The sequence below is a fragment of the Pecten maximus genome, chromosome 1, assembly GCF_902652985.1.
Source record: "Pecten maximus chromosome 1, xPecMax1.1, whole genome shotgun sequence".
NCBI lineage: Eukaryota > Metazoa > Mollusca > Bivalvia > Pectinida > Pectinidae > Pecten > Pecten maximus.
Genome location: NC_047015.1, coordinates 58,464,528 through 58,608,706, shown reverse-complemented (window position 1 = coordinate 58,608,706; position 144,179 = coordinate 58,464,528). Strand labels below are relative to the sequence as shown.

General features: G+C 37.3%; 1 protein-coding gene across 1 annotated transcript; it reads left to right on the top strand.

Moving 5' to 3' along the window:
- The first annotated feature begins 68,811 nt into the window (after window positions 1-68,811).
- LOC117339339 (QRFP-like peptide receptor) lies at window positions 68,812-136,268 on the top strand. The gene is made up of 3 exons (XM_033900881.1): window positions 68,812-69,703; window positions 123,123-123,338; window positions 134,254-136,268. Exons 1-3 carry the CDS (start codon window positions 68,906-68,908, stop codon window positions 134,482-134,484), a joined length of 1,245 nt encoding a protein of 414 aa, XP_033756772.1. The 5' UTR covers window positions 68,812-68,905; the 3' UTR covers window positions 134,485-136,268.
- The last annotated feature ends 7,911 nt before the right edge of the window (window positions 136,269-144,179 follow it).

Here is a 144,179-nt window from a genome sequence, read left to right as displayed (position 1 = left end):
TTGTTACATGTGATTAATGTGTGTTGTAACACGTATGTAATGGATGTTTTTACACGTGTGTAACGTGTGTTGTTACACGTGTGTAATGTGTGTTGTTACAAATGTTAATGTGTGTTGTTACACGTATTAATGTGTGCTGTTACACATGTGTAATGTGTTGGTCACACATGTAGTATGTTTTACACGTGTGTGATAATTGTGTAATTACACTTGTCTAATAAATTTGTCACGTTTTTTTGTTACATATGTAATTAACATGTAGCACGTATTCTACACTGATAACACGACATGAGATTAAACACTCGTTGCCGCTGTATTATTTTCATACTTGTCATAATTTTTAGATTGACTTTTTTGTAGCTTGTAATGGAGGTGGTGTGGGGGTTTTATATCCGCGTTATAAAAATAGTTTTACGAGAAAGCGTCAGGGAATACAAACAAAACAGACAGACAGAGCCGACATCACAGGTGTTATAAAAGGGCAGAAACACTTCCTAGATGTCAATTTACAGAAGACATGCATATGAATGGCGTGCCGAGACTCGGATACTCGTAACCTTCAAGTGTTAGATCGGTTGGCTGTCGAAGTATCGCCAGTATTTTGGTGGCCGACACAAATCATTCAAATTTCTCGCTTCTCTTATTCCAACAGACGTTTGTTATTGAGAAAGATAGAAAATAGTAATCACAGCGGTTAAAACAGACAATTATCATCAATAGGTTCAGTGTGGGTATAGGGCTCATCAGACCAAGGGCCGCCGCCAGCCGTCCGTAAATTCGAGCTGATTGTGGCCATCCCCGGGACCCCGGAGCCACTCACTGCCACAGTACACGTATAATTGGCGTGTCTGCGTTACTGTTATTACTGTTCGGCATCGTTAGTGATCTATAAGATGTTACGGCTTCTTGGATTGCTTACGTGTTGGTTGTGATCTCTAAATCCCTAATTGAATCAAAAGTTGATGTATCATTTACGAAGCCAGCGTTAGATCTTGAGGCAAATCCAAAAGAAAGTATCCCAGCGTATAATAAAGCTACTTAAATTTATAACATGATCGACTTCCGTAACCTCGAGCGATTAATAGTGATCATGTGATCCAGACGGGAGTAGCCATCTCAAAACGAGGCTATTCCCAACTACAGTATACCACAGGCGTTTGTATCCGGTTAGTACTTATAGAAAATATATATATATTAGCCCCTACTCCTTCTACACTTTGAAAGTCTGAAGTTGGGGTGAACTTCGAATCGCTTTTAATTTAAATAAAATTCGACTAAAATGATAAACGCACACAAACTTCAGTAACGTACCATGCAATTGGTAAAGAATCCTTCATTATCAACTTTTTGTTTAGTGACAAGGATTTAATGATGAGAACATTGACCAAAAGCAGCCGTGATAGCCGACTAATCATCAACTGCGAACCGGAAATAGGCTATATATCTTAGAGAGGTTTTGCAACGTGCAATCTGATTGGTCGACAGCTCTGTTGATAAAACTAACTATAATTGTTCTCCAGTAAGACTGTCCGCTTTAAAACAGCTCTAAGACAGAAAGCATAATTTTAAACTCGATACATCATCTCATCTTAATGTTTTACACCTTGTTGACGGAGAAGGTATGGTCGGTGTATTTTATATAGTATGGCCTGTGTATTTTATATAGTATTGTCTGTGTATTTTATATAGTATGGTCGGTGTACTTTGTATAGTATGGTCGGTGTACTTTGTAAAGTATGGTCTGTGTACTGTATATAGTATGGTTTGTGTACTTTATATAGTAAGGTCGGTGTACTTTGTACGGTATGGTCGGTGTATTTTATATAGTATGGTCGGTGTACTTTGTACGGTATGGTCGGTGTACTTTGTATAGTATGGTCGGGGTACTTTGTACGGTATGGTCTGTGTACTTTATATAGTATGGTCGGTGTACTTTGTATTGTATGGTCTGTGTACTTTATATAGTATGGTCTGTGTACTTTATATAGTATGGTCGGTGTACTTTGTACGGTATGGTCGGTGTACTTTATATAGTATGGTCTGTGTACTTTATATAGTATGGTCGGTATACTTTATATAGTATGGTCGGTGTACTTTGTATTGTATGGTCGGTGTACTTTATATAGTATGGTCTGTGTACTTTATATAGTATGGTCGGTGTACTTTATATAGTATGATCTGTGTACTTTATATAGTATGGTCTGTGTACTTTATATAGTATGGTCTGTGTACTTTATATAGTATGGTCTGTGTACTTTGTATAGTATGGTCTGTGTACTTTATATAGTATGGTCTGTGTACTTTATATAGTATGGTCTGTGTACTTTATATAGTATGGTCTGTGTACTTTATATAGTATGGTCTGTGTACTTTATATAGTATGGTCTGTGTACTTTGTATAGTATGGTCTGTGTACTTTATATAGTATGGTCGGTGTACTTTGTATATTATGGTCGGTGTACTTTATATAGTATGGTCTGTGTACTTTAGATAGTATGGTCGGTGTACTTTATATAGTATGGTCGGTGTACTTTATATAGTATGGTCGGTGTACTTTGTATTGTATGGTCGGTGTACTTTATATAGTATGGTCTGTGTACTTCATATAGTATGGTCTGTGTACTTTATATAGTATGGTCGGTGTACTTTGTACGGTATGGTCGGTGTACTTTATATAGTATGGTCGGTGTACTTTGTATAGTATGGTCTGTGTACTTTGTATTGTATGGTCTGTGTACTTTGTATTGTATGGTCTGTGTACTTTGTATTGTATGGTCTGTGTACTTTATATAGTATGGTCTGTGTACTTTATATAGTATGGTCGGTGTACTTTGTATATTATGGTCGGTGTACTTTATATAGTATGGTCTGTGTACTTTAGATAGTATGGTCGGTGTACTTTGTACGGTATGGTCTGTGTACTTTGTATAGTATGGTCTGTGTGCTTTATATAGTATGGTCGGTGTACTTTGTATTGTATGGTCTGTGTACTTTATATAGTATGGTCTGTGTACTTTGTATAGTATGGTCTGTGTACTTGATATAGTATGGTCTGTGTACTTTATATAGTATGGTCTGTGTACTTTGTATTGTATGGTCTGTGTACTTTGTATTGTATGGTCTGTGTACTTTATGTAGTATGGTCTGTGTACTTTGTATTGTATAGTCGGTGTACTTTGTACGGTATGGTCTGTGTACTTTATATAGTATGGTCTGTGTACTTTATATAGTATTGTCTGTGTACTTTATATAGTATGGTCGGTGTACTTTGTATTGTATAGTCGGTGTACTTTGTACGGTATGGTCTGTGTACTTTATATAGTATGGTCTGAGTACTTTATATAGTATGGTCGGTGTACTTCATATAGTATGGTTGGTGTACTTTGTATAGTATGGTTGGTGTACTTTATATAGTATGGTCGGTGTACTTTATATAGTATGGTCGGTGTACTTTATATAGTATGGTCGGTGTACTTTGTATAGTATGGTCGGTGTACTTTGTAAAGTATGGTCGGTGTACTTTATATATTATGGTCTGTGTACTTTATATAGTATGGTCTGTGTACTTTATATAGTATGGTCTGTGTTCTTTGTATTGTATGGTCTGTGTACTTTATATAGTATGGTCGGTGTACTTTAGATAGTATGGTCGGTGTACTTTATATAGTATGGTCGGTGTACTTTGTATTGTATGGTCTGTGTACTTTATATAGTATGGTCTGTGTACTTTATATAGTATGGTCTGTGTACTTATATAGTATGGTCGGTGTACTTTGTATAGTATGGTCTGTGTACTTTGTATTGTATGGTCTGTGTACTTTGTATTGTATGGTCTGTGTACTTTGTATTGTATGGTCTGTGTACTTTATATAGTATGGTCGGTGTACTTTATATAGTATGGTCTGTGTACTTTATATAGTATGGTCGGTGTACTTTGTATAGTATGGTCGGTGTACTTTATATAGTATGGTCTGTGTACTGTATATAGTATGGTTTGTGTACTTTATATAGTAAGGTCGGTGTACTTTGTACGGTATGGTCGGTGTATTTTATATAGTATGGTCGGTGTACTTTGTACGGTATGGTCGGTGTACTTTGTATAGTATGGTCGGGGTACTTTGTACGGTATGGTCTGTGTACTTTATATAGTATGGTCGGTGTACTTTGTATTGTATGGTCTGTGTACTTTATATAGTATGGTCTGTGTACTTTATATAGTATGGTCGGTGTACTTTGTACGGTATGGTCGGTGTACTTTATATAGTATGGTCTGTGTACTTTATATAGTATGGTCGGTATACTTTATATAGTATGGTCGGTGTACTTTGTATTGTATGGTCGGTGTACTTTATATAGTATGGTCTGTGTACTTTATATAGTATGGTCGGTGTACTTTATATAGTATGGTCTGTGTACTTTATATAGTATGGTCTGTGTACTTTATATAGTATGGTCTGTGTACTTTATATAGTATGGTCTGTGTACTTTATATAGTATGGTCTGTGTACTTTGTATAGTATGGTCTGTGTACTTTATATAGTATGGTCTGTGTACTTTATATAGTATGGTCTGTGTACTTTATATAGTATGGTCTGTGTACTTTATATAGTATGGTCTGTGTACTTTATATAGTATGGTCTGTGTACTTTATATAGTATGGTCTGTGTACTTTGTATAGTATGGTCTGTGTACTTTATATAGTATGGTCGGTGTACTTTGTATATTATGGTCGGTGTACTTGATATAGTATGGTCTGTGTACTTTAGATAGTATGGTCGGTGTACTTTATATAGTATGGTCGGTGTACTTTATATAGTATGGTCGGTGTACTTTGTATTGTATGGTCGGTGTACTTTATATAGTATGGTCTGTGTACTTCATATAGTATGGTCTGTGTACTTTATATAGTATGGTCGGTGTACTTTGTACGGTATGGTCGGTGTACTTTATATAGTATGGTCGGTGTACTTTGTATAGTATGGTCTGTGTACTTTGTATTGTATGGTCTGTGTACTTTGTATTGTATGGTCTGTGTACTTTGTATTGTATGGTCTGTGTACTTTATATAGTATGGTCGGTGTACTTTATATAGTATGGTCGGTGTACTTTATATAGTATGGTCTGTGTACTTTATATAGTATGGTCTGTGTACTTTATATAGTATGGTCGGTGTACTTTGTATATTATGGTCGGTGTACTTTATATAGTATGGTCTGTGTACTTTAGATAGTATGGTCGGTGTACTTTGTACGGTATGGTCTGTGTACTTTGTATAGTATGGTCTGTGTGCTTTATATAGTATGGTCGGTGTACTTTGTATTGTATGGTCTGTGTACTTTATATAGTATGGTCTGTGTACTTTGTATAGTATGGTCTGTGTACTTGATATAGTATGGTCTGTGTACTTTATATAGTATGGTCTGTGTACTTTGTATTGTATGGTCTGTGTACTTTGTATTGTATGGTCTGTGTACTTTATGTAGTATGGTCTGTGTACTTTGTATTGTATAGTCGGTGTACTTTGTACGGTATGGTCTGTGTACTTTATATAGTATGGTCTGTGTACTTTATATAGTATTGTCTGTGTACTTTATATAGTATGGTCGGTGTACTTTGTATTGTATAGTCGGTGTACTTTGTACGGTATGGTCTGTGTACTTTATATAGTATGGTCTGAGTACTTTATATAGTATGGTCGGTGTACTTCATATAGTATGGTTGGTGTACTTTGTATAGTATGGTTGGTGTACTTTATATAGTATGGTCGGTGTACTTTATATAGTATGGTCGGTGTACTTTATATAGTATGGTCGGTGTACTTTGTATAGTATGGTCGGTGTACTTTGTAAAGTATGGTCGGTGTACTTTATATATTATGGTCTGTGTACTTTATATAGTATGGTCTGTGTACTTTATATAGTATGGTCTGTGTTCTTTGTATTGTATGGTCTGTGTACTTTATATAGTATGGTCGGTGTACTTTATATAGTATGGTCGGTGTACTTTGTATTGTATGGTCTGTGTACTTTATATAGTATGGTCTGTGTACTTTATATAGTATGGTCTGTGTACTTTATATAGTATGGTCGGTGTACTTTGTATAGTATGGTCTGTGTACTTTGTATTGTATGGTCTGTGTACTTTGTATTGTATGGTCTGTGTACTTTGTATTGTATGGTCTGTGTACTTTATATAGTATGGTCGGTGTACTTTATATAGTATGGTCTGTGTACTTTAGATAGTATGGTCGGTGTACTTTGTATAGTATGGTCGGTGTACTTTATATAGTATGGTCTGTGTACTGTATATAGTATGGTTTGTGTACTTTATATAGTAAGGTCGGTGTACTTTGTACGGTATGGTCGGTGTATTTTATATAGTATGGTCGGTGTACTTTGTACGGTATGGTCGGTGTACTTTGTATAGTATGGTCGGGGTACTTTGTACGGTATGGTCTGTGTACTTTATATAGTATGGTCGGTGTACTTTGTATTGTATGGTCTGTGTACTTTATATAGTATGGTCTGTGTACTTTATATAGTATGGTCGGTGTACTTTGTACGGTATGGTCGGTGTACTTTATATAGTATGGTCTGTGTACTTTATATAGTATGGTCGGTATACTTTATATAGTATGGTCGGTGTACTTTGTATTGTATGGTCGGTGTACTTTATATAGTATGGTCTGTGTACTTTATATAGTATGGTCGGTGTACTTTATATAGTATGATCTGTGTACTTTATATAGTATGGTCTGTGTACTTTATATAGTATGGTCTGTGTACTTTATATAGTATGGTCTGTGTACTTTATATAGTATGGTCTGTGTACTTTGTATAGTATGGTCTGTGTACTTTATATAGTATGGTCTGTGTACTTTATATAGTATGGTCTGTGTACTTTATATAGTATGGTCTGTGTACTTTATATAGTATGGTCTGTGTACTTTATATAGTATGGTCTGTGTACTTTATATAGTATGGTCTGTGTACTTTGTATAGTATGGTCTGTGTACTTTATATAGTATGGTCGGTGTACTTTGTATATTATGGTCGGTGTACTTTATATAGTATGGTCTGTGTACTTTAGATAGTATGGTCGGTGTACTTTATATAGTATGGTCGGTGTACTTTATATAGTATGGTCGGTGTACTTTGTATTGTATGGTCGGTGTACTTTATATAGTATGGTCTGTGTACTTTATATAGTATGGTCGGTGTACTTTGTACGGTATGGTCGGTGTACTTTATATAGTATGGTCGGTGTACTTTGTATAGTATGGTCTGTGTACTTTGTATTGTATGGTCTGTGTACTTTGTATTGTATGGTCTGTGTACTTTGTATTGTATGGTCTGTGTACTTTATATAGTATGGTCGGTGTACTTTATATAGTATGGTCGGTGTACTTGATATAGTATGGTCTGTGTACTTTATATAGTATGGCCTGTGTACTTTATATAGTATGGTCGGTGTACTTTGTATATTATGGTCGGTGTACTTTATATAGCATGGTCTGTGTACTTTAGATAGTATGGTCGGTGTACTTTGTACGGTATGGTCTGTGTACTTTGTATAGTATGGTCTGTGTGCTTTATATAGTATGGTCGGTGTACTTTGTATTGTATGGTCTGTGTACTTTATATAGTATGGTCTGTGTACTTTGTATAGTATGGTCTGTGTACTTGATATAGTATGGTCTGTGTACTTGATATAGTATGGTCTGTGTACTTTGTATTGTATGGTCTGTGTACTTTGTATTGTATGGTCTGTGTACTTTATGTAGTATGGTCTGTGTACTTTGTATTGTATAGTCGGTGTACTTTGTACGGTATGGTCTGTGTACTTTATATAGTATGGTCTGTGTACTTTATATAGTATTGTCTGTGTACTTTATATAGTATGGTCGGTGTACTTTGTATTGTATAGTCGGTGTACTTTGTACGGTATGGTCTGTGTACTTTATATAGTATGGTCTGAGTACTTTATATAGTATGGTCGGTGTACTTCATATAGTATGGTTGGTGTACTTTGTATAGTATGGTTGGTGTACTTTATATAGTATGGTCGGTGTACTTTATATAGTATGGTCGGTGTACTTTATATAGTATGGTCGGTGTACTTTGTATAGTATGGTCGGTGTACTTTGTAAAGTATGGTCGGTGTACTTTATATATTATGGTCTGTGTACTTTATATAGTATGGTCTGTGTACTTTATATAGTATGGTCTGTGTTCTTTGTATTGTATGGTCTGTGTACTTTATATAGTATGGTCGGTGTACTTTAGATAGTATGGTCGGTGTACTTTATATAGTATGGTCGGTGTACTTTGTATTGTATGGTCTGTGTACTTTATATAGTATGGTCTGTGTACTTTATATAGTATGGTCTGTGTACTTTATATAGTATGGTCGGTGTACTTTGTATAGTATGGTCTGTGTACTTTGTATTGTATGGTCTGTGTACTTTGTATTGTATGGTCTGTGTACTTTGTATTGTATGGTCTGTGTACTTTATATAGTATGGTCGGTGTACTTTATATAGTATGGTCTGTGTACTTTAGATAGTATGGTCGGTGTACTTTGTATAGTATGGTCGGTGTACTTTATATAGTATGGTCTGTGTACTTTATATAGTATGGTCTGTGTACTTTATATAGTATGGTCTGTGTACTTTATATAGTATGGTCTGTGTACTTGATATAGTATGGTCTGTGTACTTTGTATAGTATGGTCTGTGTACTTTGTATTGTATGGTCTGTGTACTTTATATAGTATGGTCGGTGTACTTTGTATTGTATGGTCTGTGTATTTATATAGTATGGTCTGTGTACTTTGTATTGTATGGTCGGTGTACTTTGTAAAGTATGGTCTGTGTATAGTATGGTCTGTGTACTTTATATAGTATGGTCGGTGTACTTTGTATAGTATGGTCGGTGTACTTTGTATAGTATGGTCTGTGTACTTTGTATAGTATGGTCTGTGTACTTTGTATAGTATGGTCGGTGTACTTTGTATAGTATGGTCGGTGTACTTTATATAGTATGGTCTGTGTACTTTATATAGTATGGTCTGTGTACTTTATATAGTATGGTCGGTGTACTTTGTATAGTATGGTCTGTGTACTTTGTATTGTATGGTCGGTGTACTTTGTATTGTATACTAGTTTATAATGCGAGGTTTCGCCATAATACCTAATGTTGTCGTTTATAAAGGCAATATGTATTTCAGAGATAAGTCGCTAATATCGATCCTCTTTTTATTGTTTTAATACGTATTTTATTATATCGAACCTGCTTTCATTGATAATATTCATGGTAACTGAAACATTCCTTATAGCTGTTTAGATAAGCTTCACGTTATGTTATTATTTTGTTCAAAATGTGTTTCAATACCTACCAATTATAATTATATTTCCAAATGTGTTAATGAAAAACCAATACGGTGACACATGTTAACGCCATTTTCAATTTAAGAACATTTTTCTAAATCTATTTGCAACATATACATGTCTAGCCACTTACGTTACTGAACGCGTTATTGTTTGAAAAACACTTCATCGGAATAGAAATCTGTTTACACACTTGTCGAGTCGCCCGATACACGAATACATTATAAAAAAACTCATGTGTACCTCTTTATATAGTTGATAGTAACTTAAAAGGAAGGATGATAGAACTAACAGGTTGGAGAAGGAGTTTGTATAGTTTGACGTCCTGCCACATCTTAACAAAGATAAACGCGGCGAGTTATTTCTATCTACTGATATCGCAAGGATTCCCCCGGTCAAGCGTCCAGTCCTATGGCCATTTTTATGTTAGGAGAGCGTGAATGAGCATCGTGGATTGTTATTTAATACATGTGTGTAACTAGAATTTTAGTATACGTTTGAGTATGTGTCTTTAAATAAGATAAAATTGAAGACTAGTGTATAGTACAGTATCACTAAAGATCCATGTCGTGGACACATGCATGGCATCTGTACCGGTCCAATATGCTAATTAAATGTATATGAAATCTGTATCAACATTATAAATATTTCTGTTTACTATCAAAATACAGATATCTGAATCATAAACAGGTATATGTATTTAAATTGGCATGTACGTGAAATAGAGGTATTTCTATTTAAATATAGTTATCTGAATTTAAGAGGCAAAACCAAATGACAGAAGTCTGTATTTTAAATAGAGCAATCCCTAGTTATGAAAATAGAAATATATGTGACGAAAGATCAACATGGACGAAAGATCACCATGGACGGAAGATCACCATGGACGAAAGATCACCATGGACGAAATATCAACATGGACGAAAGATCAACATGGACGAAAGATCAACATGGACAAAATATCAACATGGACGAACGATCAACTGGTAAAAACTAAGGTGAGGCTGCCTGAAGTTAGACAAAATGGAGAAAAACGATTTCACATAGAGAAGATTTCGTGGCCTCGTACCGATCCGGAGGCTGTCTATATTATTATTTAGCTTGTTATTCCGATCACCGACTACTGGCTGTCATATTTGTCTGATCAATCAAATGATATACAGCGGAAGTCAACATTACATACATTAGGGCTGGAATGAGACTTGTAATGTTTCCAGCTGTTTTGGGGGGTTTCCGCGCGGATGGCATTCATTATGTACACAATCATTGGAATATATACAAATCTAACACACATTGTACCGTATATTCTAACGCAGTTTCAAGTATAACTAAATTTATACCTTCAAAGACTTTCAAAAACTATTAATGGTCGATATTTGAAACAAAATATTATTTACCAGACATAAACAATTATCACCTTCTTTGATAGGGTAACTGGATATATCCCCGAGATCACACCAGGCGTTTTATGGCTCGATTAGCGGGCGTGCTACCTTCATCACTCCGACACAGGTTTGGTTTATCGAGTTATTAAAAGATTATCACTTTCCGCTCGCAATAAAGTGATATAACGGACTCTACCTCTAATACCATTTGCACTATATTCTGTTGGTGATAGTTTTCCGAAGGAGCTTAATTCCGCTTTGATCTTTAAAAATCCAATCTACTTAACTTGCAGCATGAGCGTCATTGGGAATTATTTCAAACGTTAAAAAGAAGGAAACAAATAACCCCAAACTTTCCTAGTTCTGTTTGCTCTATTTATTTACTTTTAACATGATCAATATATACATGACCCGAAATTAAAATAAGCCGAGGATAGTTGCCATGTTTCAAACAACATCAGATTTGTTACGTTGTAAAGGAAGAGTTTTTCATTCCAATAGTTTACAATTGATACCCAGCGATGAATGAATTGACTCTCGAAATCACATTAGACATAAAAACCGAGACAAAGATGAGCAGTCACCATGGTATATTTCTATACAAAAACTACATTCAAAGTTAAAACCCAGACAAAGATGAACAGTCACTGTGGTTTACTCCTATACAAAAATTACATTAAACGGTAAAACCGAGACAAAGATGAACAGTCACAACGGTATATTTCTATACAAAAACTAAACTAAACGGTAAAACCCAGACAAAGATGAACAGTCACAACGGTATATTTCTATACAAAAACTAAACTAAACGGTAAAACCCAGACAAAGATGAACAGTCACAACGGTATATTTCTATACAAAATCTAAACTAAACGGTAAAACCCAGACAAAGATGAACAGTCAATGTGGTTTACTCCTATACAAAAATTACATTAAACGGTAAAACCGAGACAAAGATGAACAGTCACAACGGTATATTTCTATACAAAAACTACATTCAAAGTTAAAACCCCGACAAAGATGAGAAATGGTACTTTTTGTTATTGGTGTTAATTAGAAATATTTTGATCCTATTGGTGTGTGCCCCCTCTCCTCCTGTTTTAAAATGCATCATAGCCTCTGGAAATTGTCAAAAATGGATCACAGAAGGATTTCGCATCAACACCGTGGATACAACCAATAGTATCAGGAGTGAAGAAGGTCCTTCCTTGACATCCCTCTGATTAACAAAAATAATACGGTCAAAGTATAGAAAAAAGCTACACAGACGCCAATACCTAACTTCCAGCCCCACCATTCCCTACTCCGGAAGTTGTGCGTTGGACGATTGTCACAGAACAGCAGGACATATTATAAGAACCGATTCTCATGTAAGTTCCACTGTGAAGACATGTGTACATACTGATTGGTCACTCAAAAGAGTCAGTTCCACTGTGAAGATATGAGTACATACTGATTGGTCACTCAAAAGAGTCAGTTCCACTGTGAAGATATGTGTACATACTGATTGGTCACTCAAAAGAGTCAGTTCCACTGTGAAGACATGTGTACATACTGATTGGTCACTCAAAAGAGTCAGTTCCACTGTGAAGACATGTGTACATACTGATTGGTCAATCAAAAGTACATACTGATTGGTCACTCAATAGAGTCAGTTCCACTGTGAAGACATGTGTACATACTGATTGGTCACTCAAAAGAGTAAGTTCCAATGTGAAGACATGTGCACATACTGATTGGTCACTCAAAAGAGTCAAACACTGACAGAAAACAAAGGAAAGAACAAGAAGACAACCATGAGGAACTGAGTAAGATAAAAGATATATGTAGAGGTTATCAGAAAATATACGGCGATCATCACAAGAACCATGAGACCCCAGAAGACTCTCCGAAACATCAATTTACATCCTTAAGACAAAGCGTCTAAAGAGAAGTTCTGTGTATACACAGGCTAGAAGAACGGCGACATATCGTATCTCGTGTCACCTTGATAAGAGGTTTTCCTCAACCTTCTAAACGTCTTATACGTCTTAATAAAGGGCTGAAGTTAGCAGCGGATTTGTTATTCGTTATTGGGGATTCAGTTTGTTATGTTTAAATAATATTTTTTTTTTTTTTGACATTTTGACGTTTGGATTCAAATAACGAATCCGCTGCATCAATGGATTGGGGATTCAGTTACATATTAGTATTTATATATATATAAAAAAATATGATTGGGAATTCAGTTACAAATAAGTATTTTTATATATATATATATAAATTATGATTGGGGATTCAGTTACATATTAGTATTTATATATATATATAAATTATGATTGGGGATTCAGTTACATATTAGTATTTATATATATATATAAATTATGATTGGGGATTCAGTTACATATTAGTATTTATATATATATAAAAAAATATGATTGGGGATTCAGTTACATATTAGTATTTATATATATATAAATAATTATGATTGGGGATTCAGTTACATATTAGTATTTATATATATATATAAATTATGATTGGGGATTCAGTTACATATTAGCATTTATATATATATATAAATTATGATTGGGGATTCAGTTACATATTAGTATTTATATATATATATAAATTATGATTGGGGATTCAGTTACATATTAGTATTTATATATATATATATAAATTATGATTGGGGATTCGAATAACGAATCCGCTGCCAATAACGGATTGGGGATTCGAATAACGAATCCGCTGCCAATAACGGATTAGGGATTCCAATAACGAATCCGCTGCCAGGATTGGGGATTCGAATAACGAATCCGCTGCCAATAACGAATCCGACATCTAACAGTGTCTCAAGTAATACCAAATATATTTCACGAATCTGGTTAATATTTTGATATTTTTGAAAAATATTAGCAACACGAGTGAAATATATTTGGTATTACTGAAAATACTGTTAGATATTCTGTTTATTACATTTCATAGCAAAATCTACCGAGGCAGCTCAATCTCTCCCAGACTTTATTGCGGTCCCTTGTCAACGGATCACAGATGTACGCCAAATCGTGACGTTATGTATTCTATCTTACATTATAACGTCATATAACTTCAAATCTTTATTTTCCGCATTGTCGTTTGTAAGCAGTGTTCTGATTGGTCAAATCAGAAAAAGTTATATTTTTCGATATTTCTTTGATAGAATGAATAATTCTCGATATGTCACTGGTAAACATGTAATAAATAGCGTTACCCGTGTCCGTCCCGTCCCGTCTCGTCCCGTTCCGCTTCAATATTTAACTAGCATATCTATATAACTACAAATGTGACTGGTATCGAAATTTGTTTACATAACAAACATGATGCCTACTTGCGCAACTCAACCTTTTCACCGGATCAAACATCCAAGATGGCCGCCACAGCCCCTGATTGGCTGAAAACATATCCTGTAATAACGCTTGTTTTTATTGATTTAATGGAACTTGATGTGAGAGATGATACCATGACAGCACTCATAATTAACGATTCAAGATTGCCGCCAAATAGAGGATTCTGATTGGTCGATATTTAAATATCGTTCGATTTTCATGAAATTTGGTATTTTATTCAGTATGGCTATACAAAGACCAGGGCAGTTTTTGTTATTGTGGAAAAAAACGGAAGCCATTTTCTGGCCCCTTATTGATCAAGATTTAGATATTGTCCAAGTTTCGGAAACTAATTTCATATGAAGGCGGGGCCATTTTTGTCTTACAGACATTTCTAGTTCTTATAAAATATTATTTGAGATTCGAATAACGAATCCGCTGCCAGCAGCAGCGGATTGGGGATTCAGTTACATACATGTTCAATCCATATTTTTCCTTTTAATATATGATTGGAGATTCGAATAACAGTAGATTAGCGCTACAATATTATGCAATTGGTAGCATAAATATAATAACCAAGAGTATTTTACTGATATAATTTTCGATCCCGTATACATTTTTGCATTCCTATCAAACCTTCAGCTATATCGAAATGATACTCGATCTCGTTAGAGGTTACAATGGTAGGAATCCTTCTGGTCTTTATATATTTGTACCATAGAATGCTGGCGAAGAAACATTAGAACTTGTAAAGAGACGATAAACCTCCCACAAGAAAGAAACTCTTGTCAGCAGATTCGAACTAGAATCCCATTATTGTTGATTGAATTATTAAGTAATTATATCATTGAAATACCCGAAAATTACCTTTTTCGTAATTTGTGATAAAATACGTCAATTAAACAACAAGAACTGAATCCACAATACGCTATTGGCAGCAAATTCGTTATTCGAATCACAAAATCAAATGGTAAAATCTAATCTCCAATCATATTTTATCAGAAAAATGCCAATGAAACATAAGTAATTGAATCCCCAACTCGTCCCTGGCAGTTATCCGAATCCAAAAATCGAAATTTCAATAAAAAAAAAGAAGAAAATCTATTACACATATGTAACTGAATCCCCAATCCACTGCTGCAGCAGATTTGTTATTTGAATCCAAACGTCAAAATGTCAATAAAAAGAAATATCATTTAAACATAAAAAAACTGAATCCAAAATCCGCTGCTGGCCTTATTCGAATCCCCAGTAACGAATAACGAATCCGCTGCTGACTATTAAAGATAATATTCTAACTAAGTTATCTTCAGTATAACGGGTGATCGGTTTCATGAGGTGAGAGATTGAATAGGTCGTGAAATGAACGTAGTGAAATGAGTGTTAAATTTGTCCCGAAACCAGCTAAAAGTATCGCCTCGTGAATTCGACCTGCGGGGAAGATTCCTGTTCTGTTAGAAGGGCGTACTAACTATACCTACTGTCCCCAGGTAGAGCGTACGAATTGTATCTATTGCCCTAATGTATGACTCGTAAGAGATGCCTATGTTCTTTCAAAACAACTTTAACGCTTCCGAATGTCTCCCTTGACACTGTCTCACTTTTGGCCTTTAAATGAGCGTTCACTACTGTGAGGAAGGCTTTGGGTTCTGTCTTCAGGCCAAGACATACCGCAGCGTATAAAAATGGTAGTTTCTACCCCGGCTTAGCGCTCATAATTTTTGTGAGTGCATTGGGCGTCTTGTTCGCCCGCTGTCAGCTGTCACTTTTCGTGTGTGATGACGAATTTTGACACTGACTAGGGAGTTTCCCTTAAGGCTAGATTCTGTTGAGGAGAACAAACAGCAGAGGTAAACTTTTAATGTTTATTTTTCGGTGGTCAAGCTTCAAGTGACTTGACCCACGCTTATCTCGATATCCGTCGCTCCCAGGGGGCGAAACGCGCATGCTTAGTGTGCCTAACACCTTAAAATACAAGTCTACAAATATGGTTGATGAGCCCCGGGGTTGTCAACACCCTAACCCCTATTATGTCTCACTGTGGCCTAATTGACTGCCTAATGGATGTTTTGTTACCAAACATCTGCTACAGATTTGTTTGTAACCAAATTTGTACGTTACCGAATTAACGTTAAAAATAGGTATACTTCAATTGAGGTCATTGTTAGGGAATTAAGAATCTTATCTTTTTATTTACCTATCTGGAATGCTATTCAAGTGTCTACATGTATATATTTATATTATTACAAAATCGGATTTAAGTAAACTTTATCAAAAATAAGAACATTTCTGTGAAATATAGAAAATGAAAAACACTGATATTTATAAAATAAATTCTCAAGTATGTTGTTTTACATAATTGTACCATTTTCAATGTCAGTGCCATTTCTGGTATAACAACTCTCCCTTAGCCACAAAAGTTTTGGTCCCTCAAAGCTAAACAAAAATATGTGTTTTAGTTAAATATAGCACAGGAGGTTGGTACTAGTTATAAAAATGAATAAACATTTATACACGGGAACAAAGTAAAAATATAAAAGTAAAAAAACAACATGACAAAGTATAATTAGGGTAAAGATCATTTGAATATTTAAAAGTGCTGGCAGGTGTGTTTGAGCGATCAGAGCCTCCAACTACATCTGGTGTAAGAGGTTGACAAATGCCTTGATGAGAAATTAAAATAGGAACACAAAATGGCTGCTGCAGTAATTTTTGACTGCGAAATATTGCCAAAGATGAATTTTCAAACTGTTTTGAACTGAAATGCTTTGTTTTTTTAATTGATTGGTAATTTTGAAACCTGGCCAGTCTACTCTAAGTTTACATGATGGTAAAGGATCCAGGCTGATCTCAGAGATATCATGGGGGTGTTTTATATCCCAATAGGATGGACACAAAGGCAGGTGCATAATAGGAATTAATTGACAGTCTGAACTGTTGGTAATTTCTAAATTCAAAATTGTACCTTCTCTCTTTCTTTTGCAAATAAGAACGAAAATAGCCAGGACAAGGACTAGTATAATAACATTTAGGAACACTGATGCATAAATCCATGTTAATTGTTGAAACATTTCTACAGCTAGGAAGTGCTGTAGTTGGATTTGCATAATCAAATGTTGGTGGTGTCATTGATTTAACTTGACTAACTTGTTGTAATACTAATAGTGAAGTAGATAAGTTCCTAAGTTTAAAAAGTATAAATACAACTGCGATTAATGACAATGGCGCAATGCTAATTGCAACTTATATAAGAATAATGCGTTTATCTATCCATGACTGATCAATATATATTTGTCCATCTAATAAAGGCTCTGCTAAAGTTTCAAAAATCAGCTGGTCTTTCTTAGTGGCATCTGCCATCTTTCTCGGACTTAAATGAGATTTTTCCTCTGCAGCTAGAAATTTCGAAAATGAATGGTTGTATAATTTAAAGTTTGGTATATTGATAGGAGTAGGTAAACTAAATGTGCTGTCAGCTGAAATAGCAGTTATCTGTGATGCATTGAAAAATTCTTGCAGTAAAGCTAGATTGACTGGATATACTGGGGTTATCTGCTCTTTTGTGTTGTTGATACACTGGACGAATCTAGGAGCATAATACCAAACTTGAGAAGACAAGGTACACATACAAGGGATTGTATGGATACAAAAGGAGCACCCTGGTATGATGTACTGGTTAGTTGGACAGTTCACAGAAACCTTGGGTGTATTGTACACAAGAACAGAAGATCGTGACATTTCCAGTACAGTTGGTTTTAGTAAAGATTTGCGAAATCGGAAGTTGCAGTGTTTGTGAACCTGAGTTTTGTCATCTTCAAACAAAGCCCAAATACATGAGGACACTGTATCAGGTGTTAATGGTATATTAAAGTCACACAGGTATGATTCACTACGGTCACAAGTCATAAGCTGACGACTAGTCAGAGAAATGTAAAACTGCTTATGATATTGTGATGACTTTTCAACCTGGGTGTCACCACGGTGGGCCCTACAGAAAACACCACACAACACAGAGGTACAAAATAATACAAGGTTTATTCTTACACTTTACACATTGTTTATAGGTACAATAATATTGGTGTCGGTGAAGTCAACCGCAGATTCTCTACTCTCACCAGGGAATTTTCACCCTGGGTAGAAGTTACCAAGTTCTGGGGTGGACTTCACCCTAGACTGTTGGTAAACTCACCCCTAGCTGAGCCTGCGACATGTTGTCTGCTCCTCTCGCTGTAGTGTCACTAACTGAGGTCTGCTATCGCTCTGCCTGTCCACACTGGGTGCCTGACCCCTGATGCACATGCTTGACCCCGGTTAGGCAGTCAAGCATGACACAGGTGAACCAGTCACCAGAGTGACAATGCAGTGCTGTAGCAGACGACAGATTATATCACATATAAACAACATAAATTAACAGGTACAGGGAGACAGTGAATGCAATACAAAGTTAGAGAGGTTGCACAAGATGCAATAGGAAATCTTACAGTAAGATAAAGAGTAGAATCATTTCTAGTATAGAAGAATTTAGCTTTCTTATATATCTCAGCAGGACTTGACATAATCAGATGAAATCCAGAATACTTCTTTGATAATATATCCTGCATTTCCCTCATTGTTTCATCAATTACTTGTTTTGGTAACAGAAATGGTGTGAATTTACCTTCAAGCAAAGACTGGATGGAAGATTGAAAGGTAAGAAAGGTGATTTCAAGTTGGTTAGCTCTCTGAACTTGCTCAGCTAGCATTCCAGAAATGTTTGTAAGTGTGATTTCTAAGTGTTCAAATGAAAACCTAAATGTGTGTAATAGGTTGTTGATTGTGTGGAAATTTTGCTCAATATCTGACTTAAGATTAGAAATGCTTTCATCTACTACGTTCATGTAAGATGATAGATGTGAACCATGTTGTTCAACTGCTTTAGTTACCTGCTGTGTTCTCCTAATTAGTTCATTGGCATGTCTGGCTAATACATTGACATCATCATGGTAGCTGTACCAAACAGACCTCTAGACAATTGTCCTATAAATGGTAGATTTGACCTTTGAAACCTATTATCTCTAAACATCTTAGACTGTGGAATCAAGTTGAGTATGCTTGATTCTATTTCCTGAACCTGAATTAAGGTTCTGTGTTTTAGTGCATTTACTTGTAAAACAACACTATTCAAAACATGACATGATACATGGCTATGTTTACATCTTGGCATCTGTACCGACATAACTGGTTTTGGAATGTCCACGGCAAGTATATGAAGCCAGTATTCTCTTGAGAGATGCATGGGACTTTCCTTTTTGAATATTACTTCGTAGTTCAACCTAGACAATGTCTTGTCTTTAGTGTCTGGAATCTGGGGTTGGTCAAGTACAACGGTCACCATCAGCGCGAGAACCATATATCCTTGTATGAGACTAGTGATAAGATTTGTCCAAATGTTCCCTAAAACGAATAAGAAAAAATGTGTGGTCAGTCAGGTTTTAGTGTTGATCAGATACTTTAATTAGCACTATAGAACTACAGAAAAAAAACTGTAAGGGTAACTGAACCACTAGAATTTCAGAACTAAGAATTTTAACAATTTTAAATTAGAAATCTAAATATTTTATGAAATATTGTCAGCTGACTGGACATTTCTTTCCACAGTATCAATACAATAATGTTCGCCTTAAAATGACATTTGTTCACTGAAAAGTGCACCCAGGTAACTTTTCTTTTTTTTTTTTTTTTCTTAACTTTTGTTAACCTTACTTGCGTTTTAAGTAAGTTACCGGACGTTTCCTCCTTTTTCCTTGTGGGGTATATTTGCAATTAAACTCTTCAAGGAGATCTTGACTAATGTATGTCTCTAGTTGCCAAGTGTGTTTGCTATATCCTTCCCATTGAACAAGATAACGAGGTATCCCATCTATAAGTTTGCTTTCTTAGAATTTTCTTTATGGGATTTGCTTGTCTATCATTTGTAGATATGTCACTGAAGATATCATAATTAAAATGACCTTGAGAGGGTAAAGTTTGCCTCCTTTGCTTATCAGCAACATTTTTGTTTTGTCTATTTTGTTTGATATGTTAAGAGTTCTGAGGCTGATGCGGGTTGATTCCTATCCTTGAGGCATGTGTATATTGCGGATTCTGTGAAGAATCTTTGTTTTGTTGATTTGCCCTACCATGTTTGTATGGATGACTTTGAGGATAAATTGGTTTTAAAATGTGATTGGTTTTGAGGACGAGTTGGGTGACCTTGTGGTTGATTTTGTTGATGAGTTTGGTGACCTCGTGATTGATTTCGTTGTTTTGGATGGGGTTGGCTGTGTTGTATATTTGGATGTATTGGTGGATTTGGTTGTAACTGTTGGTTTGGTGGATCTGGCTGAAGCCTGCGAAAGTCAGGATTGTTATATGGTTTCAGTTGGGTAGCATTGTATGTTGCCCGCAATTGCTTGTGATCTGAGCATTTTCGAAGTTTGCGAAAGTCAGGATTGTTACAGTTGTGTGATCGCACAACGTTCCAAAAACATCGTGCGCACACAGTGCAGACATCGTGCGCACACATGTGCGATGTGCGATACAAACCGCACAACTGTGCCATGTAAACCGCACTGCTAACGATAGGGTAATAAATATTACGGAATAACTAGTTATACGAAAAAATTAAAATTAATATATAAGATTGTCGCTTTTATATATACGTGCTGCATAACAATTGTTTTCATTCATGGAACATGTATGACCTGTTAATTTTTGCCATTTAAGTACCGTCATTTTGTCTCGCAAGTATTCGTGATGTTTTCGACGGCCTGGTGATACATCTACATGTACATGTACCAGAATGGTAGACGGACATGTATATAATCTCGCTGAATACACATTTCTTCGACATCGTGGAACGTTGTGCGATCACATAACTGTATATGGTTTCAGTTGGCTAGCATTGTATGTTGCCCGCAATTGTTTGTGATCTGAGTATTTTCGAAGTTTGCATGTGTTGTTTGGTAGTACTTCACATATGTAAAACGGTCCGGTTTGCTTGTCATGCAATTTGGAACAAAGACCCTCTGGTGTGTGATGTACTTTTAAAAGCACCTTAGCACGAAGCTTAAACTCTGGTTCCTTTGCTTTAACATCATGTCTCTGTTTACTCTTTGCTTGTGAAGTTTTGCTGTTTTCTGTAGCTATGCTATGTGCTACCTTCAGACGACTGATCAAATCCTCAATGTGCTGTTTCGCATCACGGGACATATTGTCTTTAGGCATGAGTGCAACATCGAAAGGCATGCGCATTTCCTTACCAAACAACATATAGAAAGGAGAATATTCTGTGGACTGAGTAGATGGTGACATCCTGAATGCCATCATAATACCTGGCAACAATGATACCCAATTTTGCTGCTCTTTGTCACAGTAAGCCCTAAGTGCTTGTGCAAGTGTACTGTTAACACGTTCACATGTTGCACTTGTTTGTGGATGATAGGAGCTTGTGTGATGGTGAGTGATTGAAAATAATTCACAAAGAGCATTGACTAATTTGGACATAAAATTTTGACCGACAACATAATCTTTGGAGAAATTATCTACAACTGAGAGGATATATTTATAACCTTCCTTAGTTTCTGTTAGGGGACCTAAAATATCAATGTGCCAACAGTCTAATGTGTCACCTGGTAATGGTAGAGGAGTCAATGTTGGTGGTCGTGCTTGTCTATCGACCTTTATCCTCTGACAACTGTCACATGCAGTGATATAATCCTCTACGTCTTGATGCATCCACGACCAGTAGAATCTTTGTTTCAGTGCCTCATATACACGTTTGGTACCCAGGTGAGCTCCACCTGCACGATTGTCATGATATGACAACAACGCGTCATGTCTAAGTGTTTTTGGTAGGACCAGTTGTTGTATGTATTTATCATTGTCTGGTAAACGATGTGCTCGTCTTTGGTGCCAGTGATACAATACATTGTTAAGGATGCTGTATTGTTGTGCATTTATTGATATTTGTCTAGCCTTTTTATTGTCCTCTGTAAGTGTCTGTTGTTTGCTCTCTAAGTAAACATATATATCATGTAACGCTGGGCAATTTTTCTGTTGCTGACCTATATCTGTCGTATTATATATCGTTGTATCTATGTCTGTATCACCTCGTTCAATGGCCTGAATGGATATATCGACATTATTCTCGTAAAACTGCTCCACTTGAGTGATTTCTTTATCTACAGACTTGTGATTGACATTAGTAACTATGATGCTTTCACTAATTTCGTCATTCTCTGCTTCATTGGGAATGTCGTCATCAAATAATTTGAAAGGCAGTTTTCTTGAAACTCTAAGCCTTGATCTATTTCACAAAGAAATATAGTAGGAGGTTCAACTCCTTCATCATGGTTGTCTTCCGTGACTGTCTTGAGAGGGTAAGGGCGTCCACTAAGGGCGTTCGCAAAGTGTTTTTATTGCCTTTGATATGTTTTACCACAAAGTCGAACTGCTGGATGTCTGTTACCCAGCGCTGGAGCCGAGCTCCCAGCTGTTTCTTTTCTTTTAACCATTCCAGAGCTTTGTGGTCAGTATAAACCGTAAAACGTTTGTGAGACAAATAAGTATTGTAGGCTTCCATACCTTTAAGGATAGCATAACACTCCTTGTCATATGTTGCCTATCTGCGCGGCGAACCCATTCACCGTACGCTATAACATGCTCCCTGTTTTCCTCGTCTAAGAATGTAGCCAATAGACTCATCACTTGCATCACAAGTGAGAATGAAATCTTTGTTTATGTCAGGGTAAGAGAGATATGGAGCTGACGAAAGATGCTCCCTCAAGGAGTCAAATTCCTCCTGACACTTATCTGACCAAATAAATGGTTTGTCTTTTTGAAGCAGGTCTCTAAGTGGGGAAGATATCTCTGAGTAAGATGTTATAAATCTACGATAGTAGTTACACTTACCCAGAAAACTACGAATATCATGCCGTGTTTTAGGAACGGTAGGAAAGGTACTAACTGCTGAAGTTTTCTCAGGATCTACAGATACTCCATCTAGGTACTTTACCTTTTTGACAGCGAAAAAAACACTTGGAAGGTTTTAGAGTGAGTTTAGCATCTCTCAATTTGTGAAATACCTGTGATAGATGAGACTGAAATGATGTTCTGAAGACAAGGACTGGACTAGCATTGTCAACTGTCTCGATGCGATGATAGTATTTATCAGTAGTGCCTAACTCTTGTAGATTGTTAGCAAATACTTCCCTATTCTTATGTTAAAATGATGTGAGGAGTTGTTTTTGAGTGTCTGTAGTTATGTCCTGATAACCTGGTTTATTGTTTGTGACCTTTTGTTGTTGTTTTGTTGTTGTTTGAATAGCACTGATACTTGGTGTTCCATCTGTGAGGATATCTAGTGATGAGTGTTCGATGTCTGTAGCTACTGCTAGGAGTCTGTTATTAGGGATGTGTACATGTTTGTGGGGTTAAGTACCCTAAGTGTAGCTGTACCCTTATCAACTCTTACTAAGCACCTAGCTGTAGCTATATCTTTGATGTGGTTGATTCCACACGGTTCTAAAAACACTATGTCATCATGCTTCCTCCTAGATATGTTCACAGGTATATCCATTTGGTGATTTGCCTTGATGACAACTGCACCCTTAGAGCGTGCGAATCCTTGGTTTACCTGTAGCATACCTACCGTGACTGTGTCATCATGAAGGTGTAAGTGGTTAATAGACAGGTTAATGGAAGCATGCTTATCTTTCATGAAATCATAGCCAAGAATTAAAGAGTAAGAAAAGTTTTCAACAACATGAACAGTATAATCTATGACAGCACCTTGAATGAGATTGGAATCTTAACAGTACCTAGCACCTTAAGTGTACTTTGAGGGACTCCTTTAACAAAATGAGGTTTTCTTGTGTTTAGCACTTTCCTTGTCAGCCCTATTTTATTCAAAAAATCTTCAGACATACAGGCGATATCAGCACCAGTGTCAATCAAGGCATGCGTTTTTTTTTTACACATTTTACTGTAACCCTAGTCCTATTTTTGTCCATAGGTGATGCCAAATTCACCTCTGAAACTTGTATCGCTTTTGTTTTGCCTTTGTGCCCATTCAAGGCATGGGGTCCTTGAACAGGCCCACACCTTCAACTTATATAGTTCTGATTCCTTTTGGGAGTCATACATGTACATACTTTAGCAAAGTGATTAAATTTTTCACAGTTATAACATTTTTTATTTGCTGCCTTACATACTGATCTTGAAATGCAGTACTCACCACAACCGGAACACTGTCGCCGAGGCTGCTGCTGCTGTTGCTGGTGGTTTTGGTATTGATTCCCATATATTTGCTGTCGCCGTGTCTGGTACTGGCGTTGCTGGTGATTTGGTCGATGCTGACGAGGTTGCTGTTGTTGAGTCCTTCTGTTGCCACTGTCCATCACAGAGACTGGTATGGCGAAACCCCCTCCCCTCCATTGAACTGCTCGATGAATGCTGACTTTAGTTTCGATACGTCTTTGGTCATTTTCCAGGGTCAGAAACCAGTCTGACACTTGTCTGCCACACACATAGGAAATGATTGGATTATTTCCCAGTTTGGCATTCCTACCAATGAGCAGAATGTCATACATTTCATCCACCAGAGGGATGGCGACATTCCTTTTTGATATTTTCCTGTGAGGAGCTTGTGGTGGATGCGGTGGTGGTTGTGATGGTGATTGGTGTGCTGACCTGCTGGCCTGAATTGTTACATCAACTTCTGACTCCTCACCTCCATGTCATTGTATTGTAATATCAAGATCTACTGCAGGTTGGTTTTCCTCATCTGCCGGATCACTCTTCAGTGTCATTCAGTGAGAACAAACCGCAGAGGTTAACTTTTGATGTTTATTTCTCGGTGGTCAAGCTTCAAGTGACCTGACCCACGATAACCTCGCTTTCCGTCGCTCCCAGGGGGCGAAACGCGCATGCTTAGCGTGCCTAACACCTTAAAATACAAGTTTACAAATATGGTTGGTGAGCCCCGGGGTTGTCAACACCCTAGCCCCTATTGCGTCTCACTGTGGCATAATTGACTACCTAATGGATGTTTTGTTACCAAACATCTGCTACAGATTTGTTTGTAACCAAATGTGTACGTAACCGAATTAACGTCTAAAAAAGGTATACTTCAATTGAGGTCATTGTTAGGGAATTAAGAATCTTATCTTTTTTTTACCTATCTGGTATGCTATTCAAGTGTCTACATGTATATATGTATATTATTACAAAATCGGATTTAAGTAAACTTTATCAGAAATAAGAATATTTCTGTGAAATATAGAAAATGAAAAACACTGATGTTTATAAGATAAATTCTCAATTATGTTGGCATAACAAATGTATAGATACAATAGGCTAAAACACTTCCCTGTCAACATGTATATACACAACAGGCTAAAACACTTCCCTGCCAACATGTATAGATACAACAGGCTAAAACACTTCCCTGACAACATATATAGATACAACAGGCTAAAACACTTCCCTGTCAACATGTATAGATACAACAGGCTAAAACACTTCCTTGTCAACATGTATAGATACAACAGGCTAAAACACTTCCCTGTCAACATGTATAGATACAACATGCTAAAACACTTCCCTGTCAACATGTATAGATACAACAGGCTAAAACACTTCCCTGTCAACATGTATAGATACAACAGGCTAAAACACTTCCCTGTCAACATGTATAGATACAACAGGCTAAAACACTTCCCTGACAACATGTATAGATACAACAGGCTAAAACATTTCACAGCCAACATATATAGATACAACAGGCTAAAACACTTCCCTAACAACATATATAGATACAACAGGCTAAAACACTTCCCTTACAACATGCATAGATACAACAGGCTAAAACACTTCCCTGTCAACATGTTTTTTGGTTTGTTTTTGTGTTTAACGTCCTATTAACAGCCAGGGTCATTTAAGGACGTGCCAGGTTTTGGAGGTGGAGGAAAGCCGGAGTACTACCCGGAGAAAAACCACCGGCCTACGGTCAGTACCTGGCAACTGCCCCACGTAGGTTTCGAACTCGCAACCCAGTGGTGGAGGGCTAGTGATAAAGTGTCGGTACACCTTAACCACTCGGCCACCGCGGCCCCCTGTCAACATGTATAGATACAACAGGCTAAAACACTTCCCTGTCAACATGTATAGATACAACAGACTAAAACACTTCCCTGTCAACATGTATAGATACAACAGGCTAAAACACTTCCCTGACATCATGTATAGATACAACAGGCTAAAACACTCCCCTGTCAACTGTATAGATACAACAGGCTAAAACACTTCCCTGTCAACATGTATAGATACAACAGGCTAAAACACTTCCCTGTCAACATGTATAGATACAACAGGCTAAAACACTCCCCTGTCAACTGTATAGATACAACAGGCTAAAACACTGTCAACATGTATAGATACAACAGGCTAAAACACTTCCCTTACAACATGTATATATACAACAGGCTAAAACACTTCCCTGTCAACATGTATAGATACAACAGGCTAAAACACTTCCCTGTCAACATGTATAGATACAACAGACTAAAACACTTCCCTGTCAACATGTATATATACAACATGCTAAAACACTTCCCTGTCAACATGTATATATACAACAGGCTAAAACACTTCCCTAACAACATATATAGATACAACATGCTAAAACACTTCCCTGTCAACATGTATATATACAACAGGCTAAAACACTTCCCTAACAACATGTATAGATACAACAGGCTAAAACACTTCCCTGTCAACATGTATAGATACAACAGGCTAAAGCACTTCCCTGTCAACATGTATATATACAACAGGCTAAAACACTTCCCTGTCAACATGTATATATACAACAGGCTAAAACACTTCCCTGTCAACATGTATAGATACAACAGGCTAAAACACTTCCCTGTCAACATGTATAGATACAACAGGCTAAAACACTTCCCTGTCAACATGTATAGATACAACAGGCTAAAACACTTCCCTTACAACATGTATAGATACAACAGGCTAAAACACTTCCCTGTCAACATGTATAGATACAACAGGCTAAAACACTTCCCTGTCAACATGTATAGATACAACAGGCTAAAACACTTCCCTGCCAACATGTATAGATACAACAGGCTAAAACACTTCCCTTTCAACATGTATAGAAATATACATTGAAAATGTATACTAATCAATAATACAAGTCAAAACAAATCCAGAGATTGTAATTATCATATTCTCTATTTAACAATAGAAAGGAACTTTCAATATTTCAGGTTTTGTTGTAATGTAACTGCATAAACATGCCAACCTATTTATCTCTTTCCGGTTGATGGAAGCCGGTCACGGTACAGTGAATTACATATACCGGAAGTAAAATGGAGTAGGCGCGTGGGGGCAAACATTGCGCGCGGAGGGCAGGTGTGGCGCGTGCCGTGCCTTTCAGGACACTACAGGGCCTATCAACAGTTATCGGTATCGCAAAGATAGAGTATGTAAGTATGCCGACAAGGCAGGCAATTCTACGTTAATTGTATATCCTAAATTTATATTCCTATAAATTACCATAGCAACATACAAAATGTAGTCATTGCATACGGGTAACAGTAAATACTTGCTATTTACCGAATTTATGAATAAATATTACCGACTACATTATACAGTTGACCAATTTTGTAAATCATACTTATTAATGAAGGTCTTAAGGACTACTACCGGGCAACAGTATCGTCATTCTTACTTCATGATATCATTCTAATGTCTGATGTCATCACAATATCAATTAATAATCGCATTAAAGAAGACGTACATAGATTTAACTATTATTCTATTTATTATCATTTTTATTTTTATTTTTTTATACGTAAATATTTGCCTGAATACGTCTTTAAAACCAGATTAATGATGACAGAATTGGTGTGATCCCGCTCGGCGGTAATGAAAGGGAACCTAGCTAAACCGGGGAGACGTCGAGGGACGTTAATTTGTTTCCGTCAGAATCTCTAACGACCTGATAATTAAATATGGGGAATGGTATAGGTGGTCACATCGTGCCTCTACACACATCATAGCATCTCTTAACAGAGGTCTGCTCCGCTGGAATCCGGCAGCCGCATTATAACGGACAGCACGCAGCACTAGTCAAATTAGGTCAATTAGATCCACGGCGGTGTCAAGACTCCTCTTTGATTTTAGTTGACTTTGATTTAAACGAAAGTGCAATAACATTAGGCAGACAACAAGATTTCTATTTACAAATAAGTTTCGTTTTTGTTTACGTACATGTCACGCACCAACTCCAATATCTGATGGTTTACTGATGTTAGAGTGTTTTCTCGTTTGGCACGTACCAGTTTGAATTGTTTATAAATAATAGTCAGTCAAAATTATTAGGCAGCTTCATGGTTCCGAGGACATTAGAAAATATCACAGTATGGTAACATACGTCATTAAGTATCAATGTCACAGTATGGTAACATACGTCATTAAGTCTCAGTGTCACAGTATGGTAACATACATCAGTAAGTCTCAATGTCACCGTATGGTAACATACCAATCTAATTAAAATTAAACTTGTATTTCCCACTCCTCTACGATACTCTACGATACACTGTAATACAAGATCTAACGATATTCCCACGTCAATATACTATATCTGTGTCAATACCCGCTCTGCTTGATAACCATTGTTAATACGAGACGGAAGTTGTGGACCCTCTTTGTGGACCCTTTCCGTTGAAGGTGTCTGTGGACAGTTTCCATGGACCTTCTCTATGGATCCTTTCCGTTGACCGTTTCCATGGACCTTCTCTATGGACCCTTTCCGTTGAAGGTGTCTGTGGACCTTCTCTATGGACACTTTCCGTTGAAGGTGTCTGTACCGTTTCCGTGGACCTTCTCTAAGGACCCTTTCCTTTGATGTTTCCGTGGACAGCTTCCGTTGACCCTTTTCATTGACCGTTTCCGTTGACCCTTTCCCTACATTTAGGTAGCCTAATGAACCAGTCTAAAACTCAATTAATTCGTGTACCTGTTGATCTGCACGTGTTTGTACATGTACGTGCCCAGTGACATGTGGTATAATTACCATTTCCCTAATTAGCTCTCCTCGCATGAGCAATAATTGAGTTAAGGGAGACCGTTGCCAGGATGTGGTAGATACAAGTAAGCAACCTCGACTGTTTGGGAAAAAACGGATACTAAACCTATTTGCAGGTAAATCAATGCACACTGTAATATAAAACCTATAGGACATCATATATATATATCCTCACACTGTAGTGTTTAACATATAGGACATCATATATATATCCTAACACTGTAGTGTTTAACCTATAGGACATCATATATATATCCTCACACTGTAGTGTTTAACATATAGGACATCATATATATATCCTAACACTGTAGTGTTTAACCTATAGGACATCATATATATATCCTAACACTAGTGTTTAACCTATAGGACATCCTATATATATCCTCACACTGTAGTGTTTAACGTATAGGACATCATATATATATCCTAACACTGTAGTGTTTAACCAATAGGACATCATATATATATCCTCACACTGTAGTGTTTAACCTATAGGACATCATATATATATCCAAACACTAGTGTTTAACCTATATGACATCTTATATATATCCTAACACTGTAGTGTTTAACCTATAGGACATCATATATATATCCTAACACTGTAGTGTTTAACCAATAGGACATCATATATATACATATCCTCACACTGTAGTGTTTAACCTATAGGACATCCTATATATATCCTCACAGTGTAGTGTTTAACCTATAGGACATCCTATATATATATATCCTCACACTGTAGTGTTTAACCTATAGGACATCATATTAACGTATAGGACATCATATATATATCCTAACACTGTAGTGTTTAACCAATAGGACATCATATATATATCCTCACACTGTAGTGTTTAACATATAGGACATCCTATATATATATATCCTCATACTGTAGTGTTTAACCTATAGGACATCATATTAACGTATAGGACATCATATATATATCCTAACACTAGTGTTTAACCTATAGGACATCCTATATATATCCTAACACTGTAGTGTTTAACCAATAGGACATCATATATATATCCTCACACTGTAGTGTTTAACATATAGGACATCATATATATATCCTAACACTGTAGTGTTTAACCTATAGGACATCATATATATATATATCCTTACACTGTAGTGTTTAACGTAAAGGACATCATATATATATCCTAACACTAGTGTTTAACCTATAGGACATCATATATATATATCCTTACACTGTAGTGTTTAACGTATAGGACATCATATATATATCCTAACACTAGTGTTTCACCTATAGGACATCATATATATATCCTAACACTGTAGTGTTTAACCAATAGGACATCATATATATATCCTCACACTGTAGTGTTTAACCTATAGGACATCATATATATATCCAAACACTAGTGTTTAACCTATATGACATCCTATATATATCTAACACTGTAGTGTTTAACCTATAGGACATCATATATATATCCTAACACTGTAGTGTTTAACCTATAGGACATCATATATATATCCTAACACTAGTGTTTAACCTATAGGACATCATATATATATCCTCACACTGTAGTGTTTAACCTATAGGACATCCTATATATATCCTAACACTAGTGTTTAACCTATAGGACATCATATATATATCCTCACACTGTAGTGTTTAACCTATAGGACATCATATATATATCCTAACACTGTAGTGTTTAACCTATAGGACATCCTATATATATCCTCACACTGTAGTGTTTAACTTATAGGACATCCTATATATATTTATCCTCACACTGTAGTGTTTAACCTATAGGACATCCTATATATATCCTCACACTGTAGTGTTTAACCTATAGGACATCATATATATATCCTCACACTGTAGTGTTTAACCTATAGGACATCATATATATATCCTCACACTGTAGTGTTTAACCTATAGGACATCATATATATATCCTCACGCTGTAGTGTTTAACCTATAGGACATCATATATATATCCTAACACTAGTGTTTAACCTATAGGACATCCTATATATATCCTAACACTGTAGTGTTTAACCTATAGGACATCATATATATATCCTAACACTAGTGATTAACCTATAGGACATCATATATATATATCCTAACACTAGTGTTTAACCTATAGAACATCATATATATATCCTCACACTGTAGTGTTTAACCTATAGGACATCATATATATATATCCTAACACTGTAGTGTTTAACCTATAGGACATCATATATATATCCTAACACTGTAGTGTTTAACCTATAGGACATCATATATATATCCTCACACTGTAGTGTTTAACCTATAGGACATCATATATATATCCTAACACTAGTGTTTAACCTATAGGACATCCTATATGCATATCCTCACACTGTAGTGTTTAACCTATAGGACATCATATATATATCTTAACACTGTAGTGTTTAACCTATAGGACATCATATATATATCCTCACACTGTAGTGTTTAACCTATAGGACATCATATATATATCCTCACACTGTAGTGTTTAACCTATAGGACATCATATATATATCCTAACACTGTAGTGTTTAACCTATAGGACATCCTATATATATCCTAACACTAGTGTTTCACCTATAGGACATCATATATATATCCTAACACTGTAGTGTTTAACCTATAGGACATCATATATATATCCTCACACTGTAGTGTTTAACCTATAGGACATAATATATATATCCTAACACTGTAGTGTTTAACATATAGAACATCATATATATATATCCTCACACTGTAGTGTTTAACCTATAGGACATCATATATATATATCCTAACACTAGTGTTTAACCTATAGGACATCACATATATATCCTCACGCTGTAGTGTTTAACCTATAGGACATCATATATATATCCTCACACTGTAGTGTTTAACCTATAGGACATCATATATATATCCTCACGCTGTAGTGTTTAACCTATAGGACATCATATATATATCCTCACACTGTAGTGTTTAACCTATAGGACATCATATATATATCCTCACACTGTAGTGTTTAACCTATAGGACATCATATATATATCCTAACACTGTAGTGTTTAACCTATAGGACATCATATATATATCCTAACACTGTAGTGGTTAACCTGTAGGACATCATATATATATCCTCACACTGTAGTGTTTAACCTATAGGACATCATATATGTATCCTCACACTGTAGTGTTGAACCTATAGGACATCCTATATATCCTAACACTGTAGTGTTTAACCTATAGGACATCATATATATATCCTCACACTGTAGTGTTTAACCTATAGGACATCATATATATATCCTAACACTGTAGTGGTTAACCTATAGGACATCATATATATATCCTCACACTGTGGTGTTTAACCTATAGGACATCATATATATATCCTAACACTGTAGTGTTTAACCTATAGGACATCCTATATATATCCTAACACTGTAGTGTTTAACCTATAGGACATCCTATATATATCCTAACACTGTGGTGTTTAACCTATAGGACATCCTATATATATCCTCACACTGTAGTGTTTAACCTATATGACAGCCTATATATATCCTCACACTGTGGTGTTTAACCTATAGGACATCCTATATATATATATATATATATCCTAACACTGTAGTGTTTAACCTATAGGACATCCTATATATATATATATATCCTAACACTGTAGTGTTTAACCTATAGGACATCATATATATATCCTAACACTGTAGTGTTTAACCTATAGGACATCCTATATATATCCTAACACTGTGGTGTTTAACCTATAGGACATCATATATATATCATAACACTGTAGTGTTTAACCTATAGGACATCATATATATATATCCTAACACTGTAGTGTTTAACCTATAGGACATCATATATATATATATATCCTCACACTGTGGTGTTTAACCTATAGGACATCATATATATATCCTAACACTGTAGTGTTTAACCTATAGGACATCCTATATATATATATCCTAACACTGTAGTGTTTAACCTATAGGACATCATATATATATCCTCACACTGTAGTGTTTAACCTATAGGACATCATATATATATCCTCACACTGTAGTGTTTAACCTATAGGACATCATATATATATCCTAACACTGTAGTGTTTAACCTATAGGACATCATATATATATCCTAACACTGTAGTGGTTAACCTGTAGGACATCATATATATATCCTCACACTGTAGTGTTTAACCTATAGGACATCATATATGTATCCTCACACTGTAGTGTTGAACCTATAGGACATCCTATATATATCCTAACACTGTAGTGTTTAACCTATAGGACATCATATATATATCCTCACACTGTAGTGTTTAACCTATAGGACATCATATATATATCCTAACACTGTAGTGGTTAACCTATAGGACATCATATATATATCCTCACACTGTGGTGTTTAACCTATAGGACATCATATATATATCCTAACACTGTAGTGTTTAACCTATAGGACATCCTATATATATCCTAACACTGTAGTGTTTAACCTATAGGACATCCTATATATATCCTAACACTGTGGTGTTTAACCTATAGGACATCCTATATATATCCTCACACTGTAGTGTTTAACCTATATGACAGCCTATATATATCCTCACACTGTGGTGTTTAACCTATAGGACATCCTATATATATATATATATATATCCTAACACTGTAGTGTTTAACCTATAGGACATCCTATATATATATATATCCTAACACTGTAGTGTTTAACCTATAGGACATCATATATATATCCTAACACTGTAGTGTTTAACCTATAGGACATCCTATATATATCCTAACACTGTGGTGTTTAACCTATAGGACATCATATATATATCATAACACTGTAGTGTTTAACCTATAGGACATCATATATATATATCCTAACACTGTAGTGTTTAACCTATAGGACATCATATATATATATATCCTCACACTGTGGTGTTTAACCTATAGGACATCATATATATATCCTAACACTGTAGTGTTTAACCTATAGGACATCATATATATATATCCTAACACTGTAGTGTTTAACCTATAGGACATCATATATATATCCTCACACTGTAGTGTTTAACCTATAGGACATCATATATATATCCTAACACTAGTGTTTCACCTATAGGACATCATATATATATCATAACACTGTAGTGTTTAACCTATAGGACATCATATATATATCCTCACACTGTGGTGTTTAACCTATTTAACATCATATATATATCCTCACACTGTAGTGTTTAACCTATAGGACATCCTATATATATCATAACACTGTAGTGTTTAACCTATAGGACATCCTATATATATCCTCACACTGTAGTGTTTAACGTATAGGACATCATATATATATCCTAACACTGTAGTGTTTAACCAATAGGACATCATATATATATCCTCACACTGTAGTGTTTAACCTATAGGACATCATATATATCTCCAAACACTAGTGTTTAACCTATATGACATCTTATATATATCCTAACACTGTAGTGTTTAACCTATAGGACATCATATATATATCCTAACACTGTAGTGTTTAACCAATAGGACATCATATATATACATATCCTCACACTGTTGTGTTTAACCTATAGGACATCCTATATATATCCTCACAGTGTAGTGTTTAACCTATAGGACATCCTATATATATATATCCTCACACTGTAGTGTTTAACCTATAGGACATCATATTAACGTATAGGACATCATATATATATCCTAACACTGTAGTGTTTAACCAATAGGACATCATATATATATCCTCACACTGTAGTGTTTAACATATAGGACATCCTATATATATATATCCTCATACTGTAGTGTTTAACCTATAGGACATCATATTAACGTATATGACATCATATATATATCCTAACACTAGTGTTTAACCTATAGGACATCCTATATATATCCTAACACTGTAGTGTTTAACCAATAGGACATCATATATATATCCTCACACTGTAGTGTTTAACCTATAGGACATCATATATATATCCTAACACTGTAGTGTTTAACCTATAGGACATCATATATATATATCCTTACACTGTAGTGTTTAACGTAAAGGACATCATATATATATCCTAACACTAGTGTTTAACCTATAGGACATCATATATATATATCCTTACACTGTAGTGTTTAACGTATAGGACATCATATATATATCCTAACACTAGTGTTTCACCTATAGGACATCATATATATATCCTAACACTGTAGTGTTTAACCAATAGGACATCATATATATATCCTCACACTGTAGTGTTTAACCTATAGGACATCATATATATATCCAAACACTAGTGTTTAACCTATATGACATCCTATATATATCTAACACTGTAGTGTTTAACCTATAGGACATCATATATATATCCTAACACTGTAGTGTTTAACCTATAGGACATCATATATATATCCTAACACTAGTGTTTAACCTATAGGACATCATATATATATCCTCACACTGTAGTGTTTAACCTATAGGACATCCTATATATATCCTAACACTAGTGTTTAACCTATAGGACATCATATATATATCCTCACACTGTAGTGTTTAACCTATAGGACATCATATATATATCCTAACACTGTAGTGTTTAACCTATAGGACATCGTATATATATCCTCACACTGTAGTGTTTAACTTATAGGACATCCTATATATATTTATCCTCACACTGTAGTGTTTAACCTATAGGACATCCTATATATATCCTCACACTGTAGTGTTTAACCTATAGGACATCATATATATATCCTCACACTGTAGTGTTTAACCTATAGGACATCATATATATATCCTCACACTGTAGTGTTTAACCTATAGGACATCATATATATATCCTCACGCTGTAGTGTTTAACCTATAGGACATCATATATATATCCTAACACTAGTGTTTAACCTATAGGACATCCTATATATATCCTAACACTGTAGTGTTTAACCTATAGGACATCATATATATATCCTAACACTAGTGATTAACCTATAGGACATCATATATATATCCTAACACTAGTATTTAACCTATAGGACATCCTATATGCATATCCTCACACTGTAGTGTTTAACCTATAGGACATCATATATATATCTTAACACTGTAGTGTTTAACCTATAGGACATCATATATATATCCTCACACTGTAGTGTTTAACCTATAGGACATCATATATATATCCTCACACTGTAGTGTTTAACCTATAGGACATCATATATATATCCTAACACTGTAGTGTTTAACCTATAGGACATCCTATATATATCCTAACACTAGTGTTTCACCTATAGGACATCATATATATATCCTAACACTGTAGTGTTTAACCTATAGGACATCATATATATATCCTCACACTGTAGTGTTTAACCTATAGGACATAATATATATATCCTAACACTGTAGTGTTTAACATATAGAACATCATATATATATATCCTCACACTGTAGTGTTTAACCTATAGGACATCATATATATATATCCTAACACTAGTGTTTAACCTATAGGACATCATATATATATCCTCACGCTGTAGTGTTTAACCTATAGGACATCATATATATATCCTCACACTGTAGTGTTTAACCTATAGGACATCATATATATATCCTCACGCTGTAGTGTTTAACCTATAGGACATCATATATATATCCTCACACTGTAGTGTTTAACCTATAGGACATCATATATATATCCTCACACTGTAGTGTTTAACCTATAGGACATCATATATATATCCTAACACTGTAGTGTTTAACCTATAGGACATCATATATATCCTAACACTGTAGTGGTTAACCTGTAGGACATCATATATATATCCTCACACTGTAGTGTTTAACCTATAGGACATCATATATGTATCCTCACACTGTAGTGTTGAACCTATAGGACATCCTATATATATCCTAACACTGTAGTGTTTAACCTATAGGACATCATATATATATCCTCACACTGTAGTGTTTAACCTATAGGACATCATATATATATCCTAACACTGTAGTGTTTAACCTATAGGACATCATATATATATCCTCACACTGTGGTGTTTAACCTATAGGACATCATATATATATCCTAACACTGTAGTGTTTAACCTATAGGACATCCTATATATATCCTAACACTGTAGTGTTTAACCTATAGGACATCCTATATATATCCTAACACTGTGGTGTTTAACCTATAGGACATCCTATATATATCCTCACACTGTAGTGTTTAACCTATATGACAGCCTATATATATCCTCACACTGTGGTGTTTAACCTATAGGACATCCTATATATATATATATATCCTAACACTGTAGTGTTTAACCTATAGGACATCATATATATATCCTAACACTGTAGTGTTTAACCTATAGGACATCCTATATATATATATATATCCTAACACTGTAGTGTTTAACCTATAGGACATCATATATATATCCTAACACTGTAGTGTTTAACCTATAGGACATCCTATATATATATATATATCCTAACACTGTAGTGTTTAACCTATAGGACATCATATATATATCCTAACACTGTAGTGTTTAACCTATAGGACATCCTATATATATCCTAACACTGTGGTGTTTAACCTATAGGACATCATATATATATCATAACACTGTAGTGTTTAACCTATAGGACATCATATATATATATCCTAACACTGTAGTGTTTAACCTATAGGACATCATATATATATATATATCCTCACACTGTGGTGTTTAACCTATAGGACATCATATATATATCCTAACACTGTAGTGTTTAACCTATAGGACATCATATATATATATATCCTAACACTGTAGTGTTTAACCTATAGGACATCATATATATATCCTCACACTGTAGTGTTTAACCTATAGGACATCATATATATATCCTAACACTAGTGTTTCACCTATAGGACATCATATATATATCATAACACTGTAGTGTTTAACCTATAGGACATCATATATATATCCTCACACTGTGGTGTTTAACCTATTTAACATCATATATATATCCTCACACTGTAGTGTTTAACCTATAGGACATCCTATATATATCATAACACTGTAGTGTTTAACCTATAGGACATCATATATATATCCTCACACTGTGGTATTTAACCTATAGGACATCCTATATATATCATAACACTGTAGTGTTTAACCTATAGGACATCATATATATATCCTAACACTGTAGTGTTAAACCTATAGGACATCCTATATATATCCTAACACTGTAGTGTTTAACCTATAGGACATCATATATATATCCTCACACTGTAGTGTTTAACCTATAGGACATCCTATATATATATCCTCACACTGTAGTGTTTAACCTATAGGATATCATATATATATATCCTCACACTGTGGTATTTAACCTATAGGACATCATATATATATCCTAACACTAGTGTTTAACCTATAGGACATCATATATATATCCTCACACTGTAGTGTTTAACCTATAGGACATCATATATATATCCTCACACTGTAGTGTTTAACCTATAGGACATCATATATATATCCTAACACTGTAGTGTTTAACCTATAGGACATCATATATATATCCTAACACTAGTGTTTAACCTATAGGACATCATATATATATCCTAACACTGTAGTGTTTCACCTATAGGACAAAATATATCCTTACACTGTAGTGTTTAACGTATAGGACATCATATCTATATCCTCACACTGTAGTGTTTAACCTATAGGACATCATATATATATCCTAACACTGTAGTGTTTAACCTATAGGAAATCATATATATATCCTAACACTGTAGTGTTTAACCTATAGGACATCATATATATATCCTAACACTGTAGTGTTTAATCTATAGGACATCATATATATATCCTCACACTGTAGTGTTTAACCTATAGGACATCATATATATATCCTCACACTAGTGTTTAACCTATAGGACATCATATATATATCCTCACACTGTAGTGTTTAACCTATAGGACATCATTTATATATCCTCACACTGTAGTGTTTAACCTTTAGGACATCATATATATATCCTAACACTAGTGTTTCAGCTATAGGACATCATATATATATCCTAACACTGTAGTCTTTAACCTATAGGACATCATATATATATCCTCACACTGTAGTGTTTAACCTATAGGACATCATATATATATCCTAACACTAGTGTTTCACCTATAGGACATCATATATATATCCTCACACTAGTGTTTCACCTATAGGACATCCTATATATACCTCACACTGTAGTGTTTAACCTATAGGACATCCTATATATATCATCACACTGTAGTGTTTAACCTATAGGACATCATATATATATCCTAACACTAGTGTTTCACCTATAGGACATCCTATATATATCCTAACACTGTAGTGTTTAACCTATAGGACATCATATATATATCCTAACACTGTAGTGTTTAACCTATAGGACATCATATATATATCCTCACACTGTAGTGTTTAACCTATAGGACATCCTATATATATCCTCACTCTTTAGTGTTTAACCTATAGGACATCATATATATATATATCCTAACACTGTAGTGTTTAACCTATAGGACATCATATATATATCCTAACACTGTAGTGTTTAACCTATAGGACATCATATATATATATATCCTAACACTGTAGGGTTTAACCTATAGGACATCATATATATATCCTCACACTGTAGTGTTTAACCTATAGGACATCATATATATATCCTCACACTGTAGTGTTTAACCTATAGGACATCCTATATATATCCTCACACTTTAGTGTTTAACCTATAGGACATCATATATATATATATCCTAACACTGTAGTGTTTAACCTATAGGACATCATATATATATCCTAACACTGTAGTGTTTAACCTATAGGACATCATATATATATCCTAACACTGTAGTGTTTAACCTATAGGACATCCTATATATATCCTCACACTTTAGTGTTTAACCTATAGGACATTATATATATATCCTCACACTGTAGTGTTTAACCTATAGGACACCATATATATATCCTAACACTTTGGTGTTTAACCTATAGGACATCCTATATATATCCTCACACTGTAATGTTTAACCTATAGGACATCCTAAATATATCCTAACACTGTAGTGTTTAACTATAGGACATGCTATATATATCCTCACACTGTAGTGTTTAACCTATAGGACATCATATATATATCCTCACACTGTAGTGTTTAACCTATAGGACATCCTATATATATCCTCACACTGTGGTATTTAACCTATAGGACATCCTATATATATCCTCACACTGTAGTGTTTAACGTATAGGACATCCTATATATATCCTAACACTGTAGTGTTTAACCTATAGGACATCCTATATATATCCTCACACTGTGGTATTTAACCTATAGGACATCCTATATATATCCTCACACTGTAGTGTTTAACCTATAGGACATCCTATATATATCCTCACACTGTAGTGTTTAACGTATAGGACATCATATATATATCCTCACACTGTATTGTTAAACCCTTAGGACATCATATATATATCCTCACACTGTAGTGTTTAACCTATAGGACATCATATATATATCCTAACACTAGTATTTCACCTATAGGACATCCTATATATATATCCTCACACTGTAGTGTTTAACCTATAGGACATCCTATATGTATCCTAACACTGTAGTGTTTAACTTATAGGACATCATATATATATCCTAACACTGTAGTGTTTAACCTATAGGACATCATATATATATATATCCTAACACTGTAGGGTTAAACCTATAGGACATCATATATATATCCTAACACTGTAGTGTTTAACCTATAGGACATCCTATATATATCCTCACACTTTAGTGTTTAACCTATAGGACATTATATATATATCCTCACACTGTAGTGTTTAACCTATAGGACACCATATATATATCCTAACACTTTGGTGTTTAACCTATAGGACATCCTATATATATCCTCACACTGTAATGTTTAACCTATAGGACATCCTAAATATATCCTAACACTGTAGTGTTTAACTATAGGACATGCTATATATATCCTCACACTGTAGTGTTTAACCTATAGGACATCATATATATATCCTCACACTGTAGTGTTTAACCTATAGGACATCCTATATATATCCTCACACTGTGGTATTTAACCTATAGGACATCCTATATATATCCTCACACTGTAGTGTTTAACGTATAGGACATCCTATATATATCCTAACACTGTAGTGTTTAACCTATAGGACATCCTATATATATCCTCACACTGTGGTATTTAACCTATAGGACATCCTATATATATCCTCACACTGTAGTGTTTAACCTATAGGACATCCTATATATATCCTCACACTGTAGTGTTTAACGTATAGGACATCATATATATATCCTCACACTGTATTGTTTAACCCTTAGGACATCATATATATATCCTCACACTGTAGTGTTTAACCTATAGGACATCATATATATATCCTAACACTAGTATTTCACCTATAGGACATCCTATATATATCCTCACACTGTAGTGTTTAACCTATAGGACATCCTATATGTATCCTAACACTGTAGTGTTTAACTTATAGGACATCATATATATATCCTCACACTGTAGTGTTTAACCTATAGGACATCCTATATATATATCCTCACACTGTAGTGTTTAACCTATAGGACATCCTATATATATATCCTCACACTGTAGTGTTATAACCTATAGGACATCCTATATATATCCTCACACTGTAGTGTTTAACCTATAGGACATTATATATATATATATTAGGGTCTAGTAAGTAATAACGACGGTATAAACCAATATAGGTACTGGATCCTAACAAACAAATGTTGGATGCGTATTACTAGAAATAGATATATGGCAAGTAGTACTAACGACAGTACAGACAAGTAAATTGTCAATTTTCGAGGCAATCTGCCCCTTTATCAAGACACAGGTAAATTACATACGATCACATATAGACATAGAACATGGAACAGTTACACAAATATAGTAGGTATAAACAACAAAAAATATCGTAATGTTGTAAAAACGATCCCCCTCGGCCGATACTTAATTCGCCGAGGGCCTATTGTGATTAATTAGGAAACATCTTAGGTGGTGTACAGATGCTAAAAGTTAATGAATGAATGAATAAATAAATAAATAGATAATATAACTTAAAGGTTTAACAAAATAACATCGTGGGTTAATACGATGTGACGGCAGCGCGTGTTATGTCGTGAATGTTTTTGTTATTGTTTTTTTCCGCGATATGTACATTTCGTCCCGCAAATCTCGGCCCAAACAGCGGGTAGCAGTGACAATATCGGGTGGCCAATCCCATATTAAAATTAGTTCGTTTTAACGAAATTGAACAAATATTAAAATCATATAGATGTAATTATGTAGAAAGGTATAATTTTGGCATTAGAAACCAAACAGAAAGGTGGTCGAAAGATCCTATTAGCGTAACGAAAACCGGGTGGCAGGTATCAGGACGACTCGTCACAAACCGACAACATGTACTCACACAACTTATTCAGCCAATCAGCTGCTGTTTCATGTGAACCAAGTCCTTAAGGAAAGTGTGTTTGTGGGGCCTGTAGGGGTTGGTCTGGTTAATAAACATATGGAGTGGGTATTTCCTATAAGTGAGAATGGAGATTAGTGGGAAAAGGTTTGAAGAACAAACATATACATCCCTACTAAAAATAGGATGGCGTAGGACTACAGGTGGAAAAAAGGCGGGAATTCCCCAGATGGTAAGGTCCTTTGATAACCCATATGCTCCTATATGCTATGAACCTGTGCACAATATCTGTTGTGTGTGGCCAATTTGACCTATTTCCAGTTCCGCGCCACCTAGCGGATAACCTCGGTGTGTAAAATTGTCATGGCCGCCTAAGGTGTCATCAGCACCTTACGTAGAAAATCGTATTTTGATCCGCCAACTCGCTGTTTCCGACATATTTACATCCCGACAACTGTAAATACCAACGCATAACGTAAGTATTAACATTTAAGATTATATTTCCATTCAAGTTATCTTCATTTTCTTACGTAATTGCATAAAAACATGGTGTTACATGCCCATAGGCAAAAATCACCTGATATTTCCATATACAATGTACGTTATTTTATGCTTGAAGCGTCGATCACGTGACATAGGGCTGCTTCAAAAGTAATAAACACGAATTATAAAAATAAAATTAACTGATTTGGCAATTATAAACTGTTTAAAACATGTATAAAAGTATGTCAATAATTGTTACTGGTTGAATACTCTGGTTAAGACACCAGAGTTGATCAGAAATACTTTAATTTGTAATAGGGTCAGTTAATATCTACCAACAACCTGTTATCAAACCAACATTGTGGAATATGTGTGTGTTTTTAAAAGTATAATAGTTAAACCCTATAACCGATAATATGATGGACAGATAGGGCTTTAAACCTTTTTTTCAATCAAAATGAACCATTAACAAAATATTGTGCACAACCGGAATGTTTAGCCATCATTGGATGGAAAAGACTATTAATGATATAATACATCTCCAGATGGTGTTGGGAAGAGAATATAATTGATCAAGTTCTTGGACTGTAAGTACATTTCAGATCAAATGTTCACTTTTCTAAGATGCCTCACCATTACTGTGTTCCTCACTGCACCAGTGATACTAGCGAGCTGTAAGGAGTTATCATTCCATAATATTAGCGCAAAATTTCTGAAATACTGTGCTAAGGCTATTGTTCCAGTTGTCTGTAAACTGCTTAATGTGTGTATTGATACAAGTTGTTTCCCCCAAAACTGGAAATATGCAAAAGTATGCCCTCTTTTTAAAAAGGGTAAAAAAGAATTGTTGTCTAATTACATACCAATCTCGATATTGCCTGTTTTATCCAAGTGTTTTGAAAAATACATACATGTTCATTTTTATAAGTTTTTGACTATAAACAATTTGATTACAGATAACCAGTCTGGTTTCAGACCTAAACATTCATGTCAGTCTGCACTTACCAACATTACAAATTCTTGGTTTGATGGAATAGATAAGGGAAAGCTAACTGGTGTTCTATTTTCGGATTTCTATAAGGCTTTTGATCTTGTTAATCATCAAATTTTACTTTCAAAACTTGAATTGTATGGGTGTTCATCCAGAACAGTGCATTTTTAAAAAAAAAAGTTATTTGAGCGGGAGATTTCATGTTCTAAATTTTAAGAATACTCTAAGTGATTCTCTCCCACTTTCAGAAGGGGTCCATCACGGGTCAATATTGGGGCCTTTGTTGTTTATTTTGTATGTAAACGATCTCCCCCTAATTACTAATCAGAGTGATATGTATATGTATGCAGATGACATTGCAGCTCAGACCCATGTGAAATCTATTGATGATGTAAATAAAAACCTCAATGAGGATGCCAAGTCAGTTTCATCATGGTATGATGTTAACAAAATGTGTATTAATACTGACAAAACCAAAGCTATGCTTGTTTCTATCTCACAGAGGAAATGTAAATTAAAAGGTGTCATCAACAATGTAAATATAGAAAATGTAAAACATGCAAAGTTGTTAGGAGTATCAGTTGATGATTGTATGTCTTGGGATTACCAGTTCTCAAATGTATGTAGAAAAATCTCATGTCAAATTTTTCAAATGAAAATGATAAGACCATTTTTAAGCCAGACTTCCTGTATTACGTTTTTAACTGTTTTATCAATCCTCATATTGACTACTGTGCTACTGTCTGGGGCAACAGTTCAAAAAAGAATAAAGTTAAGTTGGATTACTAGCACACACCGAGATATTGGTGAGCATTTCAACATTTCATAGGGGACACGGGTATGTTCAAAACATTTCACACAGGAGTCATATGACTTGAATAGTTTTGGGAAAGTGAGACGTCGACTTAAAAAGGATGCTATACTAACACTGTTTTCATGGACTGTCGAGAAGACACCTAGGCGTAAATTATTCAAACCTGACAGACCATCTGTTACACTGACACTTCCAGAGAATAGAAGTGTGGATATGGATTCCAACACTAGTAGTTACCCTTCCAGTTCAACTCTGAACTATGTATGTGACCACTCATATGCTTCTCACCCTGAGGAAACTAATGTTGATGAGGCATACTGGACAATTCCAGAGAAGGACTTGCCAATGTTTCTAGCAGTAGTGAGGATAGGTTAATGAACGTTGAGTGTGGACCATCCGGTCTTCTGCGATAAAACTTTTTCAGTTAAGAAATAATGAGAAGTTCTCTATTTTGAGATTTTGGAAATCAGACAGACAGTGATATTAAATACTACACTGGATTCACCTCTTATCAGTCACTTAACTGTTTTTTGCAGTTCTTATCTCCATAGTGCAATTTTCTGTACTATGTTGGAACTGAGAATACCTCAGGTGGAACGCCGTGTGGACTGCTCAACAAACGTGGACCATCTCGATCTCTTTCTCCAATGGAGGAGTTGTATATTACGCTAATCAGACTGAGAAAGGGACTTCAGGAGAAGCTGATATCAAACTTATACAATTTGTCACCTTGTCACAAATTGTATAAGTTTGATATCAGTCCAAGCTCATCAACACCTGTGTCATTTTTCTGGCGGATCAGCTACGATTTGGCCAAGTAAAGAACAAGTTAAGAAAACATGCCACCATTTTTCAAGGACTATTCGACAACAAGAGCGATTGTAGACTGCACAGAGATCTTCATCGAGCATCCCTCAGCAGCAGATTGTCAGAGAGAAACATTCTCCTCCTATAAGCACCATAACACAGCCAAAGGGCTACTTGCAATATCCTCAGATGGACAGATTACATTCATTTCACCACTGTATGCTGGGAGATGCTCCGATAAAAAAAAACATTCGCCATTGTGTTTTTTTGGATCTCGTAGAATATGGTTATGGAGTGATGGTGGACAGAGGATTTGATATTGAGGAGGACTTACAAAAGCGTGGTGCCTCATTGATCATGCCATCATTTTTGAGCGGACAGGACCAATTCACTACAGACCAATTGAAAGGAACATTGCAGCAGTCAGAGTGCATGTCGAACGAGCTGTGCGTCGAGTGAAGGAGTTTGAAATTTTGAGAAGTGTGCTTATCACTATGTGTCCTATGCTAGAAAAGATATGGATTATTTGTGGTCACCTTGCCAATTTCACAGGAACTCTTTTCAAAACACCTTATTGACGTTTGTTATTGAATTTTGTGTTTGGATATCCTCATTGAAGCCTACCCGCCTTGCTGGTAGCTGTTTTTAGAAAACATGTGACTTTATGATCAGATCTTATTAAGCTCTCCATTCATTTCCTTTGAGTTTTGTTATGGTGAAATACATTTATATTTACTTAAGTAGTACTTGGAATTCTACATCTAAACAAAAATATATAAAAGTTAAACAAATTAATAGCGAGAAAATGTATACTATATAAAAGTTTAGATTTGAGTAGTTTATGAAAGTAATTTTGTGTAACGTAATGTCCTACTTGTGTAACGTAATGTCCTACATACTGACCAATTGAATTACAATTGTTGCTTATATGTGTGAATGGTAGATCTATATGATTCCTTGCATTGGTATCATTTCAGATGACCGATAGCAATAGCCGGTATAATTCATTCAATGATGAACTGTGCTACTTGGTAGCCGTAGGCTGTTGACGTGTGTTGTCAATTTCCAGAAAGTCATTATATGTGTTTTCTCAACTTCTGAATACATTTTCAATCATCTCCATTCTTCGAGGTTGTGTTGTTTTTAAAGAAGTCCCAGAAGTTTAAAGGCTAAAGTTGAAAGAAGTTTAAAGGCCACTAAAATATGTATTGTGCAAACATGTATGGACAAAATTGGTGATTCTGACTATTTTCCAAAATGTTAAGTCAAAAGATTCTGACCAGGTTATTTCATTCATAGAAAATATGAAAAAAACACCTATGGGAAGTTATATTAATGTAAGCTGGGTTTAAATTTACAAAATAACAATAATATGCCTTTTTAGCTCTCTGGAAGTGAGTCTGAAGGGAATTAATCCCTATTATCAAGTTATATACAAGAACATATTCTAAATAAACTGACTTAAAAAGTAAGATTATTGAAGAGTTCGAAATTGAAGAAGACTTTATAAGCTTAATTTCAGCCTCTTACCCAACATCAGGACTTAAGCTTTTGTAAAGAAGTAATGAATACGAAATAGAAGTAATTAATATTAAGAAAGAAATCTCAAAAACATGGTTAAAGTTATCTATGTTGCATTGGAAGTCCTGGGGTCAGGTAAATATATTAATGGAATAGCTGATATGTCACAATATAATGCGACTATGAGAAAACAAATAACAATTGCTATGTACGTATTAAGTTACCAGTAATTTTTATTTTTCAGGCAATTAATTAAAGTCAAATTGAAATCAATTGTATTTAATGAAAACAACTATTTAACCCTCACTTCAAGCACATCAGTGATTTTCAATGCTTTAAATTCATGTTATTCTGTGTCATGTTGACACTTCAGAGAAATTTATCCATTAATTTCTGGAAACAGTTCAATTTTCAAAGTTTTAACTGATGCATCATCAAGGAGTAATGTTAATTGAAATAGTCCTACACATCACTTAAACATGAACACTCTGTAGGTCCTCAACGAAATTTGGTAAAAATTTTGTAAAAAATGTTTTGCAAACTTGCACGACCTGCTTTTGGAAAAAATCCCCGTCGCGCTTGATTTATGCAATTGTCATATCATTTGGTGGAACAAAAACCACAAAGTCACAAATATCAATTCCAGTCAAATTCAACTGGCACTGAACTTGAAAGTAATAGTCATGCGTCTTTCTCAAGAGTACTTCACCACCTTCTGAACATAAGTAAAAGTTTTTGTCCCTAAGTTGGTTTTTAATTTTGGTTTCCTTTGAAATAATGAAAAGGGGCATTTGATCTCAACCAGTCGGAGCTGTCCATCAACTTTTACTAGTCTGTCTGGTGTTGCAGCTAGGAAGGGAAGCTTTGGATTGACAACAAGACCAACTGGACAGTTTTGACAAGGTTTCTTCTCAACATACTTTGCGAATGCTATTGCCTCGTAGTTCAATCCATGTCGAACACTTCTTGTGGTGAAGAACTTTTTCTTTTGCTTGGAAGTTTTAACAGGATCTGTTGCTTCCTTCATGCGACAAAATGAACCAAAATTTGAAGCAGTTATTCTATACTCTCTCTGTTCAAACCAAAATTTAGATTTGCTTTGAAGTCTTGTGTTCTTTTCTATATAGCGCATGCAGTCAATGTCGCTGTCAACCACTGCAGCAAAATGATGCTTCATTTCTGGTGTTGCTGTGGACATACAGGAATCCTGATCAATTCCAAAAGAAGTATCCATGATAGCACTATACATCTCATCATATAGATCAGAGTCAGATAACTGTTTGGTCATGATAAGTGCATAATTATTGGCCCTTATAGTTTCCAACACTGACAGTTTCAAACCCGATACATCATAAATGTTTACTAGCTTTCTCACTTTTTCCTCTGTCACACTTTTCCCAAAACCTGGTACAGGATTGTATTCCATGATGCTACAGCACAAATCACGTTTCACTTGTTTGTCAGGGTCATGCTTCACAAAGGTAATGTCACTAAACAGCAGTTGTTCATCTGTAACTGGCTTACGAACATGCCACATTTGGAGCTTATCAGTACACGTCTTGACATCTGGAATACTAGTAACACCCTTATGATGAAGGTCAATGATGCTATACAATGTTGCAACTAGGCGTTTGCACTGGCCATCGATGCCTGCAGGGCATGAACATGTCGCCCATTTAACTTTTTGTCCTCCTTCTTTGAGTCTCAGCTGCTTGGCACACACTTCTTATAAATATCTGGTTCTTTGTTGTGTTGCTGCTGAGACTGTTCACTGTTCCCTCTCGATACAGTTCCCATCCTTCCACTTTATGACGCTTTGTGTTGATTTGGTCTGTGATGACTCTTTCATCAATATCTTCTATGCGGAAATCATCACTCCATCCAGTTTTTGGAGCCACCCTTCCTTGAAATCCCAAGAGACCCGAAAACCAAAATATGAAATATTTTCAACATTGCAACACAATATGATATAAATATTGTTATATTATCAAAATGCTAGCTGTGATTTACGTCTCAATTGTAGATGAACAGTAGATTTTTAATCCAGAAGTTCCCAGTTTGGTCCCTAGCTAGCAATGGTAGTTATTCAGATGCATATTAATCCTGCCCTCCATTACAAAACTTATATGGCCCTTAAAATTTATTCTTTAGTCAGACTTTATTTTTAAAACATTATTACACTGAATGACACATTTACAATACTTACGGGTCAATTAAAATACCGACAAAGAATATGACCAATGCCTGTACCAAATACCAACGTTTTCACAGAATTGTTCTGACAAGCACATTTCTTGTATATTGCATATTATTTTAGATACTTCTGATAGCCAATTAAAAATGAAGATTTTGGAAGAGTAAGCATGATTTACCTTAACGTGATATTGTTGGGTGTAATGCCATAATATCTACACATCCAGGACAAAACCAAGAACTCATGTCGTCAACTTCATCGCCATCAATGTTCACACAATTCGGATGATACCATTCTTCACAGAAATCACACTAAATCATGACTTTCTCCAGGGGCCTACATATGCAGTATAGCCGTCTATCTTTCTTTCTACTCTCCTCAGTGTGGGTGGTTTCATCTGGATCTGTAAGCTTTTTTTTTCTTGGACATCTTGTCACTGTTAAAACATAAACAACCATATTAAATCATTGCAACTGGACCAAAACCGTATTATATTAGCTTAGTCCTCATAGGATTTGTCCTTTCTTAATACACTCACATGATAAATTATAACACAGTAAGTTAGAAAATATTAACTATATTACTATACTAATCCATTCCGAAACTTTGTAGATATGAACCAGATGATTAAAACTAATACCCGAAAACTACATAAGATATATGGACTTTATATTAAAGATCAGAAGTACAGCATTACACAAAGTGAAAACCTTTGTCCCTTAATCCATACAGGGGGAGAGTAAGCATGCCACATGTAACCTGTACTACCATATTTATGTTCCAATGACCCATAATATCAAAATTGCTGATAAATATCTATCAAGGACCAGGTTACAAAGAATATACCATATGCTAATTTTTAACCTTGCCTACTGTTATGTTTAAGGTAAACAAATAAGGAAAAATGATATTTTCAATTCCATTTATGTTTATTACTCGTGTATAAATATATTAACGAATATGTACATATTGAACAAAAATGAAGCGAGAAATAATTACTGATTGATTCACACAGATTGCCAGGAATCCATTTATGAGAACATTTCCTAAAATTTACAAATATCAACTAAAACTTGTACTAGCAGCCCTATATGTCACGTGATCGACGCTGGGGTCTTACCTGGGGACCATACTTCCACCTGTACATGTGTTTACAACTGTATTATTCTAACGCGGGGGGTCTTGGTTGGTTTATTTTGTTTAACGTCCTACATTTGTATTACATGTAACAGCTAAGGTCATTTGAGGACGGCCTCCCGTGCGTGCGACATGCATACGTCTGGTGAGTGCGTAAGTGTGGTTTGGGAGGCTGCGGTATGTTCGTGTTAAGTCTCCTTGTGATAGACCGGAACTTTTGCCGATTTATAGTGCTACCTCACTGAAGCATAATGTCGTTCCACTCCAAATATGCTGTGCGCTAAGCAGGAGTAGCAACTACCATTTTTAAAGACTGGTATGTCTCGGCCAGGGGACAGAACCCAACGCCTTCCTCACAGGGGCGAACGCTCAACTAAAGGCCAAAAATGAGGCATTGTCAAGGGAGACATTAGGAAGAAGAAAGCTGTTAAGAAAGAAAAGAAAAGATAAGATCCCAAATTTAGTCGTCTCTTACGATCATGCAATGGGGGCAGCAGGTACAATTCTTACGCCCTACCTGCAGGGAAGCGGGGGGTCTTGCCTAACGGCCATGTTTGTTTACATGTGGATGCTCACCTGTATTATTTGGCTATATTTCCGAGAATAAATCGGCCCCAAGAAATATTATTTTGTAACACAAACCCCCCAAAAAATAATGTGTGTAACAAATAGATCGCTTCACCGAATATTTAACAGCGATCTTTTACGTGTTGGGTCGATTTTCCAGCATGAAATAACACGTATATACCTGTTATTCGAAATAACAGGTGAATTTTGCCTATGGGCATGTAACACCATGTTTTTATGCAATTGCGTAAGAAAATGAAGATAACTTGAATGGAAATATAATCTTAAATGTTAATACTTACGTTATGCGTTGGTATTTACAGTTGTCGGGATGTAAATATGTCGGAAGCATCAAAATTCGATTTTCTAAGTAAGGTGCTGATGACACCTTAGGCGGTCATGACAGTTTTAGGTGGCGAGGAACTGGAAATAGGTCAATTGCTAAGTTCTGAGATGCAAATATGAATTCTCTGTTCGCTTGCAGGGGAAGCTTTTCAAACTTGATGGATGGTATGTTAGAAACATTGAAAGTGAATAAACGATTAGATTTTGTGTTTGGTTAATGTTTTTACTCGCTGATAAGCAATCAGTTCGTCGGTAAAGTTCAGTAAATCATCAATGATGTTCATAACGAGGACCGCTACTGTATGGTCCGCCATACCTGTTTATTAGAGTTTCGACCCGGCGTGTTCGATTCGAAATTAGGGTGAATAAGCAATTGTGTTATACAGCCAATTTGATTGGCTAATCGAAAGGTCACCTGAACGTGACCCTGTCATACCATATATGTATCCCCCATCAAAAAAGTATCCGGATACCTTTTCTGGCCACCAAAAATGTATCCCCCTATAGTATTTGTATCCTCTTTGACTTGATGTTTTATCTATAAGTTTACAGGGAAAATATTACAGGTGTCAAGGTATTAATTAGTTTCCTGGTCTGGCATTCTTGCATAACAGTAAGGTGGTGTCACACCTGACTGAGGACCCAGGTAGAAGCTAATTGACCCATTGATGTGAAGTTTTTCTTTTCTACCACAAGGCATATTATGATTCTAAATCTTCACAAAATAGATTCTCAGGAAAAAAGGTAATAAATACAAATTAAAACTTGTTTTAATGCTATTTATGCAGGCAGAACTCTGTATAGGATTCCTGTTTTTATTTAGAAACTTTACAGTAATTATTGAAAGAGGCAGTAAAGGGAGAAGTGAGATGGTCAAGCTAATCACTTTGCGCATTAATATTTTGCTAAATTTAGAACGCTATAAAAGCGCATGACGTAGCTGCCTTCACTCAGAGGCTGAAGATCCAAGATGGCAGAACAAGGTGCGTAATACGGTCAAGGTCAATTTTGATCTGTTTAAGTTATCTGCCTATTTTGATCTTCTATTTCTAGACCATATTTTTACCAAAGGTTTTGTTGACATACTGGATTGTCAGTGACAATGTCTTCGGTCCTGGTATTAGGTCATAGTTTCATCAAAAGATTGGATGATAGCCTAGTGGGTTCATGGACGAATCTCGGTTTTGGCCCAGACCGTTTAGCAATTTGTTGTGTCGGTAAAAGTGGAGGAAAAATCAATCAGATGTATGCTCGCTGGATTTCGGATATTATAAGGAATGTGCAGCCCTCTGTAGTTTTACTTCAAATTGGAGGAAACGACTTAGACTGTGTCGATTATGAGAGGGTGAAGGACACTTTGGTTACCGACCTACTTTCTATAGCTCAGTGGTTAATGGCGGGATTTGGTGTCAAGCGAGTCGGTTTTATGCAGTTGTTCTATCGTAAGACAACAAGATGTTCACCTGTTGATATCTATAACGACAATGTGGATTTTATCAATATGTCTTTAAAACATAGCTGTGTGGGTTCAAAAGTTTTCTACTGGCGACATAAGGGTCTCAAGGACGGTGTTTTGGATGTCTTGTGTAGGGATGGAGTCCATTTATCGCCTGGGGGCATGCGCAAATACATCTATTCTGTCCGAGGTGCCGCCCTACAGGGTTTACGATTGGTTGCCGATAACATGTGACTTATTTTCCTTCCCGATAAGGTAAGGTCATGCATATTCATTATCAGTATTGTTTACAAACACTTGAGCTATTATGGGATGTATGTGATGTCATACTTGAGTTTTACTGCGCAAGTGTAGTGTACTTCCGCCCAGCTGTTGCTTATCTAGGTCAATAGTAAGTGTTGTAGTGGAATCGTACGTTACTTTTGCCGCATATTGTCGCAGACGGTGTTTCTGTATATATATCTGAGATTAGATACCCTTTATATTTGTTACAAACGGATACTGTTGGCAGGCGAGAGGTCAAACTGTGTTTACATAGGAGTTTACCGCATAGGTAGTTTCACTTTGATTACGTGTAACGTAAGTTAGGCTCTGCATTGTTTACATGTGCATTCACATGTGTAGTGTGTTGTATACGCGTTTGTCACATGTTGGTTGAGGAGTCTTATTTTACATGTGGTTTCACGTGATAAGTTGCGCAGTTTTTACCACGTGAGTTCATGTGGGCTGTGCAGTCTTTTGTCTACATGTGCATTTCACATGTGTAGTATATTTTACATGGGGTTTCATATCATGTGTTGTGCAGTTTTTACCACGTGAGTTCATGTGGGCTGTGCTGTCTGTGTTTTACATGTGCATTTCACATGTGTAGTGTTTACATGTGCATTTCACATGTTTAATGTTTACATGTTCGTTTCACATGTGTTTTACAGCTTTTTACCTTGTCGGCTCATGTGGGCTGTGCAAATTATGTTAACATATGTCTGCATATTTTGTAGTTTATCGTGTCAGCATATTTTGTAGTTATTAAATAAGCATTTCACTGTATTGTACAACACAGTTTTTATCGCACACGTTTATGTGTGTGCTTCTCATACATTCATGTGTTCAGTGTAAACAGATAATTTGTATCAAATACACTTTATTAACCTACAGTTCAAATAATTTTCGTTCAACATGGTGAATGAATTCCCTAGCTATTTGACAGCTATTTCTTTCATCAGATGTAAGGAATTTTCTAACTGTTGAACAGTTTTAAAACTTCACACTTTCAACATTGTTTTGAGTTAAATTTGTTTCGATAATTATCAACACCCATGAATCATTTGAACTCTAAATGTTGACTTTGTGTTTGTTTAACTTTACAACACATATTACCTCACAGACTGATAGGTTCGTTCTAGGTTGGAATCATTAGATCTTTGGTTTGAGACATATTGATATCCAGATACCGTTTCAAAAAATTTATTTTCCAGAGCATGGGCCGGGTCCTTCAAGGAGGACACGTAGGCGTGCAGCACTGCAAAACACATTGGTGGGTAGGAGACGTCCTACAGGTACGAGAATACAAGATCATGAGGGTCAACCGCCAGCTCCTCGTATTGAAGTGACAACACCAGTTGTGGGGTTGGCAAGCCCCGCATCTTTGCCAACGACACAGGAGATTGTCAAGGAGTTGTTCAATAAAATGAAGGATGAGGGTTACATAATGCCTATGCCTGTAAATGGGGCAGGTGCCACGGCACCAACAGTCCTTCCACCAGGTCCACCAGGTCCACCAGCTAACTACAGTACACAAGTACTCCCTGCAGTGGCACAAAGAATCACTATTCCAGCTGCAGCATCTGGATCTCCGACAGTTCAAGCCTCTGATATCACAAACATTGTTCCACAGGCTAACAGTGGACTTTCTATGCCATCAGTGCACACAATCCAACAACCGGAACATTTATCAAATATGAACATTACTGCACCATTAGCAAATGTTGTGTCAAATTTGACGGGTGAGACAAACCTTATGCATCCTACTGTTCACAGCATCTCCCGACCTCTCGGTATGCATGTTGATACCAAAATTAAAATGAAAATTCTAGCCGATGAGTTCATTGATTTTGGGCTACTTATTCAAAAGTCAGCAGACACAGAAAATTTTAAAATTCAGTTACATGGCACGGAATTGGCCATTGTTCCAAAACAAAAATCATTTTCTATCAGAAACATTGAGCAGTGGTTGTCTGCCTTTCATGTCTTTGTAGCCATTTACGTACAAAATCATCCACAGGCTATTTCATCTCTTATGAAATATGCTGACATTGTTCAAACGCTACACAGGAGGTCGGGAATTGCTGCAGCACTGAACTATGATTGTAATTTTCGACAATGGCATCAGTTTTATCCCCATGCTTCATGGGGTGACATGCACTCTGAATTTTATTTAGAGGCGACAGCCATTGGTCTCAGAAATGCAGCCCGTAACCAACCAGTGGTTCAACAGCCCTTTCCCCAGAAATCGGCCAACAACTTCCCAAAAGGAATTTGTTGGTCGTTCAACAAAGTTGGATCATGCAGGCGGGGAACCCGCTGCAAGTTTCCCCATACCTGCTCCAACTGTGGAGGAGCCCATTCCTCCCGACAGTGCAAGTCACAATCCTCACCTAACAACCCTGACTCCACCTCAAAAGGTGGAGGCAATGGCCAGTCAGCTACCAGCCAAGGCCAACGCCCCCAAAACAAACAAAACAAATAATAAACTTCCAACCCCTATTAAGGTACAAGTTTTGCTGCCTTTCTTAGAGGGTTACCCGAGGGATGCTTTTCAATTTTTGTATGAGGGTTTCACCAATGGTTTTACTCTCAAATATCGGGGGCCACGTATATTTAGGCTTTCAAAAAATCTAAAATCTGCCCTTGATAACCCCACTGCTTTGAAACAAAAAATTGACAAAGAAATCCAATTAGGTCGAATTCAGGGTCCATTTCTTGCACCACCTTTCCCCAATTTGCAGGTATCCCCTTTAGGCCTTGTACCAAAAAAGGAACCCAATGAGTTTCGTGTTATTCATCATCTTTCCTACCCGGAGGGAGCATCTATAAATGATGGGATAAATCCGGAGGAGGCCACTGTGGCTTATCAGACTATCGATGATGCTATAAACCTTATCAAACAGTTCGGAAAGGGGGCCTTTATGGCAAAAACAGACATTGAGTCTGCTTTTCGTCTTATCCCAATTCATCCTAAGGATTACAACTTATTAGGTTTTCAGATAGATGACAAATTTTACTTTGATAAAGTGTTACCAATGGGATGCTCTATCTCATGTCGCTTGTTTGAGGCATTTAGCTCTGCTTTACATTGGATAATGGAAACAAAGTTTAAGGCTGCAGGGGTGGTTCATATTTTAGATGACTTTTTATTTGTAGCACCACCTGGTACCTCTAAATGTCAGGAAGATCTGGACAACTTCCTAGAATTTTGTCGGTGCACACACATCCCCATTAAAGACAGCAAAACAGTTCTCCCCTGTACCCTCCTAACTTTTTTAGGCATAGAACTAGATAGTTCCAAAATGGAAGCAAGACTCCCTATGGACAAAATCATGAAAGCACGCCAGTTATTAGAACAGTTCTCGCGTCGCAAGAAAGTAACTTTACGGGAATTACAATCCTTGATTGGTTTACTTAATTTCGCTTGTAAGGTGATATCTCCTGGTCGTACTTTTTTACGACGTCTTATAAACTTGACATGTGGTCTTCAGAAACCACACCATCACATACGTTTATCACGGGAAGCAAAAGCTGACCTGGCAGCATGGCAAGTTTTCCTTGAATCATTCAATGGAATTTCCATGTTTCTTTCTGATAGATGGGTTACTACAAACCAACTCCATTTCTTTACTGATGCCAGTAACTTAGGATTCGGAGCCATTTTCCACACATCTTGGCTGTTTGGCTCCTGGCCCATGTCTTTCACACCATATCGTATCACAGTTAAAGAATTCTTTGCCATTGTGCTGGCGATCGAAATTTGGGGTCCTTCTCTGTGCAATAGGTGTTTGGTCTTACATTGTGACAACATGGCAGTTGTTGATATCATCAACAAGCAAACATGTAAAGATCCAACCTTGATGGTGTTGACCCGGCGTTTTGTCATTGCTTCATTACGTCATAACATTCTATTTTCAGCACGCCATATACCTGGAAAAAATAATGTTCTTGCTGACCATCTGTCTCGGTTACAGGTGGACTTGTTTCGGCAGCAAGCACAATATATGGATCGGCATCCAACGCCAATTCCAGACCACCTGCTGAGAATCTGAACAAGTCCATGATAGACCTTTTGTTGTCTGCTACAGCCCCACAAACAAGACGGACTTACCTTAGGGCGTATCAGATGTTCCAGCAGTTCCTAAGTTGCACTTATCCAACCATTTCCATTATACCTACTAATGTGGGTACGTTAGCCTATTTCATAACTCATATTCATCAAACTGGTTTAGCTGCTTCAACAATTTCAACTTATATTGCAGCCATTGCCTACCTGAATAAATTGGCAGGTTTCCCTGATCCGTCACAGTCGTTCATCATTAAAAAGCTGCTAGTGTCGGTACAACGAACTTCTTCTCGTGCCGATAGTCGACTACCTATTACTCCTGTCATTTTGGCCAAATTAGTAGACTCATTACCAAGTGTGTGTCAGTCAGCATATCAGATCTGCTTGATTAGAGCTATGTACCTTTTGGCATTCCATGCATTCTTACGTGTAGGGGAGATGGCTCTAAATAAGTCTGCGTCACATGTTCTTCAGTTTCACGATGCTACCCTTTCACATGATTCCAATGGCTGTCCCTCCAAACTTGAGCTCACTTTTCGCTCTTTCAAGGGGCATTACAATATCCGGCCCATTACATTATCACTACAGTGTAAACCTGCTAAGCCTGCCACCTGCCCCGTCTTGGCCCTCCACCAATATTTACTTCTCCGTGGCTCTTTAGCAGGGCCACTTTTTTGCTTTCCCAATGGCATACCAATTACATATTCTTACTTCAACAGTTGCTTACAGAGTTCTCTGGCCTGGGCAGGGTTAGCTCACCTGCCTTATACTAGTCATAGTTTCAGGATAGGTGCAGCAAGCCATGCAGCAGCCAGTGGTGTGGCCGATGATGAAATACAACAGATGGGCAGGTGGCACTCTTTAGCCTTTAAAAGGTACATAAGGATGCCAACTTTTTATGATATATGACTTTTTGAGATTGTGATACCATCTACTGGGCATTGGGTCGAGTAGTTGGTCCTCTACATCAGTTGGTTTTTACTTTATTCGTTGTGTCTTATAGACATAGAAATAGTTATTTCATAATTTGTTGCTCTGAACCTCCTGCTGGGCATAGGGTCGAGTAGTTGGTTTTAAAGCAAATAGTGGGTTTTAAGAACCTGTTTAAGTATACCTTTACCTTATCATAGTTATATTATGACATCCTTAATGTTTTACGTTTGTATGACATTACTTTGTAATTTTTAATTTTTCGGCCTTCAGACTATCTTCTGGGCATAGGGTCGAGAAGTTGGTCTCAAGACCAATGTTTTTTGTAATTTTCTGTCAACTTCTGGAGAAGATAAAGACTAAAACTTATGTAGGTTTTATAAAACTTTTACATGTATTAGTTTTTTGATATGTTTTATGTACCACGTGTATTAAAAGTGATAATCTTCTTTAACAACTGTGTAGGCAGTAAATAACATTGTACCAGTTACAACGGCCATATAAACTGGAGTTTATACACTTCAACATCATCTCTTGTTTTTGATACATGTTTTTGCCTTGAAAACGGCTTGTTTTTGGATGAATTTTCCTTGGTTGCCGTAAGAATTGGGTTGCTGTAGATAATTTTAATGACCAAATGTTATGGACACCTTTCATCTTTTTCTTCATGTTGCATTTGCTTTCCACCATGGCTACGGATGGGGGATGATTCCTGTGACACTGCACATAATCTCGAGGTTTCAATTGTTTGTGTACAGTAATCATTGTGGCGGGATTGGATCCCCATCTAAGACTTTTGTGTCAATACTGATTAATTAACAACCGTCGTTTACTATAATAAACGGCCATATTCAAATCAGATCTGTTGTCCGAGTTTTATTATTAGTCTTACAAGCTTGCCATGGTGGATGCCCTGTATAAATACAAATTAAAACTTGTTTTAATGCTATTTATGCAGGCAGAACTCTGTATAGGATTCCTGTTTTTATTTAGAAACTTTACAGTAATTATTGAAAGAGGCAGTAAAGGGAGAAGTGAGATGGTCAAGCTAATCACTTTGCGCATTAATATTTTGCTAAATTTAGAACGCTATAAAAGCGCATGACGTAGCTGCCTTCACTCAGAGGCTGAAGATCCAAGATGGCAGAACAAGGTGCGTAATACGGTCAAGGTCAATTTTGATCTGTTTAAGTTATCTGCCTATTTTGATCTTCTATTTCTAGACCATATTTTTACCAAAGGTTTTTGCCCACCTCCATCCCCTTTCTTGCCTCCTTTTATGATTGATATGTATATAATACTAAAAGTGTGTATATTTATTGTTTTTTGTCTATATACAAAGTTTGAATGGTATAATTACAGTTATTGTTCTTATAACTTTTTTATTGATGTTATTAAACTGATACGAGTTACTTTACTACATTTAGATGTACAATTTGTAAGTTTTGTATTTTCTATATAAGATGTAGGTATTATTTTCAGTAAGAGGTATAACTTTTGTTAATTCTATCATATGTTCTGTATATAATGTCCGATGTAGGACATATGATTTAGTTTCTAAGATGGATACCCAAGTTTATGTCTTGAAATTGATTACAATGTATGTTATGTTCATGAGATGGCGGGATTGGATCCCCATCTAAGACTTTTGTGTCAATACTGATTAATTAACAACCGTCGTTTACTATAATAAACGGCCATATTCAAATCAGATCTGTTGTCCGAGTTTTATTATTAGTCTTACAAGCTTGCCATGGTGGATGCCCTGTATAAAACCATTTAAACCAAATGTTTTAGACCTACGTTTCCAAATGATTGTCATCAAAAAAAAGAAAAGGATTTCACGTAGCAAAACGTAAATATGATAACTGTAAATCTGTGCCAAATAAAACAGCGCTTAAACATGCAAGTAAAATATAGGAGTATGTTAAATAGACAGTATATGAATTATCAAGAAAAGAAACAGAATAAAATAAGAAAAACAGCCAAAGAATGACGAAAAGAAATTTTGGAAAATATTAAATGAAATTGAGGGATCTCAGAGGGGGAGGAGGAGGGGGGAGGAGGGGGGAGGAGGGGGTAGGTACATCGCAGGGTCGTGGTTCCATTTTATTCGACACAGACGGCACAAGTTATTCTTGTCGCTATGCGAATGTTTCTGCTTGTACTAAATGTTCATCACATTCCGTGCAAAGTTTCATTCCCCTGGGTCTCTCTGTTTCCGTTTATTATATCCGTTTTTACTTGTGCCGCCCGGATCGGGAGGATCAGAAACACGACCTATTGATGTTTGGAATGAATTCAATTATACTTAATCATATGGATAAATAGAGCATTTTGGATTAAGTTGGTTTTGTAATTATAGGAAAATGGCATGAAAAGAAAGGGAGAGGGGGAGTTAGGACGTGATAGTTAGTCGAATCTTCCCGACCTTCTCAAGACGTTTTGCACAACTTTGACGACTTTTATAATGTCAGCTGAGGAAATATCCCTGTCACCATTGCAAAGTACATCTACATTAACACGACCGTACCAGGTTAAATCAGCAATAAGAGTTCCTCTTAAGTTATTGTACAGTGGGAAAAAAATGATAGGGAATCTTCACAGGATGTCCACATTGACAAGCAGGTGAATCAACGAGATTGCCTCTAAAAAGATCATATCTTAGTGGACTGGCTCGATTTCTTATTCTGTTGTGTAGAACATTTAGTTTTCGAGGACCATAGCTGATAAAATGCTTGTCATATATACTGTTTACTGTCTTAGATTTTTTTAGATTGGATTTGGTGGAACTTAAAGTAGGCGAGTTTCTGATAGTGTTATTTAAGTCATTCCACAGTTTTGCAGTAGAAGTAAAGAAAGAGTTTTTTGATAATTGTAGACGAAAGTGTTGTTCCCTAAATAAATCTGCATTTCGTAAATTATAAGGAGCTATGTTGCCAATATACATTGGCAGTAGGTTCATAAGAAAACTAGGTCCCATATTATTGACTAGTAGAATGGAATAAGGAGAGTTTCCGAGCATCTCTTCTCTTCGAAAGGGGTAACCAATTGGTTTCTAGATATAAGAACTCTGTTTTTATGAATATGGGCAGCCCTGTAACTATTTTTACGGCCTCTAGATTTATCTTTTCTAATAACAATGAATTTGTTGTACCGCAGTTGTCCCATACTTCACATGCATATTCAAGTAATTGTCGTATATATGTAAGGTACATTTTTTCTAATGTGTTCCTGTTTAGAATAAGTTTTAATTTACGAAGGGTGGCTATATATTTATTTACTTTATTGACTATAGATTCTACATGTATGTTCCACTTACAATCATCGGAAGATTTGTTATTTTAATCGGGGTATTGTCGAATGTAAAGGACGGAACAAAAGGAAGTTGTTTAGTTGATATTACGAGGGCCTCGGTTTTATTAAGATTAAAGGACATAAGCCATTCATTGGACCAAATTTCAAGTTTTAATAAGTCGCCTCAATAAGGTTGATGTCGTAGGATAGAGAGGTATCGTCAGCGAAAAGCCTAGATAGAGATGAAAGATTACAGAAAATATCATTTATGTACAATTGATATGTATTTGGATATTGATATTTCTATTATTGGTGAATTAAATGATGGACATGATGAGATTTGAATTATAAATGATGAAATTACTTTTGATGAAATAAAACAATTTATCAAGGATTGAATAATAATAAAGCAAGCGGTATTGAAGGGATTATCAATGGATATATAAAAGCCATTCTAGATTCATTTATTCAAGTATATCACAAATTATTTAATATTGTACTAAATACTGCAAGTATCTCAGTCATGGAAAATAGGCGTAAGAAAGTATGAAAATAAAGGGGATCCAAAAAACCTAGACAGCTATGAAGCAACAAGTGTGGTATCTTGTTTAGGAAAGGTCTTCACGTCTATTTTGAATAACCGACTGAGCAAGTTTTCTGATGAAATTAACCTCATTAGCGGTGCCCAAGCCGATTTTAGGAAACAAACACTGATAACACGCGGATAATATTTCTATATTATATTCTCTTATATCTATTAATTTCACGCTTGGCAAAAAAATATATTGTTCCTTTGTGGATTTAAAAAGGCGTTCGACTCAAGTATGGCGAATAGGACTATGAAAAAAAAATCAAAAAGTAACATTAGCGGGAAAATTATGAAAGTCAAAATGAATTTATATGCTGATACTAAAGCCTGTGTTAAAAAGGGCAACGAATTATCAGGTATGTTCTATTGTAATGTCGGGGTAAATAAAGGCGAAAATGTATCCCCCTTTTTATTTGCACTCTATCTAAGTGATTTAGAAGATTTTCTTCAAGAGAATGATACTAATTACCTTCAAACTATTCAACGATTGGGTGATGATATTGGAATATACTTTAAGTTATTTATTATTTTATATGCAGATGACACAGTTATCATGTCTGAATCAGCTGAGGGACTGCAATCTGCTTTAAGCATTTTTGAAATATATTGTTATTAATGGAAACACTCATAAAAACAAAATTGTTATGTTTTCAAAACGAAAAGTTCATCCAAACAGCTTAAAAATGGGGTTTTAAAAATAAAAATGTTATTGACAAAAATAATTTGCAATTTTGTAAACGTGTTTTAAACCTGAGATGTAGTACCCCAAATTTTATGGTCTATGATGAACTAGGTAGATATCCTTTAAGTATTGAAATTAAATGTAGAATTACTATGTTCTGGTATAATATAATCTCTTCTAATAAGTTGTCTGGCAATATTTATAGATTAATGTACCACTTACATGAAAATAGAAACACAAGTTTTAAATTGATAAATAATGTGAAAACCATATTTTTTTTATACTGGTTTGAACTTTGTATGGAATTTACAGGAAACGTGTATACACTGTATTTACAAAGATAATTTAAAGTTTTAGAGCAGAGACTTTATGACCAATTTATTCAGAAATGGTTTATTGATATAGATGTGTCATCTAGAGGATCATTGTACTCCATGTTTAAGTCTAAATTTCAAATTGAGGATTATTTTACTAAAGTAAGTGAAACAGAACGAAACAATATTTTAAAATTCCGTACATCAAATTTACATTTGCCCGTAGAGACGGGGCGATGGGCTGGTATACCTCGTAATGATCGAATTTGTCCTTTGTGCTCCAATAGTGTTGGTGATGAGTATCATTGTTTATTTATCTGAAATCATGAATTAGTATGCCAAATTAAAAATGTATACCAAATTATTATTGTGCATACCCTAATCAGACAAACATGAAAAGTTTAGTTTCTCTATGTAATGTTCGCGTCCTCTCAAATGTAAGGAAGTTTGTTGAAAGGCTTAAAAAATAGAAAGAGTGTATGAGATTTGTTGTGTTCCGCCATGTATAAAATTGGCTGTTTATGTTTGACCTCTTGTAACATACGTGTGTGTCTGAGCGATCAGTAAAAATCTGAAATATGAAATCTGGAAACAATTTTTGTATCATCTGGTAATCTATTAATGATTTTTAGCTTGTACATCATCTTCATGCACATTGTAATTACTAGTCTAGATCTGTTGATGTTACATTTAACACTCTAACAGCTAACTGTGACTTGGTGCACCTATGTATATGTTATTATATACTTCAGGTCTTTTAAAATTTACATATTTATATTGAAAACAGATAAATTTAAAAGTAATCCATCCAAATAACAAACTGAAAGTTTACATACTTACAATTACATGTAAATGGATGAATGATTTTACAATCCTGATCTTATGACATAGCAGTTGTAGCAGTTACCAGTTAATAATTAATGTTGATACAAATTTGTCGTTTTAGATTTACATAAATGTTCAAACCAAAATGGGGTACTATAGGTAACCATGAAACAAAGTACTTATAGCAGACAGCTAAAATACCAACTACAGTACTTAATACTTGATACAATGTCACAATTAAATTATATATTTCAACACAATTTACTTAAAATATATATATAATTGCTTGTTATCTTTACAATATAGCCTCCACTCACAATGATATGTCACCTTCTGCATATTACAAATATGATAGCCATGATAAATGTATCCGGGGGAGATTGTGAAATATCAGGGGGATACAAATATGATAGCTATCATAAATGTATATGAGAAGATGTTTTTCCTACGTGATTGTGTATATTACTCTTTACTTATATGATTTTTTTATTATGATGTCACAATGTGTTATGACGTAATGAGCTGTATCATAATTATGTTTTGAATTATGTTGGCTCTGTTCTCCACCATCTTGTAAAAGGAAATATGTTATAACATGTATGTATATGTTGATTGGGTTAGTCTGTGGTATGAATTATCAAAGTTGGGCATCAGAGGTAAATTCGGAAACTAGTAGTGAATACGGATAAAACCAAATTAGTTTTTTTTAAATGGTGGCCGTATAAAAGGCAATGAATACTAGGGCATAAAATAATAGTACAATTGAGATTGCAGATATTTTTTTGGTATCTTGATGTACTGTTTAGACTTATACCTCTTAACCATACAGAAGTCTAAGAAATCTACCCGTAATACTATGGTTTTTGTTGATAAGGTCAATTGCCATTGGCAAATATTTACATTTTCACTTCGCTCCGCCTCAATGAACATAGTAAACTCAGATCACTTCATTTCCCGTTGAAGAGTATGGGTCGCGTGCTTTTGTTCTGAGAAACGAATCACTTTCTTGCCGGCGTGTGAATACATTCACTGAGTTTACAATGGCGATCGAGTTCTGTACCGCCTCAAACTTGAATGCACTTTCATTTTGTGAATTGTGTATCATTGTTATAAACGTATATGAACACAAGTGGAATAGCCGCTTTATGTGCTAATAGAAATGCAGACAGTTTCGAAAACAGGATCTGACAAAACACTGACACTCCCGATAGCACCGAGCTCATGACCTACGTAGCGCAGTAGGTCTAACGTTAGCTGTATCTCGAATGCCATACTTGATACCATTTTAGTGGTCACAGAAAATAAACCTTAAAGTTAACACTATTTAACACCACAAAACAGACTGTAGCAGCAGCCTGCTACATCGAGCACAGGGACACATTATTGTCGTAATTTGACTCAATCTAAACATATGGAGGACACAAGTTTCCAGCTGTCGAATACCGCGATTTTCAAATCAATATTTCTTTACTTACTATTATCAGAATTTACATCCCAAAAGTACGACAATGAAATCCAATATTTAAAGAGCACAATGTACATCATCAGCTAACCTGCGACTAAAATCCACATTGTTACACTTTTTCTGGAGCTCTGAATATCCCGGCCATTAGACTGCATCACATACGGTCACAGGGGTTCGGCGTTAAATTTTGAGTAACATATGACATCTATAAATAATCGAAAGACTAAAAATCCAACATTCACTCAAATTATAAACATTACAAAATAAAAAAATTTTCAAGGCTTTAGAGAGTATAAACTCTGTTTTTTAATGTTGTGATATTTCACTGAACAGCTGTCGTCACGTTATCATTGTGCTCATTTTTTTTAACCGAGTCCCCGTGTCTCGAGTGACCAAATCACACACATACTATACTGTCAATACTGCACTTTAAATTCGTATTAGATGGGTATTGCTAAGTTTTTATTATACAATATCATAAATATTTGTTATAAATGAATATGTTACCTTGAAAATATCGTATTTATGTGTATCAACTTCGTAATAATCAAAACGTGTCTTGGACTATATTTTGTGTTGCCTTGGCGACGAGAATAGCTGACTGTCTGCTGTTCCACTACTGTACACACATGTACGATAAGTATTACAATGTTACAAAGTGACGCACTTACGTCACACTGTTGTGACCGAATTTTGCAATCTGGTGGCGAAGTTTTTAATTTGGTTAACGTAAATATAAGGAGATTGATTGTCAATTTTGTTGCTCAATCCTTAAATAAACACATTTTGTGAATCAGATAAAATATGGGTTTAAGTTATCAAATCATGATTATTGTATTTTAAATGAAATTTACAGATTTTTGTCACAAGAAACTGAAAAATCTGAAATCTATTTTGAACTTGGATTGGGTTTTATATGGATGAGACATGCTCCTCAGTTTATTACCCTTGATCAAACAGCGTTTAGAGGATTAGACTAAGCAAACTATATTTAACTCTTTAAATATTTCAAATGGACCTTCAAATGGCAAATATAAGTATAATTACAAAAACAACTTTTGTTATTACATGGTAAATGTATATCATATATTTGTTGCTATTTACTATATTATGTTTCGCTATATTGCTCATTTTGTTGAATGCTTGCATGTACAAAGAACTGAAAAAAATACAATTCTGATGTATGCCTGGTGATACACCTCAGGTGACTGTACAGGTAAAAAGGGGACTTCTTATATGAAACAGTATATAATTGCATTCCCATTGTTTCCTGAAACAACACATTTCTATTGTTAGAAAAATGTTGGCGTTCAGAGAACACCCCCATGTAGATTAGTTGTTAGGGATAACAATTTGATATGACAGACCCTGAGCGGTTCAAAGGTTCTGGCGTAGTACGTAGTAAACGTAGCCATGTAACAGCTGATTTTAATCATTTTGTTTAAGGTTCATGTAAATAGTAAAATAAGTGATATTTATCCAGATTATCAATCATATTCTGTTGCAATTAAACAGAAGTAACTTGACCAATATGTATTATGGCTATCCATGGGTCTTGATTTTCACATTTAATTTGTTAAGCTACCTGTTAATTTCGACAAAGCAGACATAAAAATCATGTTTCAGGAGAACAAATAAAGCTCATATAGATCAGACATATTGCACAAAATAACCATACCGTTATGGTCAAAGGTGTATATAGCAGGTAGTACGAGCGCTTGTTTGACCAAATTTTACTTTATCAAAACATAAACGTCGATTCTCTTTTGACCCTGAAATGCAAATGGCGGTTGTGAATTATATTGCACAAATATGAAATATAGGGAGGCATTTCAATTACTAACAAGGCCCAAATTAACACATCTGGGCACAGTAGGAGGAATGTTTTCGAGACAAATAGTTAAATAGTGGAGTTTGAGTCTATTTTCAGAAATCTGAATATTTTACCTCAAACTCTACTGTTTAACTATTTTACCTAAAGACGGGCTACTTGCTATGATCAGGGTTCTTTATAGTGTCTGATAAGAACGTTTTTAAAGATTAAAATGCCTCCCTATATGCAAAAAAAAATGTGTTATATAATTTACAACGCTATTTGCATTTCAAGGTCAAAAGATAATCTACGTTTATGCTTTAATAAAGTAAAATCTGGTCAAACAAGCGCTCGCACTACCTGCTATAGACACTTGTGACCATAACGCTATGGTTATTTTGTGCAACATGTCTGACCTACATGAGTTTTATTTGTTCTCCTGAAATTAGCATTTTACAATTGTTTTGGCGAAATTAACAGGTAGTTTATTAACAAATTAAATGTTAAAATGAAGACCCATGGATAGCCATGACATATATTAACAAATGGTAAAGTTAATTCTGTTTATTTGCAACAGAATAGTGATTTTTTTTTTAAATTTGGATAAATATCACTTGATTTACTATTTACATAATCGCCCACCTGTAAAGACAACTTCAAAACCAGTCAATCTCTGTTACCTGTACCCTGCCAAATCATACTTGTCAAGAAATGTATGTATGATACATCAAATTGTAATCAACAGTGAAAACCGATATAAATGGTGGCAAGAAGAAATTCATTGTTGTTATACTAGAAAATTCTGTGTCGTTATTCCGAGAAAATTCTGTGTCGGTATACCGAGAAAATTCTGTGTCGGTTTACCGAGAAAATCGTCGATGTCAGTGCATCTCGGTCCCGCAATATGAACGACATCGTATTTCAAAATAATAAAAAAAAAAAAAAAATTGAATTTTATAAATATTCTAATATGATAACAGTCTTTTTATTTTATTTCATTTTTTTGTTTTTTGTTTTGTTTAAGAAACAAAATTTGTATATATACAAACCGTATACTGGGAAACACACGTCAGCAGATGTACTAACTGCCCACAGCGAAACAGCATGGGAGAGCAGCCAGTTATTGTATTTTAATAACACGCCCATTGAACATAGGAACTGTTAGTACCCTCAACACATGAGCACGGCTAATGAAGGATGCTGATAGTGCCCCTCGGTTGTGTAACGTTTCACAGGCAGCACACGACTGCAGTACCGCACGATCACACCGTCCTATCATTGGAACAACCGCGCATGTTTGAGAGCGTCATTCTGATTGGCCAACACGATAATTCTCTGTAGAGATACTTTGATATACAAGCGAGGGATACTTGGTTAGGTTGTCGACTAACCATCATTTAAGTGGTACTACCTGGAAGGCGGATGTGTAAACAAAACATTTATTAAGCAGTGAAAAAGGCGTTCCAATGTATACACGAAAATAGTCCCTGCTATGTCCAGTCAGGAGAATGTTTCCAATGCGGTCGTGACCGCCGCGCAGCTGGACAAAAACCTCAATTTTTACTTTACAAATTCACCGAAAAATGAAAGTATGAGTTTTTCGGAGGAAGATAAGTCGACAACAGGAGCCTCGGATGTTTTCATATTGTTGTACACAGTGACAACTCTGACATCTATTATAGGAAACATCGCTACTATAATAATCTTTACCAAAGGAAAACGTTCCAAATCGGAATTGCGTCCGTTTTTAATCAACCTTGCAGTTGCAGATTTGATTATGGCCATTTTCTGTATACCTTTCACCTTCACCGCCGAGTTACTCGGTGAATGGGTGTTTTCAAAGCCCATGTGTCCAATTGTATTGTTTTTACAGACAGTGTCCGTCACAGCTAGCGCTTCAACCAACATGGCTATCGGCATTGACAGGTTTTATGCTGTGGCGTATCCACTCAAGTCCCGGATTACTTCATCAAGATATCGCCTTATTATTTTTCTTATTTGGATTATTGCCATTGCAATTAATTGTTTGCAATTTGAGGTTGGGAGAGCAAGTGAAATGATAAAATCGAATTCAACTTCAAACAAGACTATAGTGAAATGTGATGAAGATTGGGGGGACCCGGAAAGAAAAAGAGCATACTCTCTGTGTATGCTTTTCCTCACCTATATAATCCCCCTCATCATCCTTACCGTGACCTATTCTATTGTGGGAAGTATTTTATGGCAACGAAGGGCACCCGGCAACGCAGATGCTATCAGGGATGAGCAGCAAATCAAATCGAAAAGAAAGGTAAGTAGCTCTCGTGTCCGTCCTGTTGTTTTCATTACCAGACTAAATGTTCTGTCGCTATATATAAACGAGACAATTGCCTTATCTACTATGTTATGAATCACAATGGACACTAATCGACTCACCGCATTCCCTTTAAGTTGAGCGCGCGATATTTGCCGTCCCACTTCGACCATCGAAACTAGTAATTTGGTATGTACGTATTACTGAGAATGGCCCGCAGTCGTGAGGTGTCACCGTTACTTAGCAGTCTCAACACAGGGTTACTACAGAGAAGGCCAGTTGATGGCTTTTGGAGAGATAGAGGGCAATTCTTCATGTAATGACAGATCACCATCTCTAAACTTCAATTCTATTTAGCTGTCTGCATCTGTTATGCTATCTGCACGACGTATTGAGTTAGATCAATAGGTCAAATAACTTATTGGGTTAGACCAATAGGTTTAGCAATAAAATGTAATATACATGTAGCATGGCGGGGAATAGCAATTTACATAATGTAATATAGTATAACGAGGAATAGCATTCATACAATGCTATACAGTATGGTAGCGTTTAGCAATTTATGTAATGTAATACAGCATGGTGAAGAAAAGCAGTTTATACAATGTAATGCTGTATGGTGGGGAATATCAGTTTATACAATGTAATGATGTATGGTGGGGAATAACAGTTTATACAATGTAATGCTGTATGGTGGGGAATAACAATTTATATAATGTAATACAGCATGGTGAAGAAAAGCAGTTTATACAATGTAATGCTGTATGGTGGGGAATAACAGTTTATACAATGTAATGATGTATGGTGGGGAATAACAGTTTATACAATGTAATGATGTATGGTGGGGAATAACAATTTATACAATGTAATGATGTATGGTGGGGAATAACAGTTTATACAATGTAATGATATATGGGGGGAATAACAGTTTATACAATGTAATGATGTATGGGGGGATAACAGTTTATACAATGTAATGCTGTATGGTGGGGAATAACAGTTTATACAATGTAATGATGTATGGTGGGGAATAACAGTTTATACAATGTAATGATGTATGGTGGGGAATAACAGTTTATACAATGTAATGATGTATGGTGGGGAATAACAATTTATACAATGTAATGCTGTATGGTGGGGAATAACAGTTTATACAATGTAATGATGTATGGGGGGGAATAACAGTTTATACAATGTAATGCTGCATGGTGGGGAATAACAGTTTATACAATGTAATGCTGTATGGTGGGGAATAACAGTTTATACAATGTAATGATGTATGGGGGGGAATAACAGTTTATACAATGTAATGCTGCATGGTGGGGAATAACAGTTTATACAATGTAATGATGTATGGTGGGGGACAACAGTTTATACAATGTAATGATGTATGGTGGGGAATAACAGTTTATACAATGTAATGATGTATGGTGGGGAATAACAGTTTATACAGTGTAATGCTGTATGATTGGGAATAACAGTTTATACAATGTAATGATGTATGGTGGGGAATAACAATTTATACAATGTAATGCTGTATGGTGGGGAATAACAGTTTATACAATGTAATGATGTATGGTGGGGGACAACAGTTTATACAATGTAATGATGTATGGTGGGGAATAACAGTTTATACAATGTAATGATGTATGGTGGGGAATAACAGTTTATACAGTGTAATGCTGTATGATTGGGAATAACAGTTTATACAATGTAATGATGTATGGTGGGGAATAACAATTTATACAATGTAATGCTGTATGGTGGGGAATAACAGTTTATACAATGTAATGATGTATGGTGGGGAATAACAGTTTATACAATATAATGCTGTATGGTGGGAATTAACAGTTTATACAATGTAATGCTGTATGGGGGGAATAGCAGTTTATACAATGTAATGCTGTATGGTGGGGAATAACAATTCATATAATGTAATACGGCATGGTGAAGAAAAGCAGTTTATACAATGTAATGATGTATGGTGGGGAATAACAGTTTATACAATGTAATGCTGTATGGTGGGGAATAACAGTTGATACAATGTAATGCTGTATGGTGGGGAATAACAATTTCAGCCCTCCAGGACAATAAATTCCTGATTGTTCCTTATTAACAAACATGTCGATTAATATATCTTTTCCATGCTTCATATAATCACGGATTCAACTCGCCGACAGTCAATATTTTTTATTGCCAAACTGCGACAGAATGTTATCTCGTGTCTCGGCTTATAGTATTTCGAAATTATGTAGTCTGTTATTTTCAGGTAACTGAGTGGCTTTTGTATCTGCTAGATAACGACTGAAAAGGTTTTTGTTTGAAATCCCTGGATATACCAATTACCACCATTTTGATTTTCTGTAAATGTATGACATCATGGGAGAAATTATACAGCACGAGTTTCATAGTTCAAGTTGGATACTTGAGTTCAGTTTTTTCTATTGTTTCTTTCTATAATATTTATGACGCAATACAAAAAGAAGATACCAGGCACTCAATGATAAAACACATGACAACATTGAAATAGACAAAATAACTCATGGCAACATTGAAATGGACACAATAACACATGGCAACATTGAAATGGACACAATAACACATGGCAACATTGAAATGGACACAATAACACATGACAACATTGAAACGGACAAAATAACACGTGACAACATTGAAATGGACACAATAGCACGTGACAAAAATGAAATGACCACAACAACACATGACAACATTCAATTTGACACAATAACACGCGACAACATTGAAATGGACAAAATAACACGTGACAACATTGAAATTGACACAATAACACGTGACAACATTGCAATGGACACAATAGCACGTGACAACATTGAAATGGACACAATAACACATGACAACATTGAAATGGACACAATAGCACGTGACAACATTGAAATGGATACAATAGCACGTGGCAACATTGAAATGGATACAATAGCACGTGGCAACATTGAAATGGACACAATAACACATGACAACATGGAAATGGATACAATAGCACGTGATTCAATCTATATACAACGTGATAACACAATATCAGGCGGATTACATATATTTCTACTTGAAAGGAAAGATAGTGAATTTTGATTTTAACTAAATACCCAATGATGTTCATTACCGTAATGATATCAGGGTAATTTTGGCGACAGCTCACTTAACTTACAGACAGCGATAGTTATACCCAGGTCACATAGCCTTCCTCTATAACTGATATTTGTTAAGGGTCATCTATATAGCAGAATAACGTTGCACTTCCAACACGAATAAATATCTTAATATTTGCACAAACATAGTCATGTTATACACCAAAATGTTTGTTTCGACATGTAGTTTCTTACAAACACTAATAATTTGCTGTTGATGATATCAGTTTCTTCTAAACAGTTACTTTGTGGTAAGTTGCAGCATGGAATAATTTTAAGTCGCGCAAATGACCAAACCTGAAAAATAGCCAAGCTACTATACTCACAAGTGTCTATAACACAGGATAGGAGCATTTGTTTGACCGGATTTAACTTTATGTGCATATAAGCGCTTATTTTGTTTTGACCTTGAAATGCAAATGGCGGCGGGGAATAATATTACACAAATATGGTATATAGGGAGGCATGTCAATCAATAAAAAATCTCCTATATCATGCTCTTAAGACTTCTGATCATAGTAACAAGGATCTGTTGCAGTCAAATTGTTAAACTGGTGAGTTTGTGGCCTTTTTAAGAAAAAATGCATATTTTACTCCAAACTCAACGGTTGAACATTTTTTTCTAAAAGCAGTCTTCTTGCAATTTTCAGAGTTGTTTATAGTGTCTAATAAGATCATTTTTGTTGTTTGAAATACCTCCTTATATGCCATATTTGTTTGATATCTTTCACGACCGCCATTTGCATTTCAAGGTCAAAATAAAAACTGTGTTTATAATGATATTTGGGTTACTAAATAATTGTTTGTACACAACATTTAAAAAACCCGTCACAGTCTTCATGTTAGTAAATATCTATTTCTAACCTCGCGCCTTTGATCACGTGATGTTGTTGACCAATGGAAATACGTCAGGGGGTAGCGCCCCCTGCATTCATTTTCAAGCAGCGTGATTATTTGTAGCAGCAGTGTTTTATTCATCATCCACCATCCGCCCCACCTCCACCTTTAAGAATTTGCAGTTTTCTTTACTGTTGTTTGTGTATAATTGTTTATATTATATTATAATTACCTTTTAATATTTATATACTGTTGTTTTGTTTCGATTGCCTGCACTTTTCATGTGTATATGTTGTTTTTATTATATGTGTTTACTTATGATATTTATATTTATTACATGTCTTTTTTACTTGTTTCGGGCTCATTTGTTTAGGGGTAACTAGGCCTCATGGTGAGACAACACCTGGCCAGCTGGTCTGAGGATAAACCTACCTCCCTGATTCAGGTTGGGGCAGCCGGCTCGCAGCACCTCATTGTACATCTGTGTTGGTTAATTATAAGCTTTATTTTATTACATGTTGTCACATTTTAATTTTTATTTTGGGCTGCTCTTCTTAGTACGGAATAGTTAGAGGATATCACTCACAGTAATGAATTTATTACACACCGTGTTATTAGCACTAATTTATTCCTAGGGGAATTTTACCACCATACTTTATAGTTATTCGAATTGGACTTTTAAATTCGGGGAATTTCTTGCCCCCAATTCATTATATCATATTTTGTGTATTTATTTCTTATGTAGATGATATGCTTGGGATCGCCCAAGCTCGGGGGTCGCCCCATCTGAAACAGTCTAAGCAAAACTGCCTGCTTTAGCTACCAACTGCTTACTCTGTGGCTTGAGGTCGCTCAAGCTAGGTTTCTCTCCTTTCTATTAGTCATAGCTAGCTAAGCTATGATCGCTCTAGCTTGGGGGTTGCATGCCCCTATAGTATAATTAGTATCTTAATTGTTTAGGTGTATCTTTTTAGTAGTGAGTAAAAATTTATTATGTAATATTGTTAGTTGTGTTGATGTTATTTAGTTGTAAGAATGAGCAGCCCCTAAGAATGCCAAAACCTTTAGGTAATGATAAGAAATATGAGCCTGAACAAGTTATTGGTTCCATTCAATAAATTTTTGACTTTCATACTGTTTTGGTGTGTTGTGTATAAACACATATATATTGCACAAAATAGCCATGTTATTTTTCTTAAAGAGTCTAAAGCACAAAATATGAGTATTGGTTAGACCAGATTTGACTTAATAATATGTATAAACATTATTTTGACCGTGAAATTCAAATGGCGGTTTTGAATTTTATCACTCAAATATGGCATATAAGGAGGTATTTCAAACATAAGAAATGCTCTTATGAGAGACTATAAAGACATCTAGACACGGAAAGAATGAATAAGGTTATTTGGTTAATTTTGTTTAACGTCCTATTAACAGCCAGTGTCATTTAAGGGCGTGTCAGGTTTTTGAGGTGGAGGAAAGTCGGAGTATTCGGAGAAAAACCACCGGCCTTACAGTCAGTACCTAGCAACTTCCCCACGTAAGATTTCGAACTCGTACCCTGAGTCGGTGGGCTAGTGATAAAGTGTCGGGACACACCCATCAGTTTAACAGGTCTTTAAAATGTCCTACTTACTATTATCAGATGTCTTGAAGTATGATATAGGAGCATTTGATTGATTGAAACGCCTCTCCCGTTATGCCATATTTGTGTAATATTATTCACAGCCGCTATTTGCATTAAAGGTCAAAGCAAAGTAAGTGTTTATGCGTACATAAAGTCAAATCCGGTCAAACAAATGCTCCTACCCTGTGCTAAAAACACTTGTAAGCAAAACAGCTTGGCTATTTTTCAGGTTTGATTATTTGTGTGACTTAGAATTATTCCATGCTCTATCTTACCACAAAGTAACTATATAGAAAAAAAACTGGTAACATCTACAGCAAATTATTGGTGATTTTAAGAAAGTACATGTCCAAACAAATAATTTGGTATAATACATGACTATTTTTTGTGCATATTGTTAGATCATTTATTCGTGTTTGAAATTCAACATTATTCTCCTATATAGACACCCCTTACATGATTTTTTCATCCATGAAATGAAACTTGTAACCATAATGTTTATGTCACTTTTTTACCGAATTTCCTGTAGAAAGTAAGGTTAGTTAGATAATATATTTAGGGAGAGGCGTGAAATGTGCGTACTAACTTAATCATGTAAAACAAACGGTAGGGTTTCATTTCTGTTATGGACGTAAGGTATGCATTAAAGTTTATATTCAAACCTCGATTTGGTAGTGATACCATGATTGGTATATGTTTGTAGGTTGGTATATATACCAAGATTTGGTAGTGACGCGCTGTTTGGTAGATTGGTATACACGGTGTCGCGGTGTTTGATGGGTTGGTATACACACTAAGATTTGGTAGTGACGCGGTGTTTGATGGGTTGGTATACACACTAAGATTTGGTAGTGACGCAGTGTTTGATGGGTTGGTATACACACCGTGATTTGGTAGTGACGTGGTGTTTGATGGGTTGGTATACACACTAAGATTTGGTAGTGACGCGGTGTTTGGTAGGTTGGTATACACACCGTGATTTGGTAGTGTCGCGGTGTTTGATGGGTTGGTATACACACTAAGATTTGGTAGTGACGGGCTGATTGGTAGATTGGTATACACACTAAGATTCGGTAGTGACGCGGAGTTTGGTAGGTTGGTATACACACCGTGATTTGGTAGTGTCGCGGTGTTTGGTAGATTGGTATACACACTAAGATTTGGTAGTGACGTGGTGTTTGATGGGTTGGTATACACACCGAGATTCGGTAGTGACGTGGTGTTTGATGGGTTGGTATACACACTTAGATTTGGTAGTGACGTGGTGTTTGATGGGTTGGTATACACACTAAGATTTGGTAGTGACGTGGTGTTTGATGGGTTGGTATACACACTAAGATTTGGTAGTGACGTGGTGTTTGATTGGTTGGTATACACACTAAGATTTGGTAGTGACGCGGTGTTTGATAGGTTGGTATACACACTAAGATTTGGTAGTGACGTGGTGTTTGATGGGTTGGTATACACACTAAGATTTGGTAGTGACGGGCTGATTGGTAGATTGGTATACACACTAAGATTCGGTAGTGACGCGGAGTTTGGTAGGTTGGTATACACACCGAGATTCGGTAGTGACGTGGTGTTTGATGGGTTGGTATACACACTAAGATTTGGTAGTGACGTGGTGTTTGATGGGTTGGTATACACACCGAGATTCGGTAGTGACGTGGTGTTTGATGGGTTGGTATACACACTAAGATTTGGTAGTGACGTGGTGTTTGATGGGTTGGTATACACACCGAGATTCGGTAGCGACGTGGTGTTTGATGGGTTGGTATACACACTAAGATTTGGTAGTGACGTGGTGTTTGATGGGTTGGTATACACACTAAGATTTGGTAGTGACGTGGTGTTTGATAGGTTGGTATACACACTAAGATTTGGTAGTGACGTGGTGTTTGATGGGTTGGTATACACACTAAGAGTTGGTAGTGACGTGGTGTTTGATGGGTTGGTATACACACCGTGATTTGGTAGTGACGTGGTGTTTGATGGGTTGGTATACACACCGAGATTCGGTAGCGACGTGGTGTTTGATGGGTTGGTATACACACTAAGATTTGGTAGTGACGTGGTGTTTGATTGGTTGGTATACACACTAAGATTTGGTAGTGACGCGGTGTTTGATGGGTTAGTATACACACCGAGATTCGGTAGGGACGTGGTGTTTGATGGGTTGGTATACACACTATGATTTTGTTGCGACGCGGTGTTTGGTAGCTTGGTTTATAAACATAGTGTGTTGACCCGTTTGAGCTGTAGAAGTACCACACCGTCTAGGGCCATACGACTTTTGTCTAATGTACAAATGTATATGAACTATTTGTAGGTGGATGCACAACCTGAGCCTGGATATATATAGTTGTACGGCCAGTCACCACGAATTATCGTCAGCTGTTTACAGTACATTCATCCGCGTTGTACTAACGGAAGTGTTACGAGCGCTGGACCCGGCCGCTGTGTCCGATCCCGAAGATTGGGCCGTCTCTGTTAATGTAACATGGCAGTTCTGTCTGATAACACTAGCTTTGGATTCACTCCCCAACCGTGAACACAACACACACGAAACATTAATAATCAGGAATCAACCGTTAATAAGGATACATGCTTTAACACGTCGTCTCAACATTCATATATCTCATTCTCGGCTCATCAAATCGTGTTGACTATCTTTCTGTGAACATGAAGATGGCGTCGAGGTTTATTAGGCTGCTTGTGGGTGACTTTGTTAATCGAAACTGTTTGTCAAAGGCTTTTTAAAGATAATACAAGAGGGGCTGTACTCATCCGGATTCAGAATGTGAAAAGACAATTTGATGTTTTAATATTTCGTATTTTATATCGATTGGAATCCTTTCCAAATGTAAACAAACAGGCCAATTCCGATGTGCTGTACACCGTTAATCATACCATGTCATAGATGACCAAGTTAGAATGGCATTTCCGAACAAGTAACTATTTAATGAACATCTATTTTCGATAAACAGACCATCGAACGCCTATTATGAATTGATAATGAATTCGAAGTGTTCCTCGTATATACAGTAAAACTTCGATAAAATGTTCCTCGTTTATACAGTAAAACGTCGATATAATGTTCCTCGTATATAGAGTAAAACCTCGATATAATGTTCCTCGTTTATACAGTAAAACGTCGATATAATGTTCCTCGTATATACAGTAAAACATCGATATAATGTTCCTCGTATATACAGTAAAACCTCGATATAATGTCCCTCGTATATACAGTAAAACATCGATATAATGTCCCTCTTATTTACAGTAAAACCTCGATATAATGTCCCTCTTATTTACAGTAAAACCTCGATATAATGTCCCTCCCATATACAGTAAAACCTCGATATAATGTCCCTCGTATTTACTGTAAAACATCGATATAATGTCACATGTTATTATACGGTAAAACCTCGATATAATGTCCCTCGTATATACAGTAAAACCTCGATATAATGTTCCTCGTATATACAGTAAAACCTTGATATAATGTCCCTCGTATTTAAAGTAAAACCTCGATATAATGTCCCTCCTATATACAGTAAAACCTCGATATAATGTCCCTCTTATTTACAGTAAAACCTCGATATAATGTCCCTCGTATATACAGTAAAACGTCGATATAATGTTCCTCGTATTTACAGTAAAACGTCGTTATATTGTTCCTCGTATATACAGTAAAACCTCGATATAATGTCCCTCTTATTTACAGTAAAACCTCAATATAATGTCACACGTGTGACATTATATCAAGGTTTTACTGTATATTAACGTGTGACATTATATCGAGATTTTACTGTATATTCGAGGGACATTATATCAAGGTTTTACTGTATATAGGAGAGACATTATATCGAGGTTTTACTGTATATTCGAGGGACATTATATCAAGGTTTTACTGTATATAGGAGGGACATTATATCGAAGTTTTGCTGTAAATACGAGGGACATTATATCAATGTTTTACTGTATATACGAGGAACATTATATCGAGGTTTTACTGTATATACGAGGAACATTATATCAAGGTTTTACTGTATATAGGAGGGACATTATATCGAAGTTTTGCTTTAAATAAGAGGGACTTCATATCGAGGTTTTACCGTATATACGAGGGACATTATATCGACGTTTTACTGTATATACGAGGAACATTATATCGAGGTTTTACTGTATATACGAGGGACATTATATCGAGGTTTTACTTTAAATAAGAGGGACTTCATATCGAGGTTTTACCGTATATACGAGGGACATTATATCGAGGTTTTACTGTATATACGAGGGACATTATATCAAGGTTTTACTGTATATACGAGGAACATTATATCGAGGTTTTACTGTATATACGAGGGACATTATATCGAGGTTTTACTGGAAATAAGAGGGGCATTATATCGAGGTTTTACTGTATATACTAGGGACATTATATCGAGGTTTTACTGTATATACGAGGGACATTATATCAAGATTTTATTGTATATACGAGGGACATTATATCGAGGTTTTACTGTAAATACGAGGGACATTATATCAAGATTTTATTGTATATATGAGGGACATTATATCGAGGTTTTACTGTAAATACGAGTGACATTATATCGAGGTTTTACTGTATAATAACGTGTGACATTATATCGAGGTTTTACTGTATAATAACGTGTGACATTATATCGAGGTTTTACTGTATAATAACGTGTGACATTATATCGAGGTTTTACTGTATATACGAGGGACATTAATTCGAGGTTTTACTGTAAATAAGAGGAACATTATGTTGAGGTTTTACTGTATATACGAGGGACATTATATCAATGTTTTACTCTAAATAAGAGGGATATCAAATCAAAGCTGTACTGTTAATTGACTGTATTATGAGGTTTTACTGTAAGTTTGCTGTATTTTAAGGTTTTACTGTGAATTGACTGTATTTTGATATCATCGTACAATGTAAAATTCTTGATGTGCTTTAAACCTGCCTTTTAATCATATACGTTAAACTTTCATCCTCCATGTGTAACATTTCACATCGTCAGATTGAATTTTAATTAATATCAATACAAAGAGTCGAATATATTTGATCGTTTTTGGACAGTGCGTTTGATACATTTGGTTCTAGCGAGATCGGCCTATCATCTCGACTGACATATAGATAAGGTTACGGATGTAGATTCGTTTGTAAACCATGCGTGAGTAATTGAGTGCTACCAAACAAGCCGGGCATTATGGTATATAGACGTGTCGATCCCGATATTGGCGGGAAAGTCCAGGATGTTTCTCTGGTGTTTCGTACAAGACTCCTTCTAATATTTTATATGCTGTATATTCAGGGATAATACAAGTCGCCTCCCCCTTTAACACCCATCTTCCAGGAAAGCAAACATTACGACCTTTAACATCGATAAATAAAATATAAGGTATAAAGAATATTTGCGAAACAAATAAACAAGATATACATGTATGGTATATTAACAATAAACGCGAAACTTTCGGCTATTACGCTAATGAACGCGAAACTTTCGGCTATTACGCTAATGAACGCGAAACTTTCGGCTATTACGCTAATGAACGCGGGAAACTTTCGGCTATTACGCTAATGAACGCGAAACTTTCGGCTATTACGCTAATGAACGCGGTATTCTCCGATACACCGCTAATGAACGCGGTATTCTCCGATACAACGCTAATGAACGCTGTATTCTCCGATACAACGCTAATGAACGCGGTATTCTCCGATACAACGCTAATGAACGCTGTATTCTCCGATACAACGCTAATGAACGCGGTATTTTCTGATATAACGCCAAATAACGCAGCACTTTCGATATAACGCTAGTGAACATGGCATTCTCGGCTATAATATAACGCTATGATAATGAACGCGACCCTCTCAGCTATTATGCTAATGAACGCGAAACTTTCGGCTATTACGCTAATGAACGCGAAACTCTCAGCTATTACGCTAATGAACGCGACACTCTCGGCTGTAACGCTAATGAACGCGACACTCGGCTATTATGCTAATGAACGCGAAACTTTCGGCTATTACGCTAATGAACGCGAAACTTTCGGCTATTACGCTAATGAACGCGAAACTTTCGGCTATTACGCTAATGAACGCGGGAAACTTTCGGCTATTACGCTAATGAACGCGAAACTTTCGGCTATTACGCTAATGAACGCGGTATTCTCCGATACAACGCTAATGAACGCGGTATTCTCCGATACAACGCTAATGAACGCTGTATTCTCCGATACAACGCTAATGAACGCGGTATTCTCCGATACAACGCTAATGAACGCTGTATTCTCCGATACAACGCTAATGAACGCGGTATTTTCTGATATAACGCCAAATAACGCAGCACTTTCGATATAACGCTAGTGAACATGGCATTCTCGGCTATAATATAACGCTATGATAATGAACGCGACCCTCTCAGCTATTATGCTAATGAACGCGAAACTTTCGGCTATTACGCTAATGAACGCGAAACTCTCAGCTATTACGCTAATGAACGCGACACTCTCGGCTGTAACGCTAATGAACGCGACACTCGGCTATTATGCTAATGAACGCGAAACTTTCGGCTATTACGCTAATGAACGCGAAACTTTCGGCTATGACGCTAATGAACGCGACACTCGGCTATTATGCTAATGAACGCGACACTCTCGGCTATTACGCTAATGAACGCGACACTTTCGGCTATTACGCTAATGAACGCGACACTCTCGGCTATTACGCTAACGATCACGACACTTTCGGCTATAACGCTAATGATCACGACACTTTCGGCTATAACGCTAATGATCACGACACTTTCGGCTATAACGCTAATGATCACGACACTTTCGGCTATAACGCTAATGATCACGACACTTTCGGCTATTACTATACGTTTATGAACGCGACTCTCGGCTTTTACGCTAATAAACGCGTCACTCTCAGCTATTACGCTAAAGAACGTGAAACTCTCGATTATAACGCTAATGAAAGTAGCATTTATCGCTGACGGATTTTACAGACCTATACATGTGAATTTGACATGTTATTCCTTCAGTGTTTGTCAAAAAGAAAAATAGTTTGACCACCTCGTATAGCATAACTGTACACTAATGAACGCGATATCAGCAATGCTGCTAGGAGCGAAGCGAATCATTTCTATCAACGCCAGGCAGTGATATCATAATTATCTGAAAAATTAGCTGTATTTCGGGGCAGCTGTTTTTCCAAACTTTCTCTGTAAATTTGTATTTCTTTTGAAACTCTGTTTATTGGAGAATTGCCGTTAATGCGCTTTGCTTCGTTAGTGGTAAGGCGATGAGTTGATGATGTTTCCATTCAAACCTCTAGAGAGGAAGGTTTACATAACTAAGAAAATATGGCCTTCTCAAACGTCCGGGAACTCTTCACTCCTCGCCAATTTTACCGCAGCTGGTTTCATAGGCGATTTGGCGAGGTAGATTTTAACTGTCTGGTGAAGGACATCACTGAAACATACCACTTTACAATATCACTGTTTACTGTGAACTCTCGTTTATCCGTTCATCAGACAAATGTTCAGACGTTTTGCATAGAATGAATCACAAATAGCATTCCTACATATTGTTATAATGCTCAGCGTATTCATACTGAGTACCATAATGTATTACAGTGTACTATTAACACAACAAGGTGAAGGTCACACATACTAGGTCAAGGTAGGAGAACAGGAATATTTAAGAAAATAACTTAATTCCCTCCCACAAAACAACACATTGGGAAACATATATAGAATATAATACTAGTATGTAGTGATTGTATCGCTCGTAGTCGGTAGCATACAACACTGTTTTTTCTCACACCTTTACATATGTAAGATACATTTTTTCTCTAACCCTGGACAAGGATATCCCAAATTTTAGCTGTGTGAGATTTTCTTTTCTCATACCTTTGCGTATGTAAAATAGATTTTTCACTTACCCTGGACAAGGATATCCGCAGTTTTACCGGGGTGAGAATTTCTTTCATATATTTCACAGGGTTATCCGGTGGTTGCTAGAGAAAAGAATTATTGAATCTTTCACCCCTTTTGGGGTGAGATAAGGGGATATCAACCCGAGGGGGGAGATTGTTAAACTTAACAACACCCCCCCCCCCCCCCCTAAGTGATCGGGGAACCAAACGAAATATATTTCTTTGGAATATTAGGAAGAAATAAAACGAAAAACTATAATCAAAACTAGGAAACAAATGCACGAGTTTGTGAGGTGTGGACTAGATAGTGAGGTAATGAATGCTCTCACAGACACAGAACACGACGAAAATTAGACAAGTTTGTTTCTGGCGCTCGACCGAGTAGATAGTAAGATGCCAGTCTTAAGATCGTGAAAATGTTCTACGCCATCAAAAATATGTTTCTTTTCATTTCCTTGGATAAGAATTTGGTAATAAGAGAGTATATAATGCTAACGATCATTAGACAAACGACGGTTTACAATCACCAAACTGGCCGTCAGGTTAAGTGACCCGCGCGCCATCTATGATGTAGAGACACGTGAGAATGTACATTAAGACAATGTTGTCATTCACATATAACACGTTCAGGTCACTGTAGGTAAAATTTGTTGGAACTCACTGTGTGTAAACACCTGCCATCGACAATTTGCCCAATGAATCAACTAATTTACTTTAAAACGTTCCTCTACCCAGCGGTTTTATTTTGAGGATCAATATTTACGGGATCATAAGGGACCCTAATTTAACCAGATGTACATCAATACAACCAACATTGATGTATTTTTTTTTATTTATAGTAAAATAAACATTCTGAAAAAATATCTGTCTGAAGAAAGTGTTGTAAACCGAGTAACTCTAGTTGATACTCGAAATGAGGCACTTGTTTCTCTTCTGGACACGGTAATATGACATCAGTCAGACACGGTAATACGACATCAGTCAGACACAGTAATACGACATCAGTCCGACACGGTAATACGACATCAGTCCGACACGGTAGTACGACATCAGTCAGACACGGTAGTACGACATCAGTCAGACACGGTAATACGACATCAGTCAGACACAGTAATACGACATCAGTCCGACACGGTAATACGACATCAGTCAGACACGGTAGTACGACATCAGTCAGACACGGTAGTACGACATCAGTCAGACACAGTAATACGACATCAGTCAGACACGGAAATACGACATCAGTCAGACACGGTAATACGACATCAGTCAGACACGGTAATACGACATCAGTCAGACACGGTAATACGACATCAGTCAGACACGAAAATACGACATCAGTCAGACACGGTAATACGACATCAGTCAGACACGATAATACGACATCAGTCAGACACGGTAATACGACATCAGTCAGACACGGTAATACGACATCAGTCAGACACGGTAATACGACATCAGTCAGACACGATAATACGACATCAGTCAGACACGGTAGTACGACATCAGTCAGACACGGTAATATTACTAAACACAAAGGCAAGCAGATTCTACGTGACCTTGGCTTAATTTAAACTTCTACAGTATTCACAAAATAAAAGATTTTAATCGCTGTCCAGAATCTAGAGATATCTCGTGTCTCGTGAAATGTTTTCCCTGTAGATTATCATAGATTACAGTCACCGTTCCAGTAGATTATAGTCACCGTTTCCAGTAGATTATAGTCACCGTTTCCAGTAGATTATAGTCACCGTTTCCAGTAGATTATAGTCCCTGTTTCCAGTAGATTATAGTCACCGTTTCCAGTAGATTATAGTCACCGTTTCCAGTAGATTATAGTCACCGTTTCCAGTAGATTATAGTCACTGTTTCTAGTAGATTATAGTCACCGTTTCCAGTAGATTATAGTCACTGTTTCCAGTAGATTATAGTCACTGTTTCCAGTAGATTATAGTCACCGTTTCCAGTAGATTATAGTCACCGTTTCCAGTAGATTATAGTCACTGTTTCCAGTAGATTATAGTCACCGTTTCCAGTAGATTATAGTCACCGTTTCCAGTAGATTATAGTCACCGTTTCCAGTAGATTATAGTCACCGTTTCCAGTAGATTATAGTCACTGTTTCCAGTAGATTACAGTCACCGTTTCCAGTAGATTATAATCACCGTTTCCAGTAGATTATCGTCACCATTTCCAGTAGATTATAGTCACCGTTTCCAGTAGATTATAGTCACCATTTCCAGTAGATTATAATCACCGTTTCCAGTAGATTATAGTAACCGTTTCCAGTAGATTATAGTCACCGTTTCCAATAGATTATAGTCACTGTTTCCAGTAGATTATAGTCACCGTTTCCAGCAGATTATAGTCCCTGTTTCCAGTAGATTATAGTCCCTGTTTCCAGTAGATTATAATCACCGTTTCCAGTAGATTATAGTCACCGTTTCCAGTAGATTATAGTCACCATTTCCAGTAGATTATAGTCCCTGTTTCCAGTAGATTATAGTCACCGTTTCCAGTAGATTATAGTCCCTGTTTCCAGTAGATTACAGTCACCGTTTCCAGTAGATTATAGTCCCTGTTTCCAGTAGATTATAGTCACCGTTTCCAGTAGATTATAGTCACCGATTCCAGTAGGTTATAGTCACCGATTCCAGTAGGTTATAGTCACCGTTTCCAGTAGATTATAATAACCGTTTCCAGTAGATTATAGTCACCGTTTCCAGTAGATTATAGTCACTGTTTCCAGTAGATTATAGTCCCTGTTTCCAGTAGATTATAGTAACCGTTTCCAGTAGTCAATGTCAAAATCAGATAATCCAGCCAATTTCTCCATCAAATCCATCAAGTTACGTGGTCATTATACGGCTATATGTAGGTATTAGTATAATAAAAGGTCAGCTATATTGCTTCAAATAGAGGCAGTGATCACGTGACGATTTGTTTACATTTAATGAGTACTGGATTGATGAGGCCTACCCGCGGTGTAGCTTAGACAAACCAACTCCCACTCCACAGACACAATGAGATATAGATAGGTGACTGGGGAAAACTTCTCGGGTTCCCGTCTCTATCCCGGTAACCAGAAACCCTACCATTTTCGACGAGGAAATTGATTATTTTCGACAATTCGCGTTTCGTACCAATAGTTACAGCAGCCATACACATAGTTATAGCCGCCATACACATAGTTACAGTCGTCATACACATAGTTATAGCCGCCATACACATAGTTACAGTCGTCATACCAATAGTTACAGCCGTCGTACTGACGGTGGCCAATATAAACTACAATCATAGTTACAATCGTTATACCAATAGTTACAGCCGTCGTACCGACGGTGGCCAATATAAACAATAATCATAGTTACAGCCATCATACCGACGGTGGCCAATATAAACAATAATCATAGTTACAGCCATCATACCGACGGTGGCCAATATAAACAATAATCATAGTTACAGCCATCATACCGACGGTGGCCAATATAAACAATAATCATAGTTACAGCCATCATACCGACGGTGGCCAATATAAACAATAATCATAGTTACAGCCATCATACCGACGGTGGCCAATATAAACTACAATCATAGTTACAGCCGTCGTACCGACGGTGGCCAATATAAACTACAATCATAGTTACAGCCATCATACCGACGGTGGCCAATATAAACAATAATCATAGTTACAGCCATCGTACCGACGGTGGCCAATATAAACAATAATCATAGTTACAGTCGCCATACCGACGGTGGCCAATATAAACAATACTCATAGTTACAGCCATCATACCGACGGTGGCCAATATAAACTACAATCATAGTTACAGCCGTCATACCAACGGTGGCCAATATAAACTACAATTGTAGTTACAGCCATCATACCAACGGTGGCCAATATAAACTACAATTGTAGTTACAGCCGTCATACCGACGGTGGCCAATATAAACTATGATCATAGTTACAGCCGTCATACCGACGGTGGCCAATATAAACTACAATTGTAGTTACAGCCGTCATACCGACGGTGGCCAATATAAACAATAATCATAGTTACAGTCATCATACCGACGGTGGCCAATATAAACTATAATCACAGTTACAGCCGTCGTACCGACGGTGGCCAATATAAACTACAATCATAGTTACAGCCATCATACCGACGGTGGCCAATATAAACTATAATCATAGTTACAACCATCATACCGACGGTGGCCAATATAAACTATAATCATAGTTACAGCCATCATACCGACGGTGGCCAATATAAACTATAATCACAGTTACAGCCATCATACCGACGGTGGCCAATATAAACTATAATCATAGTTACAGCCATCATACCGACGGTGGCCAATATAAACTACAATTGTAGTTACAGTCGCCATACCGACGGTGGCCAATATAAACTATAATCATACTTACAGCCGTCATACCGACGGTGGCCAATATAAACAATAATCATAGTTACAGCCATCATACCGACGGTGGCCAATATAAACTATAATCATAGTTACAGCCATCATACCGACGGTGGCCAATATAAACTACAATTGTAGTTACAGCCATCATACCGACGGTGGCCAATATAAACTATAATCACAGTTACAGCCATCATACCGACGGTGGCCAATATAAACAATAATCATAGTTACAGCCGTCATACCGACGGTGGCCAATATAAACAATAATCATAGTTACAGCCGTCATACCGACGGTGGCCAATATAAACAATAATCATAGTTACAGCCGTCATACCGACGGTGGCCAATATAAACAATAATCATAGTTACAGTCGCCATACCGACGGTGGCCAATATAAACAATAATCATAGTTACAGCCGTCATACCGACGGTGGCCAATATAAACAATAATCATAGTTACAGCCGTCATACCGACGGTGGCCAATATAAACAATAATCATAGTTACAGCCGTCATACCGACGGTGGCCAATATAAACTACAATCATAGTTACAGCCACCATACCGACGGTGGCCATTATATAAACTACAATCATAGTTACAGCCGTCATATCGACGGTGGCCAATATAAACTACAATTGTAGTTACAGCCATCATACCGACGGTGGCCAATATAAACTACAATCATAGTTACAGCCATCATACCGACGGTGGCCAATATAAACTACAATCATAGTTACAGCCATCATACCGACGGTGGCCATTATATAAACTACAATCATAGTTACAGCCGTCATACCGACGGGTTACACCCAAGCTGCCATACCGACGGTGGCCAATATAAACTATAATCACAGTGACAGCCGTCATATCGACGGATTACACCCAAGCTGTCATACCGACGGATTACACCCAAGCTGTCATACCGACGGATTACACCCAAGCTGTCATACCGACGGGTTACACCCAAGCTGTCATATCGACGGGTTACACCCAAGCTGTCATATCGACGGGTTACACCCAAGCTGTCATACCGACGGGTTACACCCAAGCTGTCATATCGACGGGTTACACCCAAGCTGTCATATCGACGGGTTACACCCAAGCTGTCATATCGACGGGTTACACCCAAGCTGTCATACCGACGGGTTACACCCAAGCTGTCATATCGACGGCGAGCCGATGTAACGTTGGAGATGTTGAAGATTAACTCTACATGACCAAGCTGTTTTGTTAACAATTCATCGTAAGTGTCAAACAAAGAATATATATCTAACTTAAAGAAAAGTAGAAATATCGGAATTTCCAGTCGGTGATTGAGATTTGTTCACAAACACAAACATACTGGTCCGCTCGTAAATGATGTTCACAAGGAATGGAAAATTCTAAGAGGAAGACCACGTTTATTTTTTGTAACAGATAGCAATATGTAGGGATGTCTAAAAATAGTCCTCTGACTGGTTTACACCGACATTGTCACAGTATATTAACGTTACCGTCAAATACAGGTAATAAAACTTTTACCGCAAGGCACGTGCACCGCGGTTAGCATTTCAGGAATAGCGCATTGTCTACGCGTTCATTTTTCGATTCTTAAATTATCGGTTGCACATGCTAAGTTCATCATCTTTGACGCGACTGATCTGTGGTGTTTTAGGATCATAATACTACATCCCATTGATTAGAATTATCAAGTGATGTCTTAATGGGGGCAGTAGGTACAATTCTTACGCCCTACCTGCAGGGCTATTTTGAAAAGTACCTCCCTGCAGATTGTTGTATATATGACAACTTTACCGGTTTTCAATTTTTCTATAATTTTCACCATAAATAATTAACATAATAGGTCCAAATAATTGCTAAATATTTTGGGTGTACAAGAACCGGAAGTAGTTGTATCAATTCCGTAAAAGTGAACATGGCTTAAAATTGGCTTAAAAATATAGGTATTTTTGGGGTTTAAGATTGTGTAATTTTTTTGATAGATATTTTTTTGTTGCATAAATGCATCTATGATTTGCAGTAAATATCACTCTAAAGAAAATGATAACTTTTTGAAGCAAAAAAAGTTAAATGTGCGTTATTTTGACTAAAAATGGAACCCTGTCACACTCCCATGTAGGATGATATTAAAATGGTCATAGAACAGGCCCCTGGGATCTTTTTTTAACATATTTCATGGGTTGTATCATATAGTACTACAAATATCACACGGTAATTATTAAATTGGCTCGTGGGCAAAAATCAATGTTACTCTGTAACAGGTCCCTTGAGATTTCTGGGTTTTTTCTTTCTCCGTTTTTCATCTAATCGTATATATCTTTTTTTTAAAGTTCTGCGTTCGTTTGTAATCTGTACTGGAATGTCGGAGGAATTTATACATAGCTTCCATGTCCGGACCACGGTAGTGTCCACGAAAAGGTCATCCTAGTTAGTGACTGTTCTTTCCTGATGTAGATATCCTGTAGATTCCCAACATCTTTTTGATCTTGAAGCAATATTTTCCACCCACGGATCAATAAGGATTCTATTTCTAGAAACAAATTATTGCGAGTAGTCCTGAGTTACTGTTGTACGCCATTTTAGTTGTATACGATACAGTTCATTTTAAATGTGTCTGAGACTTCAGTCATTTGATCTGTACAAATTCTAAAAAATGTCATTAAGTGCACAATCATTTTAAAAACGACACCCACATCTGTGACTGGTGAGACCCTCTCTACACGACTAGGTAACAAAGAAACCATCGCCATTACGTCTGCCAGACGTAAACAATTTTCACGTTAGATATTATACAGTAGGTTTTCTTGGTCAGCGATTTTTTTATATGTGGAGCTAAATTGCATTTTGGAGTCTGTAAAGAACAAACCCTCGACTGCACATTAAGAATAGAAGTGTGTCTAGATGTTTCTCTGTCATCAATGATATTTGCGCATCGAAGGGTACAGAAGTCGCAAAAACATCACGGAAAGTAGATAGCATTATGGGGAGTGCATGCCAGATCGGGACTGACAAACCCATGTTACAACGCTCATCCTAAAGGCGTGCACTTACACTCACAGACAATACTTGAGCGTTTTATGTTAAGATGAGCAGAAGTATGAAGCATCAATACTTCAGCTTTTATGTGGCAGTTTGTGTAACAGGCAAAGTTTAACACTATTCAATTTCATTTCCACTTAAACGTACACACTGTGTGAAATATGGAGACGGATTTGTATAGAATTTTAAAGTCGCTTGGCTCATGTCGGTGAAAAATTGCCCTGTTACGGCACAGTCAATCATAGTTAGTTTTATAAGCTGGTGGGAGATAAAGCGAAATCTTCTAAAATCTGCCATTTTGAGGTATTTCCTCGGATGGTGGGTATTTCCTTGAGACTGTTCATTATAATACACGCGGTCAATTTTTCAAATTAACTTTTTTCTTTTCGATTCAAATGGGAAAATGACATTTTTATTAAGGGGGATAGGGATGGGGACGGGTACAGTTTTACTTTTATTTTGCTGCATCTTTAAAAATAAAACAAGAAAACAGGGGACTTGCCGACCTCCCTATCCATCCGTTAATGACTTCTGTTTGTGTTGACTGTGTTGACATTTGATATCGTTCTACATGTTTATATTCTATCTGTAATCAGAACGGCTATCGCCAAGTTGTGGGTGATTGTCTCCAAACCATTTTTATCAAGTTAAGAAAACTTTATTGATTTGAGATAAAGCGCTCCTTCATGCTGACACTCATTAAACAAAGACATTTATTTTATTTGACAAAAATAATCAAAAACAACTTGCATTGTTGTGGCGACCGAAAGTGCCCGTAGAAAACCCACGTGGTCGGGTAGGTAAACCCGTAATCAGCATGTCGAACCCTGCTTTCAAAGACAATACGGATCCCCCGTGGTCTTTCCAAATGACATGTAATGTGTTGTTACCGACAGATAAAGCACTCATTCTACTGTAAACAAAATGGTGTATGTTTATATCACCAGAACAACTTCAGTCGAGTCAGCATCTCAGGGATGGCACTGAATCTCTTTGTTCTCTCCATTACCTCATAAACACAGGCATTGACAAACATCGATCCGTTAATATTTCTCGCTACCATCACTCAGGTCTGTAGAGCAAGTCAATTTAATGTTTTCTCCTCAAAACCACAGGGAATCTATTTATGTTCATCAAAAGATGAATAAACCAGACTTATATTTTTTGTTCGAATCCACAAGGAATTTATTTATGTAGTAAAATGCAAGACAAGTCCATTCTTCGTTTACTAAGAGGAGCGTAAAGAACATTTATTTTCTTATTATTGCAGCCCTTTACTTGATAAAATATATTGACGAGGGATTCGATTTCGCAGATGAAAATATCCTGGTATGTCAAGATGTTCAATATGATACACAGGTCCACATTTGTGTATATACTCAATCGTTGATTTGATTATGTGTAACTACGTCCAATTGATTTAATGTTACTGTTTTTAAGACAAGACAACTTTCCGTTCGGGAGTATTCGTTTTCACAACGTCATCGATTTTGGTGTGAGTTACTCAGAGTACAACGTCATCGATTTTGGCGTATATTACATGTTGGCAATGACTTGTTTATATTAGTCACTGGCGAATTGGACAGTTACTTAGGACATATTTGATTTGTTCGTGTTAAAATCGTTTACATGAAAATACTTCTGGTACATTTTCGTAAAATGGTCGACGTTAGTAAATGGCAATACGTGTTTACACTGTTTCACATCCGGGTGATTAACAATCTACATATCCTTTAAATTACACTACACATTTTAAACAAATTTCTTTTGTGGCTTCCAGAAAAATACAAAATAATTTCTTTTTTTGTTGTCTCATCTGCAAAAAAAGGCGTGAAGGTGAGGCTATAGGGTGATGCTTCTCAGCGGCGGCGGCGGCGGCGGCGGCGAACATTTCACATTGAGCTTTTTGCGTTCAAATCGGTTACGCAATAGTGTACTCTTCATTTGCAGAGCACTATTAAAAATTTATCGTCCAATGACTCTGGTAATGAGGGATGCTTGGAATCTGGAGTTAAAACTTTTATATTTACATCTCTCCCTTCTTCAGGTAAATTCTGACTGCGTCCAAAGTAGCGTAAACGCATTGAAAAAAGGCTCAGTGGAGTAATAAGCGCAGTAGTAATCATGACGTCGTTTCTTTGTGGCGTTACCGGAACGTCAACTAGACGGCGCCATTTTCAAAGGACCGATCAACGCAATTTTAGCATTTTCTCCTGTTACCCGATGATCTCTGTACAAAAAGCTAATGCCAAGTATTTTGTCAAAAACTTAAATAAAGATTGCGGAAATGAGTGTATATTTAAGTTCTCCGCGAGGTAAGCTAATAACAAATGGCTGAAGCGTACAGTTTGTATAGAACATTCCGACCACGTCACTTATAACGTGTCAATACATGCTGTGCTTGACAACCATAGTTAATCTGAGACGGAAATTGTGAATTGTGAATATACTAATTGATTGAAAACTTGAGTTAGTGGTGACATGCATTTATGTTTGCTTATCGACTATACGTATTATAAGACTATTTCAACATTTGGTAAGACACACTTTATGTAAATGACGTCAGTTGATTACATTTACGAAGCATATGAGATAGTCGCCCTTTGTGACCAGAGTATTTTGTCTGAATCATGCGTCTGGCATGAGAGTTTCCAATACTTTCAGGCTTCGTTTGACGTTTCTTTGCCAAATTGAATTAAACACTTTGTTACTCAGTTTGTTTAGTGAACAATGATTCTAGTGAGCATATTAAACGACCATAAAGTCACCATTCATTCATCTAATTTTTATGAAACTTGATAAAGAATGTTAAATAAAGAGCGTTTGTGCTTCCCGGAGATAAGATAGTATAATAAAGCATCCTTAATGCGTGTTAAAAATATCATTATAAAATACTGCGTTTATGGCCCGTAAATCTAAGAAAACTCGCCAGTTTAGACACTACTGTTGTACACAGTTTTCGTGTGTTAATAACCTCGGTCATTAATGTTATTGATCACTCATAACACGTTAAAGCTGATTAAGTTTCCAACGTCGGAACAGATGTGTTTGAACTTATTCTTAAGAATAAATAAAATAGGGGTTTCTTTCCGCAATCTGCTGTGACGGACACGCTCGCTCCGCATCAGTTACAACGTGAGAAAAAGCCAACTAGATCAAACTAGATCTAAAGGATCAAAGGGAGAAAAACCATAGGTAGCATTGCCAAAAGAAGCGAAACTTATTGTAGAATTTAAAGCAAGGAAATATACTTTGTCACAGGTAGTTAATTATTCTTTGTGTTCGCTCTACCTCTGTCAGCAAAAATAAAAAATACGGGATGTTCCGACCCAGATATAATGTACGTCCTTGTTTGTTCTTCTCTCTCTCTCTAAGGTTGTTCGTTGCCATGCCAAGACTTGATATTGACTTCAATGCTGTAGTTTGAAATCCGTGTGTTTATAAGACAATGAACACTTGGTGACCTGGCATTGTTTATAAGACAATGAACATTTGGTAACATGCCATTGTTTATAAGACAATGGACACTTGGTGACCTGGCATTGTTTATAAGACAATGAACACTTGGTAACATGCCATTGTTTATAAGACAATGGACACTTGGTGACCTGGCATTGTTTATAAGACAATGGACACTTGGTAACATGCCATTGTTTATGAGGCAATGGACACTTGGTAACATGACATTGTTTATAAGACAATGAACACTTGGTGATATGGCATTGTTTTTGAGACAATGAACACTTGGTGATAGACATTGTTTTTAAGACGATGAACACTTGGTGACCTGGCATTGTTTTTGAGACAATGAACACTTGGTGACATGACCTTGTTTATAAGACAATTGACACTTGGTAACATGCCATTGTTTATGAGACAATGAACACTTGGTGACCTGTGATTGTTTATAAGACAATGAACAATTGGTGACATGGCATTGTTTATAAGACAATGGACACTTGGTGACCTGGCATTGTTTATAAGACAATGGACACTTGGTAACATGACATTGTTTATAAGACAATGAACACTTGGTGACATGGCATTGTTTATGAGACAATGAACACTTGGTGACCTAGACATTGTTTATAAGACAATGAACACTTGGTGACCTGGCATTGTTTTTAAGACAATGAACAATTGGTGACCTGGCATTGTTTATAAGACAATGAACAATTGGTGACCTGGCATTGTTTATGAGACAATGAACAATTGGTGACATGACCTTGTTTATAAGACAACGGACACTTGGTAACTTGACATTATTTATAAGACAATGAACACAAGATACTTCGTGAGGTAGAATGTTTTATAACACTTGAAGACACCTGGCCATTTTATGAAATAATGAATAGCATACTCTTAGTACATTGGAATATTTCATAACAAACCTATTGCTGTTTATCAGACAATGAACAATAAATAAATAGTTAATTAGGCAGTAAACCACGATACGATGAAATTGCCATAGCATTAATGTTAAGACGATTGATATCTTTTCCAGAAGTTATTACTGTAAGAGTTATTAAAACGTAATGTGTAATGACAGGTGAAACACCTAACGACTGTTAGTGTATGGCGTTAATGATTCAGGAGCATCTGGTCCTATTCTCCTTGTAGGATTTCAATGGGCTTTCTTCTAGTCTTACTCTTTACCTCGTTTTGGGAAGAAGTAGAAGAATGCTGGTCCTATTGAATGATGTAACGGAAAACGTCGGATTAAATTGTTCCGATGGGAAAGCTTTGTGGTGTGACTAGCTCTGGAACACGTCTTGTTAAATCGGTTTGATGGGGAGGTAAGCTCTGGGAACACGTCTTGTTAAATCGGTTTGATGGGAAGGTTAGCTATGGGAACACGTCTTGTTAAATCGGTTTTATGGAGAGGTTAGCTCTGGGAACACGTCTTGTTAAATCGGTTTGATGGGGAGGTTAGCTATGGGAACACGTCTTGTTAAATCGGTTTGATGGGGAGGTTAGCTCTGGGAACACGTCTTGTTAAATCGGTTTGATGGGGAGGTTAGCTATGGGAACACGTCTTGTTAAATCGGTTTGATGGAGAGGTAAGCTGTGGGAACACGTCTTGTTAAATCGGTTTTATGGAGACGTTAGCTCTGGGAACACGTCTTGTTAAATCGGTTTTATGGGGAGGTTAGCTCTGGGAACACGTCTTGTTAAATCGGTTTGATGGGGAGGTAAGCTCTGGGAACACGTCGTGTTAAGTCGGTTTGATGGAGACGTTAGCTCTGGGAACACGTCTTGTTAAATCGGTTTGATGGGGAGGTTAGCTATGGGAACACGTCGTGTTAAATCGGTTTGATGGGGAGGTTAGCTCTGGGAACACGCCGCGTTAAATTATTGTGATGAGAAGGTTTTGTATTATGACTAGCTCTGGGAAAACGCCGGGTTTAATCGGCGTGATGAGAAGGCATTTAGATAATTTTGATGTTCCATCAGTTTAAGTGGCCATCACTCACTATGGAATATGCTCTCAAATATTGATAATAACTCTGGATTAGGTGTTTCCTTCTCAGCTGCAGGTGATCGTAACATCCGTAAATAATACCAAGCCCAACTTCCGGTTCACCAGCCGACCAGTGTATCAATGCGCATGACTAAAGAAAATTTGAGCCCCTTAATAAACTGATGTCCAATGTCTGAGGCGACACTCGAACATGCCACGGAAGTACTGTGAAACCGTTAGTGATGCAATGAACGTTTGAGCTCGTTTTGGAATGATCGATGCTTGCACATGTTTTTAGTTTCTGTGTTGTTCACAAGAGGAAATTGCTTCTCGGAGATATCTGCCTTGCGTTTACAGACGGCGTCACAGCCGAACCACGTCCATGTCGCCTGAAGGCCAATGTCTGGATTTACAATGATTCCATCTGTTCCTACTAACACCTATACACGCTACCAGCTAAATGTAGGCATTTTACGTCAATAAGCGATGTAGTTTTTTAAAAAATTCGACAGACTTTTTTTTCTTCTTTTTGTGGTATACTTACGGGCAATGAACGGAACAAATTCAGAATAATAGTCAACTGCAACCAAAAATGCAGTTTACACACGTTGCCGTTGACTTAACTTACACAATTGTTTACACACGATCCTATGGACTAAACATGTACATCTCCGACTCGCTGCTAACTTGAGATTTAAGAGTCCCGTGAAGTATTCGCATCTCTTCATTTTTCAGTACAGATATCCCATTGCGGGTCCCCCAGCTAGCCATGATATTGAGATGTTCTATTATTTTTTCCATTTATTTAGAGTTGCCTTCAAAATCGATGCCGTTCCGTTTTATTATGCACGTGTACAGGTATCAAAGAGCACTTTTACACAGGACAGGTAATAACTCGGTGATAATTCACACTCATTAACCAAACACAGCCTATTCTAACGAAGGCATTGTAGTAATCTGGCAGGTCTCGGCATCAATGAAATTGTCTGCATAGTCATTGGCCACATCGCAGTCCTCCTCACCATTCGATTTTACCTAACATGTAGGCCACATCGCAGTCCTCCTCACCAATGGATCTTACCTAACATATAGGCCACATCGCAGGCCTCCTCCCCATTGGATCTTATCTTACATGTAGGCCACATCGCAGGCCTCCTCACCATTAAATCTTATCTTACATGTAGGCCACATCGCAGTCCTCCTCCCCATTAAATCTTATCTTACATGTAGGCCACATCGCAGGCCTCCTCACCATTAAATCTTATCTTACATGTAGGCCACATCGCAGGCCTCCACACCGTTAAATCTTATCTTACATGTAGGCCACATCGCAGGCCTCCTCACCATTCGATCTTACCTAACATATAGGCCACATCGCAGGCCTCCTCACCATTGGATCTTACCTAACATGTAGACTACCTAACATGTAGGCCACATCGCAGTCCTCCTCCCCATTGGATCTTATCTAACATGTAGACTACCTAACATGTAGGCCACATCGCAGTCCTCCTCACCATTGGATCTTACCTAACATGTAGACTACCTAACATGTAGGCCACATCGCAGTCCTCCTCACCATTGGATCTTACCTAACATGTAGACTATCTAACATGTAGGCCACATCGCAGGCCTCCTCACCATTAAATCTTATCTAACATGTAGGCTACATCACAGCCTCCTCACCATTGGATCTTACCTAACATGTAGGCCACATCGCAGGCCTCCTCACCTTTGGATCTTACCTAACATGTAGGCCACATCGCAGGCCTCCTCACCTTTGGATCTTACCTAACATGTAGGCCACATCGCAGGCCTCCTCACCTTTGGATCTTACCTAACATGTAAGCCACATCGCAGTCTTCCTCCCCATTAAATCTTATCTAACATGTAGGCCACATCGCAGGCCTCCTCACCATTCGATCTTACCTAACATATAGGCCACATCGCAGTCTTCCTCCCCATTGGATCTTACCTAACATGTTGGCCACATCGCAGGCCTCCTCACCATTGGATCTTATCTAACATGTAAGCTAAATCGCAGGCCTCCTCACCTTTGGATCTTACCTAACATATAGGCCACATCGCAGGCCTCCTCACTTTTGGATCTTCATGGGAGATTCCATTGTCTCACCCCAAAGGAGGTGAACGATTCTTTTAGTCTCCTACCCTGGACAGGGATATCACAAAATTTTATCGGTGTGAGATTTTCCTATGTCACCCTAGGATTGAGACGACCTACACGTGCTCTCTGTACGTTCTCTCCAATTGTTTGACGTCAAAACAACAATACCATGACGTCACGGTGACAATATAATGACGACACGTTAGCAATTCAACCATGCCAGGTCAACATTGACTTGCATTGTTGTAACGTCAATATTAGATACATATGAGATAAACAGGAAAAGAGAAAAATAATCATTCACCTTCAGAGGGTGAGACATGCGGATCTTAACCCTTGGGGTAAGATTCTTAACAATATCCCCACTCGGGTTGATATCCTCGTGTCTCATCCCCAAGAGGCTGGTCGAGTCTATTAACCTCATCCTAGGGTTGAGACAGGCTACACGTCTCTTTGCAGGTTCTAAACAATTGTATGACTTTGCAGCAACAAAACAATGGCCTCACGGCCAAAATTCAATGAAGTTCCGTCGACAATCAATCACGTCACGTCAACATTGTCTGTTATCGATGTTACGGCAATATAAGATACACACGAGTGTAAACAGGGTCAGATGCAAGCCTCGTGTTTGGGAACTTAAGGTTGAGATTTCCCTGTCTCACCCCAAAAGGGGTAAGGAAATTCCACGAATCTATTGTTAGGCCTTGTAACCAAGATTGGTGTGGAGCGGTCGTCATAAGGTTCGTCTCACAATGAAGTAATTCCTTGTCAAGTCCATTTGAACGCGTTACATTACAATCATTAGCATATCTTTCCCCGTCGGGTCGACACCCCACTGTCTCACCCCCAAGGAGAAAACGATTCCATGAATCTGTTGCTAGTCCTCGAAATCAAGATTTGTGTGGAGTAGTCTTCATAAAGCTCGTTTACAATGAAGTAATTCCTCGTGAGCTTCATTAACTTTAATGAGTTTCATTACAATTATTAGTGTTATCATAAAAACATAATTTTGTAAAATAAGTTTCACGTTTTTTAAGGTTTCAAACAAGCATTGTGAAATAAAATGATTTATGTTCACCTGGGTTGGGGAAACGCTTTATTTGAAAATTTGCCATCATGTATAATTAACCTTGTGTTGTTCTGTAAAATACACAATTAACACAACGGTACCATTATCTGTAAAAATACACAATTTATATACCAGAATCAAAAGTAGGGTCATGAGATTTGGAAAATCAAAAATATACTCTCCTAGTAAAATGACGTAGGATTCCAGGTATAAAAAGGCGGGAATCCCCAGGTAGGGGTTCTCAAGTCCACGGTAGATATCAGGGTTACTGTCTTCTGGTGTGATCTTATATGCCTTTGAACCTGTCCAATAACATCATTTTTCAGGAAGCAAAAATCTTCGAACTTTAATTTGATATAAATATCAAAGTATTTGAACTTCAAATGAGCGATTTAGGGGATGGAGTCACTGGTAATAAGATATAATGAAATTATTAGGTGTGTGAGACCTTAGTAGAATACAACCCCGTGTAAACGCTCACATTGTACATCACGAGTCCGTGGTCGGCTTGTGCAACACACAGATCTTACAAATGGGGCCGTCAATTTTGATCAGATAAATTTGGTAGGCAATTCTCGTTAAAAGTTCTTGATCGCTTTGGTATCAAGTAAGGCACCTCACCTATCCGTTTTTCTCTACATCAGAAAAGATAGAGGATATTGAGGATGTATAATGAATTTCTGTGTAATACTTCACGCGTGAAGATCAGTATGGTAGTTCTGTTCATATTTCGTTCTGTCGCCGCGAAATAACGTTGTTTATCGTGACGAAAATACATCACAGTTATCACATTTCTGCAGCACTACGGTGAAATAATGACATACGACATTCCACCATGCAGCGATACGCCGAATTGTGGATTGGTTTACTCCATAACGCCACACTGTGGAGTGGTGTACTCCATAACGCCACACTGTGGAGTGATGTACTCCATAACGCCACACTGTGGAGTGGTGTACTCCATAACGCCACACTGTGGAGTGATGTACTCCATAACGCCACACTGTGGAGTGGTGTACTCCATAACGCCACACTTTGGAGTGATGTACTCCATAACGCCACACTGTGGAGTGGTGTACTCCATAACGCCACACTGTGGAGTGATGTACTCCATAACGACACACTGTGGAGTGGTGTACTCCATAACGACACACTGTGGAGTGGTGTACTCCATAACGCCACACTGTGGAGTGATGTACTCCATAACGCCACACTGTGGAGTGTTGTACTCCATAACGCCACACAGTGGAGTGGTGTACTCCATAACACCACACTGTGGAGTGGTGTACTCCATAACTCCACACAGTGGAGTGGTGTACTCCATAACGCCACACTGTGGAGTGGTGTACTCCATAACACCACACTGTGGAGTGATGTACTCCATAACGCCACACTGTTGAGGGATGTTCTCCATAACGCCACACTGTGGAGTGGTGTACTCCATAACGCCATACTGTGGAGTGGTGTACTCCATAACACCACACTGTGGAGTGGTGTACTCCATAACTCCACACTGTGGAGTGTTGTACTCCATAACTCCACACAGTGGAGTGGTGTACTCCATAACGCCACACTGTGGAGTGATGTACTCCTTAACGCCACACTGTGAAGTGATGTTCTCCTTAACGCCACACTGTGGAGGGATGTTCTCCATAACGCCGGACTGTGGAGTGGTGTACTCCATAACGCCACACTGTGGAGTGGTGTACTCCATAACGCCACACTGTTGAGTGGTGTACTCCATAACGCCACACTGTGGAGTGGTGTACTCCATAACGCCACACTGTGGAGTGGTGTACTCCATAACACCACACTGTGGAGTGATGTACTCCTTAACGCCACACTGTGAAGTGATGTTCTCCTTAACGCCACACTGTGGAGGGATGTTCTCCATAACGCCACACTGTGGAGTGGTGTACTCCATAACGCCATACTGTGGAGTGGTGTACTCCATAACACCACACTGTGGAGTGGTGTACTCCATAACTCCACACTGTGGAGTGGTGTACTCACTAACTCCACACAGTGGAGTGGTGTACTCCATAACGCCACACTGTGGAGTGGTGTACTCCATAACGCCACACTGTGGAGTGGTGTACTCCATAACACCACACTGTGGAGTGGTGTACTCCATAACTCCACACTGTGGAGTGGTGTACTCCATAACTCCACACTGTGGAGTGGTGTACTCCATAACGCCACACTGTGGAGTGGTGTACTCCATAACGCCACACTGTGGAGTGGTGTACTCCATAACTCCACACTGTGGAGTGGTGTACTCCATAACGCCACACTGTGGAGTGGTGTACTCCATAACGCCACACTGTGAAGTGATGTTCTCCTTAACGCCACACTGTGGAGGGATGTTCTCCATAACGCCGGACTGTGGAGTGGTGTACTCCATAACGCCACACTGTGGAGTGGTGTACTCCATAACGCCACACTGTGGAGTGATGTTCTCCATAACGCCACACTGTGGAGTGGTGTACTCCATAACTCCACACTGAAAAGCTTCCAAAATGCTCCCACGCTAAACCAGGAAGAAACCTGTGTGATATTGGATAATTACTTAATGATTTATTTGGAATGTGTACAAGAATAAATGGATTCCGAACACTTAAGTAATTCGGGATTACTAGACTATGCTTTGTTGGAAATATTTCTAATGCATGCCACCTTGCGGATTATGTGCAAGATATTATAGTCGTTAAAACAATGCACGCATATTCAGATCTCGTGTGATCTCGTGTGATCTCGTGTGACTAAAACAGTGGAAGGTTTGTGTGATCTCGTGTGACTAAAACAGTGGAAGGTTTGTGTGATCTCGTGTAACTAAAACAGTGGAAGGTTTGTGTGATCTCGTGTAACTAAAACAGTGGAAGGTTTGTGTGATCTCGTGTAACTAAAACAGTGGAAGGTTTGTGTGATCTCGTGTGGTTAAAACAGTGGAAGGTTTGTGTGATCTCGTGTAACTAAAACAGTGGAAGGTTTGTGTGATCTCGTGTAACTAAAACAGTGGAAGGTTTGTGTGATCTCGTGTAACTAAAACAGTGGAAGGTTTGTGTGATCTCGTGTAACTAAAACAGTGGAAGGTTTGTGTGATCTCGTGTAACTAAAACAGTGGAAGGTTTGTGTGATCTCGTGTGGTTAAAACAGTGGAAGGTTCGTGTGATCTCGTGTAACTAAAACAGTGGAAGGTTTGTGTGATCTCGTGTGACCAAAATAGTGGAAGGTTTGTGTGATCTCGTGTAACTAAAACAGTGGAAGGTTTGTGTGATCTCGTGTAACTAAAACAGAGGAAGGTTTGTGTGATCTCGTGTAACTAAAACAGAGGAAGGTTTGTGTGATCTCGTGTGACTAAAACAGTGGAAGGTTTGTGTGATCTCGTGTGACTTAAACAGTGGAAGGTTTGTGTGATCTCGTGTAACTAAAACAGAGGAAGGTTTGTGTGATCTCGTGTAACTAAAACAGAGGAAGGTTTGTGTGATCTCGTGTAACTAAAACAGTGGAAGGTTTGTGTGATCTCGTGTAACTAAAACAGAGGAAGGTTTGTGTGATCTCGTGTGACTAAAACAGTGGAAGGTTTGTGTGATCTCGTGTAACTAAAACAGTGGAAGGTTTGTGTGATCTCGTGTGACTAAAACAGTGGAAGGTTTGTGTGATCTCGTGTAACTAAAACAGTGGAAGGTTTGCGTGATCTCGTGTGACTAAAACAGTGGAAGGTTTGTGTGATCTCCTGTGACTAAAACAGTGAAAGGTTTGTGTGATCTCGTGTGACTTAAACAGTGGAAGGTCTGTGTGATATCGTGTGACTAAAACAGTGGTAGGTTTGTGTGATCTCAAGGGAAACTGGAAGTACGATGCTAGTCATGGGCCTACCAATGTCTTGTCGTTCCACTGTAGTTAATGATAGTGTGTTCCTGACATACCGCTCTCTACCACATTACATCACACGAACTGTGTCACCGCGGGTACATATTCCCCCTAATCTTCTCCAGACTTGTCATTTTTTTGACGTTCTTGTTTCTCTCGGCGAAACATCATACTGTTAACTGTAGTTATATTTTTTCTATCCATAAAATCCGCCATGAGAACATGTCGAGTAAACCTGATCAGACACCATCCGTTTGACACATTAGTAATAAATAACTTCCATCACAAAGTATGTGTACCCATCAACTTTTCCTCCCGTGGCAGAGACACGTTGTTCTATGTGAATTATACTTAATTGTAATAAGGCAATATCTGAATGACTTGTCGGACAGAGAGTGTAGGTCACAGACAATGTCTGAATGACTTGTCGGACAGAAAGTGTAGGTCACAGACAATGTCTGAATGACTTGTCGGACAGAAAGTGTAGGTCACAGACAATGTCTGAATGACTTGTCGGACAGAAAGTGTTACTCACAGACAATGTCTGAATGACTTGTCGGACAGAAAGTGTAGGTCACAGACAATGTCTGAATGACTTGTCGGACAGAAAGTGTAGGTCACAGACAATGTCTGAATGACTTGTCGGACAGAAAGTGTTACTCACAGACCATGTCTGAATGACTTGTCTGACAGAAAATGTAGCTCACAGACAATGTCTAAATGACCAGTCGGACAGAAAGTGTTACTCAAAGACAATGTCTGAAAGACTTGTCGGACAGAAAGTGTAGGTCACAGACAATGTCTGAATGACCAGTCGGACAGAAAGTGTTACTCAAAGACAATGTCTGAAAGACTTGTCGGACAGAAAGTGTAGGTCACAGACAATGTCTGAATGACTTGTCGGACAGAAAGTGTAGATCACAGACAATGTCTGAATGACTTGTCTGACAGAAAATGTAGCTCACAGACAATGTCTGAATGACTTGTCGGACAGAAAGTGTTACTCAGAGACAAATGTCTGAAAGACTTGTCGGACAGAACGTGTAGGTCACAGACAATGTCTGAATGACTTGTCGGACAGAAAGTGTAGGTCACAGACAATGTCTGAATGACTTGTATTCTGATTCCACACCGGAAGTCAATTTCGATGAGCCTTCGTGCACGTGTTCATCTAAAATGCAATACTCGGCTTTTTATGAGTCCGTATTTCCACTGTTCACAGCCACATCACAGAACTGGCTGTACCCAGACTAGGCCCTTTTTTACCTAGCCGATTACGTGAAATGCGAGTTTGGTACCACTGCACCACTCGACCACCCTAAATATCTAATAACTGCGATCATGAACTTAAAAAAGAAAATGGCCGAAAAGTAAAAATAAAAACGTGAAAATGAAAATGTAGAAGTTGAAAAGTGAAAATGATGGCCAACGCATATTTCGCTCCTTGTCTTCTAAGTATAAGACAAGAATCTACAGAGCCACCACATTGGGCGCCTCATACAGAATTCCATGTTACCCAAGGGAGATTATCTTCGAAATTGTTTGGAGAATAGGTAAATACAAAAGATTTCGATTCTATATCATTCCCTCCCTAACACAGTAAACATTGTCAGTAGGACTTTATCGTGTTTACCAATAATACAGCCTCTCTAGTATTCCATTAAATATTTCCTATGGGTACATTTGCAGCTAACGCGGTAACCATAGGAAACGTTAGTCACAAACTACGGGCATACTACCGTATACATTGTCAAAATGAGGTACAATTCTTATATATACTTCAAACAAATCGCTTTAAATACGGTACGAAGAAAATAAAATGCAGGGTGTGTTGCGACGTTGGTAACTACGGTTAACATGGTCGCTAAGATAAAATAGTTCCGGTGAATCTACGTAAAGACACCAGTATTGTTAACAAAACTACTCAACTGTTTTAATACCTTTCACGTTTGTAATTAATTAATATATTCACAATTCACAATTTTTAATTATAGTTGTCAAGCACAGCGTGTATTGACACAGATTTAGTAGTGACGTGGTCAAATGTTCTCTAGGAACTTCAGCCATTTGCTGTTAGCTTACCTCATGGAGAAGTTAAATATGCACCCATATCCGCAATATTCAGTTTAGTTTTTGACAAAATACTCAATTGACGATAGCTTTTTTGTGCCAGCGATAATCAGATTACAGAAAAAAATGCTAAAATTTCGTTTATCAGTCCTTTCAAAATGGCGCCGTCTAGTTGACATTTCGGTAAGTTGTATGTTACTGTTAAAGCCAATATGAATTGTAAAAGTGTGTAGTATATGCCATAATTTATTTTCATTGTGGTGACTTTTACATTGGTCAATTTAGTAATGAACTTAGAACTGGTATGACTGTACATTGGCTACAGATAGAGACTGGCTCATTACGTAATTTATATGTCAATAAACATATTCTGACTGTGTTGGTGACCAATACAATGTAGTACCTTATATCAACTAAATTCATCTGATACTGTTTTAATGGAGAAAAAAGAGGATCATTTGATCAAAATATTAAAACCTAGTCGCAACACACCATAGTGAATATGGCGCAACTTTATATAAACTTGTTTTATGAACGGATGTACATTGTGACGTCACGTTATCTGTGACGTCATCAAATCGAACGGGGTATAAAGTTTGTCGCCAGACTCAATTGATAATTTTCAATTCAATTAATGTGCATATTGAAGAAATAGTTATATATATTTGATATTATTTATCACGTTCCAAATATATTGACAGCTGTGTTATAGACAATGTCTGCATGCCGACCATTATTGAGATTCTGTGGAAGTCACGTTGGAAACAAGAATGACATTCCCTGTTACAATTAGTTGACTTCCGTGCCCAGAATCTATCACCAACCAGCTGTATATTCCATACACAGTGTATATTGTTACTCGATAACGGACGGTTCACGCGCAGAATCAATCAAGCCGCACGTGCGTGTCAATGCATCATTATACCGGTTACATTACTTACATAACAATATCTTATCTCGAGACAATTACTTGATATTGACGAAAGACGTTCCGTCCAAATTTTATTATAAACTAGTATATCAGTTTCTGTGATCTGATTATCAATACCGCGTGTTATCACCAATCACCCTACACACGGACTGAAATGTTTGATGTAGGACTGTGTTTGTGTGCATTAACACATTAATTTAACTACTTTAAAATCAAATACATCAAACATAAAAACGAGGACAATGCGTACAATATCAAGGTACAATTTGATTTGAAAACAAAACGGCCAACAGGCGGCCATCTTTGATTTTGACTCTGTTCTCGCTGTTTCTTGCTCATAGAAAGCTCTTCTTAGATTCCTCTAAGATTTCATTTGTAGGTTCCCCTTTTTATTACATAAGCAAAAACAGTTGAATAACTTTAAAAGTAAAAAGGGAAAGAAAAGAAAAATAGAGAAAAGATCAGTCTTACATATAAGCAATACAGTTTATTCAATGGTCGGCGCCAAGACCTTTCTGGGATATTTTGTCTTCTATAAATGTCTCCTTGATACTCGTCGTTGACCCTGGCTAACATAAGAAAGAAAAACAAGAAATATCTTTAAAAAAGGTAAACGGTATAGTTTTAATGCTGGTGGTTTAAATGTAAACAGCTGGTGAAATAAGTTAACGGACTACTGCGTTTCAGCACGGATAACAAATTTATATCAGTTTGAATCATTTTTGATGATAACAAGACTGCATTTGAATCAGGAATATAATTTTATTAGTATGTCATTTGAAAAGATACATCCACTTATTCAGCTTGCATTCAATCTTAACTTTGTTTCGTTTTTAACTACATATCTGCATTTTGTATTTGCCGCTACATTGACCAATCACATACTTCATCTTGACCAGTAACGCCACCTGTCGCGTCATATCCGGGGCCAAAAGAATATTATACGACTATGCCGAAAAATAATCATTTTACTTGGGTATGTGGTGTGTTGGGGGTGTTGGGTGGGATGTATTGGGAGTGAGGGGGCACATGCATTGAAGAAAATGGCATACTTGTCTCGTCAAGCAAGATATAGATTTGATAGAATGTTGTACTACTTACTTAAACAGGTGCAAATAATGTGTTGTGTTATCAGACTCAGATATGGGATGTCACAAAAGGAAGCATTCCCCATTTTGATCAATTCCGGACTGTTCCATTTGCACCTTTGAATGGTGTGGTTGCTTTTTCGAATGGGTGATGCCACTCATTGGTATGAACGTCTGATATTATGGGATATATTTGCAATAGTATACATTCAGTGTATAGAACTACATATTGTAGTTCCTGCACGAATCCATCATTTGTGAACTCTTGTCGAATTTTCTACTTTTGTTTACAGTTTGTTTTTGTTAATATATTTGAAGTTATTTGTTCTAACAGACAGACTTCCTAATACATAATAAACATTTGATCGGGATTCGACGGTGTAAGGTGTGAACAGACTTCTCATTCTCAGAGCGATAATAAAGCAATTTGCAGAAAGTGACAAAGATACATAGACGATAGTGCTGCTCATAATTACACGTCGCCACGCACAATGTATATAGAATATAGATGGCACCCGATTGGAGGTCATTCGGTACGTCTCGCGTCTAGAGATTAAGATTCCATTATAAGATACCATTTAGAATCAATACGGAACACGCGTCTGAGTATGACGACTTAACTCTGTAGTTTAATTACATAAGCATGTACCTTGCTACTCATTTTTTAAACAAAATTCCATCCAATCAGATACCGTACTTCACTTTGGGAAGCGTAGAGGGTTTGGAAGATTCCTAAATTACTTTCATTCGTTAAAATCCCAACCAAGCATTCACACAGTAAGACAGCCACACAGGTTAAAATATGGATCGGTTTTATGTTCCGCATAAATGTAAAAAAGAAAGAGGAAAATAAAAAAGGATATTAGATCTTGAAATGTGAAACACGCCAAGTGGAGCTTAGAAAACAAAGTTGGTACATTAAGTATCCACGCCAACCATTACTGATATTACGTATGTGTCTGAGTGCCAGCGAGTTACGTGAGCACGTCGAAGGTTCGATGTGTTTCATACTTTCGGTAAATAAAGTATATTTTGTGGATTTATTCACAACTTGATCTTTAACAATTCAGATGTTTTTGATCTAGAATTTTAAATTTCACAAACATTAGCCCCGTGACTTTGAAAACCACGAAACATTAGTCACGTGACTTGGAAAATCACGAAACATTAGTCACGTGACTTGGAAAATCACGAAACATTAGTCACGTGACTTGGAAAACCACGAAACATTAGTCCCGTGAAATTGAACAGTGACACAGTGTTAATTATCGGTGTCTAATTAGATGTAAACGTTGAGAAAGTCTAGAATCATCAAAACGATGTTGACAACCTGGTTTACAACATCCCTCCTTATCATATCACGAACTCGACAGTTAAAGTTCATATTCACACCATTTAAACTTGGTTCGTCATTGGTTAAGATTAAAAGGCCAAAGGTCATACTTGGTCAATTTGAAATTGAAAAGTTTGTGTTCAGATATCCGATAAACCATTAAACCGATTTGTTTCTTATTGAAACATCAAGTTCTACACCTGATAAAATGTATTTGGTCCACAGTTTCGGACACTGGGTAACTTGATATGGAAAATAGCAGAGTTATCACTCATTTTTTGATGAGTGGAGACATTGTTATTCTGGACAAAGCGATGTGGGTGGACAAAGCGATGTGGGGTTAGGTCCACTTACTGTATAATAGACACGACCACAAGTTGTCCAGCCAGGGACGTCTCTATTGAGAAACCGACTCATACCTCCACCGGTACACTGACTTTCATCATGGAACTGTTTCAGTAAATAGAAATTGTATGATAGTCTGTCATTTTGAAGATGCAGACAAACCCGATGCCAACAAAAGGCCTTTAATTTCCTCCCACAAATTGCGTAAGTTTGCCTGATAAATATTAGACTCAGACCTTTGATGTAGCGAGCTCGTAACATCCTGAGCAGACATGACTGTATTACGTCACTTCATTGTCACAGCGGCTTTAGCACACAAATCATCGAAAATAGCCAATCTAGTGATATTTAACCAGCCATTATAAATCACTACATTGGTGCAAATTAGGAGGTATGATGGCGAGCCGTGGGCTTTGCTGGTAACATGTAATTTGTTAAACAGTTATTCGTAAAATTCGGCAAAACATGCGAAAAATGTATGTTTCGGGGGAACACAATTAGCTCATTTGTATCACATATATTGCATAAAATAACCCTGCCGTTATGCTCACGGAATAGTGGCATTAGTTTGACCTGCTTTAACACTATATCGTATAAACACCGATTCTATTTTGACCTTGGAATGTAAATGGCGGTTGTAAATTATATCACTCAGATATGACATATAAGGAGGTATTTCAAGCATCGAAAATGCTCTTATTAGTCAATAAGAAGGGGGAAATGTTCAATAGCTGAGCTTGAGATAAAAGATGCCTATTTCTAAAAAAGACTACAAAACTCCGCAGTTCTTACTATGATCAGATGTCTTGACAGTACGATATAGAAGCGTTTTTATTGATTGAAATGTCCCCCTTTATGTCATATTTGTGTAGAATTATTCACAAATCTGTCAGGGAATATCAAGTTTATGGCTCACAAGTGGCCCGGTACAAAGAGGTTCACTTTTGGATTACATTTTTGATAATGAACTCGCTATGTCACAGATCTATATCAAAGTCCATTGATTGTTAAACTCCAATCGAGAGAAACAGTGGCAGATTTTGTCCGGGAACGCTTCTCCAAGTTGATAAAGATGGGACACGTTATCAGAGTTCGTTTAATATGATTTAAGAGAGCTTTCTAATAAAACAAAGCATTTGATTGATTCCGATGGCAGTTTCTAGACACAACTTATCGTTAAAAAGCCCGAACACTCTTGGTATTGATGCTCTATTCCTGTATCCAGTTTTTCAAAGCAGGACTTAGAAACTATAGCAACCAAACTGAGCTGGTATTCTTTATATAATTTTGGATTGTTGAGATCTATAGTAACTGTTTTGGAATCAGATGACAACCATGCAGTATCGCCCATGTAAAGCTGTGCAGCATATCGCGGAATCAGATTTTGGGTAATTATTTCATCACAACAGTCGGATTTCGAACGGTGTAAGGAGGGACGTCGTTAAGCAGGCACCGGTACAGTGAAAAAAACATATAACGGGACTTAGCGTACTTATACATCCCAGGGATACTCTCAGTACTGTCTCCGCGTACATCAGGAGTCGACTCGAGCCAAGACAGTCGGAGAGAGTCTGACGTCATCATAGTACATATTTACAGGCCGGGTTGTCCTATTAGCCTGTCATCCTAAATTAGACCGCCTGTCAGTGGCCGCCAATCGTAAATCATTCCAACAAGGTTTCTTTGTGTTTCTGTATGCACCACTATATATCAGGGCGGAAGCGTCCAGAGACAACTATCTACCGATGCCCGATAGCTCGGACAATGTCCAGTCTAACTGGTCGTAATTAAGGGTCAATTATCTTATTATTCCAGAGATATATTATCAGCGGATTAATTACAATGCTAGGTTATCGGTATCGTGTACACAGAGAAGTATTAGATAGACAGATATGGATGAAATGTTGGATAAGATATCGGTGGCCATATTAAAGTACAACATATTGTACAGACATAAGGAAACAAAATTAGAAAAGTTCTGAAAAAAAAATCCCCACACGTACGGTATGGTGTGGCGATACCGTGTTGTACGGTATGGTGTGTCGATACCGTGTTGTACGGTATGGTGTGGTGGTACCGTGTTGTACGGTATGGTGTGGTGGTGCCGTGTTGTACGGTATGGTGTGGCGATACCGTGTTGTACGGTATGGTGTGGCGATACCGTGTTGTACGGTATGGTGTGGTGGTACCGTGTTCACACCAAAGGAAAATCCCCACACGTACGGTATGGTGTGGTGGTACCGTGTTGTACGGTATGGTGTGGTGGTACCGTGTTTACACCAAAGGAAAATCACCACACGTACGGTATGGTGTGGCGATACCTTGTTTACACCAAAGGAAAATCTCCACACGTACGGTATGGTGTGGCGATACCGTGTTTACACCAAAGGAAAATCCCCACACGTACGGTATGGTGTGGTGGTACCGTGTTGTACGGTATGGTGTGGTGGTACCGTGTTGTACGGTATGGTGTGGTGGTACCATGTTCACACCAAAGGAAAATCCCCACACGTACGGTATGGTGTGGTGGTACCGTGTTGTACGGTATGGTGTGGCGATACCGTGTTGTACGGTATGGTGTGGTGGTACCGTGTTGTACGGTATGGTGTGGCGATACCGTGTTGTACGGTATGGTGTGGCGATACCGTGTTGTACGGTATGGTGTGGTGGTACCGTGTTTACACCAAAGGAAAATCCCCACACGTACGGTATGGTGTGGTGGTACCGTGTTCACACCAAAGGAGAACCTCTGTTTGATTCTCCATCGGACGTGGAAAAGGATTATCTGATCACGTGGGTTCTCTGCGTCCTCCAATCTGGACTCAGTCGACATCACGTATCTCATAATACACTGCACATGTTTGTTACATAATATTACATAGTTGAGACGTGTTTACTTAATTCGAAAATCAGAGCAAGTACAGGCACGCTCAGTGGACCCTTTCCTGTTGGACGACATATGCATGGGTATTACTGGTCAATGACCAATGGATTGGGTACCTGTAGTGATGGGTCCATCCTCTGGAAGGGATTGTTAGGTTATGTAATATGAGGGTCGTTTTCTCACACCTTGGAATATGTGAGATACATTAGTCCCATGGTGGACACCTATGTGGGATATGGATATCTCTATCCCACATAGGTGCACCAAGTGACCTCAGGTCCGGGACTACTTTTTAATTGTGACGTCACTGAGAAAACCCTTCTGTTTGTTTATATGTATAATAACTTTCACTAATGCACTATATCATTTTTTCTATGTGTCATTTGAACAAATTATTAATTGTGATCATTGGCCTATGAATTCAGTCATATTGTTACTGTTTGTCGAGAATTTATTTTTCTACAGCGGAAGACTAGATATTTGTCGTTGTGCAAGCAATTATAGGCGGAGGAATATGACGTGATGTCAAACGTCAGACGGCAGTTCCCGGAAAGCCGATCACCTCTGACAAACATTAATTTATATTGGCTGTTACTTTGACACTTCGACAGTCAAATTATGTTTTACTGTATAAAATGTAAACCATTTCACGAAGAAAGTGTGAGAAAAATAACCCATCATAGAATTTCCCTATCCCACATACCTACATATGATGGACTCTATTAATCTTGCTTGCACACCTGCAATCAATGTACCTTTTATTTTTTCAAAACGTTGAACCCTTTAATTAGTTTGTATAGGGAGTATAGTTATTATCATAATAGTTCATATAAAAAAGCAAAGATAAATGTCAGAATGTCAAAATCTACAATAAATACATAGATATAAAAATCTTATACTGTACTTAGGTTCTTGGCTATATAATACATTTCCTGTGTATGTTTAGAGCGGTAATTGTAAATTAAGTCATTATTACGACACGCAGTAAAACCAACCTTTGTCAAACAGCGAAGCGGTATATAGCAAGATGTCTGTTCTTATCCCTTCACTGAGAGTTCAAGCACATGCGCATCATGTGTATTGGATTGCAGTTCCAGTCATTTTACCATAAACTCGTTATCTATATATAGCCAAAGGTGGAACTGAAGTTTGTCGAAAATGTCAGATAAGTGAAGTAATACATAAAAAGCGCCCTCTTCTCAGCCAAATTATCTCCCCCTCTGGGAGCTCTCTTCAGAAATGACCATTAAATTATCTAACGGAATTCCGACCGCGCCATTGTTTCGGCCAATGTGAAACCCGTAAATTTCATTCAATTCCATGATACTGCTGTAATTCTTGTCAATGTTTGATAGGTTTCTATGGAAACTGCATTACATGAAAAAAAATCTAGAGTTTTACGATCTCGAATTGAATCGCAATGAAATAAGACGCTTCAGTCAACGACGCCAATATCCTGAAGGAAAATTCGATTGCGTTGTCCTCAATCGGTGACTGATGTTAACTGATACATACACTATTCAGTGTAGTTGGTCTGTGTGATCCGTTGTTCTGTTTGGGAATCGAAAGGGAACAGAGCCAATTCATTTTGTTGTATTACTAGACATGTTACACAATCATCATATACTCCGGTATCTTGTCCAAAATTGCAGTCAAATTTAAGAGGATATTGTATGCAGTCATTTTCCTGTGAAAGAAGTTATGTTGTGGCGCGCGTTTTCTGGTATTCAATGTATGGTATCGTCTAACAGTTACTCCTGCTATATGTAATATGACGAGTTGGACAGTTCCTATCTGGATGTAAGCTATGTCGGTATCTCGATGTAAAAGATATCTTCAGTTTTCAATATCTGGATGTAAACAATGATATATCCCCTGTATCACCCTCTCCCCTCCTAATGCAAACAACTTGAACGATATCGGCACGAGTTTGACAGTTCTGCTATCTCGATATAAACAATGATATCCGTCACGAGTTTGACTCCCGTATTCTCGCAGAGTTCACTGCCAACATTAACATGAAAGAGTCGCCATCTTGCTGGCTCTTTGCTGATTGTGTGTAGACGTTGCCAACTGTAATGAGAACGCGGGAGCTCTCAAACCTGAAGTCCAATCTTAACGAAAAGTATGCTCATTTGTAAATTAGGTTGTTCCGAGACTGTTGGTGGTACACGAACATTCCTGAAATTACATTTCATGGTAGATAGGAAGACCACGTGTGAGGCATACTATATAGTTATATTACATACTATATAGTTATATTACATACTATATAGTTATATTACATACTATATAGTTATATTACATACTATATAGTTATATTACATACTATATAGTTATATTACATACTATATAGTTATATTACATACTATATAGTTATATTACATACTATATAGTTATATTACATACTATATAGTTATATTACATACTATATAGTTATATTACATACTAAATAGTTTTATTACATACCATGTGCAGACAAACAGAACACTGACCTCCACAAACGGAACACTGACCTCCACAAACGGAACACTGACCTCAACAAACGGAACACCGACCTTGAGGAATGGAACACTGACCTCCACAAACGGAACACTGACCTTGACAAACGGAACACTGACCACTACAACCGTAACACTGACCTCCACAAACGGAACACTGACCTCCACAAACGGAACACTGACCTCCACAAACGGAACACTGACCTCCACAAACGGAACACTGACCTCCACAAACGGAACACTGACCTCCACAAACGGAACACTGACCTCCACAAACGGAACACTTACCTTGACAAACGGAACACTGACCACTACAAAGGGAACACTGACCTCCACAAACGGAACACTGACCTTGACAAACAGAACACTGACCACTACAAACGCAATATTGACCTCCACAAACGGAACACTGACCTCCACAAACGGAACACTGACCTTGACAAACGGAACACTGACCTTGACAAACGGAACACTGACCACTACAAAGGGAACACTGACCTCCACAAACGGAACACTGACCTTGACAAACGGAATACTGACCTTGACACACGTAACACTGACCACTACAAATGGAACACTGACCCCCACAAACGGAACACTGACCTTGACAAACGGAACACTGACCTTTACAAACGGAACACTGACCACTACATAGGGAACATTGACCTCCACAAACGGAACACTGACCTCCACAAACGGAACACTGACCTTTACAAATGGAACACTGACCTCCACAAACGGAACACTGACCTTGACAAACGGAACACTGACCTTTACAGACGAAACACTGACCACTACAAAGGGAACACTGACCTTGACAAACGTAACACTGACCTCCACAAATGGAACATTGACCTCCACAAATGGAACATTGACCACCACAAACGAAACACTGACCACTACAAACGGACATTGACCTCCACAAACGGAACACTGACCTCCACAAACGGAACACTGACCTCCACAAACGGAACATTGACCTCCACAAATGGAACACTGACTTCACAAACGGAACTTTGACCTCCACAAACGTAACACTGACCTCTATAAACGGAACATTGACCTCCACAAACGGAACACTGACCTCCACAAACGTAACACTGACCTTGACAAACGGAACAACGACCTATATAAACGGAACATTGACCTCCACAAACGGAACACTGACCTCCACAAACGTAACACTGACCTTGACAAACGGAACAACGACCTCGACAAACGTAATATTGACCTATACCTATAGTATATAACACGTCTGGACTTTTTTGTCCGTCACACTTTGGTGCCGACTTGACTTAGTTGTAATGTAGCTCATTTTCTGTTTTGCGATTTACATCCTTCTGTCACCTTGTCACTTCCGGTGTTGCTACTTGTAACACAGATGGAAGTTGGTGATATCGATGAACCGCGCTGATAGTTGGTGGGATTAATAGCCCGGGTACATGTGTGTTTGTTTATTAGATCATATTTCCATTTGTTATGGTGTGTCGCTATATAACCAACAAAACAGAAAGTTATCAGATCATCATTCTCACATAATCCCAATTGGTGTAGTGATATGAAGAACGTGTTGATGACGTCGACACCAAATTGATGTCGTTTTGTCTGAAGTCAAATATAAAGTGTAATGCTGACGAAAATTCATAATAATCCTAACGTGCATAAAATGTTACATAACTTTCCGAAGAAGTCAGTTTAATATTTTGTTAATTACTTTTATTATATAATAATATATAATTATATTGATACATAAAGATGACAACTCGCACAAATATGTCGTCGTCGTCGTCAGCAGCAGCAGCAGCAGCAGTCACTAGAGGGAAGTTTAATGCTTAAATATAAAACAATTTCCTATAGGAATGTTCAACTGAAGCTGGCCTCACTGACTAAAGTTGACCGCATGACTTGCTGGTACAGTATTTCTAAGTATATGTCTTTAAAACTGGAGTCATTAAAGTGGACATCGTTGATGACGTCACATAATATACAAGGCTTTTATATAATATTTTATAATGAAATATTTGGAAATTAGCCGGGGTGCTTTTTTCCAGATCAAATATAAAAGCATTCCTTGTGGTGCCATTTGCGCGCCAACACTTTTCTCAGATCTATGTGAAGTGGATACAGTCAAATCATTCGCCGACGTAGGTGCAGTAATACATCATGTAATACATCACAAAGACAATTGTACGCTCCTCAAGCGAACCATAAAATAACAAATGGCGTTAACTAGCAGTAACTGGTATGTATCTCTCCAGACGCCTGACGGAGTTTAAGGTTGGTGGTGCCGTATTATTGTGTGAACCATTGGCACGACGTGTGTGAGACAGGGGCAGATAACCGCCTATCTCACTTCTCTACTTTGTTAGGGGACAATGAGAGCTGGCTACATGCCCAGCGGAGCAGATTTCAGTGACGATTGTGTAATAAAATGTTCACGCTCTCTCAACAACGTTTTATGCGAAAGGGATTACGACGATTTGTTGTGCGTTGATGATTTACGACGATATGTTGTGCGTAGATGCAAAACGACAAGCGGATCCAGGGGGAGGGGGTCCTGGTGGTCAGGACCATCCCCCCTCCCCCCAAAAAAATCAGCTGGCGCCTATAAAATAAACGAATTACGACGATGTGTTTCGGGCAGATAATTCACGAGGGTGTGTACTGCGCAGATGATTTACGACGGTGTGTACTGCGCAGATTATTTACGACGGTGTGTACTGCGCAGATTATTAACGACGATGTGTACTGCCCAGATTATTTACGACGATGTGTACTCCGCAGATGATTTACGACGATGCATGCGTACTCCGCAGATTATTTACGACGATGTGTACTCCGTAGATTATTTACGACGATATGTACTCCGCAGATTATTTACGACGATGTGTACTCCGCAGATTAGTTACGACGGTGTTGTTGTGTAGATGAATAAAGACGGTATGTACTTTGCAGATGATTTAAGACGGTGTTGTTGTGTACATGATTTACGACGTTGTAATGTACAAATGAATAACGACGGTGTTATTGTGCAGATGACTTACGACAATGTGTACTATACAGATGAATTATTACTGTGTGTACTGTACGGATGAATTATGACGGTGTGTACTGTACACATGCATTATGACGGTGTGTACTGTACAGATGAATTATGACGGTGTGTACTGTACACATGAATAATGACGGTGTGTACTGTACACATGAATTATGACGGTGTGTACTGTACTGATGAATTATGACGGTGTGTACTGTACAGATGACTTATGACGGTGTATTCTGTACAGATGAATTATGACGGTGTGCACTGTACTGATGAATTATGACGGTGTATTCTGTACAGATGAATTATGACGGTGTGCACTGTACTGATGAATTATGACGATGTGTATTACTGAGAATGTATTATTGATTGCGGTGTATTGATGTTACCTAACTTTTGTTGTGGCATCATGTAAAGAATTTTGGAATTAATTAACGATCACTCGGCTTATAATCGATTTTTTTTTTCTTCAATTGACATTAAAACGCTAACATATTGCGAAGTAAAAATCCTGATGAAAGTAGAAAATCGGCAACCAGCTAACCTTGGCGCATCACAAAATAGCTCCAACTGCCCATGTTTGGCGATCGTTTGTTGTTTATCAAGATCAGGAGGCGACATCAAAATATGATGGCACATGATGAAAACGTGAAAGGGGAGTGGTTTATAAAAGGGCGCGAAAATGGGGATGTCAGGCTGTGCTCATAAAGGTATGAATCGTAACAGAAAAAGGAAAGGAAGCAACGAAGACGAGGCGCTACCTCTGTATCCAAGATCTTAATTCATGCATTCATTTTATTCGTTTGTCTGGATACAGAAATTATGAGGTCGGACATCAAACCATTTAACTGAAGGGTTGGTATTTTGGACACGTGTTCGTAAATATGTTTACAATTAAATGTGATAACTAACTTTACCGCAGCTGCCAAATCATGTGTTAACAATTATATACTTTTAACAATTACTTTGACAGAAACCATATATTAAATACGTCTATTTATAGTACAGGGGAAATATTATACATGGTCAGGGGAAATACTATACATGGTCTATATATAGTACAGGGGAAATACTATGCATGGTCTATATATAGTACAGGGGAAATACTATACATGGTCTATATATAGTACAGGGGAAATACTATACATGGTCTATATATAGTACAGGGGAAATGCTATACATGGTCTATATATAGTACAGGGGAAATACTATACATGGTCTAGATCTATAACACAGGGAGGGGAGTTACCCTACATATTACATAATTACGAGGTAGGGATATGGACTTTATTTGAGGTCTATCTCTGTCTTACAAGCCTGGCCTGAACAACATTATCCGGTGCGTATTAAGACCATGTCCGTATATGTGGGATACATCTAAACTGAAGTCCATAATTGTTTTATCATATGACATTTCACGATGAGATTAATGTTTCCATGTCATAAACACATATCACGTTCTATATTATCCTATTTACTAAATGGAGGACACTTGAAATAAAAATAACATAAATACAAATAATGAGATCAATTTGAAATCAATATCATTTGCACAATCTACATTACAGTTCAGAATTCAGAAGATTTATTTGCACAGATTTAATAGCGCTGGGGCATTGTGACGTCACAATGATTATGACGTCATATGTCGAATTCTACAACACTAAATAGAGAATACATGGATAGTATCTTACAATCCAAGGTTTATTTTTGACGAGGGTTAGGAAAGACGAGATGGCATTCATTGATACCACTTGTGTGTATTTACTACCACGAAACTATCAATGCGTCATTGAAAAATAGTTCTACGTTTTTTTTTTATGTAATTCAGAATTCAGTTTCAGTTAAACATGTATGGACATATCACAGAAATATTAATTATTCCTGACAAAGACCCATTTGATTTACAATATGTTTAAAACAAAAATCAATAAAAAGATTTAGAATTCGCCGACATCAGACACAAACGTCAAAGTTGAGGGTCAAGTTGAAAGTAGTCCCGTCAGATGTGGAACAAATTCACGTGAATCGTATTGACGGATAAAGTATACGTTTAGTTATCGGTCAGTGTGTGTGTGTGTGTGTGTGTGTGTGTGTGTGTGAAAGTTGTAGGATAAATTATTTTCAAAGAACGAAGTCTAACAGATACACACGTATACACACCGACTCGTCATTTTGCATTTACGCGTACTAGCTATAGCCGGTGTCGATGACGCTAGACGCTAATTAATAAAAGTATCAAAATTTGTTTTCAGTGTCATCATAAATTCCATATGAGAAATAATTTCCTGGCTGAGGTTCCTCATGCATCACGCTAATGTAACGTGAGACTGTCGTGAGAATTGATCGCTCTCTCCTGAACGAGAGTATCGATTAACGAGATCACGTGTGATTTGGTACGAGACTAAGTACTGGAATAGTAATATAGTCCCTAGGAAGGGCTCTAGTTACACAGTCAAACCTGGGTTATGTCCTCTGTCCGAGACATTAACAGTAAAGTCGCTGTTCCAGGATCTAGTTTCCATTCTGAAGGTCATTTTACTTGTCTGGTTGTTAGTCTGGAATGTACACAAACCGGTACTCCGGTCCGCTGTGTGAGAGATTCACACATCTTCTCAAACAAACAGGTCGCATCACATTACCATACATAAAGATGCTGAATTCTGATACTGTCGCAGGTTGGTAGTTTGGTCATAAAATGTTATCGTCCGTCACATTCTTTTTATTGTTATTGTTTTAATTTGTTGTTGTTTACTTTTTCCGATACGGCCATCTGATAGAGCGAAAAAACAAGAGGCCTCTATCTCCAACCTTGATACTCACTGATAGTGATATTGAATTTCGATTTGATGATTCATACTGTATTCGGTTAAGTTAAAGGAATTCATTTTCATTTTTTTTTTTCAGAATGGGACCTCTCCTGTTATTATGGCATATTAAGATTAATATTGACTCGATTAAGATAGAATTGACTAAATAAAGATTAATATTGACTACATTAGATTAACATTAACTAGATTAAGATAAATAGTAACTAGACTAAGATTAGAATTGACTAGATTTAGATTAGAATTGACTAGATTTAGATTATAATTGACTAGATAAAGATTAATATTGACTATATTAAGATTAATATTAACTAGATTTAGATTAGAATTGACTGGATTAAGATTAGAATGGACTAGATTAAGATTAATACTGACTAGATTAAGGTAATGTTTTCGGTACAAAGTCACTTTCTGAAGATATAGACTTCACCTATGATGGTAATATTATATATCAATTCTGAAAAGTTTCAAATATCTCGAGTTGATTTCTCCTAAAATGGTTGTAAAAATTCTATTGAATTGGGTGTGAAAACCACAGATGGAATTGCAAGCTAACCTCAAATTGTAAGTTCTACTGAAAGATAATGGTCACTGTTATTGTAGCTACTGAGACATATAAAAACCTGCTTATATTTTACAAGTTATTCAAAAGAATGGCATCTTAAAGTTAAGTATTAACAAGAATAAGGCTATATTTTCAATAGAGGAACACTTTCCCGAAGCCTGATGTTTAATCTAGAGTACACCGGCACACCTTCTGTGAGCATCAAGAGATCATTTTACACATCAGTTACAACACGATAGGGCGATCTAACACTGGAATAGTACGTTTTGTAATTAACATTGGTAGCAACAGTTCAATCATATATCAGAACGGAACCTACTGTATTGTACAGGTCCACAACAGCAAACTCAAGTATCAATAATTATATTAAGTGTGAAGTTACAGAAAGTTAACCACATCTTGGAAAAGAAAGCTGTAGTGATCGATTATCACACAGAGTGAACATACCCTTCCTTATATCTGTGTATTTATTGTAGCATTCCGGGATACTTGTATTTATTGTAGCATTCCGGGATACTTGTATTTATTGTAGCATTCCGGGATACTTGTATTTATTGTAGCATTCCGGGATACTTGTATTTATTGTAGCATTCCGGGATACTTGTATTTTATTGTAGCATTCCGGGATACTTGTATTTCGTTTTTCACATACACATGGATTGATACATGGAACTTATCTACTTACTCATCCATACGTGAATTACCAATTCCATCTCCTTATGGAATTCCTGACCGGTTTTCGACTGGCTCATGAATATTGGCTGCGTGAGCTTAAACTGTTACATTGCTGCTTCTATGGTTTAGATATTTCTCAATTCTAAAATAAATTTAAAAAAATGAAATATACATTTGACAACGACTATTTTAATATCAGCATACCTTTTTTGAATAAATTGGTTCCGGAGTTTCTCAAGATATACGTTAACCCTGTAACGGTAATGTGAAAAGTTCTACTTATCTACGCAGGAGGTCTCGGTACATCGGACTATCAAACAACTAAATTATGTACATAGAAATGGTTTTAAGGCCGTGTAACTTGATGTGTTATTGCTAAGTTGAGGATCCGCAACCTTTCGATTTACTGTAAATTAGATACGATCGATTATGTCATCAAACCGATTGTTTTATAGGGATATCAGATTTGCGATTATTATACATACAGTTTTAGAACGTTTAAAGTTCTGTAAGTGTATTCTTTAATCAAAAACATTGACTCTCAACTTTTGTTTGATTGATCGAAAGTTTGGAAGATTCACACTGAGTGTAAATAACAAATATCTTATTATTGGGGGCCACAATGATACAATCGAACCATAGAAAATGAGTAACAAACTTTGTAATACAGGATTTGAAATAATATTACAGAATGGTTAAACTGGCAAAGGGTAAATCAATCTCCTGGTGTGACAACCACGGGGGACACCCACGGGGAACACCCACGGGGACACCCACGGGGACACCCACGGGACACCCACGGGGAACACCCACGGGGAACACCCACGGGGAACACCCACGGGGACACCCACGAGGAACACCACGGGGAACACCCACGGGGAAAACCCACGGGGACACCCACGGGGGCTCACTCACGGGGAAACCCACGGGGGACACCCACGGAGGAAACCCACGGGGGACACCAACGGGGGACACCCACGGGGACACCCACGGGGGGTCACTCACGGGGACAACCACGGGGGACACTCATGGGGACACCCACGGGGGGTCACTCACGAGGACACCCACGGGGACACCAAAGAGGACACCTAAGAGGACACCCAAGGGGACACCCACGGGGACACCCACGGGGACACCCACGGGGGACACTCACGGGGACACCCACGGGGGGACACTCACGGGGACACCCACGGGGGGACACTCACGGGGACACCCACGGGGGGGACACTCACGGGGACATTAGAGACACGAGGGAAACCCACGGGGGACACCAAAGGGGACACCCAAGAGGACATCCAAGGGGACACCCATGGGGGACACCCACGGGGATTCGGCAGGTCTAAAAATGCGGATATATTGTATGGATCTATGTCAGTAAAACATGCTTACTCATTGAATTCTCCTGTTTTTTCAGTCATATAATCTTCATAAGCCAAAACTTTTAAACGTTTAAACTCGTTTAAACTTGTTAATTGTCTTTTTATTGATTGATATTCTGAAGATATTTGTGATCATTGCTACGTTTATAATCCTTTTTTGTTTGTTTGTTTGTTTAGATTGTGAAGATGCTGGTGACGATCGTCACATTTTTTGGGTTGTGCTGGCTACCTCTACACCTATTTATCCTTGTGTTGGACTTCAATCCCGAAATTGAGCGCGATACTCAACTCTTACCTACACTCGAGGTTCTGTATTTCTTTGCTCATTGGATCGCCATGTCTAATAGCTTCGTTAACCCAATCATCTACGGCTTCATGAACAATACTTACAGGGTGAGTAAACTCCAGTTAATATTTACACGGTGTTAAACTCTAGTTAATATTTACACGGTGTTAAATTTCAGTTAATATTTACACGGTGTTAAACTCCAGTTAATATTTACACGGTGAGTAAACTCTAGTTAATATTTACACGGTGTTATACTCTAGTTAATATTTACACGGTGAGTACACTCTAGTTAATATTTACACGGTGAGTAAATCCAAGTTAATATTTACACGGTGAGTAAACTCTAGTTAATATTTACACGGTGAGTACACTCTAGTTAATATTTACACGGTGAGTACACTCTAGTTAATATTTACACGGTGTTAAACTCTAGTTAATATTTACACGGTGTTAAATTTCAGTTAATATTTACACGGTGTTAAACTCCAGTTGATATTTACAAGGTGAGTACACTCTAGTTAATATTTACACGGTGAGTAAACTCCAGTTAATATTTACACGGTGAGTAAATCCAAGTTAATATTTACACGGTGAGTACACTCTAGTTAATATTTACGCGGTGAGTACACTCTAGTTAATATTTACACGATGTTAAACTCCAGTTAATATTTACACGGTGTTAAACTCCAGTTAATATTTACACGGTGAGTACACTCTAGTTAATATTTACGCGGTGAGTACACTCCAGTTAATGTTTACACGGTGTTAAACTCCAGTTAATATTTACACGGTGTTAAACTCCTGTTAATGTTTACACGGTGAGTAAACTCCAGTTAATATTTACACGGTGTTAAATTCCAGTTAATATTTACACGGTGAGTACACTCCAGTTAATGTTTACACGATGTTAAACTCCAGTTAATATTTACACGGTGTTAAACTCCAGTTAATATTTACACGGTGAGTAAACTCCAGTTAATATTTACACGGTGAGTACACTCTAGTTAATATTTACACGGTGTTAAACTCCTGTTAATGTTTACACGGTGAGTACACTCTAGTTAATATTTACGCGGTGAGTACACTCTAGTTAATATTTACACGATGTTAAACTCCAGTTAATATTTACACGGTGTTAAACTCCTGTTAATGTTTACACGATGAGTAAACTCTAGTTAATATTTACACGGTGAGTACACTCTAGTTAATATTTACGCGGTGAGTACACTCTAGTTAATATTTACACGATGTTAAACTCCAGTTAATATTTACACGGTGTTAAACTCCTGTTAATGTTTACACGGTGAGTACACTCTAGTTAATATTTACACGGTGAGTAAATCCCAGTTAATATTTACACGATGTTAAACTCCAGTTAATATTTACACGATGTTAAACTCCAGTTAATATTTACACGGTGTTAAACTCCAGTTAATATTTACACGGTGAGTAAACTCCAGTTAATATTTACACGGTGAGTACACTCTAGTTAATATTTACACGGTGAGTTAACTCCAGTTAATATTTACACGATGAGTAAACTCCAGTTAATATTTACACGGTGTTAAACTCCTGTTAATGTTTACACGGTGAGTACACTCTAGTTAATATTTACACGGTGAGTACACTCTAGTTAATATTTACACGGTGAGTACACTCCAGTTAATATTTACACGGTGAGTACACTCTAGTTAATATTTACACGGTGTTAAACTCCTGTTAATGTTTACACGGTGAGTACACTCTAGTTAATATTTACACGGTGAGTAAATCCCAGTTAATATTTACAATGTGAGTACACTCCAGTTAATAGTTATACGGTGGGTAAACTCTAGCTAAAATTTACAATGTGAGTAAACTTGCAAATATGCACAGTAAGTAAAATCATGCTTATAATCACACGATAAATTAACTCAAAGTAAAAAAAACCCACTGATTACACGGTGACTAATTCCACCCCAATAATTACAAGGTGGGTAAACTCTACTTCAATAATTACTAGGTGGGTAAACTCTACTTCAATAATTACAAGGTGGGTAAACTCCACTTCAATAATTACAAGGTGGGTAAACTCTACTTCAATAATTACTAGGTGGGTAAACTCTACTTCAATAATTACAAGGTGGGTAAACTCCACTTCAATAATTACTAGGTGGGTAAACTCTACTTCAATAATTACAAGGTGGGTAAACTCTACTTCAATAATTACAAGGTGGGTAAACTCCACTTCAATAATTACAAGGTGGGTAACCTCCACTTCAATAATTACTAGGTGGGTAAACTCTACTTCAATAATTTCAAGGTGGGTAACCTCCACTTCAATAATTACAAGGTGGGTAAACTCTACTTCAATAATTACTAGGTGGGTAACCTCCACTTCAATAATTACAAGGTGGGTAAACTCTACTTCAATAATCACAAGGTGGGTAAACTCTACTTCAATAATTTCAAGGTGGGTAACCTCCACTTCAATAATTACAAGGTGGGTAAACTCTACTTCAATAATTACTAGGTGGGTAAACTCTACTTCAATAATTACAAGGTGGGTAAACTCCACTTCAATAATTACAAGGTGGGTAAACTCTACTTCAATAATTACTAGGTGGGTAAACTCTACTTCAATAATTACAAGGTGGGTAAACTCCACTTCAATAATTACTAGGTGGGTAAACTCTACTTCAATAATTACAAGGTGGGTAAACTCTACTTCAATAATTACAAGGTGGGTAAACTCTACTTCAATAATTACAAGGTGGGTAAACTCTACTTCAATAATTACAAGGTGGGTAAACTCTACTTCAATAATTTCAAGGTGGGTAATCTCCACTTCAATAATTACAAGGTGGGTAAACTCTACTTCAATAATTACAAGGTGGGTAAACTCCACTTCAATAATTACAAGGTGGGTAACCTCCACTTCAATAATTACAAGGTGGGTAAACTCTACTTCAATAATTACAAGGTGGGTAACCTCTACTTCAATAATTACAAGGTGGGTAACCTCTACTTCAATAATTACAAGGTGGGTAAACTCTACTTCAATAATTACAAGGTGGGTAACCTCTACTTCAATAATTACAAGGTGGGTAAACTCTACTTCAATAATTACAAGGTGGGTAAACTCTACTTCAATAATTACAAGGTGGGTAACCTCTACTTCAATAATTACAAGGTGGGTAACCTCTACTTCAATAATTACAAGGTGGGTAAACTCTACTTCAATAATTACAAGGTGGGTAAACTCTACTTCAATAATTACAAGGTGGGTAACCTCTACTTCAATAATTACTAGGTGGGTAAACTCTACTTCAATAATTACAAGGTGGGTAAACTCTACTTCAATAATTACAAGGTGGGTAACCTCCACTTCAATAATTACAAGGTGGGTAAACTCTACTTCAATAATTACAAGGTGGGTAACCTCTACTTCAATAATTACAAGGTGGGTAAACTCTACTTCAATAATTACAAGGTGGGTAAACTTCTACTTCAATAATTACAAGGTGGTAACCTCTACTTCAATAATTACAAGGTGGGTAAACTCTACTTCAATAATTACAAGGTGAGTAAACTCTACTCAATAATTACAAGGTGGGTAACTCTACTTCAATAATTACAAGGTGGGTAACTCTACTTCAATAATTTACAAGGTGAGTAAACTACAATTCAATAATTACAAGGTGGGTGTAAACTCCTATCCAATTCAATTACAAGGTGGGTAACCTCTACTTTCAATAATTACAAGGTGGGTAAACTCCTACTTCAATAATTACTAAGGTGGGTAAACTTCTACTTCAATAAGTACAAGGTGGCGTAACCTCTACTTTTCAATAATTACAAGGTGGGTGAAACTATACTTCAATAATTACAAGGGGAGTAAACTTCTACGTTCAATAATTACAAGGTGGGTAACCTCTCACTTCACATAATTACAAGGTGGTAAACTCTACTTCAATAATTACAAGGTGGGTAAACTCTACTTTAATAATTACAAGGTGGGTAAACTCTACTTCAATAATTACAAGGTGGGTAAACTCCACTTCAATAATTACAAGGTGAGTAAACTCTACTTCAATAATTACAAGGTGGGTAACCTCTACTTCAATAATTACAAGGTGGGTAAACTCTACTTCAATAATTACAAGGTGGGTAAACTCTACTTCAATAATTACAAGGTGGGTAAACTCCACTTCAATAATTACAAGGTGGGTAAACTCTACTTCAATGATTACAAGGTGGGTAAACTCCACTTCAATAATTACAAGGTGGGTAAACTCTACTTCAATAATTACAAGGTGGGTAAACTCCACTTTAATAATTACAAGGTGGGTAAACTCCACTTCAATAATTACTAGGTGGGTAAACTCCACTTCAATAATTACAAGGTGAGTAAACTCTACTTCAATAATTACAAGGTGGGTAAAGTCTACTTCAATAATTACAAGGTGAGTAAACTCTACTTCAATAATTACAAGGTGGGTAACCTCTACTTCAATAATTACAAGGTGGGTAACCTCTACTTCAATAATTACAAGGTGAGTAAACTCTACTTCAATAATTACAAGGTGGGTAAACTCCACTTCAATAATTACAAGGTGGGTAAACTCTACTTCAATAATTACAAGGTGGGTAAACTCCAATTCAATAATTACAAGGTGAGTAAACTCAGCTTCTATGATTTCACGGTAGATAAACTCCACTTCCACGGGATTGTAAAAATGTTACCTAAATTCACAAATCAGAAAGATGTATTCCTACGCGTAAAAGTACACGAGCACTTTTACACTTCACGAGGGCATGTGTCTAATTTGAAATGACCTAATCGTAAAAGAGACGATTGGTGAGCCACGTTTGGCCACCTGTTATTATATCGGCCCGTTCTTCACGAGTTCATTGATGCTCATTCCTCAGTCAATGTGATGTTTTAATATCACGGCTGCTGACGAGACAATATATGTTATGTTAAATCACTAATTTCGGACATGTTTTCTTGCTAATTCCGACAGAAAACTAAGTTTTATTGTAATTTTGTTGGACTGGGCGGCTCCGTGATAATAATGTTACTCTCACAGTCAATTTTCGACAATAAGCATAGTCATAAAGCGTACTACCGCCTGTGGATCCCTGAGTAAAGGCACAAGGTCTTCTGCGCCATCCAATTCCATTTCTCGATACACAACATACATATATTCAGTGTAAGGCTGAAATCTTCAATGATACTTCCCTACCTCTTTGTTAGTGTTGGGTTTTTATTTATCATATCACTCACCTTTACACTCGAATTATATTCCCGAGTTTAAATCTACTGAACAAATTTATTCATGAATGAAACTATTCATTAAAACAATGGACACTGATGATGTTTATGGGGCCACATAGAAGGGTAATAACTTCTACCAGAAAAGTTCTGTTCGTAAACTCGCCTCCACCTCGGACCGATGGTGCTGTACCCGTGTATAAAGTCTCGAATGACATAAAGAAATTAGTCTGTGACTTCTAATAGTGATATGTATCGTGGTTATCCATGGGTGTTGATTTTGACATTTAATTTTTTTAAGATACCTGTTATTTTCGGAAAAAACACGCGTAAAATAACGATAACTCAAGTGGATCAGACATATTGTACAAAAAAAAACTATGTCGTAATGGTCACAAGTGTCTATAGCAGGTAGAGCGAGCGCTTGTTTGACCAGATTTTACTTTATCAAAATATAAACATCGATACTCTTTTGATCTTGAAATGTAATATACGGTTATATAGTCACACCTGTATGATACAGGTACATATTCACACCTGTATGATACATGTACATAGTCACACCTGTATGATACAGTTACATAGTCACACCTGTATGATACAGTTACATAGTCACACCTGTATGATACAGTTACATAGTCACACCTGTATGATACAGTTATATAGTCACACCTATATGATACATGTACATAGTCACACCTGTATGATAGTTATATAGTCACACCTGTATGATAGTTATATAGTCACACCTGTATGATACAGTTATATAGTCACACCTGTATGATACAGGTATATAGTCACACCTGTATGATACAGTTATATAGTCACACCTGTATGATACAGGTACATAGTCACACTTGTATGACACAGTTATATAGTCACACCTATATGATAAAGTTATATAGTCACACCTGTATGATACATGTACATAGTCACACCTGTATGATACAGGTACATAGTCACACCTGTATGATACAGGTACATAGTCACACCTGTATGATAGTTATATAGTCACACCTATATGCTACAGTTATATAGTCACACCTGTATGATACAGTTATATAGTCACATCTGTATGATACAGTTATATAGTCACACATGTATGATACAGTTATATAGTCACACCTGTATGATAGTTATGTAGTCACACCTGTATGATACAGTTATATAGTCACACCTGTATGATACAGTTATATAGTCACACCTGTATGATACAGTAATATAGTCACACCTGTATGATACAGGTATATAGTCACACCTGTATGATACAGGTATATAGTCACACCTATATGATATAGTTATATAGTCACACCTGTATGATACAGTTATATAGTCACACCTGTATGATAGTTATATAGTCACACCTGTATGATAGTTATATAGTCACACCTGTATGATAGTTATATAGTCACACCTGTATGATACAGGTATAAAGTCACACCTGTATGATACAGGTATATAGTCACACCTGTATGATACAGGTATATAGTCACACCTGTATGATACAGTTATATAGTCACACCTGTATGATACAGTTATATAGTCACACATGTATGATACAGGTACATAGTCACACCTGTATGATACAGGTATATAGTCATACCTGTGTGATACAGTTATATAGTCACACCTGTATGATACAATTATATAGTCACACCTGTATGATACATGTACATAGTCACACCTGTATGATAGTTATATAGTCACACCTGTATGATAGTTATATAGTCACACCTGTATGATACATGTACATAGTCACACCTGTATGATACAGTTATATAGTCACACCTGTATGATAGTTATATAGTCACACCTATATGATACAGTTATATAGTCACACCTGTATGATACATGTACATAGTCACACCTGTATGATACAGTTATATAGTCACACCTGTATGATACAGTTACATAGTCACACCTGTATGATACAGTTATATAGTCACACCTGTATGATAGTTATATAGTCACACCTATATGATACAGTTATATAGTCACACCTGTATGATACATGTACATAGTCACACCTGTATGATACAGTTATATAGTCACACCTGTATGATACAGTTATATAGTCACACATGTATGATACAGTTATATAGTCACACATGTATGATACAGGTACATAGTCACACCTGTATGATACAGTTATATAGTCACACCTGTATGATACAGGTACATAGTCACACCTGTATGATACAGGTACATAGTCACACCTATAAACTATAATTATATATTATATATAGTATATTTTATCTGGTAAGTTAATCTGAGTATGAAGACGTGTAGTCTGATGGCGTCAACAGTTCGTATTCATAGCTGGATTCGGCTAAGGTGGGAGAGAACGTTACACGTTGACTGAATATTTACAAATATTAACACCATAACCAACTCCACAACCACCACAACCACCACCGCCGCAAACCACCACAACCACCACCGCCACAACCACCACCGCCACCACCGCCACAACCACCACCACCACAACCACCGCCGCCACAACCACCACCGCCACAACCACCACCACCACAACCACCACAACCGCCACAACCACCACCGCCACAACCACCACAACCACCGCCGCCGCAAACCACCACCTCCACAACCACCACAACCACCACCACCACAACCACCGCCCCCGCAAACCACCACCTCCGCAAACCACCACCGCCGTAAACCACCCATTTTCCCCTCCCCATTAAACCACATCACTCCTATGTTGAAAAATCATTATCATTCTGATAATGCCGTACTTGTTGAATGAGCACCAGATGACAGCTTGTTTATGATATGACGTCATCATCACGTCAGAGGCAGACTAGGGTATAAACAAAGCTTGAGACGTGACAGTGTAAGTTCTTTGTAAATAGGTCAGTTTGAACACAGATCATAATATTGATATATAAAGCTAATATTTCTCAATAGTTTTTTTTTATAATCTTCAGAATTTAACCGTATTGATCAAAAACTGTGTTTAATTTGATAGCTGACCTCGTATAGCTTTCACATTCTTCCAACTCGCCGCAGTGGTCGTCATTGTGGGATAAAATGCTTAATACACCACCAAATCAGTCATTAGCTCGTTTGTAATTCTACAAACAATAATTATACGCTACAAAATCACGCGGTCACACAAATTCTATGTACCTTATATTGCACAACCCTTCTGGAACTTCATCTACTGTTAACGTTCATGTACGCGTGAGGTACGCGTGAGGTACGCGTATGGTGGAATAGTACAAATTGGAGACGATTTTCAATTTACATATCTTGAAATTGCACATTTAAATATGATGTAAAATCTGGACATGGTAACGTCTAAGATAAGTTGTGTGGCCCCTATATATAATATCAAAATTTGTATATTTTTGAAATTAAATTTATATTTTTATCTACGTTTAGAAAATCGATTTCATTATATTCAATACCATTCCTTAGCAAACGTATTGTAAATGTTCATCTTACGTTTGAAAGAAAACAATCACCTAAAGGTAGCAATGGTTTCTGTATCTTACCAAATGTCAGCCAGTGAGAAAAACTCCAATAGTAGTGTAACTTGTAGTCCATGCACACAAATTACTCCGACCTGTTCTTTTGGTTCATGTTTTTAATCTTTATTCACATAACAGTAACAAATATGAAGCTTCACCCAGGGTCTCGGCTTTAGTAGTCCTAGGGAAATCAGTTAACGAGCTAAAACAAAGGAGTCTGATTGTGCCCAGGACATCATTACTGAACGTGACGGTAGGAAGCGAAGAGAAAAATATCTTGATTTTCGGAGTAAAAGAGCAAGAGAATGAGGAGGGGAAGGAGAGAAAGTTGGCAGACGAGCAAGAAATAAAGAAAATATTATCCCTTTGCAAACTAAACGCTGATGTACTAAATAGTATAGAAAGGAGAGGAGTCTGTATAGAAAGGAAGGACTTAAGGCATTACAAGTAAATTTAGAGAGCCAATTCAAAGAAAGCATTTGGGTAAAAATTACCCAAAAATCTGAAATTACTCTAAAATACTCTTTTAGAAGGGCGTATGTACAAAAGCCGAAATTAAAGAAAACGTAGCACAGATTAATTATATCGTTACATTAACAGCAGAAATCCTACTCACACCTAGTGTAGCGGGTTATAACTTACCGAAAATAATGGAACACGTGGTCACCAAATGGGAGTAAAGGAAGTGAAAGTTTTATAGAATGTCTTAGAGATAGTTATCTGTATCAACACGTGAGAGAGAGTACATGGAAAGGAGAGGTAATGAACCAAGTATACAGGAGTGATCGCGAGGATTGTCTGTTTTGAGATTACGGTATAAAGTGTGTAAGTCCGCGACCGTTGTTACTATCTGTAATGACTATGTCATGCCTTGGGAGTTGAATAACACCCACCTGTTTTGGTAGAAACTGTTTTTAAGTGTTACTGTTTCTCTTTTCCAATGGCAGATTATTCAATCAATTACAAGTATTAGGTATAAACGAAGACATCGATAGACTAAGGCGATAATGAGGAATTTGATATTCATATCTATTTCTGAGATTATCTGCAGACAGATCAGATACTGTCAGGGGAAGAAGAGACACGAGATAGTTTGGTTTGGTTTTCTGATATTTCTACGTTCTGTTAAGAATTGCCAGTTCGATTCCTGATCATGATAATCTAAATTTACTTGTAAAACTGGGTAAACCTGTAATTAGTCTGGTGACGTCATACTGTATGTTTTAAATAGCTTCCGTGTCTCCTTCGTCCCAATTATCCCAAACCCTACATGCATGTTCTAAATGAGGTCCAACGTACAGCAAAACTAATTTCTCTAGATTGTTTCTATTTCAAATATATCAAAGTTATCTAAGAGTTGATAATTATTTCTCAGTTTTACTAACAATACTATTATTATTAGTTCTTAGTTTTACTAACAATACTATTATTATTTCTTAGTTTTACTAACAATACTATTATTATTTCTCAGTTTTACTAACAATACTATTATTATTTCTTAGTTTTACTAACAATACTATTATTATTATTTCTCAGTTTTACTAACAAAACTATTATTATTTCTTAGTTTTACTAACAATACTATTATTATTTCTCAGTTTTACTAACAATACTATTATTATTTCTTAGTTTTACTAACAATACTATTATTATTATTTCTCAGTTTTACTAACAATACTATTATTATTTCTCAGTTTTACTAACAATACTATTATTATTTCTCAGTTTTACTAACAATACTATTATTATTATTTCTTAGTTTTACTAACAATACTATTATTATTTCTCAGTTTTACTAACAATACTATTATTATTTCTTAGTTTTACTAACAATACTATTATTATTATTTCTCAGTTTTACTAACAATACTATTAATATTTCTCAGTTTTACTAACAATACTATTATTATTTCTCAGTTTTACTAACAATACTATTATTATTTCTCAGTTTTACTAACAATACTATTATTATTATTTCTTAGTTTTACTAACAATACTATTATTATTTCTCAGTTTTACTAACAATACTATTATTATTTCTCAGTTTTACTAACAATACTATTATTATTTCTTAGTTTTACTAACAATACTATTATTATTATTTCTTAGTTTTACTAACAATACTATTATTATTTCTCAGTTTTACTAACAATACTATTATTATTTCTCAGTTTTACTAACAATACTATTATTATTATTTCTCAGTTTTACTAACAATACTATTATTATTTGTTATAATTTGTAAATGTTATCTATGCTTGGATTTTTCAGGCCGATTTGCGGGCGCTTATATTTACCATATGTCCGTATGTTAGAGGCGGCAAACGCATACGTCACGGTGCCGTGAAATGGAAGTCACGAGATCACGTGCGAGACGATGCGTTCGACTACGAGAAAAACAGTCACATGATTCAAGGATTATTAAGGAGCAATACCGATTACATCAACGGCAGGACGTCAAAGACTTCCGTAACTAAGACGTCATCAACGAAGAGTTTTTAACAACTATGTGTTCCGGCTGGAAAATGCAGTCCAGCTGGAAACAGAGGTTCCAGGAGTTTTACAGTGATAACGTATGCCTCAGGTACAACATTGGATTTACACTATACTTTCAACATCTCGTCAGTGATTTCGTGTAAAGGACGTCAAAATGACGTGTATAGTGATGATGGTCTGATGATAACGTTGCTTTGATGATACACGTCGAAGGTGTCACGTGTTTGCCTTACTCACGTTTTGTCCGTATGTCCGATCGTCGGTGTTTCAGTCCAATTACAGACAACACGAAGAAATGCTGAGCCATGCTACATTCTTGTGTTTAATTGTTTACTTTTTGCCCTGAAATGTTCGGAAAACATGATTTTTGTTCTGATCATAATGATTGATATTTTTTAAACATTTGGGATACATGACAGCTTTGTAAAAAAAAAATATGACGTACCAATGACATTGTTTATCTTCGTTAAAGCAGAAATGTATGTTGGTTATTGGGTTGTACTTTTGGATATTCGTGGTTCCGGTTTAAATTAACCATTTTATGTATTTACATGTATAACAATGAATTATTGAAGAAGAAAAATGCATCTCAGATATACGTTATTGTCCTATTCTAATTACATAAAAATAGGGACGGGATGCGCGCCGTGTCTGTAGATTTCATCACCTAGATCTCGTCTCCGTAATTTACTTTTTAACAAAATTGAATTATTTCGACTTTCAGACAAAAGCCAATATTTGGCTCCATTTCGTCTGTAGTTCCTTTCACAGTTTTAACCTTCAATGGCAATAATTCATTCCTTTACAGGTTTTTGTTGCCAATTATTGCGTATATCAGCGTCACAACATTTATTTATGTAGAATATCGATCCTAAAACGCCAGATACAATCAGTTGTATTAAGTAACAAATATCCGACACATTATTAGAGCATTTAAAACCAGTTACATGGAAATGGAATTCTTAACTTATAAAGAATTCTTCTCGTAAAGGATATGAGTCCGTCTAGACCACTGGCAATGGCTGAGGCCTATTTCCGGTAGATCCTTAAATAGCGGATAAGCTTGACTATGATTGGTCCAACTTACCCCAATCAAAATACAGCAATTTATATGAGGAGGCGGACTACCTAATAACAGTCTGCACACGAATCAGACGACTTCTTTCCGTTTCTATTGAATAATTGCCGTAATGTTATTAGTCGACCCGAGCCTCTCATTCTGTCTACCCCAGAACGCCCTATTCCCAACCTAACCTAACAGCTACCATGAGTCGTAATAGTATGTTTTACTGGTGATATATCAGAGATTACTGACTTGTTAGGAATTATGTAATCACTGCTTATACATTCTCTAATGATGACATCACTTCTGTTTTAGACCAATCATTGCGATGCTTTCTATTTACTGCCGCCGATTAAGTAGCTGTTCGCTGCAACTTTGCTGCATGCATTGCGAATTTAATCAAAATATACTTTTTATAAACGTTACGTACGAAAAAATATCGAATTGATAAAATATCGAGTTTCTGCCATTCTCGTGAAATGTTCAATACCCCTCTACACAGCCTACCTCGGGCCTTATCGGCTGTGAAGTCACATGACAGGGTGAATCCAAGGGAACTAACTCTGACAGATCAGAGCACGCCATAGGGGGGCTCAGCTTGTACAATTTACAAATAAGATCAGTATTCTTCACTTACCTCAGCCTAAAGCAAGGGATTATCAGGGTTTTGGAGGAAGTGAATGGGAGGGTTCTGTTAGATCTACACGACAGGACTCCTGGGGGCCTACATTAAAGCTGACAGTGCAAGTTAAAAAGCATCCAATTGAGATTAAAAAAAAATAATACATGTACAGATTTCCAAAAATCGTTTCCGAGACATCCCCCAATTATGGTTGTGTCGTATCTAAGGACGGGCAGACATTTTTGTTTTTTGTTATGCGTAGATACGAGCCGCTATAAAAGCGCGTGCGTTCATTGCAGTCTATCGATACATCGATAGTGTAGACAATAGGAAAACATCCGAGGAGTGCTAGTGTAGGATACGAGTAAAAATCGGAACTCCTCGGACTGTTTACTTGTTATGAAAATGGTTGCACCCACGAAAAACACGTGAGAAGATGGATAGAGTATTTGGGATTAATTCGTTATGCATTTTCAAGCATTTATTTGGAGACTTTATTTTCAACAAGATTTGAAAGATAATTGAGAGACACTGACTATCTTTCTGCTCAAGTTACAGGTAAGTGCTTCTGTTTGGTGTCGTTCGCGAATACAGTTGTAGGTCACGTGGTGTACAGATATAGTGTAGAAGATACAGGTGTGTCACCGTGAACACCTGAGGTTAGAGTGAATGCGAGTGTGACGAAGCACGTTCTTTTTATAGCAGCGGCGGCTTGGTTGTATCCACGCATAACAAAAAAGAAAAATGCCCGTCCTTAGATACGACACTACCATAACTGGGGATGTCTCGGAAACGATTTTTGGAAATCTGAACAGGTATTTTATTTATTTTTTAATTTCAATTGGATGCTTTTTAACTTGCACTGTCAGCTTTAAGATCTTAAAATATGAATGACATTTTCAACAAAAAGACGGGTAAAATGTCTACTTCCCGCTCCAGAATGATGCCTGATTTTGTACATATATAAGGATTTATACTTTAAATTTGCCCCTTTCCAAACAAAATAGATTCGTAATCATCACGGTCCGATTATATCCTGATGCTGTAAATCGCCCGGATGGACAGTGGACTAGGAATCATTCCTGTCAAGTTCCTGTGTGACAGGCGGTCGAAATAACGCCTCCATTTGAATAAATGTATACATGGAAGTTAAATTGATCAAAAATATCGATCAGTAAACATTCAATAAATGAAGCATCACCTTTTAATCAGTTGTAAAGCTCGTATCAAGTCACAATAAATTCCGTAACATATTTCGAATTGTGAAGATGGATATCCAGTTCGTATCGAAGCGGGAGACAACCGGAGAACAGTCTAGTCAGTATTCTTCCGCGCAGCTGGCGGCGCGTTTTTATAATAAATTTTGAATTCAGCGAAAAATTTAATATTTCAATTAAAACATGACATTTCTTTTATTGTTTTATGGTTAATGTGTTGCGTAATCGTGTTTTGGTCTTAAAAATACAGTTTAGTAATCAACTAATAACGGACTATTTCTAAAGCACAAACCATTAGACTTGCACCTCATCAATTCACTAGGAAAATGCGTGTTAATTGAAACATAAGGATTGAATGTTGCTTTGGTCGATTTCATGGGATGATGAATTGAGTTGCTCTTGAGACAAATTCCCTGCTTCGCAGTTCATTAAATTTGTCCCAAAAGCAACTCAATTCATCACCACATGAAATCATCCAAAGCAACATTCAATCCTTTAATGACAATAATATAATAAGTCAAACTCTGTTATCTCGAACTATGACAACTCGAGGACAGTACTTAACACGACGTGGAAATTCAGCTTCGACAGTAAAATTCTGTATCAAATTTTCGGTTACGTAGAAAACCCGGAATTGATAGCTTTTCATCAATTCATTGTCAATGTTCGTTCAACCTATAAATAGCTTATCATCTCTCAAACATCGAACTAGAAACAATAAACACCTCGATAATACAACATTTTTATTCTTCAATATGAGATTCATGAAAAATAGGAACAGTAAATATTTTGATGACAAGAGTCCTAGTTTACAGCACGAGAACGAAAGTTATGGCCTTCGAACAAATTATTGCATAGGAACGAAATACCATTGTGTTCGCACGCAGTGACTTTATTGTTTTTTATGTCCGCAATAGTAATAAGTAGTCATATGTGTTTGAGTATTGTTCTGACCAAGTGAGGATCTATTATTGACATTAATCAAAATTAACTATCTTAGGACGAATGGCATTTCAAGAGCATGATGATCATAAACTACATTAAAAATCACGATACAAAATGTACATATTCATGCTGAACAAGCCTGAAATTCGCACAATCGAAGGTTGTGCAATGTTTAATACTATAGATATGCAATATTAATGGACATTGAACAAATACAAAATGTGATTGTTGATTGACTTTGTACTCGCTTTTTTTACAGTTGTGTGTGTTTAATTAAGGCCGTGTTTTACCGCACAGTGACAATAAGTTCCTCAAAATAGTTCCAGAACAACTTTCACGAATAGTCCAATCATCATCGTGTGCCTTGAAGTTTTTAAAATTGGTAATGAAGTAATATAGTTTCGACAAATTAGGAATATGAATAAAGAAATGAAAATTAGTTATTTTGTTTTTACACATTGGTAATCTCTATATCCCTAACAAACTGGTTAAAGGGAAATCACTCTCACAGATGTAGATACAATCCTAGTGTTATATGTAACGACATGGAGCAGGAAAGCTGTGATATAGCCATGCCGTCCAGGATTCAATCAAAGCATGCTAAGCTTAAGCTACTACTAATTAACTCGTCGTCACACCAATTATCAATTTTAATTTATCTCCTTTATTCATGTAATGACATTGAATCTTGTCTCAATGCAAACACTCGAATTCCTGTATATTTTCCAATGTATTCTAGATTTAATTTGCCATTACTTGTTTGCAACTGTATAACGTATCTGTATCTATATATCGTGTCACTAATGTAGATACGGGTTAATACGAGTTACTTCCCTTTGGAGAATGACAAATTGTACTATTGCACACCATGGGCTGTGACTTCTATGGAATCACTAAGAGGAAAAAGGAGATTGTAATGGACGAAAGGTAATTTATATTTATCAAGATTTGATACAAATATAAGAAATATGTCATGTTTAATTAAAGGGATGTCTGATGAGAGTTCCATTTTCGTGTTTATTAAAACAAAATATTAAATATATGTCTAGTTATTGAAATAAAAACAACAACGACTGAGAGTGCTGTGTTCTCAACTGAGACAATCCGTCAATGCCATCATCATTTTAGGTGAACATGTGTACACAAAAGGATGCTACTATAGTCAGTTTCAGAATTGTGAGCACAGAGATTCTACAGAAACTACTACTGAAAGTGAGAGTATTCATGTAAACCATCGCCGACAGCATTTATGTAAACCGACGCCGAGAGTATTCATGTAAACCGACACTGACAGCATTCATGTAAACCATCGCCGACAGCATTCATGTAAACCGACGCCGACAGCATTCATGTAAACCGACACTGACAGCATTCATGTAAACCATCGCCGACAGCATTCATGTAAACCGACGCTGACGCCGACAGCATTCATGTAAACCAACGCCGACAGCATTCATGTAAACCGACGCCGACAGCATTAATGTAAACCGACGCCGACAGCATTTATGTAAGCCGACGCCGACAGCATTCATGTAAACCGACGCCGACAGCATTCATGTAAACCATCGCCGACAGTATTCATGTAGACCGACACCGACAGTATTCATGTAAACCGACGCCGACAGCATTCATGTAAACCATCGCCGACAGCATTCATGTAAACCATCGCCGACAGTATTCATGTAAACCGACGCCGACAGCATTCATGTAAACCATCGCCGACAGTATTCATGTAAACCGACGCCGACAGTATTCGTGTAAACCATCGCCGACAGTATTCGTGTAAACCGACGCCGACAGTATTCATGTAAACCGACGCCGGCAGCATTCATGTAAACCGACACCGGCAGTATTCATGTAAACCGACGCCGACAGCATTCATGTAAACCGACGCCGACAGTATTCATGTAAACCGACGACGACACCATTCATGTAAACCGACGCCGACAGCATTCATGTAAACCATCGCCGACAGTATTCATGTAAACCGACGCCGACAGTATTCATGTAAACCGACGCCGAGAGCATTCATGTAAGCCGACGCCGACAGCATTCATGTAAACCGACGCCGACAGCATTCATGTAAACCATCGCCGACAGTATTCATGTAGACCGACACCGACAGTATTCATGTAAACCGACGCCGACAGCATTCATGTAAACCATCGCCGACAGCATTCATGTAAACCATCGCCGACAGTATTCATGTAAACCGACGCCGACAGCATTCATGTAAACCATCGCCGACAGTATTCATGTAAACCGACGCCGACAGTATTCGTGTAAACCATCGCCGACAGTATTCGTGTAAACCGACGCCGACAGTATTCATGTAAACCGACGCCGGCAGCATTCATGTAAACCGACACCGGCAGTATTCATGTAAACCGACGCCGACAGCATTCATGTAAACCGACGCCGACAGTATTCATGTAAACCGACGACGACACCATTCATGTAAACCGACGCCGACAGCATTCATGTAAACCATCGCCGACAGTATTCATGTAAACCGACGCCGACAGTATTCATGTAAACCGACGCCGAGAGCATTCATGTGAACCGACGCTGACACCGACAATATTCATGTAAACCGACGCCGAGGCCGACAGCATTAATGCAAACCGTCGCCGACAGCATTCATGTAAACCGACGCCGACAGCATTCATGTATGCCGACGCCGACAGCATTCATGTAAACAATCGCCGACACTAGTCATGTAAACCGACGCCGATGCCGAAAGCATTCATGTAAACCGACGCCGACAATATTCATGTAAACCGACGCCGACGCCGACAGCATTCATGTAAACCGTCGCCGACAGCATTCATGTAAACCGACGCTGACGCCGACAGCATTCATGTAAACCGACGCCGACAGCATTCATGTAAACCGACGCCGACAGCATTCATGTAAACCGACGCCGGCAGCATTCATGTGAACCGACGCCGACAGCATTCATGTAAGCCGACACCGACAGCATTCATGTAAACCGACGCCGACAGCATTCATGTAAACCGACGCCGGCAGCATTCATGTAAACCATCGCCGACAGTATTCAGGTAGACCGTCGCTGACAGCATTCATGTAACCCATCGCCGACAGCATTCATGTAAACCGACGCCGACGCCGACAGCATTCATGTAAACCGACGCCGACAGCATTCATGTAAACCGACGCCGACAGCATTCATGTAAACCATCGCCGACAGCATTCATGTAAACCGACACCGACAGTATTCATGTAAACCGACGCTGACAGCATTCATGTAAACCATCGCCGACAGTATTCAGGTAGACCGTCGCCGACAGCATTCATGTAAACCATCGCCGACAGCATTCATGTAATTCGACGCCGACAGCATTCATGTAAACCGACGCCGACAGCATTCATGTAAACCGACGCCGACAGCATTCATGTAAACCATCGCCGACAGCATTCATGTAAACCGACACCGACAGTATTCATGTAAACCGACGCCGACAGCATTCATGTAAACCATCGCCGACAGTATTCAGGTAGACCGTCGCCGACAGCATTCATGTAAACCATCGCCGACAGCATTCATGTAATTCGACGCCGACAGCATTCATGTAAACCGAAGCCGACAGCATTCATGTAAACCGACGCCGACAGTATTCATGTAAACCATCGCCGACAGCATTCATGTAAACCGACACCGACAGCATTCATGTAAACCGACGCCGACAGCATTCATGTAAACCATTGCCGACAATATTCATGTAAACCGACGCCGACAGTATTCATGTAAACCGACGCCGGCAGCATTCATGTAAACCGACACCGGCAGTATTCATGTAAACCGACGCCGACAGCATTCATGTAAACCGACGCCGACAGTATTCATGTAAACCATCGCCGACAGCATTCATGTAAACCGACACCGACAGCATTCATGTAAACCATCACCGACAGCATTCATGTAAACCATCGCCGACAGCATTCATGTAAACCGACACCGACAGTATTCATGTAAACCGACACTGACAGCATTCATGTAAACCATCGCCGACAGTATTCAGGTAGACCGTCGCCGACAGCATTCATGTAAACCATCGCCGACAGCATTCATGTAATTCGACGCCGACAGCATTCATGTAAACCGACGCCGACAGCATTCATGTAAACCGACGCCGACAGTATTCATGTAAACCATCGCCAACAGCATTCATGTAAACCGACACCGACAGCATACATGTAAACCGACGCCGACAGCATTCATGTAAACCATTGCCGACAATATTCATGTAAACCGACGCCGACAGTATTCATGTTAACCGACGCCGGCAGCATTCATGTAAACCGACACCGGCAGTATTCATGTAAACCGACGCCGACAGCATTCATGTAAACCGACGCCGACAGTATTCATGTAAACCGACGCCGACACCATTCATGTAAACCGACGCCGACAGCATTCATGTAAACCATCACCGACAGTATTCATGTAAACCGACACCGGCAGTATTCATGTAAACCGACGCCGACAGTATTCATGTAAACCGACGCCGACAGCATTCATGTAAACCGACGCCGACAGCATTCATGTAAACCGACGCCGACAGCATTCATGTAAACCGACGGCGACAGCATTCATGTAAACCGACACCGGCAGTATTCATGTAAACCGACACCGGCAGTATTCATGTAAACCGACGCCGACAGTATTCATGTAAACCGACGCCGACAGTATTCATGTAAACCGTTGTCGAATAACTCTCCAACCACTTCGTTTATAGTCTGGCTTGATCCAGAATCCGATCATTGTTTATGGAAGTTTCTCATGAAAAAATGTTTAAATAACGAAATATTGATTCACAGACCCAGTATAATGAGATAACTGTGACCGACAAGAGAATATGGTTCATATTTATGCCATAACAAATCGTTATACCTTTGGTCCACGTCTGTGTGACGTCACAGTGATGGGTTACACGCTGGCTTTGACACCATGGTGTCTCGTACGCCGAGTGTTGTTTGGCGATAGTTTGAAGCTTACAATCCTTGTTCTTGATCACATCAATTGGTATGATTATTAGACAGTCCATTCTTAAGTATTCAATATAGAGCCTGAGGAAAAAGCCTTTATTTTAGAACCGTCTGACCTATTATAACCTTCTAAGTAGTTTGAGAGAACGGTTTGCGATCCCAATGGTACGGTAATCTACCTGTAATTATGTGACGTTTTGCGCCTTTACTGGGCGTAGGTACACGATCGACTCAATTCAATCAATCTCGAAAAGTTTGGATGCTTTATGAAAATTATAAACATTCTAAACCGATGTCAGAAAGCCAAATAATTACGATGTGGGATGTCAGGGTACAGCAAATCTCAGGGATTAAAACACAACCAACAGAGCTTGTTAGTGGTCATGTGGTATGTCAGGGTACAGCAAATCTCAGGGATTAATACACAACCAACAGAGCTTGTTAGTGGTCATGTGGTATGTCAGGGTACAGAAAATATCGGGGATTAAAACACAACCAACAGAGCTTGTTAGTGGTCATGTGGTATGTCAGGATAGAGCAGCTACATGGAGTGCTTGAATGAGTGATTGGTCTGTCCAGATACCACATTACAGAGTGAAGAACTCGGTGATTGGTCTGTCCGGATACAATATTATAGAGTGAAGAACTCGGTGATTGGTCTGTCCGGATACAACATTATAGAGTGAAGAACTCGGTGATTGGTCTGTCCGGATACAACATTATAGAGTGAAGAACTCGGTGATTGGTCTGTCCGGATACAACATTATAGAGTGAAGAACTCGGTGATTGGTCTGTCCGGATACAACATGTACAGAGTGAAGAACTCGGTGATTGGTCTGTCCGG

Excerpts from the sequence above, each read along its gene's own strand:
- LOC117339339 (XM_033900881.1), top strand. The coding sequence starts at position 68,906 with ATGTCCAGTCAGGAGAATGTTTCCAATGCGGTCGTGACCGCCGCGCAG. Across the intron at positions 69,704-123,122 it reads AAATCAAATCGAAAAGAAAG|ATTGTGAAGATGCTGGTGAC; the intron begins GTAAGTAGCTCT and ends TTGTTTGTTTAG. Across the intron at positions 123,339-134,253 it reads TCATGAACAATACTTACAGG|GCCGATTTGCGGGCGCTTAT; the intron begins GTGAGTAAACTC and ends TGGATTTTTCAG.